The 144,179-nt window shown below is 44.4% G+C and overlaps 1 protein-coding gene across 1 annotated transcript; it reads left to right on the plus strand.

Annotated features, from left to right (window-relative positions):
* The first annotated feature begins 2,986 nt into the window (after positions 1 to 2,986).
* On the plus strand, positions 2,987 to 111,439 carry LOC125466017 (NACHT and WD repeat domain-containing protein 2). The gene is made up of 7 exons (XM_048560144.2): positions 2,987 to 3,137; positions 57,802 to 57,890; positions 73,576 to 73,692; positions 83,565 to 83,768; positions 92,764 to 92,908; positions 95,097 to 95,686; positions 106,572 to 111,439. The coding sequence occupies exons 1-7, from the start codon at positions 2,987 to 2,989 to the stop codon at positions 110,508 to 110,510; spliced, it is 5,235 nt and encodes a 1,744-aa protein (XP_048416101.2). The 3' UTR covers positions 110,511 to 111,439.
* The last annotated feature ends 32,740 nt before the right edge of the window (positions 111,440 to 144,179 follow it).

Consider the following 144,179-nt stretch of genomic DNA (forward strand, 5'->3'; position numbering starts at 1 on the left):
TGGGCTAACATTTTTTAAAAATCCAAAAAAGGAGCTTTGCTAATTTTGAAAGTCTCAATAGCTCTTATTTTGGCTATAGCTGTCATTGAAAAATACGGAGTATGAGAACATTCAAAGTCGACTCCAGAGGAATCACTATTGAAAATTTCAGATTGAAAAATTAACATTTTGACCATGATAGGAGAACCAACGTTTTTTTAATAAAAAGGAAATAACGGATTTTTTTCCGATGACTAACACACCAATTTGATAAAGTAAAACATAGCTATTTGCATGTGTATGTGTAGATGGTCCGACTGATGCATTTAGCAAATGCTACGATGTGTGAACTTGAGCAGACAAGGTGAGGTTTTAAAGAACGAGGGCATTTCACGTCTTTGAACGTAGACCTTCAAAATCATGGCAATCACAACTTAGATATTTAACCAATTCACATATTTAATTTCCATGCGTTTTTCGTTTCCCCGGTTATCTGTGAAAGAGGGATTGTTCTATCCTTTCCTTACTGACTACTCGACCGTCAGGAATGCACATCATTTAATTACTTCCAACAAATGACTTCAGATTCGCACAAATGATAGCATTTCCGGAGCAGTATTGAAAAATAATACTATGGTTAGAAATGGTTAATCATTTATCAGAATAATGAATTCAGTCAGCAGTGTCTGTATGAGTGTGTAGTCCCGACTGGATCAACATGCACTGAACTCAGGGCAGGATCATTGAGGCGTAAAAGAGGAACAAAAACAGAAATTGCTGGAAAAGCACAGCAGCTCTGGCAGCATCAGTGAAAGTCCGTTGAGCATTCAGGCGTGACGCATTGGGAGATTTAACCCAACACGTTCAAATCCGTACATGCTGTTTGGATAATTAGTTCAGGAGACCTAAAACAGGATTTCTGTCGGCCGCGGATGCCGAAAATCCTTCCAGCAGAACCACTGACAGTATTTCACTTGAACTTTAAGAAGTGCCTTTCACTCCGTTGACATTTCTTCAGGTAGAGGGAGCACTGGTGGCTCCCTCAGGTTCAACAGCAAACAGCGGAAACCGTGCATAAAAGCTAAGTGGGTTCATCCAAGTTCAACAGACAGCCTAGTGCCGCCACTAAACGTGAAATTTCCTTGCATGTATAAGATCAAATGTCGGTCCTCGGTATGACATCATATTCCAACATTTCCCTTGAACTTAGTTACATAATCGCTAGAGCTGAAGTTCATAGCGTTACAGCTCTGGGAAAGACACGGAAAATGTTTCAGTCCTATCGGTTTCAGGAGCCATCATTGTCTTTGGCCCGAACAAGCTGTTGTTTGCATTCATCGCCCACCTCAGTATACGTGTTACTTATGTTTTAAAAAACGCTGACAGATGTTTGAAATGTGTTATTCAATGTTTTCCCTGTGACGTTTAACTCAAAGCTGCCATCTGTGTCCGACAGCTCTTGCGTTGATTACATTTATTAAAAATTAAATTTCACTGGAATGTGAACGGAGATGAAGAGATTTCAAAGCGATCTGAATGCGAACATTAGGTGCTGCGGATGATAGATGCGTCTCTCGCCAGTTGTGCACCTGCTGGGCTCACATGTGGCTTTGCTGCAGCCGATCCCATTTATATCCGGCTGGAGCTCAGCGAAAAGCACATTCTGTTGTGAGATCCAGCGTCTCCTCACTCGGAGGGCGTTTGTTTGTTTTTATCAGTGTGCTCTGCCGTCAAGAGATCTGGAAATGTTTGACTGCTCTCAGCGATCTGCCAGACAGCCCAGGTGACCTTCTGGTCATAACATCTGTGCATCGCTCGCTTCTCTCAAGGCGTTCAGAGGTTCTCTCTCTCTCTCTCTCTGGGGCATCCTCGCTTCCAAAACACAACATACACCACACATACAAAAAAAAGAGGCAGAGAGCGGGTTACTGCTCAGCGCTTGGCGACTGCGTGCTCTCAGAAATTGGGCAGTCAGCATTAATCGCACTTTGTGGATTTGGGTTGACCCTAACCCTCTCAGGCGTACGAGGTCGAGCTCCGTGTGTGTTTGTGTGAGGGAGAGAGAGAGATGGAAACTGGCGCCAGCTGCTGCTGCTGCTTAGTGTGAGCATCAAGAAAGAACAGCTTTCCCGCTTTTTTCCCGTCATCGCGGGAGGGGAGGGTTCGGAGCTGGGAAATCAACCTGGTCTCCCTCCCCCTTTCTGCACATCCGCTCCCTACTCCCTCACTTCCCCGCCTGACAGCCCTCCTGTGAGGATGCTCTCTGTCTCAGTGGGAGGTGCTGTGGATAGGTTGTCCTGTCCTGTCTGAGAGGCTTGCGTCCATTTCTCTCCCCCCGCCCATCCTCTCCTTCCCTCCGCCCATCCTCTCCTTCCCTCCCTCTCACTGTCCCTGAGCTACCACTTTCTCTCAAGTTTCTGGCTGTTTTCAGACCAGAAGCCCTCTTTGAAACCGTCTGAGGTGACTCGATCACTTTTATCCCAGTGGCTGGGACTGACGAAAAAGGCACTTTTTTCTCCCTCCCCCTTCCCCCTTGACGAAAGCAAAAGTGACTTCCCGGGATAAGAAGTGAATTTATTTGTGGTGTTGTCTTTTTTAAAAAAATGTAGTTCTCATGTGTTTGGTCTGAAATTATTTGGACCCCAATCAGACAGCTGATTTAATTTTTCTAGCGGATTTCTGTTTAATTATTGTGGGTTTAAATGATTTGAAAGTAGTCGGATTGTTGGATTTATTTTTATTTTGCCTGGATTTGCTGCACGCAGCGCTGTGCTGCAGTTCTCCGATGGCGGCGGGGGTAACCTGCAGCTTGGCGGAGCCCCGTCTCTAGCCGCCGCCGACCGCTAGCAACTCGCGAGCAGTGTGTAGCCGCCCATCAGCTCCCCTGACCACCACCAACACACCCCCTCCTTCACGGCAGCTTCTTTACCACCTCCCACCCGCCCGCCCCGCGCCTCCCGCTTCGCTTTCGGTGTTGCGTCCCCTCTTTCTTCCCATCGCCGTCAAGATGTTGATGTGGTCGGTGCCGGGCTCCAGGCTGCCCTCTCCCCGGGACTCGGCGCTCCGAAGGGCGGCACTAACTGGAGCAATCGCCGCGCTCCCCCAGCACCTCCCGGGCAGCAGGAGCATCAAAGTCTTCATCAGCTCCAACCCCGAAGGTAAGGAATCAACACTAAGCTTCACTCTTTCAAACATGTGCTGTCCTGTTCTTGGGTGCCGACATTTCTCCCCTTCAAAAGGAAAAGTTTTGTGTCGAAGTTTAAAAATCCAAATGATTTTACTGTTACATACGCTGCCTAAGTTTGCGCTCGAAATTATCAGTCACTGTTTGGCGGCCGACCTTCGTTAGGTTTCATTCACTTTGTTGGAGGTAATTTCATCAGTTGTGGTTTCAGCAATGCTGTTACTACTCTTTACAGAATTGAAATTCAATATGTTCACAGTTTTAACTGAATCAAATTATGAAACATTAGGCAGAAGTTTTGTTTAATAGGATATACCCAACTCAAAACTTTAACAAATCAGGTACTGAAAAAAATGTGCTTAACAGGCTTTTGTTTTACTGAGGAAAGAGTCCTTGGGAAGAGGAGCTATGTATTATACCTGTATAATACCAGTCAAGCTGATTGGAATTCTTTCTATTTATGGATGTACAATTGTGAATGTTGTTGACTGAAAGGTTGTGTGTGCTAGTGGCTGTACATGGCAGAACACTATTCCAACAAATTAAGCCATTCCACCTGCACAGTGACGTCATTTTCTACCATTATATTCACACTTCTCCATTGCTTCAATTCACTCTTAAAATGTAGCCGCAGTTTTATGGCACTGATTCTTACTCACGGCAAAGCTGACTGAGCTTGAAATCATCCATGGCTGTAATTATCAACTGGCAGTTTAGACTTGAGGCAAGTTATCGGGTAAATTGACACAAGTGAGAGTGAGTGTCGTGACATGATTGGTGCTGTGAGCACGTTATTTGACCCACTCTTTCCATGAATCAGGGGTCAGGCTGCAGGCAGGCTGAATTGCAAAGCTACAGTCTGTGACCTCTGCACATCTGCGCAATGGCACCCCTAGCAGGAGTGGTGTTTTGCTTCCAGTTTGTCTTAACATGACATATTTGTATTTGGTAGAATTTTAATAACACGGCCAATAATAACATGGAAAATTGTTCGGTATCTTTCAGATAAGTTGTTTTGAAATGTATGTTTGTTAACGTTATGGATTGGAAATTGAAACAATGTGTATTTCTTTGGGAATTTAGCTTAAGAAACAGTTGTCACGAAAATGTCACAACGTCTGGCATTAGAGATTAAATGAATGAAAATGAATGGCACTGCTCATTACGTGAAGATGAGAGAAATTGTTCTCTTGATGTGTAGTAGATGAGGTCATGTGTGAGATAGAATTGCTTCATACGCTATTGTGTTACCATTTCGTTATTGAATGTCTTTCTTTTTCTGTTTGAAGATTCATTGAGCATTGTTGTGCATTCAAACATGAGTAATCTGAGGGCAATTTGATATTGAATAAGATTGAGCAGTGTAAATGTTTGTGCAGCTGTGTGCAACCCAGGTGTTTGAGAACGTGAATGTTATTTTTTCCAGACTGAAGTGCGACCTCTTTTTTACAAACTCAATTTCATTCAAGAATTAACGCCTTCGAAATAAAATTGTGTCATGTTGATTTAAAGTGTTGACGATGTCTTAAAAGTTGCATGCGGGAAGAGGCTTGATTTCCTTGTGGTTAAGGATGCAGGCTGATGAGGAAAAAATTCAGTATCAGCAATTTTATCAACAGCTTGGTTTGAGGTGAATGTGTTCATTCCAATCTTAATTGTATTTACAACGTTTTATCATTAGTTAAAAATTTTCATGAGATGATCTGTTTGCATGATATGAGTGTAATGTTGCCGGATATGTTAACCATTTTGCAACAGAAAGGAACTTTATAAAAATTTGTATTTTTCATGTTTTGCCCAGCCAAAATGCATCTGAACAAGGTGCGAAACAAACTAAAATGATGAAAGCTGCTTAATATGATAAATAGAATTTGCTTTTCTGAGGGAATAAACAATAAATAAATCATCCAGAAACAACAGGAATTTGGATAATCTTGAGATTGAATAATTGTGCAATCAGTGGAAAAATAAGGAGATTTAAATTAGACTATCCATACATTATCGGACAGAATCAAAATTACTATCATGGTGAAAAGTCTTTGATTCGCCTATACCTGAATAAAAGTCCACCCGATCCAGATTTGTCACAATAGGACATCTTCTTCATGTGTCTTCAAAAAGGAGTGCACACGCCTTTTTAGTTACATTTCTACAATCCACGAGCAATATACTACGTGCTCACAAAGTTTTAAGAGTGATTTAATCTGACTTTCTTAAAAGCAGGAACAACGCAAACAAATCAAATGCAATTCATTTGCAACACTTTTAACACTTCTTGGTACATAATCAATTTTTCACTGTAAACTGACAACGTTGGTAACATTGATATGTGGTACACGTTAATTGTGTAGTATGTTTGGAAAGCATATTTGATCCATGAGACTGTGAAGTGTTAAAACATTAAACTAAAGTCGCAGTAAACAGAGAACAACCAAGATGAAAGCTTGGTATGTTTCAAATTGCCCAGAAAGCAGCAATGGTTGCCGCTGACTGAGACCGAAAGTGTAGCCGATAGAGATAACAGGAACTGCCGATGCTGGAGAATCTGCCATAACACGGTGTGAAGCTGGATGAACACAGCAGGCCAAGTAGCATCAGGAGCAGAAAAGTTTGATGTTTCGGGTCGGAACCCTAAGCAAAAGTGCAGCCTTCCTTTTTGTTGCCATGTCGTCGGGAATTCCTATCCCGAAACAAACCACGCAGGAATTCATGGGCAGAAACGCCGTGAAGATTTGAAGAGGCCACGTACTGTTTTCGCGGCACCAGCTTAAGTATTTCCCCCTAAGGTCAACGTGATAGCAGTGTTCTGATGGGTCTTTTAAATGGAGCTCTTAAGAGATTTTACTTAAAGAAACTAATTATTTACTTTCAAATTACTTTTAATTGAAGTTGCGACTTCGTGATGGAATGTGGGGCAGTATGAGGATTTGCGGGGCGACGCGAATTATTCATGTTTAGTTTTAAAATAAATTTCGAAGCCTTCTCTATACCGCGTCCTCTGATAATCACTCAGCTCGGTTCTTGTGTCTGTGATTTTACAATAGGAGAGCGCATTCCTGGCGTAAATTTCTGAGTAAATTCTAAGTTTAAATTCCAAGTCTCCAAAGCTATGGACAGTGTCAGACAATTTTGAGAGAGACCCAGCAGGTTAAATCCATCCATTTGAAGTTTAAACTTCGAGCACAAATAGTGCATGTTTGCATGGATTGGGGCTTCCTCAGAGTCCTGATGTATAACAGCATTGCGTTCAGAACATCGGCGTTACTTGTACATTAAGTCATAGGTTAGTTCAGTTGCAACTTGCACATCTAGAGAACTTGATTTTAAGACACTAAATTGGGCATACATCTTTTTTGTGCATGCTAGAGTTTAGTCTTCTATAATATAAAAGTTCTAGGAGAGTTAATGTTGAAGCCTTCTTTAATCATCAATTACCCTGATGATGTCCTCCAGTTTTGAGGAAGGAAAAGAGGAGTCCAGCTTGAAAGGGGGTGGCCATGGGTAACCACATGGGCCCAAGCTATGCCTGTCTCTTTGTAGGTTATGTGGAACAGTCCCTCTTTTGCACCTACACTGGCCCAAAACCAGACCTCTTCCTCCGTTACATTGATGACTGTATTGGCGCCACCTCATGCTCCCAAGAGGAGCTCGAACAGTTCATCCATTTCACCAACACCTTCCACCCCAACCTCAAGTTCACCTGGACCATCTCCAACATATCCCTTACCTTCCTGGACCTTTCTGTCTCCATCTCAGACAACCACCTCCAAACCGATGCTGCTTGGCCTGCTGTGTTCATCCAGCTTCACATTTGTTATCACCTCCAAACTGATGTCCATTTCAAGCCCACTGACTCCCATGGCTACCTGGAATACACCTCCTCCCACCCACCTTCCTGCAAAAATTTCATCCCCTATTCCAAATTCCGTCGCCTCCGCCGCATCTGCTCCCAGGATGAGGCATTCCACTCCCGCACATCTCAGATGTCCTCATTCTTCAAGGGCCGAAACTGCCCACCCCCCCTCCCCGCGATCATGTCTCCCGCATTTCCTGCATCGCACCCCTAACATCCCACCCTCGCAGTAACCGCCAAAAGAGAATCCCCCTTGTCCTCACATACCACCCACCAATCTCCGCATACAATGCATCATCCTCTGACACTTCCGCCATCTACAATCCGACCCCACCACCAAAGACATTTTTCCCACCCTGCCCTTGTCTGCCTTCCGGAGAGATCACTCTCTCCCTCACTCGCTTGTCCGCTCCACACTCCCCTCCAACGCGACCACACCCGGCACCTTCCCCTGCAACCACAGGAAGTGCTATACCTGCCCCCACACCTCCTCCCTCACCCCCATCCCAGGCCCCAAGATGACTTTCCACATCGAGCAGATGTTCACCTGCACATCCACCAATGTGGTATACTGCATCCACTGTACCCGGTGTGGCTTTCTCTATGTTGGGGAAACCAAGCAGAGTCTTGGGGACCGCTTTGCAGAACACCTCCGCTCAGTTCGCAATAAACAACTGCACCTTCCAGTCGCAAACCATTTCCACTCCCCCTCCCATTCCTTAGATGACATGTACATCCTGGGCCTCCTGCAGTGCCACAACGATGCCACCTGTAGGTTGCTGAAACAGCAACTCATATTCCGCTTGGGAACCCTGCAGCCCAATGGTATCAATGCAGATTTCACCAGCTCCAAAATCCCCCCTTCCCCCACCGCATCCCAAAACCAGCCCAGCTTGTCCTGGCCTCCCTAACCTGCTCTGCCTCTCACCTATCCCCTCCTCCCACCTCCAGCCACACCTCCATTCCCAGCTACTAATCTCATCCTGCCCCATTGACCTGTCGGTCCTCCCCAGATTGATCCATCCCCTCCCTACCTCCCCACCTATCTTCTCCTCTATCCATCTTCAGTCCGCCTCCCCCTCTCTCCCTATTTATTCCAGAACCCTCTCCCCATCCCCCTCTCTGATGAAGGGTCTAGGCCTGAAACGTCAGTTTTTGTGCTCCTAAGATGCTGCTTGGCCTGCTGTGTTCATCCAGCTCCACACTTTGTTGTCTTGGATTCTCCAGCATCTGCAGTTCCCATTATCTGTCTCGAGCTTGAAATCTCTATGGAGACAATGTTTCATTGGTATATCCTGGTAGACTTAGTTGTTATATTCCACTCTTCAGTGTAACCACCATTCCTCTAGTTTCTTTTCTTCAGCATGGATCTTTAATATCTATGCACTGCAGTGGCTTCCAGAACCATAAGTCAAAGCTGTGAATAGCATGGATACGCTAATTGCTGTACATGGACCCTTGGAGAGGCCATGCATGCAGGCACACAACTGAGTGGGATCATTGCGTGTACCTTGCACCTATTACTGTATTGCAATAAACTGTATCTCGTTAACACCAGTGTCCGTCAAGACTCATCAGTAGTTCATCCATCATCACTGTTAGCCAAATAAGCCCTTAGTCTCAATATAGATTAGGGAGAATTAGTGGCGGTACTCTACACTAAATATTAGCTGGTTGTTGTACTGGAGCACATACAACATGGTGATCAGCGGCGGGCATTGTTGCTTAAATAACACAAAGGAACAACAGTGGAAAAAAGTTCATTGGACCAAGGATAAAACAATTCAAATTTTACCAATTCAAATACTTTACAGCTTTAAGAATATTGAGACAGTTAGTCATCAGCTCTGAACACTTGAACAAACAAGCACTCATCAGGAATTGTGATGGAACAATGAGTTGAAAACAGCATCCAGGCTAAAGCCTTCAAACCAAATCTGGTAAGTGGTGCAGGAATAGTAGCGTGTTGTAAGAGCTTTAAAAAGTTATATTTGGCTGGTGCAAAGTCCTTAGAGGACAAGATTTGAAGTTCAGCCAGGAAGCCACTGTTTTAGAGCTATGTGAATAAAGTTTTAAAATTATCTTGTTAGGCAAGGATAAAAATCTTTACATTTACGTTGCAAAGGATGAGGCTGAGAAAGATAGCCATTAAGAGAAAAGTGTTTACCGTTTACAAGGAGCATCACTGCTGTAGTGAGTGCACATCACCACATGGCCACTGTAATGAAGTCATGGGCCATAAATTTAATTTATGCAAAGAAATAGCAGAAGTGGAATTAATATGACCAAAGTGGAATTTAAAGATTAACGAAGACAAGGTCTATCACTGGAGTTTAGAAGGAGAATAGGGTTCTAATTTTAAATGTATAAAATTCTAAAAGAGCTGTACAGACGAGCTGTAGGAAGGACATTTACCTTGTTAGGAATCTAGAATCAGGGTGCATGGTCTCAGGACATGGTCAAGGCCATTTAGATCTGAGATGAAGAAAAATGTTTCATTCAAATTGGAGTGAACTTGTACAATTTTCTGCAGAAGCTGTGGAGGCCAAGTCATTGAATGTATTCAAGAAGGAAATAGATAATGGTTTAGATATCAAAGGCATCAAGGGGAATGGGAGAAAATAAGAATATGTAATTGAGATAGAGGATCTGCTATGAACATATTGAATGGTAAAGCAGGCTCAAAGGGCTGAATGGACGACTGCTGCTCCTAGTTTCTAAGCTACCTTTTGGGCAGGGAAAGATTGAAAATTGTTTAATTATAGCAGAACTGGGAGGCTTGCTGTCCCTCACCCTGATTTCTCTCAACATCTTGAAAACAGTGCCAGGTGAATAAAAAACAAATTAGAGGGATATTCATTCACTGAGAACTCAAAGATACCTCCATATTTCTCTACCGCTAGGTGTAAAAATCATCAGTTAAGCAACTGAGATTTTAACCTGACATCGGACACCTCTTGGACTCTCAAACTTTTTAAACAACCTATTCGTGATCTTTCATATTAGAGTATACATTCTTCTCCTTTTTAACTTTACACCTAATATTTGAGCTTATGTGTCTGGTGTCACATTTTTGTTTTTGTCCTTGCCGTTAGTAGGTAATAGCGTGCCACTTTCTTTTATCAAGAATGCTCATTAACTCCAGTCAAGTATACTACATTTTAATTGGAATATGATATAGCTGCATGAAGAAAATATTTAAAATCCTTGCTGCAGCCAATTGACAGTGGTGTTGGGGCTTAAAGAGAGGTTCCAATTCAGTCCTCCTCACCTTATCATAGCACTCTATATATTAATGATTTCACTAAAGACTTGAACAATAATCTGAGATTTAAATTAACAGTACTTGCCAAAAAATATAATAGATCAATGCATATGTATGTAAAAAAATATGCATGTGCTTTTACTTAGTGAGCCAACATCATGGAAGAATGAGCTACTTATGAAATAAATGATAAAATGCAATAATGACTTATGACGCTTCTCCATAAGGCCTATGCTCTGGAACGAACCAAGCTGCATACAATTGGCATTTGAGCATCAATTTTTTTTCCAAATGCTGACGGTGAGAGACTATGCCTGCTGCAGATAGAGTGAGATAAAATGGTGTGAAGTTGGATGAACACAGCGGGCCAAGCAGCATCAGAGTAGCAGGAAAGCTTGACGTTTCGGGTCAGGACCCTTCTTCAGAAATCTTCAGATAGAGTGAGATCAGTTTCTGATGTAAAGATTCAAAATACATAACTGAAATTTTTGCTGAACCAGATGATTTGGCCCATCAGATGGGCTTGCAACAACTCCTGAAGATGCACCACAGATTGTTTAATGTCCTGTGATTTGCTACTAGCCAGTAAACAAATTCACATACATGTCTTGTATGTTCAATACGCATGTAACGTGTACATGATGTGGATGTAAGTTTGCTCGCTGAGCTGGAAGGTTAGTTTTCAAAACTATGAAAACTAACCTTCCAGCTCAGTGAGCAAACTTACATCCAGAACCTCAACCTGAGCTACAAATGTTCTCAAAACTCGCATGTACATGATGTCTTGGCAGAATAGTTTTGATACTAGGACTTGTTCGCCCTCGAAAGTGACTTGCCGTGATAAATGACGTTCATCTCTGTATGATCAAAATTAACAAATGCTCTCAGGAACTTCTTTAATTCAATTGGGCTATTCCTGGATAATAGTCTTTTGCATCCCTTGCAGTTCTTCAGGCTCAGAAAATGCTGATTGCATCTATTCCCCTCTGGCACTGGCGAAAGTATAACAGATCTACTTTAAAAATGTTTTAGTTTCAGTTGATTTGAACAAACTCAGGGGCTGGATATCCAAGATTTGGTCTAGAGCAATGGTCTTGATGTAAGAGGTCATTTAGGAAAAGTTGCCAAAATAGTATAGAGTTCTTTGGGATGGAAAATAAAGTAGTCCAGTCTAAAACTAGGTTCCTAAATGTAAACACACAAATCCCTATGAGCGGTGAGTTGGCTGCAGTACGCTGGGTGACTTCATTCAAAGGTCTGGTAGTAGATAGTCAATAGTTAATATTTAAGGTATAAATGCTGGCATGACCATTAAATATACATTCTTTTTATACAGTATGGTTAATATATTTCTTTCAGGTAAAAGACCACAATAGGAAAAGTGCCCAGGCATGATTAACCAAAAAATTTAAGACTTACATTACATTCAAAGAGGAGTTAGATAAAGTTGACAGGAAAAATATAGGAAACCTGAGGACTAAGAAATGTTTAGCATTCAGCAAAAGAAGACCAAGAAGTTAATGAAGCAGTCAAAAAATGGAATAGGAGAGTAAACTTTCAAGAAACATATAAGTGGACCGTAACAACGAAATTCACCAAAGATCCTTAGACACAATAACTTTCACCTAGAAGTTCAAGGGAACATCACCACCTGCAAGTTCCCCTCCAGTGACTCTTGAAATTTATTGCTGTTCCCCCAATGTTAGATCAAAATTTTGGAATTCCCTCCCTAACAGCACTGTGGCTATACCTACAGCATATGGATTGTGACAGTTCAAGAAGGCGGCTCACCGCCTCTTTCTTAAGGGCAACTAGGGATGGGCAATGAATGTTGGCCTAGCCAGAGACACCCACGTCCCATGGTTGAATAAACTTTTAAAAACTGCTACTTATGAAGTAGAAGATTTGTGAAGAAAAATGTAGGCCCTTTATAGTCTGAATTGGGAAAATTAATAATGGAAAACAAAACAAAGCGAGGAAATTGAAAAACTTCTTTTGTTCTGTTTTCACAGAAGAAGACACAAATAACTTCTAGAAGTGATAGGGATGTCTTTTGGGAAGCAGGAGTTGAAGGAAACAAGTTGGAAAAACAGTGCTGGAGAAATTAACAGGACGGAAATCTGATAAATAGCCTTTCCCTGATAATCTACATGCAACAGAACTAAAGCAGGTGGCCAAGGAAGTGCTGGATGTGTTGGTTGTTGATTTCTCAGAATTTTGGACTGTGCCTTTTCGTTATCCAGGCTTGTAGTGGCATGTTTCTGCCACTGGATGGTGTTCATATCAAATAAGATATGGTGATATTGTGCATGCTTCACTGTTCTCCCCAGAACTGGAGAGTCAAAATGACAGGACCATTTGACCTGTACACACAGGTAAGCTTTGTAAGTTTAAAAAAAAGTGCATTTTAGAAAGATGCCTGGTTTTCCAATACAGTACCCTGTTCAGCTTTAAACTCATATTCTTTGATTTCTTTAGTCCTGAGAACTAAGGAGTGTGTTTAGTGATTTAGCAGTGGTAAGTTCATTCCTGAGGTTCTGAATTTGAATTGAGGGTCTCCTTTGACTGCCGTTTCTTTTTAATCTTTAGGCTTGTAAGAGTCTTTCGACTTCTAATTTGCAAAATGAGCTGTTGATTCTGTCCTTGAAATGAAGAGAGACAGGACTTCTGGCTTCTGAGTGCTCGCAGTTAAGCAGAAAGACAGTCAGTCTGCCTCATGCCAATTCAGTTTGTACTCACACAAATTCATGTGGTTAATTTTCTGAATACTTTGAAGTGCATGGATGCCTGATATTCAGTGAAGACTCCAAAGGGTCTATCACTGAGATCCTGGATTCGTTTAGCAGGAGCTACTGCTGCTTAATACCAAGCTGCCATCATCATCATCCATTGTGTTGTGGAATTCTGCCCTCAGCAGGGTATTTGTAACTGATGAGACAATGTCTACATTGACTCTAACATAAGAGCTAAGGGAATATTGTACCCAAAGATTCAATAGATACAATTGGTCATGCCTCCAGTAGCCCTGGTTAAGAGGGATAACGATGCTTTTATTCCATCTGGTCACATTTCATGATATAATGATGATATCATGAGCGTGTCACTTATAGGTGTTCTCCATCCTAGCTTTGCAATGTAACACAACAAAATGTTAATGCCATTGCTGCATGGTAGTCCAGTCAATAAAATAGGAGATGGTGACATAGTGATTATTTCAGCAGTCTACTGGCCCAAGCTAATGCTGTGGGCACGAGGGTTCAAGTCCTGCCTCAATCGCTGGTTGAGTTTAAATTCAGTTATTAAATCTGGAATTTAAAGCTGCCTCAGGAATGGTGACAGCAGCAGCTATGATAAACTGTCATGAAAACTCATCTTGTCATAATTGTTCTTTCAGAAAAGAAATCTACCACCTAGTTAGGCTGTCACGTAATTCCAGATCCACAGCAGTATGCATGGCTCTTAACTAGTTTTGAAAATGGTTCAGCTCAAAGGTGGTTGGGGATGGGCAATAATTGGTGGCCTCACATGTAATGCCACATGAAAGGATGAAGCAAAATATCATTTCAAAAATGTTTAATGCCCTGTAGACCCACTTAGTTTTTTGACATCGATTTATATTGACTTATTAGGTTCTTGGAGTATTAGGATAACTAGTGCTTTGTAACTGACTGGATTACCTGTTGTGTTTCAACCAGGACATTCACATTGATTATTTAAATGAAAGCCTTTTATTCTTGGAGACCTGTGCTTCTATGGCAGCCACCATTGCTGTAGTATAAAAGGTCCAGAAATTTATGACATTAATGAGTTATGCCAGTTTTTTAATGCTGCACCAAAATGGATTTTCTGGCACAGAACAATTAAATTAATTATAATATCTTTGCCCTTTATTCAAAATAACAGTGATGAAAGCAATTCTTGATGTATAGATTTTCTTGCAACCAATCAGTTTTGGCTATTTATGAACTGTCATAATATGAAACTTTTGGGACATGTATATCTAAAATTTGGACTCCGCCCCGAAACAAATTTCATCCTCTTATTGCTGCCTGTCTCATCATTAGCTGACCATACAGTCAGTCTGAACTCCTTCAATAGAATATGGTTCTTCAGGACAAATTATTATCTTTGTGAACCCATGACTGATCATCTTGAAGGCTCCCCTGTTATGAATTCCACAGAGAAACCTTTCTAATAATGGAGTACAGCACATGGGAAAGCGGGGCACAGATAAAGTGGGAACTTGTCTAGTGTGCCATTCTGCATCAGTGTATTTCAGTTTAAGCTTACATCTTAGGATGTCAGTTTTAATGTCTGAGTTTTTCTGCAGTGTGTCTCTTCTCTCTGTAAATTATGACAGGGATATAATGGATAGAGAAGCTTTCCAGTCTTGAAAAGTGAGTGGGTAGAAACTATCATGTCACTTGGATGATGTAATCATAAAAACAGTCTGTCAGAACAAACCAGGTTCTTCTAAATATTGTGATGAATGATTTTCGTTTTCAGTTTGCACAGTATGGACAAATTAGAATAATACTGGAGTTCTTATTCTTGTATCTTTAACTCCTCACATGGAAACTAGTGAGTAGATAGGGCCATAGAGATGTATGGCACAGAAATAGACCCTTCGTCCAACTCCTCCGTGCTGACCAGACACCCCAGATAAATCTAGTCCCATTTGCCAGCATTTGGCCCATATTGCTCTAAACCTTTCCTATTAGTATCCCCATCCAAATGCCTTTTAAATGTTGTAATCATACCAGCCTCCAGCATTTACCCTGGCAGCTCATTCCATATATGCACCAAACTCTGTGTGGAAAAGTTGCCACTTGGGTCCCTTTTAAATTTTATCTCTTAAATCTGTCCTGCCTGCTTACCATTGCTGTTGGCACTCAAAGAAGGTATTCTTTATTTACTCTACCAGATGCCTTCATGATTTTAACATTTCTCTCAAATGTCCGCTTGAACTTTGTTCCAAACAGACCAATTTAGCGCATCCACACAATTTGAAGAAATTATTCCTTAATATAGTCCTCCATACCAGTAAATCGTTGCTGCACCCTTTCTGGCACCTAGTCATCCTTGCTAAAAGAATAATGCCCAAATCTTAACACAATGTCTCTTCAGTGATTTTTAAGGTTCAGCTTAACTTTCTTGCTCTTATGCATTCATTTAATAAAACCAAGAATATCACATATTTTAACAGCCTTCTCAACTTGTCAGTTTCAAAGATTTGCTTACAAACCTCTATGTTCCCATACCAACTTTAAAGTTGAAACCTTTATTCTCTATTACCTCTCCCATTCTTCCTATCAAAATGCATCGTTTTACACTTCTCTGTGTTAAATTTCATCTGCCATGTCTCTGTCCATTACATCAAGTCTTTGACCTGCTGAAGTTTGTTACTGTTATCCTCAGCATTTACCACATAGCTGAGTTTTAGGTCACCTGTAAATTTCACAGTTAGATTCTGTATATCGAAGTCCATGTCTTTTTGTTACATAAACAGCAGTGATGATAATACTGACCCCTGGGAACATCACTATATATCCCCTCAGAAAATGAAGAAGGGCCTAGACCCGAAACGTCAGCTTTCCTGCTCCTCTGATGCTGCTTGGCCTGCTGTGTTCATTCAGCTCTACACCTTGTTATCTCAGATTCTCCAGCATCTGCAGTTCCTACTATCTCTGACACACTTCTACTCACTCTTTTCTGATCCTTAGTCAACTTTGTATCTAAGCTACTACTGTCCTTCTTAATTGCAAGGGGTTGGCAGTGTTGACTTTTATTTGTTAGCCTATACTTTTCCAAATGCTAATTAATTTTGTCCCAAATTATTGTCTCTAGGAATTCACCCACCGCTTACATTTGGCGGACAGTAGTTTGGTTAATCTCTCACTTTTTAAACTGGAGTGTGAAATTTTCAGCCCGTTGGACTTCTGGTATCATCCCCAAATCCACAGGATTGGAGCAATTTCCAACGTTGGCATTCTCAGAAATCTAGCATGCATTTCATCTGGATGAAGTCACCTTTTTATTTAGAAGATTGCCAACCTTGTAAAGCCGTCCTCTTTATCTGTTTTTAGCCCACCTAACATGACCATTGCTGCCTGCTTTACTGCCACATTGCATCTGTCTTCACTAAAGAAGGGGATTCTGTCAATGTACTCATCTGATACCTCGGACATGCACTCTGCCTCCACAAAGAGGAACCCCTTTTTACTCCTGAACCTGCCCAACCCTTCCTTTAACTACCTATTTCTTATTAATGTATTTGTCAAAGACCTTTAGCTTCATGTTTACTCTAATCTTTGATCAACACATGACTAGTGACATAGTATTTCTTAGGTGGACAATCATACTTTTTAGCAAATGATTGCCAACATTGACTGTCATATTTCTCTTCGCCTCTCTATTCTATGGTGCAGATCTCCTCTGTACTTCATTTTTTTGATTCTGTATTGCATTATGAAACATATTTTTGATATGCCTCTTTTTCTCTCTATTTCTCTCTCTTTGTGTCTCATTTTAATCAGCTTTTAGGGAGCTTGAGTTTCCTTGTGCTTCCTATCCACCTTCATGCAAATATGCTTACTTTGTACCTAAACATTTCCTCATGAAGGTCTTCCACTGTTCCTTTATCCATTTTGTGTATGACCTTTCAATTTTCACCCACCTGCAATATATCTCTTTTCAACTTAGTAAAATTATCCTTCCTGCAGTTACAGTATTTCTTGTAACTGTTTTAAATCTGATGCCATTGCTCACTCTTCACTGAAGAGCTAAATCCTATTTTGCTTCCTCTCTTATTGGATTGGAAACACAGTGATCCAGAAAGTCCACTTGCACGTGGTTGAAGAATTCCATTCCCTCTTTGTTCTTTGCACATTGCTACCCCAGTCTCCCTAAGAACAGTCGAAGTTCCACAATTCTCGAGAGTCTTTTCTTCTTGTGTCTTTCTGTAATTTGTTTGCAGGTTTGCTGCTCTATCTCTTACATCCCCGTACAAAAATCTATTCAGAGGGTCAGTAGAGGTGTAGACACATGGTGGAATTGTAACTCAGAGAATGGGCTCCAGGATTTGACCTGTGATTACTCCCGGTGCAAAATGGGGCAAGACATTTCCATATGGGAAAGGTCTGAGTAAAATAATTGAGATAAAACTATTCTTTGGTCCCTATCAGAATGTCAGCTTCTTGCGGCACTACCCTCAGCAATCACACCCATCCATGCCACTGCCCTGGTCAGCAGCAACGTGACATACCTTGACCTTCCCAAATCCCACCAGTTGTGAGGGTTCCATCCATCCATTCCACCATCTTCTTTGTTTGCAGTCCCAGAATGACCACCACTTCTGATCACACTGTTCAGGTTGTTACAGCTGCCAGCTCTGCAGTTTGTTGGAAGTTCTTCTGCAGATGGCTCATAACCAGCTGACCATGGCTTGAGTGGGACCAGTGTAGCAGAGAAATCAGGCCTTCAAAGAGAAAGCATTAAAATCACTTTCCCCTGTGTAGTTGTCGCAGAAAGTCTCCAGGAAAAGCTAAGATAACAAGGTGTGGAGCTGGATGAACACAGCAGGCCAAGCAGCATCTTAGGAGCACAAAAGCTGACGTTTCGGGCCTAGACCCTTCATCAGAGAGGGGGATGGGGAGAGGATTCTGAAATAAATAGGGAGAGAGGGGCGAGGCGGATCGAAGATGGATAGAGGAGAAGATAGGTGGAGAGGACAAGAGAGTTGCAGTGGGACAGAGATCCACTGAGGTTGATCCGGAGGGAGGAGGGTAACTTCTTCAGGTTAGGCATCCCTGGAAGAGGCTTCGCAGTCAGGTTAAAATTGTGATCAGAGATAATGGGAACTGCAGATGCTGGAGAATCATCTGCAATTCCTATTATCTCCAGGAAAATCTAGCTGGCTTCTGCTCCCCTGCCTCTGCAAACCCTGTGCTGAAGGAGGATAAAACACCTTCAGAGGCATGGAAAGAAAAATCCCAACCAACAAATGAAAGACTGAACATTACTGAGGTTGATGACATCGATGAGTTGAAAGGAAGTGAAAAGACATTAATGTTACCAAACCGTTTCCCTGATAACATCTTTCCACCCTTAATATTGCATGTTTTGGCTATCTTTGTGTGGCTGTCAGCTTGAGAAGGGGGATATTTGAGAAGGGGTATAAGTTTACATTAAATGATTATAAAATAGCAATTCATATTGGCTTATTGCCTTGATTAAAATCAATTTGTTTGTAATAAACAGTTACTCTAAGGTTTTGGAGTAGATCTGCAGCTCGGGTTGTGGGTGTTGAGGTTGGTTGACTTGCCGAGCTGGTTTGTTGTTCTGCAGACTTTTCGTTACCGTGCTGGGTAACATCCTCAGTACAGCCTCTGATGAAGCGTCGGTGTGTTTTCCCACCTGGCTTTTAAACTCTGGGGTCTGTTGTGATGGACTGCCTCACTTCCGGGTTTCTTCCATAGTGGAATGTATACAGGGTTGAGTTCAATGTGTTTATTAATAGCCTGCTTTGTGGAGTGCCATGCTTCCAGGAATTCTTGTGCTTGTCTCTGCCTAGCCTATCCCAGGAGCTTAGTGTTGTCAAAGTCAAAGTTCTGGTTCTCCTTGTCCATGTGGAATGTGATGAGTGAGTTTTGGTCATGACTTTTTGTAGCCAGTTGGTGTTCAGGTACTCTTGTTGTTAGTTTCCTTCCTGTTTGTCTGATGTAGTGTTTCTCAGTCTCTGCAGGGGATCATGTAGATGACATTGGTCCTGTCCATGGCGGGGAGTGGGTCTTTAGTTCGGGTGAGCAGCTGTTGTAGGGTTGATGTGGGTTTGTGTGCCACTCTGATGCCCAGCGGTTGTAGAAGTCTAGTTGTTAGTTCTGACCCGTTCCTGATATAGTGTAGTGTGATGAATGTGTCGGGGCATGTTAGAATCTTTCTGATGCTGTTCTCGTAGGCATCTCCTGACCCAGTTCTTTAGATATCCATTATCCTTGAACACTTAGAAGAGGTATTGCTCCTCCTCTTGGCGTAGTTCTATGTTGCTGCAGTGTGTTGTTGCCCTTTTAAATAGTGTTCGCACACAGCTTCGTTTGTGTCTGTTGGGATGGTTGCTATTGAAGTTCAAAGCTGCATGCCGTTCATGACCTATCTTAAATGTATTAATGAAATTACTGATGTCCAGTTTTATGGGCAGGCAGAACACACCTTTCCAACTGAATTGAGAGAGGATTAGACAAATTATGAAGAGGCCCAATGTCTGTTAGTGAGTCTCTTGTAAAACCATGTTTGTCCTGAGGCCAGCAAGCTCTTTGTGTCTTCTTAACTCAATGGTTCTCTGGCCTCACCTTTCAGATGAGGAATTAATGCCTGTTCCACTCGTGGTGGTCCATAAAATGTGAGCGCATTGTCTGGTTATTTGCCATTTGGAAATTTAGATGCCACATTTTCGTTGATATTGTAGCAACTATGTTTCAACATTAACTTATCGAAACATTTCAGGATGTCCTGACATTGTGAGAGGCTTTGTATAAGAGGAAGTTATAAATGTTATATAAATATTTTTATGTACAATATGTATCAGTGCTAACTCGTAACTTTGATTTGAAATATTATGCAATGTGAACTGTTTTAACACCACTAACTCTAGTTACGCTTCACACCTTATTTGTTGATTAACTGTTCACAGTAATACCTGCCACTTAATACCATATGCCATTTCTGTCTGGGTGGCCAGGAGGTGTGGTTGTAAGCTATCTGTACCAACGTCACTCCTGGTGTCAGCAAAAATGACTAATTGACCTCAGTCTTCTAATTGGTACGGATTTAGTGAATTTCCATGCACATCACACGTACGAAGTTTGATCCTATACATTTGCACAGCCATTTGGTTCAGGATCTGAGATCAGTGGGTGTATATTATTGCCCACGCATTTCACTTATTAAATGCCATCAAAAAGCAATGGGATTAGAATCGGTGCTACTTCACACAGTCATATGGAGAGCATCCGTTATTTGTACAGGAATATGATACATTGGTTGCCAAGGGTGAAGAGTTTGATACAAAGAATTGATATAATGAATTGTAGTGTGTCAGGATGTTTCAAAGTGCTTTACAGCCAATTTGTTCATTGTTTCAGGCAATCGTAGCTTGGTGGTAATGTTACTTGTCTAGTAATCCAGGGCTTAATCCCCAAAAACTAGTTTAAATTGCACAGTGCGGCTGGGGGAGTTTGTGTTCAACCAACTGCATAAGTCTGAAATTGTAAAAGCTAGTCACATGAATGAAGACCACTGGATTGTCAGGCAACCAACTTATACTGCTCTCATCAAATAAACATTAAAACAATATCCCTAAGGAAGTGGTGAAATATTTGTAATGCTCATAGACTAGTAATATAAAGCTCAGGATTGTATTTCTGGGACATGCATTCAAATCTCCCCAATGTGGGCAGCTGAAATTTAAATTCAATAAATTAAAATTTAATTTAGCATTAAAGCTACTCCTAGTCATGGTGATGACTCATTGTGAAAATAGGGCTGGTTCACTAAGGCCAAGGAAATCTTTACCTTCTCATCCACACCTGGTCTGGTCCACATGTGACTCCACACCTATAGCAGATGTGGTTGACTTTTAACTATTCTGAAATGGGTGAACAAGCTCCGCAGTTATATAAAACAGCTATAATGTCAAAAACAAATGAAGTTGAAATGCAGCATTCAGCATTGGCCTTAGCACTTGAAACGACAGGGCGCACCTTGAAAATCTTGGAACCGACAGCACATGGACTTCAGCAATTCGAGAAAGCAGCTCGCGACCAGTGTAAGGGCAAGTAGAGATGAGCCAGCGAACAACACCTACATGACAGGAATGAATTTTTAAAACAATTTCCAGCTCTGCCAATTCTGCAAAGTTACTTTTACTAATATCAATGGGAAAAATAGAGATAGCAATCTTACAAATTGGTTGAGCAATAGCCTGAAAATGTTTGTGAGGTTTGATTTGGAGAATAGGACTATATCCCGGGCACCAAAGTCACCACTTTTGTGTTTATCTTTTCCCACCAATAGGATAGAGCCAGCAGAGGGAGTGGCACTGTCATATACAAGGAGGAGTTAGATACCCTGGGTGTTCTCAACATTGACTGCAGACCCTATGTGTTCTCATACCAGGAGGTCAAATGTGAGCAAGAATGCCTCCAGCTGTTTTCCACCTAATGTTTCATCCCACACACCCATTCAACTAATGAATCAGTACACCGCCACATTGAAAGAATTTGGAAGAAACACTAGAGGTAGCAAAGACTCTTAGTGGAGTACTTCAATGTCCATCACTAAACCTGCCCAGACAAAACTACTCCTAACAGAGATAATGGGAACTGCAGATGCTGGAGATTCCAAGATAATAAAGTGTGTAGCTGGATGAACACAGCAGGCCAAGCTGCATCTCGGGAGCACAAAAGCTGACGTTTCGGGCCTAGACCCTTCATCAGAGAGGGGGATGGGGGGAGGGAACTGGAATAAATAGGGAGAGAGGGGGAGGCGGACCGAAGATGGAGAGTAAAGAAGATAGGTGGAGAGGGTGTAGGTGGGGAGGTAGGGAGGGGATAGGTCAGTCCAGGGAAGACGGACAGGTCAAGGAGGTGGGATGAGGTTAGTAGGTAGCTGGGGGTGCGGCTTGGGGTGGGAGGAAGGGATGGGTGAGAGGAAGAACCGGTTAGGGAGGCAGAGACAGGTTGGACTGGTTTTGGGATGCAGTGGGTGGAGGGGAAGAGCTGGGCTGGTTGTGTGGTGCAGTGGGTGGAGGGGAAGAGCTGGGCTGGTTGTGTGGTGCACAACGACTCGCAAACCATTTCCACTCCCCCTCCCATTCTCTTGATGACATGTCCATCATGGGCCTCCTGCACTGCCACAATGATGCCACCCGAAGGTTGCAGGAACAGCAACTCATATTCCGCCTGGGAACCCTGCAGCCATATGGTATCAATGTGGACTTCACCAGTTTCAAAATCTCCCCTTCCCCTACTGCATCCCTAAACCAGCCCGGTTTATCCCCTCCCCCCACTGCACCACACAACCAGCCCAGCTCTTCCCCCCCACCCACTGCATCCCAAAACCAGTCCAACCTGTCTCTGCCTCCCTAACCGGTTCTTCCTCTCACCCATCCCTTCCTCCCACCCCAAGCCGCACCCCCATCTACCTACTAACCTCATCCCACCTCCTTGACCTGTCAGTCTTCCCTGGACTGACCTATCCCCTCCCTACCTCCCCACCTACACTCTCTCCACCTATCTTCTTTACTCTCCATCTTCGGTCTGCCTCCCCCTCTCTCCCTATTTATTCCAGTTCCCTCCCCCCATCCCCCTCTCTGATGAAGGGTCTAGGCCCGAAACGTCAGCTTTTGTGCTCCCGAGATGCTGCTTGGCCTGCTGTGTTCATCCAGCCTCACATTTTATACTCCTAACAGAGCTGGGTGGGTGCTGTAGGACATGGCTAGTAGACTGGGCCTGTGGTATGTGATGGATGAACTAGCAAGTGTGATAACCTCCTTGACCTAATGCTCATAAAACAGACCAATGCAGTTGCCATGACAGTATGAGTAGAAGTGACTGCTGAACATGTTTGGAGTATGTATCATCTACATAGTACGCTGCAGCAACTCATGAGGCTTCTACTTACTCAAATCAAAGACTAACTGTATTTCACCACATTGACCGCAGCAGTTCAAGAAGGTGGTTCTTTGTCATTTCCAAAAGACTATTGACTATGATTAAGAATTGTTGATTTTTACTATAATGGCCACATCTCATGAATGAATATAAAAACAAACATGGCTCACTTTTTAGTCAGAATAGCAAAAGAAGCACTGAATGTGATATTTGAGTACCAGAAGTACATTAGCTTGTAGTGCTAGCTCCAACAATCAGAGATGGCACCATGAGGTACATAACTTTCTTTTCGAAAGGTGATAAGGTTTGCTGTAAACCTTATGAAGGCAGAGGCAGTTGTGTTTGGACTTCGTCAAGCATGTGGCAAAGTCTGCAAATAACCCATTATACCTGCAATCCCTTCTTGCACCTAGTAACTCCTAAACTAGGAATCGTTGCATTTCAGACACAACAAAGAAAAACAAATATACCTCAAAACGTGTCATCAAAAAATGGTTCCAAAGTTAGTTCACAAAATTAGGAGTACATGAAAAGCTCCAGATTATCCTTTTTACTTTTAGTACAATTTGATTATTAATTGGTTACTTTTGTCATGGAATTTTCTTGAAAACTGTAATACTTTTGCAAATGCTATGAAAGACAGTGGCAAAAAGGATGTTGTTTGAGGCTTTGCATATGAGCAGTTGTCCTCAGGAATTCTGGTGAGCATTAAAAATGTATGGCTAGGAGTCCCACCATGGTGAAGTATGCTCCACTAACCTCAGATACTCTGACAAATCAAGGAGGGAGGTATGTTATGACTGCATCCCTAACTCTAAACAAACAAATCCTAATCAAAGTATGAGAGATGAGTTGGCTGAAATAAACTAAGTGACTTCATTAAAAGGCACGGCAATGGATAGCAAGAGCTAATATTTAAGGAATGAATGTTTGTATCACAGTTAAATATACATTCCTTTTATGCAGTTAATACACATGTTTCGGTTAAACAAACTCTATAGCAAAAGTGCCAACCCTGATTAACAAAAAGAACTAAGATAGGATTAGAATCAAAGAAGAGTTATATCAAAAAAACAACAAAAGCAGAATTTGCTGAAAAGCCCAGTAGGTCTGGCAGCACCTATGAAGAAAATTCAGAGATAACATTTCGGGATCCGGTGACACTTCCTTAGAACACCTTCAGTTTTCATTTAGGAGTTATGTAAAGTTGACAGAAAAAGTAGCAAGCCTGTGGACTAGAAAAATTAGAATTCAGTAAAGGAAGACCAAGAGTTTGATGAAGCCAAAAAACTGGCTTGTGAGAGTAAACTTTCAAGAAACATATTGTTGGACCGTAATAATGAAATTCATCAAAGATCCTTACTCATCAACTTCCAAACCCATGATTACTTCCATCTAGAAGGACAAGGGCAGTAGATACATGGGAACAGCACCACCTGCAGGTTCACCTCCATGCCACTCACCCTCGTCTCGTCCCCCCAACACCGCCCCCCCCCCCCCCCCCCACGCCCCCAAATTGTGAATTGGAAGTATATTGCCATTCCTTCAATTTGATGGATCACAATCTTGGAATTCCCTCCCTAACGGCTTTGTAGCTCTACCCACAGCACAGGAACTGCAGCAGTTCAAGACAGCTCACCACTTCTTTCTCAAGGGCAGGTAGGGGCAATAATGCTGGGCCAGCCAGTGACACCCATATCCCGCGAGTGAATAAGTAGTTTTTAAACATGTGCCAGGATGTCCACCACATGTGGATTTTAAGCCATACAATGCCATACTAAAACAATTGTATAAACTTAAACAGAAATCTGCCAAAGCCATTCTAAAACATAGAACAGTACAGCACAGGAACAGGCCCTTCTGCCCACAATGCTGCCAAATTAAACTAATCCCTTCTACTTGCCCTTGGTCCATATCCCAACATTTCCTCACTTTCATTTGCCTATCTAAAAATCTCTTAAATGCCCCGTCATATCTGCCTCCACAACCCCTAGCAGCATGTTCCCAACTTCTACCACTCTCTGTGTAAAAATCTACCTCTCACATGTCCTTTGGATTTTCCCTTTCTTATCTTAAAGGCATACTCTCTAGTATTAGATATTTCAACTCTGAGAAAAAAAAATTCTGTCCCTCAACCCTATTTATGCATTGCATAATTTTATAGACGTCTATAAAGTCTGCGTTCAGCCTCCGCCAGCCCAGAGAACACAATTTGAGGTTATCTAGCCTCTCCTAATAACACATATCCTCAAATCCAGGCAGCATCCTGATAAACCTCTTCTGCATCCCCTCCAAATTCTGCACATGCTTCCTGTAATGTGGAGACCAGAATTGAATGCAGCACTGTAAGTGTGGCCTAACCAAAGTTTTATGAAGTAGCAACACGACATCTTGACTCTTGTATTCAATTCCCAGACCAATAAAGACAATAGACCTTCTTTACTATCCTATTTACTTTTGTGGTCACTTTCAGGAAGTTATGGATTTGAACCCCAAGATCCTTTTGTATATCAATGCTCTTCAGGGACCTGCCATCAACTGTATAGTTTTCCTTTACATTTGATCTCCCAAAGTGCAGCACCTCACACTTATCAGGATTAAACTCTATATCTGCCATTGCTCCGCCCATAGCTGTAAGTGATCTATGTCCTGCTGTATCCCTTGACAACCTTCTTCGTTATCCACAATTCCACTGATCTGTGTCATCTGCAAATGTTCTAACCCATCCGGCTACATTTTCATCCAAGTCATTTACTTATATCACCAGCAGCAGAGGTCTTAGTACGGATCCCTGCAGAACACCGCTAGTCACGCACCTCCAGCCTGAAAATTGCCCTTCCACCACTACGCTCTATCTTCTATGGGCAAGCCAACTCTGAATCTGAGCAGCCAAGTCACTGTGGATGCCTTGCATCTTAATCTTCAGGAAGATATCCCATGAGGACCTTATTGAAAGCCTTAATAAAATCCATGTGGACAACATCCATTGCTCTACCCTCAACAATCTCTTTCATCATCTCTTCAAAAAATTCAATGCAGTTAGTGAGACACGACTTGTCCTGCGCAAAGCCGTGCTGATTGTCCCTAATTAGGCCATGCTTTTGCAAATGCACATAAATCCTATTCCTAAGAATTCTCTCCAAAACCTTCCCAACTACTGATGTGAGACTCAGTGGTCTATGGTTTCCTGGATTATCCATATGTCGCCCCTTGAACAACTTCTACTCATCGGAATTCAGTATTCCCTTTGCAGGTGTGAATTCAAACACTGGCACTGGATTTGAATTCAAATTCCAGGAGAGGAGATTGCCTATATGCCCGTACTGCCTAATTCGTTGCTTGAATAAACCATCCTTTAATTTTCTATCTTAGCCTTTACCAATTTGGGAAATGATGAAGCAAATAGCATTTGCTTTAACCTAAACGAACGATAACATGTTTTCTCTTCCTGTATCATGGAACATAAAATGAATTTGTGAAATCTGCTTTTATAGACCAATTGCAATTTATGGGATATTGCAACTGTATGTGAAACAGTACATTTGCATGGAGAGCAAACTACAGTTCAAGAGAAACTCAAATTCACATTTGATTTTTCACATCACTTTATCAAGTTGTAGTTATAATGTGGAGGAAAAAAGTGAATAAAAAGATTTCTATCTATAACAGGGTGGAGACTGTGACATTGTTTGTCCAGGTACAGAGTTGCACATTTATTCTTTAACAAAGTCAGCTTCTGTGACACTGAACACAAAGCTATTAGTCACAATACCATTATTGTACCTTAGGGCAACTAATAGGCTCAGGGGTGTTTTTAACAATGCCACATCCTTTCTGTCCAAATGGAGCTGTATGTTGAATGTAGCTGTATGTTGAATGTCCAAAGATACTCCAAAACCTGTGAACAAACTACTTTTGAAAATGTAAATATACAACCAATTTATAAATCAGAGAGAAATATTCTTTTCTCAACTTATCACGGTAGAAATATATTTAATTTACATTTAACGAATAGTCTGTGGATTATTGGCATTAATTGAAGAAATACAGATTGGGAATGTCAAATTGTATATTGTACGGTTTGCATTGTAGGTAATACTATGATGGCACTAAGGCTTTATGAGTTGCATTTTGTCCTTGGTATTTTTATGAAGAAAGGTAGTGACGCAGGTATAGGGTAGTCTGCTCCAAAGGCAATTTTAAAATAAAGCTTGTGAGCCTTGGGTTTTTTTCAGTTAGAACAATAGACACAGCCTGAATGAGTAGGGTCAAACTCCCACAGAACTGGGATTTTTAGTTTTTGCTTGTAACAGTTTCTGGAATGGTGAAGCTGGCTTTAAATGTTGCAGCACATCTCTCCCTGCTACCCTTTCTCTCAAGAGTTTTTTCTTGATGTGTTTGCATGTGAGACAATCTATTTTACTGACTTTGCCTTTTCCAAGAGTATGTTTGTGGCATGTTACCATATTGAAATAGCCACTGCCAAGTATTCTTTACTAATAATTTAGGATTGTTCTGTTAAGATTCCCTATCGAGTTGTTATTTCAATTTCTTCCTTCTTTGGTTGTATTTTAACAGTGGTAGGAATAACGTTTGCTTCAAGATTGGTAGTTTGACCAATTGGGTCACACCTGGAACACAATGCCTGGTACTTGCCTTTAAAATAAAAAAAGTTAAGATCTAGGCTGTCTTCTTCATATATTTTGAGGAGATTCAGCCTGGTCCTTAACAATACGAGGGAGCAAGCAGACAGCAATAATAATGAATGTGTAATAGAATGACATAGTTTCCAGTCAATGCATGTGTAGATTCCGAACCTTACATTGGCCACCCTGCTATTAGTTCCTCATTTAATGAGGTAACTGTCCTAATTTGTTTGAAATTAATAGAAGCAGCTAATTTGATTCAAATCTTGACCCTTGATCTGCCCTAGCTAAACAGCACTGATTCTATTAGTATCTCACATGAATTTAAATGAGATGTGATTGCAAATCTTGGTGCAAATTTTAGCTTTTATTTTTAGTTAATCTATTTAAATTATCTTAAATGTAAATTTCTGAGAGGTATATCTTAATGAACTATTGTTTTGCAAATGGTTTCAATAATTGCTGTCCAAATTGAAAATGTCAGTAAGTATCAAAGTGCCTTTCAGACACCAAGTTATTGCTGAGCCAGGACTTCCCTCAGCATTGACAATATTGGAATTATCCCTCTTAGTTCTTACTCAAAAAAGCATTATCAAAAAGGGATCAACTGATCATTCATCTTATTACTTTTTACGGGGTCATGCACAAAATTTTATTACATTTACAACACTAGAATAGCAATGTACAATGTAATAATTCATTCAGCTCAATGGATTTTGGCATCTCTAAGATATGTGCAATTTATACACAAGTTCTTGTTTTCTTCAGAAGTTCAACCTTATCCCTGCTCCTCAGATTACATGAAAATGAATGATCTTAATCTTCTGTTTGACTCAAGTGGAGTTTCAAATGATGTATCTCGTATTTATTTGTCAAACTTTTTTTCCTGGTTAACTTTAACTGCACTTTCAACCCTCCAAATTCATCCACAGCACCATTGAAATAATCAACCACATTTTTACTGCAGCCACATAGTGTTTCTGCCAATCTTCCTCTTGCTTTCCACACATCTTTAACTTGGATTCTACATTGCAGACTGTCCCTTTAACTTGTCACCCTACCCTTGCCATTCTTCACAGACTACTTATTTCTGCAGGAAAACAATGTATTTGGGTCAAAATGTCTGCATGTCTTCATATATTACTTCAGTCTTTTTATCCTATAGTTCATCCCCACCCAGGTTCTTTACTGTATTGTGTGCCTCCTTCCTCCCATCCACAACGAAAGAACCTTTAATACTCTGGATGTGAGTTTGCTCGCTTAGCTGGAAGGCTTGTTTTCAGACATTTCGCCACCTTTTTTTTTTATTTGAAAAAATATACTTTATTCATAGAATGTACAAAAAATAAAACATTTATACACCTACCCAGTCATGCAAGCCACTCCAGGTTACCCGGGGGTACGTACACCAACTAAAGGGAAAAAAAAAACAAAACAGAGAAAAAAAAACAAAGCAAAGAAACCGCCCCGGCAGTCGTCACCCCGCACAGTCCCAGTTGGCCCCCTGACCAGTTGGGGAAGGCGCCAGCTGGGCCCAGTTACCAGATAGGATTCTTTTCCCTTTTCTGGACGAGGGGGCTCATACGGTGGTCTTTACCCACCGCGCCTTGGCGGCGGCTGCCCCAAGCTTTAGCGCGTCCCTCAGCACGTAGCCCTGGACCTTGGAGTGCGCCAGTCTGCAACACTCGGTCGGGGTCAGTTCTTTCAGCTGGCAGACCAGCAAGTTGCGGGCAGACCAAAGAGCGTCTTTCACCGCATTGATGGTCCTCCAGGCGCAGTTGATGTTGGTCTCGGTGTGCGTCCCCGGAAACAGCCCGTAGAGTACGGAGTCCCGCGTCACGGAGCTGCTCGGGATGAACCTCGACAAATACCACTGCATCCCCCTCCAGACCTCCTGCGCATAGGCACACTCCAGGAGGAGGTGATCGACAGTCTCGTCCCCCCCGCAGCCACCTCGAGGGCAGCGTGCGGTGGTGCAGAGATTCCGGGCATGCATAAAGGATCTCACTGGCAGAGCCCCTCTCACCGCCAGCCAAGCAATGTCCTTGTGCTTGTTTGAAAGTTCTGGCGATGAGGCATTCTGCCAAACGACTTTGGCAGTCTGCGTGGGGTACCACACGACGGGATCCACCCTCTCCTTTTCCCGAAGGGTCCCGAGGATACTACGTGCTGACCACTGCCTGACGGCCTTGTGGTCAAAGGTGTTTCCTTTCAAAAATTTCTCCACGAAGGACAGGTGGTACGGAACGGTCCAACTACTCGGAGCGTTCCGCGGCAACGAGGCCAGGCCCATCCTTCGCAACACCGGGGACAGGTAGAACCTCGGTAAGTAGTGACACTTGGTGTTTGCGTACTGAGGATCTACGCACAGCTTGATGCAGCCACACACAAAGGTAGCCGTCAGGGTGAGGGTGGCATTCGGTACGCCCTTTCCCCCATTTCCCAGGTCTTTGTACATGGTATCTCTGCGGACCCGGTCCATCCTCGACCCCCAAATGAAGTGGAAGATGGCCCGGGTGACCGCAGCGGCGCAGGTCCAGGTAATAGGCCAGGCCTGCGCCACATACAACAGTACCGAAAGCCCCTCGCACCTGACAACCAGGTTCTTACCCGCGATGGAGAGGGACCGGAGCGTCCACCTGCCCAGCTTCTGCTTAAATTTGGAGATACGCTCCTCCCAAGTCTTAGTGCATGCCCCAGCTCCACCAAACCAAACACCCAGCACCTTCAGGTAGTCTGTCCTGACGGTGAAGGGGATGAAGGAGCGGTCGTCCCAGTTCCCGAAGAACATGACCTCGCTCTTACCCCTATTGACTTTGGCACCCGAGGCCAGTTCAAACTGGCCGCAGATGTCCAACAGCCTACTCACCGACCGACGATCGGTGCAGAAGACGGCGACATCATCCATGTACAGGGAGGTCTTGACCTGAAGGCCTCCGCTGCCTGGGATAGTCACGCCCTTCAGGCTCACGTCCTTCCTGATGGAGGCGGCGAAGGGCTCCACACAGCACACGAACAAGGCAGGAGAGAGCGGGCAGCCCTGCCTGACTCCAGATCTAACAGGAAAACTGTCTGATTCCCACCCGTTGATCGAGACTGCGCTAACGATGTTGGCGTAGAGCAGCCGGATCCAATTGCGGATGCCCTCCCCGAACCCCAATTTGGAGAGGACGTCCCTCATGTAAGCATGAGAGACCCTGTCGAAGGCCTTCTCCTGGTCCAGGCTGACGAGGCAGGTGTCCACCCGCCTGTCCTGTATGTAGGCGATCGTATCCCTGATGAGCGCGAGGCTCTCAGCGATCTTCCTGCCCGGCACAGCACAGGTTTGGTCAGGGTGAATCACCGACTCCAGGACAGACCTGACCCGGTTGGCAATGACCTTGGCCAGGATTTTGTAGTCCACGTTCAAAAGTGAAATGGGACGCCAATTCTTAATTTCTTCCCTCTCCCCCTTCCTCTTGTAAATGAGGGTGATGATGCCCTTCCTCATGGACTTGCACATTTCCCCTGCCCGAAGCGCACTATCGTACACCTCCAGCAGGTCCTGGCCGACCAGGCCCCACAGAGCAGAATACAGCTCGACCGGTAAGCCATCGCTTCCGGGAGTCCTATTCCTCTGCAAGGACATGAGGGCTCTGGCCAGCTCGTCCAGGGATATCGGCCGGTCCAGCCACTCCCTCGTGCCGTCGTCTAAGACCTCCGTGATAGACGACAGGAACGACTCGGAGGCCGTGCTGTCCGTGGGCTTCGTGTCGTACAGTCCGGCATAGAAGGATCTGCTGATCCTCAAAACGTCGGGCCGAGACGACGTCACCGAGCCGTCGTCCTCCTTCAGCCGGCTAAGCACAGAGCTCTCTTTGTGCACCTTCTGAAAGAAGAAACGCGAGCACGTCTCGTCCTGCTCCACAGAGCAGACCCTGGACCGGAAGATTATCCTGGAGGCCTCCGCGGCGAAGAACGAGGCTTGCTGGCCCCAGTACCTCGCGGAGGTCCTCCGTGACATCGACCCCCATCAACTGCAGAAGGAGCAGGTTCTGCACCCTTTTCTGGAGTCGCGACAGCTTTCCCCGCCTCTCTCTTGCCTTCTGAACACCCTTGAGGACAAAGAACCTCTTGATGTTCTCCTTCACCGTCTCCCACCAGTCGCCTGGAGACTCAAAGAGGGGTTTCACGGTTCTCCAACCGGTGTACTCCCTCTTAAGCTCCTCGACGTTCTCTGGGGTCAACAGAGTCGTGTTGAGCTTCCACGTCCCCTTGCCGGCCGGCTGATCGTCCTGTAAGTGACAGTCGGCCAACAGGAGGCAGTGGTCAGAGAAGAACACCGGCTCGACACCGGTGGATCTGACCGAGAACGTCCGTGACACAAACAGGAAGTCTATCCTTGAGCGAATAGACCCGTCTGGCCGCGACCAGGTGTACCTCCGCTGCGCTCCGTCTGCAGGGGTGCTGAAGACGTCGAGCAGCTTGGCGTCCTTCACCGTGCCCATCAGGAATCTGGACGTGACGTCCAGTTGAATCCCCCCACCCGCTGTCCCCACACCGGATCTTCCATCTGCATCAATGATGCAGTTGAAGTCTCCGCCTAGGATGACCGGCCTGGACGTAGCCAGCAGGGGTGGAAGCCGCTGCAGGACGTCCAACCGCTCACTCCGTACCACTGGGGCGTACACGTTGATCAGCCTCAGGGGAGCATTCCTGTAGGTGATGTCAGCCACTAGGAGGCGCCCCCCCACCACCTCCTGAACTTGAGAGATGGTGAAGTTGTGCCCCCGCAGCAGAATAGCCAGGCCCGAGGAGCGACAGTCGTTACCCCCCGACCAGATCGAAGGCCCACAGGTCCAGGCGCCGGACCATTTCCCGTACCTGCCGAGGTGCGGTATCCCGCACTCCTGCAGAAACAGGAGGTCCGCCTTGATGGTGGTCAGGTAGGCCAACGTGGACACACATCTCGCGGTTGACTTGACGCTGCGCACATTAATGCCCGCAATTCGTACCCCCATTGTGGGCAGTGACTGCAGTACCCTCCCCAAGTCCAAGGTCCAGCCCCTCCATCTGTCCCTTCATGCCCATTGCCCGGGCTAACTGCTGGACGCTCTCTGGGCTCAGGAAACCGTCTGTACTGCCTTCCGGGTGGCATCCCCCCGTCAGGGGTGCGGAGGCAGGAGGTTCCGGCTCCGGATCAGGCTGGGGACTTGCTGTTTCCTCCTTCCCGCCTGGAAGTTCCGGGGGGCCATCCAGTGCTCCAGCGGCACTTGACTGGGTGTTGGAGTGAGCCTCAGGACGCCTCCCGTCACCTGGAAGCGGGGTGCTGCTTTCCTTCCCCCTCGAGATCTTTAACTTCTGCTTCGGGTGGGCCCTCTCCGAATCCTCCTCGTCAGAGGAGCTCTTATAGCCCCCCTGTAGCTGTCTCTTCCCTCCTGATTGTTGCGGTTCCTGGGCCCGTCGACGCACCTTCCTCCTCGCTTTCCGGACTGTAGTCCACTCCCCTGGGTCGCCTGTCGCCGCCTCCATTGGCTCCGGGTTGTCGGGGGGGATTGGAGCCTGCAGGGGTGCTTTGCTGGCCTCGGGCCCATCCTGCAGGGCTGGGCCCTCCTGCACGGCCTGGCCCTCCTGCACATTAGTCGGGTCCTTGCTGGGCCCTGGTGCCTTCCTCTCCTCCGGGGGGGCTGGCCCCGCATTTCCCCTGCCGGCGACCTGGGCGTAGGTGGTACCCCGCCGCGGGCATGCCCTATAGAAGTGGCCCGCTTCCCCGCAAAGGTTGCAACTTCTCTCTCGTGGGCAATCCTTTGCAAGGTGTCCCTCCTCCCTGCAGTTCCTGCAGATGGTCGCTTTGCAGTCGGCCGCCATGTGACCTGACCTACCACAGGCATGGCAGACTTTAGGTTGCCCTGCATAGGTCAGGTAGCCCCTGCTCCCGCCGATCGCGAAGCTGGACGGTGGGTGTGCGACATTCCCGTCTGCGCCCATCCTCAGCGTCACCTTGACCTGCCTCTTACTCGTCCAGATGCCAAAGGGGTCCACCATGTCAGTTAGGTCCCCTTCCACCTTCACATACCTTCCGAGGAAGGTCAGGACATCAACTGCTGGCACATGCGGGTTGTACATGTGTACAGTCACCATACGGCTCCTCTGCGCTGGCATCACAAACAGTGGGACAGCGGTCAATACAGAGAGGGGGCCCTCACCTCCTTTCTCCTTGAAAACCTCCAGGAAGCGCTCGCAAAGCTTGGCACTCCAGAAGGTCACATCGTAAAAACCCCCTCCGGGGAAATCCTGCAGGCAGTAAATGTCCGCAGCAGCGAACCCACAACAGTCCAACAGGACCCTCTTCACGAAGAAGGTGCGGTCCACAGGTGCACCTTCATCCACCTTCTTTACGGAAACACGGATGGTGTTCCGGACCCCCTGACCTGGGGCACGAGCACTTGCCGCAGCCATCGTTGCAGGTTGGCTGCTCCCCTGAACCAGCGTTAGGCCGAAGCCAGCATTAAGATCCACTGGTCGCAAGGGTGCACAGCCAACCCGACGTCCTCCTTTCACCTCCAAGACTGCACTCTCGTCCTCTCAGTCCACAAGAGAGTGGGTCTTTATTGTGTTCGAGATGTAAGCTGGTTCACTGGGCTGTAAGGTTTGTCCCCAGATGTTTTGTCACCATTCTAGGTGACATCAACAGTGAGCCTCCAGTGAAGCGCTGGTGTTATGTCCCGCTTTCTATTTATCTGGTTAGGTTTCCTTGGGTTGGTGATGTCATTTCCCCTGAGAAAAAGAACAGGAAATGACATCACCAACACAGGAAATGACATCACCAACCCAAGGAAACCTAACCAGATAAAGAGAAAGCGGGACATCACACCAGTGCTTCGTCGGAGGCTCACTGATGATGTTACCTAGAATGGTGATGAAACATCTGGGAACAAACCGGCAAGCTCAGTGAACCAGCTAACATCTGGAACACAATAAAGACCCACTATCTTGTGGACGAGAGGAGGACAGTGCTGTCTTGGAGGTGAAAGGAGGACGTCGGGTTGGCTGTGCACCCTTGCGACCAGTGGATCTTAATGCTGGCTTCGGCCTAACGCTGGTTCAGGGGAGCAGCCAACCTGCAACGATGGCTGCGGCAAGTGCTCGTGCCCCAGGTCAGGGGGTCCGGAACACCATCCGTGTTTCCGTAAAGAAGATGGATGAAGGTGCACCTGTGGACCGCACCTTGTTCGTGAAGAGGGCCCTGTTGGACTGTTGTGGGTTCGCTGCTGCGGACATTTACTGCCTGCAGGATTTCCCCAGAGGAGGTTTTTACGATGTGACCTTCAGGAGTGCCAAGCTTTGCGAGCGCTTCCTGGAGGTTTTCAAGGAGAAAGGAGGTGAGGGCCCCCTCTCTGTATTGACCGCTGTCCCGCTGTTTGTGATGCCAGCGCAGAGGAGCCGTATGGTGACTGTACATATGTACGACCCGCATGTGCCAGCAGTTGATGTCCTGACCTTCCTCGGAAGGTACGTGAAGTTGGAAGGGGACCTAACCGACATCGTGGACCCCTTTGGCATCTGGACGAGTAAGAGGCAGGTCAAGGTGACGCTGACGATGGGCGCGGACGGGAATGTTGTACACCCACCGCCCAGCTTTGCGATCGGCGGGAGCAAGGGCTACCTAACCTATGCAGGGCAACCTAAAGTCTGCCATGCCTGTGGTAGGTCAGGTCACGTGGCGGCCGACTGCAAAGCCACCATCTGCAGGGAGGAGGGACACCTTGCAAAGGATTGCCCACAAGAGAAAAGCTACCACCTTTGCAGGGAAGCGGGCCACCTCTATAGGGCATGCCCGCAGCGGGAGAACACCTACGCCCAGGTCGCCGGCAGGGGCAATGCGGGGCCAGCCCCCCCGGAGGAGAGGAAGGCACCAGGGCCCAGCAAAGACCCCACGAATGTGCAGGAGGGCCAGGCCGTGCAGGAGGGCCCAGCCCCGCAGGATGGGCCCGAGGCCAGCAATGTACTCCTGCAGGCTCCACTCCCCCCTGACAACCCGGAGTCGATGGAGGCGGCGACAGGTGACCCAGGGGAGTGGACAACAGTCCGGAAAGCGAGGAGGAAGGTGCGTCGACGAGCCCAGGAACCGCAACCATCAGGCGAGAAGAGGCAGCTACAGGGGGGCTATAAGAGCTCCTCTGACGAGGGCGATTCGGAGAGGGCCCACCCGAAGCAGAAGTTAAAGATCTCGAGGGAGAAGGAAAGCAGCACCCCGCTTCCAGGTGACGGGAGGCGTCCTGAAGCTCCCTCCGACACCCAGTCAAGTGCCGCTGGGGCACTGGAGGGCCCCCCGGAACTTCCAGGCGGGAAGGAGGAAACAGCGCGTCCCCAGCCTGACCCGGAGCCGGACCCTCCTGCCTCCGCACCCCTGACGGGGGGATGCCACCCGGAAGGCAGCACGGACGGTTTCCTGAGCCCGGAGAGCATCCAGCAGTTAGCCCGGGCAATGGGCATGAAGGGACAGATGGTGGGGCTGGACCTTGGACTTGGGGAGGGTACTGCGGTCACTGCCCACAATGGGGGTACGGGTTGCGAGCATTAATGTGCACAGTGTCCGGTCCACCGCAAGATGTGTGTCCACGTTGGCCTACCTGACCACCATCAAGGCGGACCTCCTGTTTCTGCAGGAGTGCGGGATACCGCACCTCGGCAGTTACAGGAAATGGTCCGGTGCCTGGACCTGTGGGCCTTCGATCTGGTCGTGGGGTAACGACTGTCGCTCCTCAGGCCTGGCTATTCTGCTGCGGGGGCGCAACTTCACTATCTCTCAAGTTCAGGAGGTGGTGTGGGGGCGCCTCCTAGTGGCTGACATCACCTACAGGAACGCTCCCCTCAGGCTGATCAACGTGTACGCCCCAGCGGTACGGAGTGAGCGGTTGGCCGTCCTGCAGCGGCTTCCACCCCTGCTGGCTACGTCCAGGCCAGTCATCCTAGGCGGAGACTTCAACTGCATCATTGATGCAGATGGAAGATCCGGCGTGGGGACAGCGGGTGGGGGGATTCAACTGGACGTCACGTCCAGATTCCTGATGGGCACAGTGAAGGACGCCAAGCTGCTCGACGTCTTCAGCACCCCTGCAGACGGAGCGCAGCAGAGGTACACCTGGTCGCAGCCAGACGGGTCTATCCGCTCAAGGATAGACTTCCTGTTTGTGTCACGGACGTTCTCGGTGAGGTCCACCGGCGTCGAGCCGGTGTTCTTCTCTGACCACTGCCTCCTGCTGGCCGACTGTCACTTACAGGACGACCAGCCGGCCGGCAAGGGGACGTGGAAGCTCAATACGACTCTGTTGACCCCAGAGAACGTCGAGGAGCTTAAGAGGGAGTACGCCGGTTGGAGAACCGTGAAACCCCTCTTTGAGTCTCCAGGCGACTGGTGGGAGACGGTGAAGGAGAACATCAAGAGGTTCTTTGTCCTCAAGGGTGTTCAGAAGGCAAGAGAGAGGCGGGAAAAGCTGTCGCGACTCCAGAAAAGGGTGCAGAACCTGCTCCTTCTGCAGTTGTTGGGGGTCGATGTCACGGAGGACCTCCGCAAGGTGAGGGGCCAGCAAGCCTCGCTCTTCGCCGCGGAGGCCTCCAGGATAATCTTCTGGTCCAGGGTCCGCTCCGTGGAGCAGGACGAGCCGTGCTCGCGTTTCTTCTTTCAGAAGGTGCACAAAGAGAGCTCTGTGCTTAGCCGGCTGAAGGAGGACGACGGCTCGGTGACGTCGTCTCGGCCCGACATTTTGAGGATCAGCAGTTCCTTCTATGCCAGACTGTACGACACGACGTCCACGGACAGCACGGCCTCCGAGTCGTTCCTGTCGTCTATCACGGTGGTCTTAGACGACCGCACAAGGGAGTGCCTGGACCGGCCGATATCCCTGGACGAGCTGGCCAGAGCCCTCAAGTCCTTGCAGAGGAATAGGATTCCCGGAAGCGACGGCTTACCGGTCGAGCTGTATTCCGCTCTGTGGGGCCTGGTCGGCCAGGACCTGCTGGAGGTGTACGATAGTGCGTTTCAGGCAGGGGAAATGTGCAAGTCCATGAGGAAGGGCATCATCAACCTCATTTACAAGAGGTAGGGGGAGAGGGAAGAAATTAAGAATTGGCGTCCCATTTCACTTTTGAACGTGGACTACAAAATCCTGGCCAAGGTCATAGCCAACCGGGTCAGGTCTGTTCTGGAGTCAGTGATTCATCCTGACCAAACCTGTGCTGTGCCGGGCAGGAAGATCGCTGAGAGCCTCGCGCTCATCATGGATACGATCGCCTACGTACAGGACAGGCGGGTGGACACCTGCCTCGTCAGCCTAGACCAGGAGAAGGCCTTCGACAGGGTCTCTCATGCTTACATGAGGGATGTCCTCTCCAAATTGGGGTTCGGGGAGGGCATACGCAATTGGATCCGGCTGCTCTATGCCAGCATCGCTAGCGCAGTCTCAATCAACGGGTGGGAATCAAACAGTTTTCCTGTTAGATCTGGAGTCAGGCAGGGCTGCCCGCTCTCTCCTGCTTTGTTCGTGTGCTGTGTGGAGCCCTTCGCCGCCTCCATCAGGAAGGACGTGAGCCTGAAGGGCGTGACTATCCCAGGCAGCGGAGGCCTTCAGGTCAAGACCTTCCTGTACATGGAAAATGTCGCCGTCTTCTGTACCGATTGTCGGTCGGTGAGTAGGCTGTTGGACATCTGCGACCAGTTTGAACTGGCCTCGGGTGCCAAAGTCAATAGGGGTAAGAGCGAGGTCATGTTCTTCGGGAACTGGGACGACCGCTCCTTCATCCCCTTCACCGTCAGGACAGACGACCTGAAGGTGCTGGGTGTTTGGTTTGGTGGAGCTGGGGCATGCACTAAGACTTGGGAGGAGCATATCACCAAACTGAAGCAGAAGCTGGGCAGGTGGACGCTCCGGTCCCCCTCCATCGCGGGTAAGAACCTGGTTGTCAGGTGCGAGGGGCTTTCGGTACTGTTGTATGTGGCGCAGGCCTGGCCTATTCCCTGGACCTGCGCCGCTGCAGTCACCTGGGCCATCTTACACTTCATTTGGAGGTCTAGGATGGACCGGGTCCGCAGGGACACCATGTACAAAGACCTGGAAAATGGGGGAAAGGGCGTACCAAACGCCACCCTCGCCCTGACGGCTACCTTTGTGTGTGGCTGCATCAAGCTGTGCGTAGATCCTCAGTACGCAAACACCAAGTGTCACTACTCACTGAGGTTCTACCTGTCCCCGGTGTTGCGAAGGATGGGCCTGGCCTCGTTGCCGCGGAACGCTCCGAGTAGTTGGACCGTTCCGTACCACCTGTCCTTTGTGGAGAAATTTTTGAAAGGAAACACCTTTGACCACAAGGCCGTCAGGCAGTGGCCAGCACGTAGTATCCCCGAGACCCTTCGGGAAAAGGAGAGGGTGGATCCCGTCGTGTGGTTCCCCACGCAGACTGCCAAAGTCGTTTGGCAGAATGCCTCATCGCCAGAACTTTCAAACAAGCACAAGGACATTGCTTGGCTGGCGGTGAGAGGGGCTCTGCCAGTGAGATCCTTTATGCATGCCCGGAATCTCTGCACCACCGCACGCTGCCCTCGAGGTGGCTGCGGGGGGGACGAGACTGTCGATCACCTCCTTCTGGAGTGTGCCTATGTGCAGGAGGTCTGGAGGGGGATGCAGTGGTATTTGTCGAGGTTCGTCCCGAGCAGCTCCATGACACGGGACTCCGTGCTCTACGGGCTATTTCCCAGGACGCACACTGAGACCAACATCAGCTGCACCTGGAGGATCATCAATGCGGTGAAAGACGCTCTTTGGTCTGCCCGCAACTTGCTGGTCTACCAGCTGAAAGAACTGACCCCGACCGAGTGATGCAGACTGGCGCACTCCAAGGTCCAGGACTACGTGCTGAGGGACGCGCTAAAGCTTGGGGCAGCCGCCGCCAAGGCGCGGTGGAGAAAGGCCACCGTATGAAACCCCTCGTCCAGAATAGAAAAAAAGAACCCTATCTGTTAACTGGGCCCAGCTGGCGCCTTCCCCCAACTGGTCAGGGGGCCAACGGGGACTGTGCGGGGTGACGACTGCCGGGGTGTTCTCTTTGCTTTGTTTTTTTTTCCTTCCTTCTTGTTTTCCTTTGGTTGGTGTATGTACCCCCTCGGTAACCCGGAGTGGCTTGCATGACTGGGTAGGTGTGTAAATATGTTTTATTTTTGGTACGTCTTACGAATAAAGTATATTTTTTCAAATTAAAAAAAAGGTGACGAAACGTCTGAAAACGAACCTTCCAGCTCAGCGAGGAAACTCACATCCAGAACCTCAACCTGAGCTACAAATCTTCTCAAAACTCGCTACCTTTAATACTATTGCCTGTCCTGTGGAATGCGGTCAGAAATGTCTGCCACACTGCTTTAAGTCTCAACTCCACAGCCTTCTTCAATACCCTGCTATGCATGGAAATTTGTCTGAGGGAAAACATTCCAAATTCATGATATATGGAATAAAAATAGCAGATGCTGGAAAATTTGCAGGCATGGCAGAATCTATGGAGAGAGAAACAGTTAATCTCTGGAGTCTGATAAGACTCCCCTTCTATTTGCCTCTGCACAGATGCTGCCAGACTTACTGAGTTTTTCCAAGATTTTTTCCTTTTATTTCACAAATACACAGGATTTTGCTCTCACTCCAGATACTTCGAGCCAGATTTTCCGAGGTTGGCAATTATTGTCAGATGCTATTCCACTCCTACTTTCTTAAGTTTAAAAAAGACCTCTGCTTTTCTGATGGGAGATTCCAATTAATAGAACCTGTAGAACTGCAGGACATATCTTAAATCCAGCTGTGTCCTCATAATATGGTATAGCCAGGGGAGGGCAACCCATGTTTCTTTTTTTAAGAGCAGTAATTGCTGTAGGTGGAAGTAGATGCCTGGTCCCGTGGTGGGGAAGGGGCATATTGGGTTGGGGGAGAAAGATGGATGCGGGGTCCTGGGAAGTAAAGGAGGTGGCAGGTCTTAAGGGGTTGTGTGTTGGATTCCAGGGGTGGGGGTTGAATCAGGTGACGGTCCAGTGTTTCTAAGAGGTTAGGGGAGGTGTGTTTTGGGGGACGTATGTGTGGTAGACTGAAGGGCTCAGTGCGGAATTTCAGTTTAATGGCTACCAAGGAGTCAGACTAGTCAGTCCAACTGTTTTTTTCCCTGAGTAACTTTAACTGCACCTCCAACCCTCCAAATTCTCCCATTTAAATGGATAATTTCAGAGTATTCCAGACACAGTTGAAATGTCCATCATAATCTTCAATTTTACAGGTAGATTCCTAGGAATCTATTACTTCAGGGATTCTGCAGAATTCCAACATGCAGCTTCTATCTACTCTGCAAGATTGGCTATCTGGCCATTGGAAAATCTCAGCCATGTTTTCCAGCCTGGAAAGCCAAGTACAAGGAGCACTGTCAAACAAAATTTGCTCCAGTGTTGCTTACTAAACCATTGGTTAATTACATGAAAATTCTGTATGCAAAAGACTAAGTACTACTTTTCACATTAAGGTTAAGAGAAAAGCACAAAAATATTCTGCAATGAACATAACTTCGTTTTTTGAGAAAGTCAAATAACAGATGAAAGTTTATAGTTTGGAAAATCACAAAGGTTTGAAAATGTTAACAAGAACAAGGTGCAAGCAAGAAGATGAGTGAGTCAGAAAGTATCATTTAGGTGATTCTGTGTTTGCTTTGTGGGAACTTGTAGTAGTTGAAAACTAGGATTTCAGTGTAATTGCAGGAATGTTAAGAATTCAAAGAGTGAAATTGTATAGTTAGCAGTAAATTATCCCTTTTTATGGCATTGATTAAGCTCCAAAATGTGTTATTTTGCATTAACTTTCTTTCATTCTCCCAGGACAAACAATGCAGGAAAACTGTTGGATAGAATGGGCTTCTTGAAAAATTCCAAGTAGTTTAACTTGCATTGCAGAATTTCACCACAAACATTTTTATTCCCTTACTTTTCAACTTGATTTGTCAGCAGTTTCTAACTGGCAAATAGGTTTTAAGAGTCAGAAAATGCATTGGCATCCAGTTGGCATTTCTGGTTGAAATAGATTTTAACTTTCTTCCATTATTCATTTATGGGATGAAGGTGTCACTGGCCAAGCAACATTTATTGCCCAACCCTAACTGCCCAAAGGGCAGTTAAGAGTCAACCACATTGCTATGGGTCTGGAGTCACATGTAGGCCAGACCAGGTAAGGATGGCAGCTTCTTCCCATTAGTGAACCAGATGGGTTTTTCCTGACAATCAACGATGGTTTCATGGACAACATTAGACTCTTAATTCCAGATGTTTATTGAATTCAACTTCCACCATCTGCAATGGCAAGATTTGTAACCTGGTCCCCAGAGCGTTATCTGGGTCTCTGGATTAATGGTCCAGCGATAATACCACTAGGTGATGTTTCATCTTTTGTCTTTTGCACTTGAATTCTACATTCATTCATTGTTGGAAATTGAATACTTCTGCAGCTTATTTCTCCCAATAGTTATTTAATTGTATTCCATCATTTATGGATGGATATGGCACCTGATTCATTGGTTAAGGGCCTGGCTAGTTCGGTCTATCTCATACTGCTTTCATTGTTTGGCACACCGACCCATGTTATACCTTCACTAGGTGACAACAGAATTTTGAGGTTTGTCTCGTGTTGGTCCTGTCATGCTCTTTGACATTCCTGATTAAGTCAGAAATGATCGTCTTACTTGGCAGTAATGACTGTTACTGACCTTGAAGTTACAGATTGTAATGGAGTACAATTTTGATGTCACTGATGATTCATATCATGATGCCCACTTGTTGCTGTCACTTCTATTCCAGTTATAAATTTACTCCATTTAGCAACATGATGCCACACAGCACAATGAAATTTGACCACACAATGAAGGTGGAACTTCAACTCCACAGGGACAATGCAGTGAATAGCCCTGGCAATACACCAGAGTAGAAATGCAAGTGCAGTAAGGTAAATTGATGTAAATACAGTCTCTGTTCTTTCTTGCTGTTCCTCTCAAAAGCCCTCTACGTCTGAATGCAGGAAGATGTGGACAATATCAATGCTTGTGCTAACATGGAGCAAGTAATGTTTGTATTCACTGGAACCAGGGAATGACCATCTCCAGCAAGGGAGGATGTCACCATTGCCCTTTGATATTCAGCGATATTACCATCACTGAATCTGCACTATCAACACCCTTGGAACTTCCATTGACCAAAAACAGAATTGGATTAGCCATATAAATACTGTCACTGAGAGAGCAGTTTAGAGACTAGGAATCCTGAAATGTGTAACACACCTCTTAAGCCCTCAAAGCTGTCCACTATCTACAGAGTTCAAGTCAGGAGTGTGATGGAATACTCCCTACTTGCCTAGGTGAGTGCTGCTCCAACAAAACTCCAGAAACCTGACAGCATCTAGGTCAAAAGCAGCCTGCTTGATTGGCACCAGTTCCACAAATATCCACAAATACTGAGTGTCAGTAGCAGCAGTATGTCCCACCTACAAGGTGCACTGCAGAAATTCACCAAGGTTTCTTAGACAGCATCTTTCAAGCCCACAACCCCCTCCATCTAGAAGAACAGGGATAGCAATTACATGGGAACACTACCAACTGCAAGTTCACCTCCAAGCCACTCACCATCCTGAATGGGAACTACAGCATTATTATTTCAATGTCGCTGAATCAAAATCCTGGAATTATACGGGTCTTCCTACAATTTGTAGACTATTCTGGTTCACGAAAGCAACTCACCACCACTTTCTGAAGGGCAACCAGGGATCGGCACTAAATGGTGGCCCCACCAGTGACATCCACATCCTATGAATGAATAAATAAAAATGGACAGAACCAGCAGAGCGTACCATTTACAAGATGCACAGCAGATATTCCCAATAGCTCCTTTGCTGCATCTTCCAAACCTACAGCCACTACCTTCTAGAATGACACGGGGCTACCACCACCAACTGCACATTCCCCTCCAAACCCCCACCAGCCTGACTTGGAAATAGATCATCATTCCTTCAGTGTTGTTTGGTTAAAATCCTGAACTGCTAAGGAAAAGCAATAAAGATTGAACCAACCAGTAATGCCCACCACACCACTTAAATAAATGACAAAATCAACATCGTCCAGTCTGCAGGCTCAATTTGATCTGTATGTCCTTTAGGACTCAATAAGTAATGACAATTGTCAGGTTCATTGGGAGAAATAGTGCATGTTCTTAAGTGTACCAAAGTCCGGATGATGCAGAAAGTGTAAGGTGATAAGTACAAGTTAGTGTCCTACTTTGTTTTAGCTTTGGCATTTAGGAAATCATGAGCAGAGATTTGGCGAGTTAAGGCTTCTAAACAAATAGCAGTGAAGGTGGAACAATTTTAGCAAGATAATATTGCAAATGCTTAATCTGTTCATTTGAATTCTTCTGCTTTAATAGAGAAAATGACCTATTTATTTTAATTGCATAGTTTACTCATTTAGTTTAATTTAAAATGTGCTGAGAGGAATCACTGAACTCAAATGTTAACTCTGTTTTCTTCCCACAGATGCTGCCTGGCCTGCTGAGTTTCACCAGAAATTTCTATTCTTGCGTTAATCCCCCTTAATTGGAAACTCACTATTCCCTAGTGAGTGCCACCTGCAACAGCATAAAACATGTAGCAAGATGCTCCTGAAGTCGAAATTCACCTCGGCAATAAAATTGCCGAGTATTGCTAATGTATGGTTATTAACATTATATGTATTTCCATTTGTGCTAGTCAGCCATTCCAAGTGCATTCAATTCCTTGTACTAATATGGTTCATATACTATGCTTAACACCGACACACAAATGGCAATGGGAAATTTTGAGGAGCAGTCAGGGAAGTGAGCGCATCTTTTGAAGAACCAGCATTTCCACTGCTGGGGTTTTAAATTAAGGAATAATCTGGTACATATGTCTCCTTTGTCCATATTGCCAAACTTATTAAGAAGTACAAGAACTTTAAAAGGTTAAAGATGATTTTTGGAATTGACATTTAACAAATGTGCAAGTGGAGAAATTAGCTTAAAATTCTTTGAGTGTAACTGTCACAGGTGTTAATATTTCATCACAGTTGCTGTGAAATTCACACATTGAATCCTGCCTGGGAAATCCTTGTTTAAACATATAGCGGGACTATGCAAAAGCTGGCAGGGGTAATTAAGTCTAATCTGACTGCTCGATTTTAAACTAAAATGAAATATATTGAAACAAAGACATGCTCAACCATAAGGGCTTCTCACAATGGAATTATCAAATATATTCGACCAAAAAGGTGATATGTATCTCTTTGTATTTGTTAATCATGCTGAATTTAGTGAAACACCAATCAGGGACATGGTGATATCTTACAGAGGTCTGTAACACATGAACTATGGCACTGTGGTGGTACAGTAGCAGAATCAAATGAGAAGGCCATTGAGGCGTATTTCGACTTCAGGAGCATCTTGCTACATCTTTTATGCTCTTGCAGGTGGCACTCACTAAGGAATGGTGAGTTTCCAATTAAGGGGGATTATCTCAAGAACAGAAATTTCTGGCCTGGCAGCATCTGTAGGAAGAAAATAGAGTTAACATTTTGAATTCAGTGATTCCTCTTCAAAACTGTTGGCAGCTAGGGAAATGGTAATTATGCAGAACACAAAGTTTAGGGAGGAGGGAGTAAGGGGAGACGTGAGCAGATAGATGGAAATGGAGCACAAAGAGAGAGAGGAAGTGAGAGCGAAAGAGAGATGAAATATTATGGATAGTGGACCAAAAGCTAAGAGTAGGAAAGCATGGATGAACTGCACTGAAAGCAATGAATGACTAACATGGAAATAAAGGATAGTGTTAAAGCCAAAGATGGGACATTTTAAATTGGCCAGAAAAAGCAGCAAACCTGAAGCCTGGGCAGAATTAAAAATTCAGAAGAGGAGAACAAATTTAAATCAGAAGGGAAACATAGAAGACGAGAGCAAGCTTGTGGAAGACATAAAAACTGCAAAAGCTTCTTTGGATATGTGAAGAGAAAAAGATTGGTGAAGACAAATATTGGTCACTTACAGTTAGAATCACATGAATTCATAATGGACAACAAAAAGATGGCAAGAGATAATGGGAACTGCAGATGCTGGAAATTCCAAGATAATAAAATGTGAGGCTGGATGAACACAGCAGGCCAAGCAGCATCTCAGGAGCACAAAAGCTGACGTTTCGGGCCTAGACCCTTCATCAGAGAGGAAGGGTCTAGGCCCGAAACGTCAGCTTTTGTGCTCCTGAGATGCTGCTTGGCCTGCTGTGTTCATCCAGCCTCACATTTTATTAACAAAAAGATGGCAGATCAGTTGAACAAATTTTCTGAAGAAGGGTCTAGGCCAGAAATGTACCAGAAATGTAATCCTTCCTGCTCCTCTAATGCTGCTTGTCCTGCTGTGTTCATCCAGTTCTACACCTTGTTATCTCAGTTGAACAAATATTTTGAATCTGTTTTTACTACGGAGCACACACATAGCCTTCCAGAAATGCCAGGGGACAGAGGGCCAAGCATGGAGGAGAAAATGAAGGAAATCATTATTAGTCAGGAAATGGTTTTGGGGAAATTGATGGCCATTAAAGCCTGATAAGTCCCCATAGCTTGATGCTTTACATCACGGAGTATTTATAGAAATGGCCCTAGAAATAGCAGATGCATTGATGATCATTTCCAGTCTGCTGTAGACTCTGGAAGGGTTCCAGTGGACTGGAGGGCAGCTAATGTAACCATACTTTTAAGGGAGAGAGAAAACAGGGTGTTATAGGCTGGTTAACCTGACATTGGTGATGGGTAAAATTAAGTCACTTATTAAGGATGTAATAAGTGAGCATTTGGAAAGCAGCAACAGGATCAGTCCAAGTCATGGGTTCACTAAAGGGAAATTATGCTTGACAAATCTTCTGGAATTTTTTGAGGATATGACCAGTAGAGTGGACAAGGGCGAATCAGTAGATGTTATGTATCTGAACTTTCAAAAAGCTTTCAACAAGGCCTCACACAAGAGATTAATAAGCAAAATTAAAGCCCATGGTATCAGAGGTAGTGTATTGATGTGGATAGAGAAGTGGTTGGCAGACAGGCAGCAGAGAGTTGGAATAAACAGGTTCTTTTCAGACTGGCAGGCAGTGATGAGTGGGGTACCACAGGGTACAGTGCTGGGACCCCAGCTGTTCACAATATACATTAGCGATTTGGATGAAGGATTTGAATGCCACATCTCCAAACTTGCAGATGACACTCAGTTGGGTGGCAGTGTATGCTGTGAGGAGGATGCTGAGAGGCTGCAGTATGCCTTAGATAGGCTGGCTGAGTGGCCAAATACATTGCAAATACAGTATAATGTGGATAAATGTGAGGTTATTCATTTTGGTGGCAAAAACAGGAAGGCAGATTATTATCTGAATGGTGCCAGATTTGGAAAAAATGAGATGCAACAATACCTGAGTGTCATGGTAGAGCAGTTGCTGAAGGCTGGCATACAGGAACAGCAGGTGGTGAGGAAAGCTAATGGCATACTCTCCTTTTGTAGCAAGAGGATCTGAGTATCAGAATAGGAATGTCTTTCTGCGGTTAAATAGGGCCTTGGTAAAGCAACACCTTGCGTATTGTATGCATATTTAGCTTCTTAATCTGAGGAAGGACATTCTTGCTACCGAGAGAGTCCAGCGAAGGCAGGACTGACATATGAAGAAAGGCTGGATCAACTGGGCTTGTGCTCACTGGAATTTAGAAGATGAGGGGGATCTCATAGAAACGTGTAAAATTCTGATGGGCCTGTACAGGTTAGATGCAAGAAGAAAGTTCCCCATTTTGGGTCAGCCCAGAAGTAGGGTCACAGCCTAAAAGTAAAGAGGGAAGCCGTTCAGGACTGAAATGAGGAAGAATTTCTTCACTCAGAGTTGCGAACAGTGGAATTCTCTCCCACAGGAAGCTGTTGAGAGTAGTTCATTAGATATATTCAAGAGGGAGATAGACATGGCCCTTGTGGCTAGAGAGATCAAAAGTAATGAAGAGAAAGCAGGAATGGGATACTGAGATTGCATGATCAACCATGATCTTATTGAATGGTAGTAAAGGCTGGAAGGAGCAAAAAGCCTACTGCAGCAGCTGGTTTTCCATGTTTCGGTGTAATGTGATAATAGGCCTATGATTAGATGTGGGTAGGTGACTGTGCTCAAAGCAGCCCATGCCACAGCAGGCCTGAGTGTGGGATGGGTAAAAAACATGAAAGGATGGAATCAGGCTCCAAAGTTTTTGAACTTGATATTGAGTCCTTGAAGCTGCAGGGTCTGCAAGTGGAAAATGAGATATTGTCCGATGAGCTTGTGCTGAGGCTCATAGGAACACGGCAACAGGCCTGCGACAGAACTGTTGGTGCCAGAACAAGGCGGTGTGTTGAAGAGTCAAGCAACTGGAAGCTTGAGGTCATTTTTGTGGACAGAACACAGGTGTTCTGCAAAGCGGTCACCCAGTCTGTGCTCCATCACTCTGGTGAAGGGGACACCATGCTGTGAACAATGAACACAGTTGGCTAGTTTAAATGAAGTACAGGTAAATCACAGCTTCACCTGGAAGGTATGTCTGTTGGTGAGCAGGAAAGAGGTGAACTGGTGTTACACCTTCTGCGTTTGCATGGCATGTGTGGGTGTGACGAGGTATTGAGAGTGGAGGGGGTGTAGACCGGAGTGTCCTAGAAGGAACAGTCCCTGCAGAAGACTGACAAGGGAGGGGAGGGGAATATGTGTCGGGTTATGGTATCCTGTTGGAGGAAGTGGCGTATTAACAGTCCTTTAGATGTGGAAGCAAGGGGTTGTAAGTGAGGGCTGGGGACCCTACCGTTGTTGTGGGAGGGAAAGCCATGGATGAGGGCAGATGTGTGGGAGATGGGTCAAACATGGCAAAAGGGTCCGTGAATCAGGATAGCAGGGAATCCTCAGTTGAAGAAAAAGGTGGACATTTCTGAGGCCCACCCCCAGTCCTACCGCATAATGTGGCATCATCAGATCAGACACAATAGAGATGGAGAAACTGGGACAATGGGTTGGAATCCTCCCACATCCTGTTTCCATCTCCATCCATCCACATTCCACTACAACTCCCCCACCATGCCACCACATCAACTTCACCTTTAGCAAAAACACCACATTTTCCTAGCTGCTGACAGATCTGATGAAGAATCACGGACTCAAAACATTAACGCTGCTTTCTTGTTACAAATGCTGCCAGACCTGCTACATTTCGCCAACAATTTCTGTTTTGGTTTCGGCTGTCTAACATCCACAATTTGTTTTATTTTAATTGAGGAGGATAATTGCTTGTGAAGCGCGCTGTTGATGGCCCGACCTATCTCATTAATATCAGCTTCCGATTTTACAAGCTAAACATTGAGAAATCCTGACATCAAAATCAGAGTGGGCACTGGCAATCCTACCATGCCACTTGTTCCAAAGGGCTCCCATGTTGGACACCAGACATAAGCATTTCAAGGCATACTGTATAGGCACCAGTCACATACACCCCACATTCATAAACATTAGCATCTGACATGAAAAATCCTTTGAAAACCCCCCGGCATGTCTCCGATCCATTTTTAGTGCACTGGAAAACCTGTACCTCATGTTTCATCAGCTGCCAGCATTGTAATGCTGCCACAAGGACACTGTGAACAGGAACACACACCCAGCTCTGGACCGAACCAGGTTGCATCTGTGGGCTCTTCGCTCACTGTCAAACTCTGAGCCTACCTGGATGCTCGAAGCAATTCCTGCCTTGTACTTCCTTTGTGCTCTATGCTCCCTCACCCAGAACTATCAGGTCCATATTATATCTGTTTTGGCTTGCTGACCACAGAATCACAAACGCAAGAAACATGTATTAACTGTCAGCAGACCTCCGTGACATCGAAAGGGATAGCCTTTGCTGAAAGGGTCCTGACACAGCATGGAATCATAAAATCCCTATAGTGTGGAAGCAGGCCCATCGAGCCCACACCCCGATGCTCTAAACAGCAGTCCCCCCACCTATCGTATTCCTGTAACCCTGCATTTCACATGGATAATCCACCTCGCCAGCACACCCTGAACACTGTGGAGCAGTTTAGCATGGCCAATCCGCCTAACCTGCAAAGCATGCCCAACAAAGGCTTCAGTACCAGTTCAGCGACTTGATTAGTTAGCCTCGTGTGGTGGTCAGATTCCAGGTCCTCTCCTCAGTAAGAGTGAGGATTTGAATGTATCAGGCCACCACTCATCTTGACTGTTTCTGCTCTATTGTATGCTGTTTTCTTCCAAGAATGAGAGAGAGAGAGAGAGGCAGGTATTAAGGGAGGTGAAAGTAGATGGCAAAGCTATTACTTTTAATGCAGTTGGACAGGTTGACCCAAGCAAGTGAGTAGACAGCGCAGAGGGCGTACATGGGGATTAGTGTGGGTGAAAGCGAGTGAGGAAGAAATTGCAGCAATATTGGGAGTATAGAGCATAAGCCTCAGGAGCTTAGTTCACAAGAGTAGCAGACATACATTGTGCATGAGGTATCAGGAAAAGGTTTGTGCAACTCACACTGGCAGAATGGAGAAGGACAATGACCTTCTTTCTACACTGTTGGGCATTCATCCTGACAGTTAAAAGTGCACTGACCCGTGTAAGAACCTCAGACCAGAATGGCATGGTTTCTTGGTCCCGGAGGAAGGACAAGTCCCACATTTGCACAACCCTACCTAGAGGGACCTCCAGATCACTAGGTACAAAGCTTGTCAACAGTTTTCCCCTTGTGTACCCTGTATGTAGTAAATGTCAGGAGCTGTATTCAGCAGCCCTGAAGTGTCATGACTTATTTGGGTGCAATTGGCTTTTAAATGGGTCAAGTGAAATTGGTCTTTCAACAAATATCAGGTGGGTGGTGAGTTGTTCAGGAAAGGTATAACTCCTGCCCTGGCCTGCAGGTGTCCGTTAACGAAGTGTGTTTTGTAAAATGCTAAGAATCCCTCCAAAAGCTAAACATTTCTCACACTTAGCCAAAAAAGGTAAGGTTGAGCCCAGGGCCATCAAAGTCAAGACAAATATAAAGTGTCATTACATAATTTGATTGGCAATAACATTATCTCATCACTTACTCTTGTTGCTGACATGACTTTTATTTTTAAGATTTATTTACCTATTTTCAACTTCCTTTTTGAAGGTGCACATTCTAGTTGACATAACTGGGTAAATGTTCACTTGTGAGTTTGCCAGCATCCATGGAATTGCTTGCAACAATTCTGATATAAAATTGTTGCTATTGAGTGGATCACCCTTCTGAAATGAAACACCTTCTTCGCCAGGCCTGGAATATGCTCTTTCCATAGACGAATCAGACATATGCCGTACAAAATTCATGTGTATGTGTGTTTGTCTCTGTCGTGATAGAGTAACGTGCCAGACTTGCAGGCTGAATTTGGCAGTAATTCTCCTTAAGATTTGACCACACCTAATGATTAGGAAAGACATATACCTTCCTTCTCAAGAAAACACTGATTACACAGTGTGATGTAATGGAATTGGGATTTCAGTTTTCTCTCATCCCTGTCTAAAACAGAGAGAACCGTCAATTGTTTTTTCATAGGAGTGTCCATTATTATATCCAAGCCTGCTGTAATGAGGAACATCACATCGTATCCCTTCTTCATCAGTTGAATTATTTTTAACTTTGCTTGTCCACATCCGCCCAAGCTGCAAACCATGATGCTTAGTGATATTCAGTTAAACTTGCTACTAGTTATGAACCCAACACGTCTTCACACACCAGTCATGACCTGTGGTGGGTCAAACTCATTATAGAAACCCTCTAGCTAGTGCTGAATTTCCAAAATTCAAATGAAGTGTGTAAAGCTTATTTTGTGTGCTATCCATTGTAAAGATTTTAATAAAGGGAATATGGAAAATCCGTAATCATGTATTGTTCAAATAAGTGAATTGGTCATCTGATCATTAGCTCATGTAATTGTTTCATTGTGCAAAATAAGGATTCCACTTCAGCAAGAAATAAAGGTGCTTTGAATAATATACAAACAGCTGTTTAGCATTTAAAGTGAAATTAATTTGTGAAACTGTACTAGTTTGTGTGAATTACAGCTAAAAGCAGATGGTTTGGGGTTTTCACTCCATATAAATGAAGACAGCAATTGTTGCATAATGCACACAAAATGACAAGGAGTATTCCCTGTTGCACTGGTACCATGACAGAGAGTGATCTAGGTAAGCAGTTTCCTCTTACTGAGGAGTATTATTTATGCAGATTCACATCAAAAATGTGATCGCTTTGGTCTGTTTGGGAATTCGATGTAAATTTGCTCGGTTACATTCTGCTTGGGAGCTTCCCACCAAATGTGCTCGGTAGTACCAGCCTAGCCAACAGGAAGTTGAGGACCTGGTATAATCACCTTCAATGGAACGCAACCAGAATGTTATGCTACAGTGAGTTCAGTTTCAAAACTGTGATGGAACATAATCAAATGGAATGAAAGATTGATTTCAGAATTTTCATCATTTAATAAATCAGGATTATAAGAACTTATTGATAAAGTAGTGAATACCGAATAAAAGTATACAGTTCTGTACATTTTCTGACCATGTGGATTAGCAGACTACAGGTTAGCCCAGTTTAGAACATACATAAAATCTGTCTCATGATTTAATGGTGCAAGGATACCAAATATCCACGTCCTAGCTTTCCACTACATCCCTCCTCCCACTCCAGCCACTCCAACTCCTCAGTAGTAGTGACAGAAAGAATGCAATCATATTCCTCTCGGTTTATCACAGACACGAATGTCAAAATTGTATCATCTTGCCGAATGATTGCTATAACTTCTAGTGCACTGGTGTTAATCAAACTTGATTTTCTAACAAATCCTATTTTTGCAATAGTGGAAAGGGTGTGATATGGGCTGCGATCCACACAGGAGGGAAATCCAAACTGAGTGGGAGCTTTTAAGTAATGCTGAATTCATTCAACATTTGGGTCATTGCAAGGGCCTTAACTTACATTATAGAAGCTGTAAATCCTCTTGAATGGAAAATTATGCCTGCTTAAAAAAAGCTGATGAACGGTCTAGGTCCCAAACGTCAGCTTTTGTGCTCCTGAGATGCTGCTTGGCCTGCTGTGTACATCCAGCTTCACACTTTATTATCGTGGATTCTCCAGCACCTGCAGTTCCCATTATCTCTGATGAACTACTTTGATTGTTAGGCCAAACATCTACTTGAACAATTTCAGTTGCGTTCACTGCTGATTATGAGATGTGATGAGGAGAAACTACTTCTCTCAAAGGGTTGTGATTTGTGGGAATTTTAATAAGTAATGGTTTGAAGAGTTATGGAGAGCAGGCAGGAAAGTGGAGTTGATGCTGAGTTCAGATCATCTATGATCATATCAAAAGGTGAGGCAGGCTCAAGAGGCCGAATTGCCACCTCCTGCTCCTACTACTTATACTTTTGTATGTTCTTCACAATTTTCTAAGGCCTATTCATTAAAATTATGTAGCTGTGCTTCATAAACACACGTTGTCATAGATGATATGTGGGGCTGTTGAATGTGGGTCAGGAATGAAAATTGAGAGGAGGAAAGTTTAAGGGAGATATGCGTGGAAAGTTCTTTACACAGAGGGTGGTGGGTGCCTGGAACGCGTTGCCAGCGGAGGTGGTAGACGCAGACACGTTAGCGTCTTTTAAGATATATTTGGACAGGTACATGGATGGGCAGGGAGCAAATGGACACAGACCGTTAGAAAATAGATGACAGGTTAGACAGAGGATCTTGATCGGCGCAGGCTTGGAGGGCTGAAGGGCCTGTTCCTGTGCTGTAGGTTTCTTTGTTTCTTTGAGGGCGAAAAGGCCTCAAATGATCACCAGCAAATCCCAGACAACCAAAGTGGACTTGCATGCCTCAATATTCACCTGTTACCATGACCACTTAAGATCTGCTTTGGGGTCAGTGTACCTGCCTAAATTGCAATCTAGGACACTTTTAAGCAAGATGAAGCTGGAGAAATGGAATATTTCCTGCCTCAAGCTAACCACCTTTGCAGCCAAAAGCTGGTCCCAAAAGTATAACATTTAAATAGTTAAACCAAGAACTTCTGATTTACCACTAATTACTTGCAAATAAATTTCTATTTCCAATATATAAAGAATGCACCATTGTCACGCCTATACAGTAGTGTTCATGGATCACTTTTATGAGTGATTCACTTTTATAAGCAAAATTGAGAATGAGCACTATGCTTTGAAAAAAATGGAGTTGAGAGATCAAGTAATTTTTTTAAATATATATTTTGCCAATATAGATGGAACAACACAAGACTAGAAGTCAATCTGCTTGACTGGACAGGACTTTAAAATCAAGATACATTTTTGGAAAATTAATTGAGCAAATATATATAATACAATAAGCATTTTCTGTGTGTTTCATGCCATTATCCACATAACTGCAGATACTAGTTCACTGTAAGTTCTGCAGATGTCTTGGCTGCAGGAATGGGTATGAGAAGAAACCTACTCTATCACAACAAGACTCAAATGAAAATAAAACTCAAAGTGCTGTATGTCAGTGCTGTGGATTTTTTGTTTAGAGGCTATTGTTGCGGATGTCTCAGGAATTAATTTAGCATCAGTTTGGTGATTCTGTTCTGGATACTGTTTTTTTGTGAAATGTACATTTAATTTATAATCCACAGTAGAACAATGTAGTTTGGAAAAGTTTTTGTAGCAATAGGTAGACAGACAGAAGGAGATGGGGCTCTTGAAAAACTGTGTGAATAGGAACAGTTTAGCAACAGTTAAACAGGGTGAAGATGGTTAAAAAATAATGAGCAGTGTTACAACAGAGGAACTATCAAGACACAGGTGTCAAAATGCTGCAAAGTCAAAAACAAAAACTGTAGAAGCAGATGGAATGAAAAAGCGAGGATGAAATGCAACAAACTATTTGCAATCAGAATGCTAGGGAAGTAGATATTGGCAAAATGAAGATTAAGTTCAGCATGGCGAGGAAAAAAGATCTCAAGTACTGAGATAAGTTCTGTTGAATAAAAGATCACTTATTAACCACTGCGAACGAAGAGTTTGCAGAACTTGTGACCAAGTAGAAAGAGAGGAAAATAGACTGAAGAAGTCTTGATGATGGGTTGTCGGCCTGAATGATCTTTGTTTCTGTGGCAAAACACTATTGCTTTACAGATAGATGGATAAGTGCAGCAAGGTCCTAAATGATAAACTATCATGTGGTCTTAAACCGATCAGCTGGAAACACAGATGCTGCAACTGTTACTCAACATTCACAAATTGAAACATCAGCCCAAATTTTCTCTTAATATCTGGATAACAAGGCCATTCTCAAATAGTACCGAGTCACAAAGTTAATGCTGTCTGCCATGAACAAGCAGGGAGGCAGCTATGGGTCAGGAGATAAGACTTAGCTTTCTCAATTGCCTTGCTCCCCCCAACACCCTCCCCCGCAAGCGCGCGCGCACACACACATATATACACACACACACACACACACACACACACACACACACACACACACACACACACATATACACACACACACACACACACACACAAAATAAAGTCCAGCGTAACAAGTGGTCCAGGATAGCCACTTAAGGATCTTATTTCACAGCCACAATACTGGTAAGAATGACTAATATACTGTCCTATAGAGACAAAGCCTGCATTCACATTGGAAATGCCTCCTAAGTGTGTGACACTACCACCCTGTGAATCATAGAATCCCTAAAGTATGGAAACAGGCCCTTCAGCCCAATAAGACCATGCCGAACCTCAGAGCATCCCACCCAGACCCATCCTCCTATCACCCACCTTATCTACACCTCCCTGAACACTACAGGCAATTTAGCATGGCCAAACAACCTAACCTGCACGTCCTCAGACTGTGGGAGGAAACCAGAGCACCCGAAGGAAACCACACAGACACGGGGCAAATGTGCAAACTCCACTCAGACAGACATCCAAGGGTGGAATTGAACCCAGGTGCCTGGTGCTGTGAGGCAGCAGTGCTAACCGCCATGCCACCCCAATGGAGTGGGAATGATTTCAGAAATCTATCAACTCAAAAGTGGGCAGCCTTGAAGAGCAGTAGACCATCAGGTGCAGCAGAATAGTATTTGACCAGTACCTGTAAACTCCTGGCCCAACATGTTCCCCACTCTATCATTATGACCAATCCAGCAACAGCAGTTTAGAGGCTAGCAATTCTGTGATGAGTAGCTCACCCTCTGAGCCCTCCCCTAAGGCTTCCACAAGGCACAAATCAGGAGTATGACAGAATACTTTTCACTTGCCAGATGAGTGTGGTTCCAACAACAATCAAGAATCTCCATACCATTCAGGATAAAGCAGCCTGTTTGACTGGCAGATCATCCACCACCTTAAATAATCACTCCCTCCGTCACCAACACACGGTGGCAGCAGCATGTACAATCTACAGTGTGCACTGCAACAACGGCCAAGGGTCCTTCAACAGCACCTTCCAAACCATGACCTCAAGCATTCAGGGGACTGGAGTGGCAAATGCACTAGAACACTGCCTCCCTAAGCTTTACTGCATCCCTCAGCATGTAGTCCTGGATAGTGGCACGTGCTAGTCTGCAATAGTTAACCAAGGTCAACCCCTTGTTCTGGAAGATCAGTAAGTATCAGGTGAACCAAAGAGCCTTTTCACCGAGCTGGTGGGTTAAACAATGGTTAGGCTGATGGTTCTAGACCGAAACACTGTCACTGTTACTCATTCAGAGATATGGTATTTATTTTTTCTATACTTTCTCGCAACCTTGTTTTCCATTACATTTTGAACACTGAGCTTTCAATTCACCTTTATCTTGTAAAGTTAAAATCAACATGAACTTTGAAAGCCCAGCGGATATTGGTGTGAATGTGTCGGCTACAAGTTCATTTAAATCTGTAACAAAACTGCTTGATGAATGTTGAGCTCTTAATTTTCAAATATTACCTTCTTTTCAACACTGTATCAGCAATAACCAAAATATTCACATTATATTAAGGACTATTTTTATGAATCTGGATCTCTGACTTTGGTGGTTCATCTGCCAGAAAGTTTCTGAATGTACACCTTCTGTTATATTGTGTACTTTAAAAAGCATCCATATTTAGCAAATTAGAGGCATGTGTGCTGGATCTACTATGAAGGTAAAATGTGGTAATTTAATCCCCAGAACCAAGGCAAGCACAGAAGTAAATAATTCACCTCAAGATATTTTTATTGTTACTGATATATATTTTAACACTACCCTTCTAACAGGGAGGTGAAGTTCTTGTAAAAGTGAGATCATGGCAATAGAATGTGATAGTTTTGACTGAGAAACAATTACTGGATGGTGTTGTCAAATGCAAAACTATTGAAAACATATCAGATTGTTGTTCTAACAACAAAGGAAATGACATAACAGAAACAGAAATTGCTGGTAAAACTCAGCAGGTCTAGCAGTATCAATGGGGAGAAAGCAGAGTTAATATTTTGAGTCCAGCGACTCTTTGTCAGGACTCACTTGACTTGAAACTTTAACTCTGCTTTGTCCCCACAGATGCTGCCAGACCTGTTGAGTTTTACCAGCGATTTCTGTTTCTGTTTCAGATCTCCAGCCTCCGCAGTTCTTTGTTTTATTTCAGTAGATAACACTACAGCTTTTTATTAATTGGCAGATAGTTTTGAAAAGATTGGAGAGAATATATGATGTATTTGTTTGAAAGTAACTTTGGAAACTATGGAAAATGACGAGCATGAACTAGCTACTACAGTTTTGGCATGTAACTCTTACAGCATTAGGTACGTTTAGAATGTAATTCCCACTTCCCTGCTCTTAGTTCTAAACCGGTCCCACTGGTAAATTGATAGTAACAATTCAAAAATAACGAATTCGATGGCATTATTCAAGAAGGAAACAAATGTAAACTGGTTCAAATTCTCACGTAGCTTATCTGCAGTTTTCATCTTTTCGTAGTCATAAATTTTATCCACAGCTGGATAGGAGTTATTCATTCTATTTACTTTCATAAAATTGGAACAAAGATGTGCACAATGTGTCTCTGTTTCTGATATATTTTATTTTGATGCATGTTTCCTCACAGATACAGAAGCAGAAAGGAAATCGCTGAAGGAGCATGTGTACCCCAAGTTGCGGGAATTCTGCAGGGAAAACTATGGGCTTGAATTCCAGGTAATGGACTCTTGGATTGTTATGGCTTGAGATACTAATGCTCATAATGCTAGTCCAATGGCATCATTCTTTAAATCCTCCCCTTACTGAAAGGGAAATTAGCATCCTCCACACTACTACCCCCAGTTACATTTATGGCAGTTCACTGCTATCGTTCCAGCAAAGTTATGCTGTTGAAGGTAGAAATTCAGAACACAATCCAGGCTATTACGTTGAAGTACTATTTTGCAGAGATTCTATTTTGTGAACAAAACGTGCACCTCCATATAATCAGGAGTATTTCTCAGTTTTAGATGGGAATTTATCTGGTAAATCTTTTCCAAGTTCAATATTAAAGCAAAAGTCAGATTTAGACACAGAACTAATAGCTCTCAAATGAGATAAAATAACTTAATCAAAAAGGCAGCTGTAAAATTGTGACATTTGTCTTTCTAACACCTGATATTGCTTGCCTAAACAAGGTGCTAATTACTTCGTATTCATTCACAGGATAAGGGCATCACTGGTAGGACTAGCGTTTAATTCCTGTCCCTAGTTGCCATTAAAAAGGTGGTGGTGAGCTCCTTGAACTGCTGCATTCCATGTACAGTAGGTATACCTGCAAAGCCATAAGGGACGAAATTCCAGTATTTTGACCCAGTGACACTGAGGAAATGGTGAAATATTCCCAATTCAGGATGGTGATTTGTTTGGACGGAAACTTGCATGGGGTGGTGTTCCCATGTATTGGCTGCCCTTGTCCTTCTAGATGGAAATAGTCCTGCATTTAGAAAATGCAGTGCCAGGAGCCTTGGTGAATTTGTCTTTGGTCTTGTGGCTGGTACACACTGCTGCTGTGAACATGAATATGGGAGGGAACAAATGTTTCTGGATCTGGTAACAATGAAGTGGGTTGCATTGTCCTGGCTGGTATCAAACTTCTGTTTAGAATTCTAGAGTAATTCACAAATTGAATGTGATACGATGTGATGGTAGGATGAATGATGTGAACCTGCTGCAGCATGCGCGAGTTACTTTGGCCAAAGTGATCTAGGGTGAATATGTCTGTAGTAACACAGAATCACCAAATTTTTAGCATGAAAACGGAGGGCATTCAGCCCTTTGTGCTTTCATCAGTTCTATTAGCTAGTGCAATTTCCTGCTGTTTCCCCATATCACTGCACACCATTACTATCCAAAAAGCCATCCAGTGCTCTCTTGATCGTGCCTCTACCACATTTCCAGTCAGCGCATTACATGCCATCACAACCAAAAGTATTCTTTCTCACATTGCTCTCATTTTGTTTGCATATCACCTTAAATCTATGATGGGGTGGCCTGGTAGCCCTGTGGTTGGCACTGCTGCCTCACAGCGCCAGGGACCCAATTTCAGTTCCAGCCTCGGGTGTGGAGTTTGCACGTTCTCCTGGTGTCTGCGTGGGTTTCCTTCAGTTTCCTACCGCATTCCAAAGATGTGCAGTTTAGGTGGAATGGCCATTCTATATTGTCCCATACTGTCCAGGGATGTGTAGGCTTGGTGTTTTGGCCATGGGAAATTCAGAGTTACAGGGAAATGATAAGGCAATGTGTTTGGGAGGGATAATCTTCAGAGGGGTGGTGTGGACTCAAGGGGTCAAATGCCTGCTTCCACACTGTGTGTCCTCTCGTTCTTCTTTCTCTTCCAAACAGAAAACCCTATTTCCTCTGTCCAGCCTGTTTATGATTTTGAAAAGTTCAATCAGATCTCCTTTGAGCCATCTTCTCTCCAGAGAGAGCAGTCCCAACTTCAGTCTATCCTGATAGCTGAAGTTTCTTATTCCTGGAACCCATCCTAGTAAATCACTTCTGCATTCTCTCTACTGCATCCACATCTTTCCTTTAATGTGGCACCCACAGCTGTATACTGTACTCTGTGGTCTACTACATGTGCCTTGTATAAATTCAACATTAGCCACTTGCTGTTGTACACTGAGCCCTGAGTAAAAAAGCCAAGAACACTCTTATGTTTAAGTGTTTGCAGTTCAAGAAACTTTGGATCTGAGTTGAGGAGCTGGAGTCCAAGCTGCAGAAATTGCAACACATCAGGGAGGCAGGGAGAAAGTACCTGGAGATGCGGTCACATCTCTCAGACGTCGTCACTCAAATACAGCCTCTGATGGACTGTAGGCTGTGACTGCAGTTGAGGCATGCATGGGGACCCTGGAGGTGGTGTCCAAGGAGACTCATCTCCTCCAATTGTCCAGTAACTGTGAGGTTCATGCAAGCTGTATAGGCAAATGGAGACCACAGGGAGTCTGTGAGAACTGATCACTGTAGGGGAGGAAATGGGAACATAGTAGTGGCTTGTGATCGTATTATTAGGGGTGTAGTTACTGTTCTCATCACCTTGAACAGGAGTTCCGAAAGCGGTGTTTCCTGCTCAAAGCTAGAGTTAAAGATATCTCCTCAGGGCTGGAGAGGATCATGGAGTGAGAGGGTCGGGATCCAGTTGTTGTCATTATGTTAATACCAATAACATCGATAGGACTAGAAAGAAGTCCTGCTGAAAGAATTTGAAGTGTATAGGAACTAACTTAAAAGACTCCAAGATAATAATCCCAGGCTTCTGACCTGAGCCATGCCAGAATTGGCATAGGGTAAATAAGATCATCGAGTTAAATGTGTGGTCCATAAATTGGTGAGGCAGAAATGGACATCAGTTCATGGGACAGTACTGGGCGGAAGGCAGTTGGAGACAAACTTCAGTGAAACTGTTTCAGAGATAGTAGGAACTGCAGATGCTGGAGAATCTGAGATAACAGCAGGCCAAGCAGCATCAGAGCAGCAGGCCTAGATCCTTCTTCATCAGCTTTCCTCCTCCTCTGATGCTGCTTGGTCTGTGTTCATCCAGCTCTACACCTTGTTATTTCAGAGAGACTGCGCTGGGATCAGTGTTCTGCTGAATAGAAGAAGTCAGACTTTAGAGAAGGCTGTGAACCAAATAAACTTTGTGGGGAGATGGGTGGTTTGGCAGAGGGGAACCATCAGTCACAAGGAAAAGCATTAGGTGTCATTGCAGGGAATCTGTTACCATAGTCTTTCCAGACCATTGATTTGCTCTCTCATTAGAGAGATGACTGGTGGTGATTTAACCTGAGGGCCACGATAGGTCTGGCGAGGGGAGAGGATGAGAAGGAGAGTCCTTCATCGTAAACTCAGCTGGTACAGGATTTGAACCCACGCTGTTGGCGTCACACTGCTTTGCAAGCCAACCATCCAGCTGGTTCCATTCAAATCCAGACTGTACAGGAAGAGATAGAGTGTACACACATTGAAAAAAAAAGCAACAAATAGGGTCAAAGAGGGAAAGAATGTAAAATTGCAAAATTAATGGCTCATTACTTAAATAACATTATATGTGGACAAAATAAATGGGACAAATAGAGATTAATGTGTACAATCTTAATGCCATTACAAAGACATGATAACAAGGAGATCAAAGCTGGGAATTAAGTATTCAGGGGTATGTGAATTTTTGAAAGCCAGGCAGTAAGGAAGGGATGGTTAAAATTGTATCAGAGATAATGGGAACTGCAGATTCTGGAGAATCCAAGATAATAGTGTGAAGCTGGATGAACACAGCAGGCCAAGCAGCATCTCAGGAGCACAAAAGCTGACGTTTCGGGCCTAGACCCTTCATCAGAGGGGGATGGGGTGAGGGTTCTGGAATAAATAGAGAGACAGGGGGAGGTGGACCGAAGATGGAGAGAAAAGAAGATAGGTGGAGAGGAGAGTATAGGTGGTGAGGTAGGGAGGGGATAGGTCAGTCCAGGGAAGACGGACAGGTCAAGGAGGTGGGTGAGGTTAGTAGGTAGGAAATGGAGGTGCGGCTTGAGGTGGGAGGAAGGGATGGATGAGAGGAAGAACAGGTTAGGGAAGCAGAGACAGGCTGGGCTGGTTTTGGGATGCAGTGGGGGAAGGGGATGAGCTGGGCTGGTTGTGTGATGCAGTGGGGGGAGGAGATGAACTGGGCTGGTTTTGGGATGCGGTGGGGGAAGGGGAGATTTTGTGCTCCTGAGATGCTGCTTGGCCTGCTGTGTTCATCCAGCTTCACACTTTATTATCAAGGAAAGGATGGTTGACAGGTTTGTTAGTATGAGATGGAGCAAGTGCAATAACAAGAAATAATCTTGGATCGGAAGATGTAGAATCCATATGGTTGGAAATAAGAAATAACAAGGGAGGAAGGTGGGAGTAGTTTACAACCTCCTAAAATTAGCAATATTGCAGGACAGAGAATACTTCGGGCCATAAGAGAGCATGTTAAAAAAATAGCATATTGGTGAATGGTGATTTTAATCCATGGAAGAATTCATAGTGTGTATTCAGGGCATTTCCAAGAAAAAGTTTAGGTCTGGCAATGTGCAATGAAGCAGTATTAATAAATGATCTCAGAGTAAAAGGTGCCCTGGGAAACAATGTCTCTAACATGTTAGAATTCAGCATTCAGTTTGAGAACAAAAATCTTGGGTCAGAAATAAATGTGCTAAACGAATGAGGGTAATTATTACAAAGGAGGGCAAAGCTAGACGGATTGGACTCAGAATGGAGTTTAGTAGAAAAAATGATTCATGAATAATGGGTAGATGTTTAAGAAAATTGTTCCTGACTCACAATAAAGAAATGTCCCAGTGAGAAAGAAGGATTCTTGGAAGAGAATAACTAACCGTGGTTAACCAAGGTAGTTACAGATAGTATGAAATTGAAACAAAAAAAATAATGTGGCAAAGGTTAATTCTGGGGTTCCCGATTACTGTAGTGATCTCTCTCCAACAGGCTCTGAAACTTTAAAGACCCGGAATGCCGCACTAGGGCAACTCCGCTGGAGAGAGTGCTGAACCAAACTCACTGTTTACAGTCAGACCAGTGAGTTGGAACTTATCTCCACACAGTAATCACGACCGCCACCCATGCCTGGGCGATTCCCTCTCTTGTTGGTGGGACAACGGCCACCTGGTACCTACCCACTCGGGCAGTACCCCCAAGAGAGAGAAAAAGAGAGATCTAACTGCTTATCCTGGCCAGCAACCACCCTTGAGTGGGCAATTTGAATCAGCCGGATCACCTTCTGGTCCTTGACACTGGAATTATAGTCTGGGATCTGCTGTGAACTCAGCCAAAATTGGTGTACCCGGAAGGAGCACAGATGGACTCAGATATGAGTTCAAAATTACCAGTAAACTTTATTACAGAAAACTCAACTTGCCCAATCTGCGCAATACATCAATAAAACTTATGCTCTATACTATGACATAAAACAGAAAACTGGAGCAGGCACAGCGCAAATATTTAACCTTATACAATTTACAGGATACTCATCCTTTAAAAATCACACAAAACCCTCCCCCCGATGCCTAGCCAACTACTCCAGGGTATGAGTATCCCTGGCCTGAAAAGGGTTCTTACGGTCTCAGAGGGACTTGTTGCTTTGTCCGGTGGGGCTCCTTCTCTGCCTCGGGTGTTGTTGCGGACTTCCGAGGTCTGAGGTCGCAGACAGGGTCGATGTCTTCAGCCCCAAGGGGTTGGTGTTCAGAGGAGCTCAGGGCGAGGAGAGTGGAAAAGAAGAAGAGCTCCCTGATAGCTGGCCTACTGCCCCTTTTACCCTTGCGATTCCAAAGGGCCGGACGGCTCCGCCGCCCAGGTAATTCCATTTCACAAGCATCTCCAATAATTGCTGGGGCTGGTTTAATCTCATCATTTGTGGAAACAGAAGGGTCGATATTGTCCCGAATTCACTTAACTGGAATTTTGACAACTTCCTGGAGCCTCTCAAACTGTTTTCAGTTAGTGTGAATCATTATCCCATTAACTAGATAGGCTCCATTGTGCACAGTTTCACGTTTGTTACCATTTCTATGCCTGACCCTGGATACGATGTCTGGCAGGTGCGGGTTTTGTTGATTGAGAAGTCTCATACCTCTGAAGATCTCTGTCTCCAGATGCCTGCACAGATGCCAGGTTGACCAGCTCTTTACAAAAAGCCATTTTCTTTCAGTCCTTTCCTTTAAAACTGGGGATTGCCCTGAAACTGCTATGAGTGTACAGAAAATGAAGAGAAAGTCAACAGAGGTCACTTAGAGAATGAAGGCAATGAAATAATAGTACGTAAGTTACAGAAGAGGTGACTAAATCTTTTGTTATCAGCCTTCACAGTAGGAGTCACTAACAGCATTCCAAAGCATTAAATAATCATGGAACACAATGTAGAGAGGAATCAGATACAATAACTGTCACTCAAGAAATGAACCAGGAAAGCTAATGTTTCTCAACCTGATGGGTTGCTTCTAGGAAACTAAAGGAAGTAACTACAGCGATAGTGGATGCTCTGGTAGTAATCTTCCAAGGGTCATTAGATATTGGAAAAGTCCTGGAGGATTAGAAAACTGCCAGTGTAACGCTTTTATTTTTAAAATCAAAGGAGACAAAAAATAGGAGCTAAAGGCTTAACATCTTAACATCTGTCTTTGGGAAAATGCTAGGCCTGTAAGAAAAAATGTAATAGCAGAGCATTTAAAAATATGTAATATTATTAAGCTGAGTCAACATGGCTTCATGAAGGGGAAATCATCCCTGACAAATTTATTAGAATTCTTTGAGGGGGTACAAAGCAGCATCATTAAAAGGGAACAAAGAGATGTAATATCTTCAGATTTTTGAAAGGTGTTCAAAAATGTACTGCACATTAGGCTACTTCAAAAGAACCCAGCGATTTGGAGGGGCACAGATAGAGGATTGGTTATCTAAAAGAGGAGAGAGGGTAGTCAATTTGTAGAATTCTTTATGACAGAGTTTGTAGAGGCTGGGTCATTAAGTCTGTTCACAGCTGAGCATGATATTTTTTCATTGTTAAAGGACTCGATGGTTATGGGCAAAGGCAGGAACGTCGAGCTGCGGATTATAAGACCATCGTTGATCTCACTGAATGGTGGAGCAAACTTGATGTGCTGAATGATCTCCTTCTGTTCTTGAGTCTTATGATGTTTTATTGATAGTTTGAACTACTGTCCTATCAAGCAAAATTCTTCTTAGGAGAGTGCTCTCTCAATTTTAATGCTATATTATTTTATTGCAGCAAATACCTATTTTCATAGAAGTTTGATCTTCTAAATTTACTTGAAATAACTCCAAACTGTTTTCACTGATTTCTGCTCCCAAAGGAGTTCATTTCCTCACACACCCAAGATGGATTCTGTTTCTTGTGAAAGCAGTTATTTATTGATACACAAAACGGTTGATTGTCCCTTTTAGCTTCTCAAGTCGGTAGAAAATTGACATTCTCACATGGGTGCTTCAGACTCTGATGAGATTGGGATGCAACTCAGCTGCAGGATTTGTCCCAACTTCATAAGTCACTAAGAAATGTTTGTGAGAAGATTGGCAGAAATCTCAGGGAATTGCCATAAGCAATTTTTGGAAGGATAACTGTGAGAGTTCTGGTTATTCATTTATTCTTCAGTGAAGTGCATTATTAAACTAACATTTTCACAGATCACCAATTTTTATCAAAACTAATCTCAGTGTGGTGCAAGCGTGCAAATTGTTAGGTTAATGGTTAAGATGGGCAGTGAATCGCAGAAAACATTAATCCTTATCCATTGATAAGATGGGATGGAGTATGTTTCTCCACGGTACATTTTATTGAAGCCATGGAAAATAAGTAAGTTGTCAAACTGCAAATGGAATAGGAATATTGTGACCAGAAGAGGAATTTCCTTTGCATTTCTCAGACGATAGAAACCCATGTTAGAATATAACAATATAAGAAATAGGAGCAAGAACAGATTATTCGGACCTTCAGATAACAAGGTGTAGAGCTGGATGAACAAAGCAGGCCAGGCAGCATCAGAGGAGCAGGAAAGCTGATGTTTCAGATCTGGATTCTTCTTCAGAAAAAGGATTTGTGAAGAAGAGCCCAGACCCAAAACATCAACTTTCCTGCTCCTCTGATGCTGCCTGGCCTGCTGTGTCCGTCTAGCTCTGCACCTTGTTATCTCTATTTGGACCTTCAAGCCTTTTTCATCAAAACTTCAATTTCACGTCCATTATTCATAAACCTTGACTCTCTTGTAGATCAAAAAACTGTCTGCACAATCTAGAAGTTATTAAATTCCCTACCCATTTCTCTCTAAAGCAGACAATTTAATGGTGTTTTGTGAGTAAAAGGATTCTGCTGGTGTTTCTTTTTACGGAGGCTATGGGGGGGGGTGGGCAGTGGGGAGTGGAGTGTTGCAACTTGTAGGGGAGGGCTATTGTGTATTGGGCTCAGCTGTGAGGAGGGTGTGTTGGGACACCGGTGTTCCACCCAGCAGGATTTTGGCAAATTTCAGGGTCAGCAGTGGGGAGACAGTGTCAGGACCAGTGGGGGAGGCGGTGTTATCAAAGCTGGGACAAGAAGATGGGGCTATCAGTCTGGCAGGGGCAGTGGAATTGTGTTGGATTAGGGGGATTACTGACTGAGAGGAGGTATTGTCGGACTCCAGGCAAAGTGTAACAAGTCGGGAGAGATGTAGTTGTGGGTCAGTGTGGTGAGTCCAGTTACAGGGTAGGTTTTTAATTGTCTAACCTTTCTTAGATAACTATTACTTTACCTTAATATTCCAAATTCTCCTAGATAGAGGAGAATTGACCATCAAATCCTACCGATTATACGGTGTTTGGTGCAGATGTGCTGCTCCAGTGACTATCTGGCCACCAGAATATCTGGGTCATTATATCCCTTTGCAGTTTCTTTGGGCTGGGGACCACCTCCCCCATCCCTGGTAGGTTTGAAGACAGAGTGCACTAAAATCCGGCAATTGGCCTTCTCAGAAACCTGCCAGCTCACAAATTGGCTCACATGATACAAGCATACATGTTGAAATTGCTCAGCCCTCTAATCCTTGGGCCTGTTGAATCGCTGAAGTGGTGAATGAATTTGACCTGTGGTGGGGCGAGTCCTCTGCTAACTGGGAAACCGGGCAGCTTTGGCTGCATGCACTGATGTCAGAAAAGTGGGAGGATTCCTTTGTACATTGCCAGTAATGTTGTTACAGGAAACAGAAGGAAAATAAAGTGAATTAAAGGCTCTCGGGTCAATTGAGTGGACAGCGGTTGATGCATTGCGATGCCAATTCCTGCACCAACTGCGGTTAGCATGAAGGGCCTGCCTTTTTCACCTTCACCTGTCATCTGAGGTGTTCTGGCTTTCAGGTAGAACCAACACCAGTCACCTCTCTCTGATGAGAGAGCAGCTCTGTGGGACTATGATGACTTTAACTTTTATTTACAACACATAGTATAGACAGTAATCCAGATGATTGGTGATACAAATAGAGGTAAATAATTTAGATCTAATTATCATTGCAGAAACATGGTTAAGGAGATAATAGGTGCAAAATTAATATTCCAAGATAGACAAAATTCCAAAAGGCACAGGTACAATGGCAAATGGTAAGGGTATGCCATACACTAAAGAATCCACAAAAGTTTTAGTGAGAAAGATTCTGGTCTCAGAAGATCATGAAGCAGAATCACTAGGGATGAAAGTTAAAATAACAAGTAACAGAAGACATTGGTGGGAACAGTTTGCATGCCTTAACAGTAGTTATGAAATTTCACAGCATACTATACAAAAAATTAATAAAGTTTCCAACAAAAGCAGTATGGTAATTTGGACATACTTTAATCATCATATAGTCTGAGGTAATTAAATCGGCAAGAATGCTGTCAAAGAGACCTTTGTAATATGTTTAGATGACAGTTATTTGGTTTAGAAGGGGTGGACGCTAGGAAGTTGTTTCCGTTAGGCGGGGAGACTAGGACCCATGGGCACAGCCTTAAAATTAGAGGGGGTAAATTTAAAACTGAAATGAGACGACATTTCTTCAGCCAGAGAGTGGTGGGCTTGTGGAATTCATTGCCACGGAGTGCAGTGGAGGACGGGAAGTTGGATGCCTTCAAGGCAGAGATCGACAAATTCTTGACCTCAGAAGGAATCAAGGGCTATGGGGGAGAGTGCAGGGAAGTGGAGTTGAAATGCTCATCAGCCATGATTTAAATGGCGGAGTGGACTTGATGGGCCGAATGGCCTTACTTCCACTCCTATGTCTAATGGTCTTATTTGGAGCAACACCTTGTAGAACTGATCAGTGATAAAGCTATAATAGATCCAGAATTATGTAATGAAGTCTGGTTAATTAGAGATGTTGTAGAGAAGAATCTACAGGGAAATAATGATCATTGTACCATTGAATTCCATGTTAATTTTGACAGTGGCATACTCTGAATGCAAATGACAATCTTAAACTTGAAGAAAGCCAATTATATAGATATGAGAGGAGAAATGGCTAAGGCTAGCAAAATCTTACCAAGGAAGACCCTTATGGGGAGGGAATGGCCTACTGTTATTATCACCGGACTTTTAATCAAAAGACCCAGTTAATATTCTGGGTACAAAAACATAAGTTGATGGAAAAGCTCAGCAGGTCTGGCAGCATCTGTGAAGAAACAGAGCACTACGTGTCAGTTAGCCTCATGTCATTTTTTGGGAAAATGCTGGAATCTGTGAATAAAAACGCACTAACAATGTGCTTAGAAAAGCATAGTATGACCAGAACAAATGGACATGATTTTACAAACAAAAATACTGTTTGACAAATTTACTGGAGTTTTTGAAGATATAATTAGATAGATAAAGGAGAAAATGTAGATGCAGCATACCTGAATTTCCAAAAGGTACCCAATAAGGCACCACATAAAAAGTTATTAAGAAAGAAAGGAACTCAAGCAGTTGGTAATATATTAGCGAAGTTCGAGGTTTAGTTCACAGTAAGGAAAGAGGGAGTGGCATAAATGAGACATTTTTAAATTAACAAGCAATGAAAAAGAGAGTGCCATCAGGGTCACTGTGGAGTTCAGCCATCTACTGTTTACATTGATAAATCAGGAAAAGAGAAAGAGAGTAATGTATCTAAGTTTGCTGATGATACATTTTTTTACAAAAAAGCTATGGGAAGGGCACAAACGGGCTCCAAGTTAAAACTGTACAGGGTTAAATGACTTGGTAACAAGACGACAGATAGTTTATAAGGTGGGGAACTGTGAAGTTATTCATTTTGATCATTGTATTAAAACAGAATATTTCTTATCAGTGGGAAACTTGCAATTAAAAATATTCAAAAAGACTGGGGTGTGCCTATGTAAGGAATGCCGAAAGTTAGCAAGGAATTAGGAAGGCAAATAATATGTTGGCCTTCATTGCAGGAGAGCTGGAGGACAGGAATAAGGAGGTCATGCTACAATTGTATGAGATTTTATGAGACTGCATCTCGAGTTTTTAGTTTTAATGTACGCATTTATCTCTGTCACCGTTTATCTGCCAGTGACTCTCTAAGTTATTTTCCCAGTCAACTTTAGTTGATCCTTTCTTCAGAACTTTATAATTACCTTTATTTATATCAGGGACATTAGTTTCAGACCCAAGATCCTTGTTCTCAAGCTGAATAAAAAAATTCTATCATCTTAAGTATATTCTCGTCTAAATGATTCTTTTTTACTTGGCGTCTACAATTAGTCATCGTTAAAATAGCTTGTCAGCTGATTGGCAACAAATTGTTTTAAAATAACTGTAATTATAATTACTTTGGAAGTCTGTATTGGGCCTGTATCATTTACATCTAATATTTACTTACAGTTTTGCTGTGCTCTTGCAGAATTCAGTGATAATCTGCTCAAAATTCCTAACTTTTAGGGCTAGATTTTATGCTTCCCCACTGGCAGATGTGAAAGTGGTAAAACTTCTAAAATCTAGCCATTGCCCTGCCCGCCACCTACCTGCCTACCCCGTCTAAAAGCGTACAAGATTGGCAGAGGTGTTGGCAGCCCACTGTAGACTTTCCTGAGGCATTCAAATGACCAATTTGTCCAGCTGCTGCAATTCTCACTGCAGCAGGCAGAGAACCACAACATGCAGGAAACCTGCAGTTTTACATCCTCAAGCTGGCGCCGGGCAATTTAGGGCAGGGGTAGGCGGGGAGGAAGTCCTCCCTCAAAGGCCCCCTGTACCCACAGGTGCTCCTATCCTCCAAGATCATCCTTTCCACTTTATCCACCCAACCCCTGTCCACACTGGGTCTTCAAGGCCACATACAACCGCAGCTACGCCCAGCCTAGCTCCCCATCATCCCTCCGCTCATACCTCCATTCTACAGTGGCTCAGAGGTTAGTACTACTGCCTCACAGTGCCAGGAACCCCCAGGTTCAATCCCAACCCTGGGTGACTGTGTGGAGTTTGCACGTCCTCCCCATGCCTGTGTGGGTTTCCTCTGGGTGCTCCGGTTTCCTCCCACAGTCCAAAGATGTGCAGGCTAGGTGGATTAGCCATGGGAAATGTAGGATTATAAGGTTAGGGTAGAGGAGTGCGTCTGGGTGGGATACCCTTCAGAGGTGCAGTGGAGAGTCGATGAGCTGAATGGCCTGCTTCTACATAGTCAGGATTTTATGATTCCTTCCTTCCTCCATCCTGGGCTGCTAGCCAAGCCTAGGCAATCTTTAAGTTCAGACCCCTATTCATCAGAATTGAGCTACATAAGGATGTGTTGGGCCAAATAACCAGTAGCTTGGTAAAAGAGATAGATGTTAATTTGTGATAATGGGAACTGCAGATGCTGGAGATTCCAAGATAATAAAATGTGAAGCTGGATGAACACAGCAGGCCAAGCAGCATCTCAGGAGCACAAAAGCTGACGTTTCGGGCCTAGACCCTTCTGTAGAGGCAAGGAGGAAATTCCAGACGTTGGATCCTAGAGAACCACAGACAGAGCCCAGAATGATGGAGCAATTAAAATCAGGGATGCTCAAGACACCAGAATTAAATGAGTGCAGATATTTTAGGTGATTGTGAAGCTGGCCTAGATTACAGAGACAGGGAGAGTGAGGCCATGGAGGGATTAGAAAAGAAGAATAAAGAATCAAAAACTGATACGTTGCTTTACCAAGATGTAGTGTAGGTTAAAAAATACAGGGGTGAATGGAAAATAGGATTTGTTACAATTTAAGACAATTGGTGCAATTTAATTGAGTTTTGAATGACCACAAATTTACGGAGGGTAGAAAGTGGGTGACCTACAATCAGTGACTATGTTTAAAGCAGAGGTAGATTTCTTTAATAACAAAGGAATCCATGGTTATCACAGGTGGAATGGAATATGTAATTGTATCCACAAGCAGAGGAGCTTTGATCTTAGTGAATGGTGCAACAGAGTCGAGGTACCCAATTGCCTATGCCTGGTTTCAGTCCACGTACTCACAAGTCCGGCCAGGCACGCATTCTCATATATAGAGGTTGGTTGTTGATATATTGGTTATGCATTAGTTCTTTTATGTCAGGTGGCGATATTATACATGCATCAGTGAACACACTTGCGCAGAAATTTTCTAGCAGCCTGTTCTAGTGGCGTTCAACTAGTAACCCAGGTGCAATGTTATCTTTTTTCTGTATGTATTGTGCTGCAGTTGATCCTGTATGAAAGAACAGGACTTTTTTTGCCTATCAAGAAATAAATACAGCAAGTAAATGCATGCAAATAAATAGGTCTCATTATGACATGGGAAGCATTCTGAATGCTTAACATCTTCATCTGAAATTTACTAAACAATTAATATCTTCACATTGGGATCTGATTATATAAGTTTCACTTTCACTGGTTGAGCGGATATCTGTCCTGTTCTTTTTGAGGTAATTATCTAAGTGTTTCACTTCTCCCTCATTTAAATCATTTAAATCATTAAATCATTTTCTGTATTTTCATTCAATATAATTGTAGCTTTGCATTGTACTTCTTTGCCTGCATGAACATTGGGACAAAATGAGTATCCCCTTGTGGTTTAAACATGGCTTTCAGGGATGAGTTCTTGGAACAAGCTAATCCAATTTAGAGTGGTTAGTTCTTGGGCTCTTATTATCTTCAAATATATCTTTTAGCCACCTGCAGCTGGTGGCCTTCTCAGAAGAATGTTGAGAACTGCTGCCTATATGAGGAGGTTGAACTAAACAGCTTCCTTTTATGTTATTGTTTAATGTGCATTGTTGTGGAAAAGCAAATTAGGCATCAGTATGGAAAAGAAAACAATTTTCATCACAGTGTGTTCACTTATAAACCGATACTGTCATTAAATGTGTTCTTCCACAATGATGTGTGAAGGGGCTTTGAATTTCACAGTATCTTGGTCACATTGAATTGGAGCACCATGCACTGTGTTGCTATTCCATCCAGTTCACTAAATAATCCTGCCACAGCCCTTTAATAATGCTGACTCTAGCATTGCAGTAGTTTCCCCTGCTGGTTTTATGGTCTATAATATGGCCCTGTTGGAGGGTCAAAGTTAACAACAGAAAGACAGGGAGATGGAGGGATGGAAGTTTATGAATCACATAATGAGCAGGTTATTATCAGACTTGCTACAATCATCATCAGTTCTCAGACTTCTTTATTTAATCTTTGCTGTTTCACAGCCTTTCACAGCTCCTTGTCAGTTGGCAGCCATAACAGATATTTAGGCCAAGTACCAGAATGTGAGGTTTTATTATTACTTCTGGTATGACAGACTCACCAGATTCAGCTTTAACACCACTCAGCCTCAAAATTAACACATGGGAAGTCTTGCAGTTCCAAGTATGGTGTGGCCAGCTGCTTCAGCGCTATCCTAACAAAGGTCTAATTCACCTCAATTGGCAGCTCTCACTTTGAAATAATCACACACTCATTTTGCTTTCTGTCTGCGTGAATACAAGTGAAATGGTGCTAACTTAATGTGTACTGCAGCAACTATAACTCCCCCACCATAGCTCATGAAGATCACTTTTGACAGTGTGTTCTTCTACTGAGCATATGGTACCTGGTACTTTCAGTTCGTTTGGCAAAGCCATTTATAGCTCATAGAGAAAAATAAAATAAATGAAATCTGTTCATACAACATCATACAACATGGAAGTATCTCAAGGAGCTTCAGACAATGAATTAAGTTTGAAGCAGTGATTGTTGCTGATGTTGAGAGCAAGATTTTATGTAACACAGCAATGTGCAAAAGGAGAGTTTGATATTTTATTCCATGTATGTACCTCCACAGAAGACCAGTTGTGTTATTTATTGCAGTTGTCCCTGTTCTTCTCATTAGTTTTATTCATTTCGCCCAGAGAATCCACAAGCCTCTACCAGTGGTTTTGTTTCAGTGCTCCAAGGGAAACTAATTTCGGTACAAATGTAATTAAAGTTTAAGATTATTGAGTCATAGTTCTGGAAAAATGTGAAAATAGTTAAGACCTATGTGCAACTTTAATGTACCGTATCACTATTGATACTTTAAAAAAATTAACTGACAATTTTTCTCATGTGGCTTCTCTAGCACTCATTCTCAACAAATTATTTCATGCTTTTGCATTTGCATGTTGGAATGAAGTACATATGATTATTTGCAGTACCGGAAGTATAGTACGCACTAGGATGTGGGCCCTGAGATTGTCCATCACATGGCAACAACAATTTTAGATGTCTTCTTAACATTTAAGAGTCACCAAGCTATCAGATAATCTTTCTTTACTACAGTTTCTTTTTGCTGTACTATACTATGCTATCAGCAATTTCAGAGTTTTGAATAAAAGTAAATTGCAATTTGTACATTTAAATTACAGGTTATAGATGTTTACTGGGGACTGGATCCAGAAGAATGGGACAGCCCAGAGCTCCATAGGATTCGGATGAAACTTTTAGAAGATTGCCTGAAAACATCTGCTGGTCCATGCTTTGTTGTGGGTATACAAGTATTTACATATAGCCTTAGATATTATGTGTGTATATGGCCTGAAAGCATTTTTGCGGCACGGTGGCTCAGTGGTTAGCACTGCAGCCTCACAGCACCAGGGACCCGGGTTCAATTCCAGCCTCGGGCGACTGTCTGTGTGGAGTTTGAACATTCTCCCCGTATCTGCGTGGGTTTCCTCCGGTGCTCCAGTTTCCTCCCAAGTCCAAAGATGCGCAGGCTAGGTGGATCGGCCATGCTAAATTGCCCATAGTGTTCAGGGGTGTGTGGGTTAAAAGGGGGATGGGTCTGGGTGGGATGCTTTAAGGGGCGGTGTGGACTTGTTGGACCAAAGGGCCTGTTTCCACACTGTAGGGAATCTAATCTAATTGTGTTTCCTGTTTTATATCAAAATTGTTATTCAATGGCAGTACCTCTGAGCCTATATTATAAAATGGTAAGTTTTGAGAGAGCAGTTAACATGCTGGCTCAGAAGAATAAAAAAAGAAAGAAACATTTGGGATGAAACAACATAATTCATTCAGAGATTTAAATGCACTTTAAGTGATGGGATTCACTTTCTCTCTTTTCTTCGATTAAGCTTGTCTTTCTTGAAGGTAAGTTTTAATCACTAATTTGGGAGATGAATCCAAAATCAACATCTTAAAGTTAATATCTGGCCTACAACAGAGGGACTCTCATAAAATAAATGACGTACTAGAAATTTGAAAATGGATTGAGAACAGATGGAAAACCATGTTTTGTGTGTCTGTCGAATTTTCAGTAAGCCACATGCGGGTTTCCAATACTGGGTGATCCCCTGGAATTAAGTGTCCTTAGTTCTTTCCACTTAAGTCAGAAGCTCCCGGGGATAGCTGACAGACAGGAAATTCCAGTGTGGAATGATTGCCTGAAACTAAAGGTGGGTAGTGCCTGAGGCATGGGCAGGGAGCAGGGAGTGAGAATTTAGAGTCTAGTCTACAAAAACACGCAGGCATGAGTCACATAAATAAATCCACAGGCTCACCAGATAATCAACCACCTATCCCATGAGATTTGTACAACTCTAAATTACAATGGCAAAGAAAGAAAATTTTATTTTATATTCAGTCATTCCATTCAACTCATGTTTTGTCTTAAAATTAATATTCTTGACCAAGGTAAAGAGGATCCAGGTGCAAAAGGCAGAGAACTAATGGGTACTTAGTGGACTGGTAGCGTGTAGCATTCAAAGCTCATTTTCTTTACGCACTGGACATTCCTGGCTCGTGCCCTTACAATCCTATACCTTTATTCAAAACCAAGATTCCTTGCACTCTTAGTAGCTCCTGTACTGGAACTTCTTTAGATCATTGGGAAACCCTGCAGGGATATACATTAATAAGCGATACTAGATGTCTGATAATGAAGGCAGTCAGCAAAGTGTCCAGGCACTAGCTATGCAAATAGAAAATTTTCTCCTGGGGAACCAATAATCGATCCTGTGAGATTCTTAGGTAATCCAGAAGAGTTGATAATCTTAATTGAAAGCAAGGCCACATTTGTGGAGCAGTGTCTTATAAATTTTGTCCCAACAAACCTGGTGATAGCAGACACGCGATTAAAATGTGGTGATTTAGAAATTTACCCACAAACATATGTTAGATTATAGGCTTACATTTATCTGTAATGGCTTATTTTTATATAGATTCAATTTTACTTCCCCTTCTGAGTTCAAGAAATATATTTTCAAAATCCAGGAATGAGCACTTGCATCACCCACCTAACATAACAGAAAAAAAATGTTCCTTTAAAAATCGGCATTGTAATTCAGTTTCTGCTGCAAATTTGCTAAGAATTCAGTTTTTTCATGAGTAGGGATCAATTAAGTTCAACCTGTGCAATTTTCTACATAATAGATAACAAGGTGTGGAGCTGGATGAACAAAGCAGGCCGAGCAGCATCTCAGGAGCACAAAAGCTGACGTTTTGGGCCAAGACCCTTCTTCAGAGAGGGGGATGGGGAGAGGGTTCTGGAATAAATAGGGAGAGAGGGGGAGGCGGACCGAAGATGGATAGAGGAGAAGATAGGTGGAGAGGAGAGTATAGGTGGGGAGGTATGGAGGGGATAGGTCAGTCCAGGGAAGACGGACAGGTCAGGAAGGCGGGATGAGGTTAGTAGGTAGGAAATGGAGGTGCAGTTTGAGGTGGGAGGAAGGGACAGGTGAGAGGAAGAACGGGTTAGGGAGGCGGGGACAAGCTGGGCTGGTTTTGGGATGCAGTGGGGGAAGGGGAGATTTTGAAGCTTGTGAAGTCCACATTGATACCATTGGGCTGCAGGGTTCCCAAGCGGAATATGAGTTGCTGTTCCTGCAACCTTCAGGTGGCATCATTGTGGCACTGCAGGAGGCCCATGATGGACATGTCATCTGAGGAATGGGAGGGGGAGTTAAAATGGTTCGAGACTGGGAGGTGCAGTTGTTTATTGTGAACCGAGTGGAGGTGTTCTGCAAAGCGGTCCTCAAGCCTCCGCTTGGTTTCCCCGATGTGGAGGAAGCCACACCGGGTACAATGGATACAGTATACCACATTGGCAGATGTGCAGGTGAACATCTGCTTAATATGGAAAGTCATCTTGGGGCCTGGGATGGGGGTGAGGGAGGAGGTGTGGGGGCAGGTGTAGCACCCCTGCGGTTGCAGGGGAAGGTGCCGGGTGTGGTGGGGTTGGAAGGGAGTGTGGAGCAGACAAGGGAGTCACAGAGAGAGTGGTCTGTCTGGAAGACAAGGGTGGGGATGGAAAAGTGTCTTTGGTGGTGGGGTCGGATTGTAGATGGCAGAAGTGTCGGAGGATGATGCGTTGTATCCGGAGGTTGGTGGGGTGGTATGTGAGAACGAGGTGGATCCTGTTGGGGCGGTTGTGGCGGGGGCAGGGTGTGACGGATGTGTTGCGGGACGATGAAAGGTCTAGGCCCGAAACGTCAGCTTTTGTGCTCCTGAGATGTTGCTTGGCCTGCTTCACACTTGGTTACCTTAGATTCTCCAGCATCTGCAGTTTCCATTATCTCTGATCACAATTTTCTACATGTTTGCCCTGATTATAAACTTCAGTGTCACATTCAGAAAATTGTTCCTCACTGTGTAGTAGTTTTTCATTAATCCCTACAACACAAATAGCACTGATTTTTCATGCTCAGTGGTATTTAATATTAATCTATTCAGTAGGCACCCTAGAGATATCCCATCCAAAAGCTCGAATCTCTTCTGCACACCTCGAATACTAGTCCAGAGGACCTCAGCAGAAATGATACTAAAAAAGTTTATTTAGTAAGGATGAAGTTAATTGTCACAATATCAATATAGTACAATAACATGCACAAAAGTCCATTATAAAATAAACCAACATGATTGTCTGTGAAATACCAAATAAATACAATTTATTTTAATTATAATTTCCTTGTATGTTGTTCCTTTACTTATAAGAAGCTCTTAAATATAATGCTAATAAAGTACTAAACCATGAAATTTACACTTGGGCAATCAAAGCTTTGAGTTCAGTCTGTGTGTTGCACTCCACTTGAAAGTTGAATGTTAATTTTTGCAAACTGGATCCAGCTTTGTTGCTTTACTTGCAGGCTTGATCTTAAATTCCATTCCTGACTCTAATTCCTGGTTTTGCTTACATTGACACTGACCTTAGCTGACATGACTTACTATTACCTGATATGGATCTCACTTCCGTCTGGGTGATCTTATTTTCACTGTCCTTGTTGATGCTTTGCATTCATATTACGTTGACTCTGAACAGTTTTACTTCCCCATTCAACCACACTATTCTGATCTTGTTTCTCACCTCTTTTCTCCTGATTGAAAACCTGTCTTACTCTCCGCTTCCTAGTCACCTCCATAACCCTAGTCCCAATATTTTTTCCTTGCCTACGTTCTAAATGCAATCCATTCCACTTTCCCTCATTCAACTTTCATTTCCTTCTTAAACAGACTGCAAATGCCCATGAGCAATGAACACCCACTGATATATTTGAAATTTTGATCTCTTACGTAATATTAAAATATTTGTGCAGAATTACAGTTAATGAATCTCCAGATTAGTTTTGATTAACAGATGATCAACGTTAATAACAGGTATTTTTCAGGCAAATTGCCAGAGCTTGTAGATACAGGAAATCTGCTGCCTTGTGCCATCCTCATACATCACTGTAGCTCATTTGCAAACTCAGTTATATCCTTCACATAACTACATCAAGGTTGACCCATCTGTTGCTCTCTGCTCTTCCCTCTAGAAGAGATCCTGGTGAAGTGGTCCTTTCAGTAACTAATTCTCACTCAAAAGTTTAAATTGTCTAATGCAAAATGGTGGCAATTCTGTAAAAGATAACAAAGTGTGAAGCTGGATGAACACAGCAGGTCAAGCAGCATCTCAGGAGCACAAAAGCTTTTGTGCTCCTGAGATGCTGCTTGGCCTGCTGTGTTCATCCAGCTTCAACACTTGGTTATCTTGGATTCTCCAGCATCTGCAGTCCCTATTATCTCTGATTGCAATTCTGTAAAGTCTGGAATAGAATAGTATAGGAAACATCAAACCCAGAAGACTTTACAGGCCATAAGACAAATGACGAGGTATTTGAAATTGTAAGAGCAGGAACAATGCTAATGAATGAGATCCAGAACAGTAAATGGTACTTTTTTGCCCATTTGATCAGAAAAACCTACAGGATCTCTTCTAGAGGGAAGAGCAGAGAGCAACAGATGGGTCAACCTTGATGTAATTATGTGAAGGATATAACTGAGTTTGCAAATGAGCTACAGTGATGTATGAGGATGGCACAAGACAGCAGATTTCCTGTATCTACAAGCTCTGGCAATTTGCCTGGAAAATACCTGTTATTAACATTGATCACCTGTTAATCAAAACTCGTCTAGAGATTCATTAACTGTAATCCTGCACACATATTTTAGTATTACGTGAGAGATCAGAATTTCAAATATATCTGTGTGTGTTCATTGCTCATGGGCATTTACAGTCTGTTTAAGAAGGGGAAAATAATCTGAAAAATACCCTTATTTAACACATTTTGCTTAAACTCACTTTCCCACCTCACTTCCCTGAGCCAAGACAACAAAATGGAATTGTTAAGAACGCTTCCTCTGTGTTAGTTAAGCCAGACTTGTATCAGTGGACTCAGCTCTTCATTGCCTGGTCTGCTGAATTAGGTCTTTAGCACTTGACAGGGATATATGCTCAGTGTTCCTGGAGCATGAACCTGCAAAACTGAAGAACATTCACCTAACTATTTAAACAAATTCTTCTTAAAAGCAAGTGAGTAATTATTATAATTATTGTTGTATATTTGATTTTGAATTTGATGCTGGGGTTTAGACTGTTCCGTCAAGCAAAATCTGAGCATGTATACAAAATTTCATTTAATGCATGACTTAATAGAAGAAGTGTCATAGTCTGAATTTCCTCATCCAATATGAGTCACACAGCATGAAGTGTTCAAATCTGACTTGTCTAGTGCTTGTTAGACATTTGGACAAGTTCAGAGATGACAAGTGATCTAATTTAACCGGTTTAATTTTTACTTCAATTTTCATCAAACAGAACACAGGTAATAGATAATCATATTGAAATTCACTGAACAGAACAAATCCATTTTCATTGATCCCTGCTTTGTGCGTTCTTTTTCGATGAATAATAGTCGCTGGCTCTTGGAGAATCCTGTTCCACTGTACATTACAGCATTTAAAAGGCATTTGAACGCGTATATCAATAGGAAGGTTTAGAGGGATATGGGCCAAATGCTGGCAAATGGAACTAGATTAATTTAGGATATCTAGTTGACATGGGCAAGGTGGACTGAAGGGTCTGTTTCCATGCTGTACCGCTCTCTTGATATCCCACCAGCCTTTCACATACCAGCAAAAGTCCCATTGGGTAAGTTGTGCACCATTTAAAAGTCTGATTGGGCTGCCATCTAGTGGAATGTTTGTAGAATTTCATTTTTTAAATCGCTGATAAGAGGCCAGTTGACTGATTACAGTAATAAGTAAACATTGGATTTGCAGCATAAGAAATATAATTAAATATATCAGAATCTTCTATAATGCTTCATGAAATGAAAAGAGACTTTGAATTATTCAATTAACAAAACAACTGGACCGAATTACAGAAGTCTAAATCACACAATACAATAGCCCAAATAGGGAAAAATCACCCAAACCAATACATTAATGAAAGAGAGATAATGGGAACTGCAGACGCTGGAGAATTCCAAGATAATAAAATGTGAGGCTGGATGAACACAGCAGGCCAAGCAGCATCTCAGGAGCACAAAAGCTGACGTTTCGGGCCTAAACCCTTCATCAGAGAGGGGGATGGGGAGAGGGAACTGGAATAAATAGGGAGAGAGGGGGAGGCGGACCGAAGATGGAGAGTAAAGAAGATAGGTGGAGAGAGTATAGGTGGGGAGGTAGGGAGGGGATAGGCGAAGACGGCGAAGTTCTGATAGCGCAAGCTGTTTCTGAGTTGAAGTTGTGGGCATCCTGCTTGTACCTGCAAGACAAAGGAGAGAGAAGGCATCTGGCCAGTGATTAGAAGTGGTGTCTGATGAATGGCACTCAGCAGGATTAATGTGAGAGCTACAGCGGTATGAAGAATAGTACGTTCTGGGTTGGCAGGGCATAAATGTCTTGACATCCCTGCAGGAGTAGCCCTGATCTTCTTCTGTGAAGACAGGATTCAATCCACACACTGGATGAGCAGTCTGAAGTCAGGCACACCTCCATTTGTCCTTGTGCTTTCTGCCCTATTACGGGCTATTTTCTCCTGGAATGAGTGAGAGGAAGGAAGGGATTGAGTGAGGCATAATTATGTAGCACAGCTGTTAGTGATGTTACAGATAGTCAAAAGGTGATGAGGTTTTCCAAGGGAGTGAGTAGGCAGCATAGAGTCCATGCAAGGTTAGTGGTTTGGGAGACTGGGATGGGTGAGAGTAAAGGAAAATGATGCAGGTAACAGTGAGTGGCAGATGATGAGAGATGTGTGAGGTAGCAGAGATAGAGTGAGTGTGAGATAGCAGAGAGAAGAGTGTGCCACTTAACCAGGAAAAGTGGAGTAGAGTATTGAACTTTTTACAGTATTGTGGCTGTCCCTCCACATTGCAAAGACTGTACTGACATGGATGGCAATGCGGCCTTCTCAGCTGGTCATCTGGGAAGAGAATGGCCCTCCTCTATCAGTCCTCTGTGCCAGCCCTTCCCCCAGCACTCTGTTGGAAAATCATGGTGCCACCTTCTCAGTCTCTGGTATATTTATCCTGCCGGTCTGTTTCCAAGCTGGGAATCTTTGGAATGCCAGTGTCGACCAGATCCACAGCAGCCTTTTAACCATGGCGCAGAAGCAAGGGATGCTGGTCTTTTGTCAAATATCAATTAAGTTATATGTTGTTCCGGGAACAATACATGGTGAAATGGGGTTTGGACTGGAAAAGAGGAATGCAACAGAAGCAGGGCTGCGAGTTAATGAGGTCAGATACGGTGACAAGTCTCGCTAGATCTCACAAAGTGAAGCCCTCCCAAAAACATAACACAACTGGCACGTAGTAAAAAAAAACTATGTTCAGCCAATAAGGAAACTGATATTCAACTACTTCAGAATCTTTCAAAATGCAGGGGTGTCCTGAATGAATAATTAGCAATGCAATTCGCATCTTGAACTTCATAAAGAGAGGTATCAAACACAAAAAAGAGTGGTTTTCTGGGCTACTTCAGAGCACAGTAAAGGACCAACCAGTTAAGATACTGTTGCCATATGTTGGCCAGACCAGGTAAAGACATCGGATACACTTTCCCAGAGAACATTAATGAACTTAATGGGCTTTTTAATGACATTCATGATGTGGAAACGCCAGTGTTGGACTGGGATAGAGAAAGTCAGAAATCACACGACTCCAGGTTATAGACAACAGGTTTATTTAAAATCACAAGGTTTCAGAGCACTGCTCCCTTGTCCTGAAAACTCATGATTTTAAACAACCCTATTAAACTGTAACTTGGTGTGGTGTGACTTCTGACTTTCATGACTTTCAGCAATGGTTACCATTATGCTACATTTTCATTCTGGCTTTTCTTATTGAGTTTCAATTCTTACCATAACCACCAGAATATTAGCCTGGGATTCTAGAATTCCAGTCCAGTGACATGATCAGTACTCTACCACCTGCCCTGTAGTTCCTGGAAATTGAGTATATTTTTAAGGAATATTATAAAGTTTATTTGTGAACTGGATTTATAGTTGTATTAAATGTAAAAGGGCAATGCTCTGTTCTGCCTTTTAAGTTATAGTTATCTCAAAATTACTTTTTTTTAACTCAGTAGTGCTTTTAATCTGGTTGTTACAGTAAGAGTCTTAAATTTGAAATCGGGCCTTGCCATCCTTTTAGCTCCCAAATGGAAAGTTCAAATTTTTTTTTAAGAGTGATCCATTTTTACAGTGATCATAACAATATTGAGGTAAATTTTTGTCCTCAGCATTCGGACAATAACCGGGGAAGCCCATCAGCTGCTCAGTTCTCATCCCATTAATTTCACTGGAATGGGAATCAGAAATTCTGAAGTTTGGACGTTCCATTCATCAAATTAATGCTCAGGTGGTGACAGAGATCTTCCCCAATGTATCAAAATATAAAAGGATCGAGTCATACAGAGGAAATGATCATTCAACCAGGACAAACCAAATGGCTTATCCCTGCTCCTATTTATTATGTTCTATGAGTTTACTTCACAAAATTACTCTTTGGTTGTGAAGAATTATTAAACATCAGAGCCCTTCAGTAGATTATAATGAATCCATAAAAATTAAAATTCATCCAAAAACAAATTGAATGAATTGATCAGCTACCTTGGAGTGGGGGGAGTAGGCTTCGAGCTTTTCTGGGGGGAGGGCAGTAGAGTAAAGGCCTCAACCTTTGGGCAGACCTTGACTTTAGGGGTGTGGAGGGAAGAGAGAGGTGGTGACCCTCAAGTTAAATCAGCGCCAGTCGTCCCTCAGGGAGGGGAACAAGCAGCCCCGTGAAGAGAGGACAACTGAGCTACAGCTATCCTTATCTGGGCTGGATCCAACATCACCAACAGGAGTGCTGATCTTGAGGAGCAGGCACTTTTTTAAATGAGCCATTAAACTGAGTCCCTTGTTTTGATCCCACAGTGCCATTTTGAAGAGGAGCAGTGCCTGATCAATACTTCTCCTTCAAACTGACGTGACCTAATGTCAGATTTATCTGGCCACTCTGATATTGCTGTTTGTGGGAGCTTGCAGTGTGTGAATGGGGTGCTTTGTCACAAGAGTGACTGTATTTCCAAACAGTTCCATTGATGATACCAGCTGCTTTCCCAGGGCCTAGCTTGTGAAGGCCACTCTACAGTTGCAGCAGAGACCTGGGAAAGGTCTTTGTTTTTTCAGGCTGAACAGTGAAGGAATCAGGGCAGCACGGTGACTCAGTGGTTAGCAACACTGCCTCACAGCACCAGGAGCTCAGGTTCGATTGCACCCTCGAGCGACTGTCTGTGTTGAGTTTGCACGTTCTCCCCGTCTGCATAGGGTTCCCCTGGGTGCTCTGGTTTCCTCCCACAGTCCAGAGATGTGTAAGTTAGTTGGATTGGCCATGCTAAATTGCCCATGGTGTCCAGGGAGGAGCAGGCTAGGTGCTTTAGCCATGGGAAATGCAGGGTTACAGGGATTGTGTAGGGGATGGCTCTGGGTGGGATGCTCTTCAGAGAGTCAACATGGACTTGTTGGGCCAAATGGCCTATTTCCACACTGTGGGGATCAGCTTTGGTGGTCTAGATGTAATAATGTCAATGCAGTGATACCTTTGTTGTTTCATAGGGACTGTTTGGTGAAAAATATGGCAGCATTCGGCTGCCTGGGGAGGTTGAAACTTCTGAATTTGAAATGATACTGGATGCTGCTGTAGAGGCGCAACTGGACACAAAAATCCTGGAGGACTGTTATTGTAGAGATGAAAACTCCGTTCCACCAACATACTACCTCAAACCCAAGTCTGAAATGCTGAAGAATTACCAGAATACGGTACAGTTTTACAACATTCTAAGTGTTTATAGTACTTTAATTCTTTACCTCAGTTTCCTGTGAATATTTTCATAAAATATTCCTTTTTGAATTTTTTGGAAGTAACTCAGAGTCATAGAGTCATGTTCAGCAACTTGTCCGTGTGAAGCAGATATCCTAAATTAATCTAGTACCATTTGCCAGCATTTGGCCCTCATCCCTCTAAACCTTCCTATTCATATACCCATCCAGATACCTTTTATAAATGTTGTAATTTTACCAGCCTCCACCAATTTCTCTAGCAGCTCATTCCATACACACACCACCCTCTGTGTAAAAAAGTTGCCCCTTAGGTCCCTTTTAAATCTTTCCCTGTCACCTTAAACTTATGCCCTCTAGTTTTGGACTCCCTTACCCTGGGAAAAAGACCTTGGCTATTCACCCTATTCATGCCCCTCATGATTTTATACACTTTATTTGGGTACTCCTCAGCCTTGAATGCTCCAGGAAAAACAGTCCCGATTTCTTTAACCTCTCCCTCTAGCTCAAATCCTTCAAACCTGGTAACATCCTTGTAAATCCTATACATCTGCAACATGACCTTCCAACTCCTATACTGACCAATAAAAGCAAACACACCAAGAAGCCTTCTTCACTATATTGTTTACCAGGGATTCCACTTACAAAGAACTGTGAACCTGCTGTCCAAGGACTCTTTGTTCAGCCACACTCCCCAGGACCTTACCATTAAGTGTATAAGTCCTGCCCTGATTTGCCTTTTCAAGATGCAGCACCTCACATTCATCTAAATTGCATTACACCTGCCATCTGCCCATTGGCCCATCTGATCAAGGTCCCATTGTATTCAGAGGTAAGATTCTTCGCTGCCCACTACACCTCCAATTTTGGTGTCATATGCAAACATACTAACCATTACTCCTATTTTGCAACCCAATTATTTAAATAAATGACAAAAAGCAGCGGAGCCAGCACGGATTCTTGTCGCATACCACTGGCCACAAGCCTCCAGTCTGAAAGACAACCCTCCACTACCAGCCTCTGTCTCCTACCTTTAGCCAATTCTGTATCCAAATGGCTAGTTCTCCCTGTATTCCAGGCGATCTAACCTTGCTAACCAGTCTACTGTGCGGAGCATTGTTGAACGCCTTACTGAAGTCCGTATAGATCACGCCCACTGCTCTGCCATCATCAGCCCCCTTTGTCATTTCTTCAAAGAAATTAATCAAGCTCGTGAGACATGATTTCCCATTGACAAAGCCGCATTGTCTATCCCTAATCAGTCAATGCCTTTCCAAATACATGTAAATCCTGTCCCTCAGTATCCCTTCCAACAACTTCCCCACCACTGATGTCGGGCTCATCGGCTTATAGTGCCCTGAATTTTCCTTTCCATTTTTCTTGATTAGTAGCCGTTTGTCAGTGCATGGTTTAAGTGTAATGTCGTGTTTGAACTGTGCTGCTATAGAAATGCCTATTCGAAGATGATGTTGGTACAGAACAATTTTCTGTAAGTCCATCCACAGTGATGCAGCTAGCCTCAGTGATCTTCCTGGCTCATGGTGAACATTGGTCTTTGTGTTCTGTGACCTTGGTGTTTAGATTTGCCGATAAACCATAGAACCAAAGGCACCTGTGATAAACAGATCTTTGGGTCTATTACATTCTAAAAGAAATTCCTTTTGGTTCCTAAACAGCCTACTTTCCCCATTTTCCAGACAGACATACAAATCCTTCCAAAAGGACTAGATTTACTTTAAAGACAAAAAGAGATTCAATCCTAAATAAAAAGGACATGATCAGATGGACAATTCGGAACCAATAGAGAGACTATCTTCAATTGTCAAATTTAACTTTTGACCTCAGCAGTCACTTAGTGTCACTGTTATCATGCAATGCTGCCAAAGGGTACAAACTGGAGGGATCTGAGCCCAGCCTTATCCTTTGTTCATACATGTGCTTTTAAGAAAGGTCACTGAAGGACAAGAACTTGTAGTATTTACCCTTCGCCTCATCAATATAATTTGAGATCAGATGCTGTTTTCATCCCATAGTTCCCACTGAAACATCAGTGCCCCCAAACCATTTTTGCACAGGGTTTTTTGAGTATTTTGTTCTGCTGCACTGAAGCAGTGGTTACTAAGGCTGAAATTTCAGAAACATCTCTAGGTGGATGAGGTCAGTAACAAACTGTATTTCTCTTCCCTGTAATCTGCCTTGAAACTTCTTCTAAATGTTTCTGGCAGCCATCACGTTTAAAATCATCTGCCAAAATTCATATCAAATCCTTCTCTGTTGGTCCAAAATACAAACTTACAACTCTTGATTCTTGCAACCAAGACATTCTCACAGACAGCCTCGTAACGTCATTTCCTTGCAACAGCTAAACACAATACATTGCTGCAAACAATATATCCATGATTGGAATCTTCACACCATAGAATGACCTTTCTGTCTTTAAAAAGAGTTGTTTTGGTACTATGGCCGGGGTGAAAACCTGACTAAGGGACATCAGGAATCAGGAAAGATAGCATGGATTGTGAGGTAATAGCCTGTACAAGGAGAATTGGGATGTCGCAGAAAGGAATAGTATTTTGCAATGACTATGTGGCCAAGCTTTTTTGAGGAGATGGATGGAGGCTACAGATTTAAAGAACAGAAAAGTGTCATCTGAACAGAGAAAATCATTTAGGATATCAGTTAATACAGGGACCAGGAAGGATTCTGGGCGATGAACAGCTTTGGGGGAACATGATAAAGGGGAGTGGAAGTCAGTCTCAAGAACAAGATGAACTCAGAGAGTATACAGACAATAGGAGAGAACTAGTGAAAGATGTAAATTCAAGGCCAGGGCAGAGGTAAAGTGTAGCTGCGATTTAACTAGGTGAGGGTGTAAAATGGAGGGACCCAGACAAGGCAGCTGTTCAGAAGGATGACCTTTGTGGGAAAGAAGTCCATGTTATTTTTGAAATGATGGTGGAAATGATCTGGGAGAGGGATTGAAGGAAATGAATTCCATTAAAGAAAATAAGTCAGGAGTTACCTTTGCATTTCAGTATGATCTTAGAATAATGAGCATTTTTAGTGGTATTTAGAAGTGGGAAAATTCCTTTTAACTCTCAGTACACACAGTGTAGTGATTATGCCTGTCAATCTGCAAACTACACACACAAAGATCAGTTGCCTGCTGTAATACATGCTTCATAACTTGTAATGTTCTTTTATGTTTTATATTAACCAGCCCTTTGTATTACTCAGTCTCTGATGAGCAATTGCTATCACAAACATGACATGGTGCGCAGCAGTGGAAAATATTGCACTGATGAGGCCTGTCATGCTCAAACAACTCGCAAGCGAGTTATGTACGGATGAAATGTGTGGTCTACAGTTTTAAATCATGCTAAAGTGCCCGAGGCAACCCTCAATGTTTTCGTTCATGACAGCGCCGAAGAGAGTTGAAAACATCACTTACTGTAAAAATCCCTGTCGAGAGGATAGTTTAACTTACTTGAGAGAGACATGCTCTGGATCAATAGCAAGTAAGAGAACGTCAAAAGCACGGCAGTAAATTTTATCAGAATTCAGCTAAGCGTCAATTTTGGCATGTTTTGAGGCAGATTTTTCTCTGTAAGCCTGAGCTATTGCTATTCTCAGAAACTCACCTCAGCTCATCATACTGTCCTTCTTGCCAGAGTGCTCACCACTGCCATGATCTCTTTGGTTTCCCAGCACCAGCCACGGGCCAGGTGTGTCATATTGGTAGTGTCCATCACTGTGTACGGAGTGGGAGGGAGCCAAAAAAGAAACACTTTCTCAGGGTCCATAGGTAGCATGGTTGATTCATTGCCAATACCAGGGCCCATTTGTAAATTCATTTGCTGTTTAGGTTACTCATATTCAGTTTCATCCCATCTTAGACCCCTGTCTATGGGAATATGATTCAAACCCTAATGTCGAGTGTACCCGAACATCTTCTCATGTTCAATGTGGGGCCATCACATACTCGAAAGCAGTCGAAAACACTCACTTCTATTCAACACCAGCAGAAGTGAGTTTAAAAAAATATATATTCTGTATCTGCATCTGGAAACAGACACGGACTGCTCTCCTTTCAAGCAGCAACAGATTTACACTCAATGGCTAATTGTTGCACCCAGCTCGAGTCAATTGGAACAGGGTGTCAATTAAATCCTGTCTGGCTTGTTATGCCTGACACTGCAGTACGCCAACATTTTGACAGTAATGGTCCTCTTGTTCAACATCCTCACCTTTGTCTTTGGATGACAGCTGCCACTCTTACAGTTCTTCATAGTCCATCATATCCCCTCTTTGCCTGCTTCAGTTGGGCAGTGTGCAGCATGCTAGGATTATGCAGCATGTTCTCTCTGTTCAGTACTGCAAGACCGCATCCCCACCTTCTCCCCTGTCAGACTAACGCAAACACTGGAAGCGCAACAGGCCTGTCATCTGCTCCACATGGCTCTTGTGGAAGAATGTGGTCCATTGTATGTACACTCAGGCTCAGTTGAGGATTGCATGGCCGAGTCATCAGCCATGGTTTCAGAGATTAGCCCTTTTCTCCCAGTAACTGTCCTTGTAAGGCATCTAGCCCATGATGATTTAGCATATTCCCCCACACAGTGGGACATGGAATGCTGCGAAAAGAAGGCCATGGACCTTCGACATAGAAATCTTATCCTGATGAATGCAGCACAAGCCATGTCATATAAGCATATGACTGTAAGTGCTAAATGATTATTGATACATTATCACCCATCTCCCACACCATTCAAGAAAGATGGGACCGCAAAGAAGAGGATGTTGGCAAATACAGTGCAAGGTGAGAGGAAATCAGCTTCATGCCATTGTGCAACCTATGAGTTCTTGGATTTGACCGTTCAAGCCACTCATCACACTGACTTGAAATCTATTGCTGTTTCTTCACTGCCGCTCTGTCAAAATCCTGGGATTCACTCACTAAGCACATTGCGGGTCAACCCACAGCAATGGACAACAGCAGTTTAAGGAGGCAGCTCGCCACCACCTTCTCAAGGGCAACTAGGGATGGGTAATAAATACTTGTCCAGTCAGCGATCCTGCAAATAACACAGTAAAGATTAAATTAATCCTTAGGCAGGTGTCTGTCTACCATCGCAAATCTTTGTCCCTGATTTTTGCTCCTGAATTGGGTAGCAAGAGTCAGAACATCTCCATACCAATGGCAAGGATCTTGTCTCTGGAAAGGTTGGTTGTGGAATGCAGTTGGGTCTACTTGCCCCCAGATGAAGAGAAGAGGCAGCACCAAAGCTGCAGCTATCAAACTGGGCTGGTTCTCCTCAGTCCTCCAGGACCTTGTCCCAGCTGCTGTGTTAAAAATAGTCTTCACTCCTGTCAACTTTCACCACCCTTCAATCTCCATGCCCCACCAATGCCAACTGATAAGGCCATGTGCCCAGCCCACTTCCAATGGCCCCTCCTCCCTCCATGCAAGCCCATGCCCCTATCTACTCCCATGGCTCTTATTGTTTTACGCCAAATGAACAGCAACTCCTGACAATTTTGATAAAAGGCCATCAGCCTGAATTGTTAGCGCTGTTTCTTTGCACAAATCCTGTTTTTTTTTCAGATTTTATCATTTATTTGAGATTTCCAGCGTCAAGAGTATTTCGTCATGCCAACGCATTACAGCCACCAAGTCAGCTCACCCATTATCCATCATACTCAGACCGCTCGAGCTATTTTAAGATGAAAAAAATGTCTAAATATCTGTTAAAGCATATACCATAAAAACAAGACTTTTTATTCATGAAAAGCCATTAAAAATATTTAAATTCCCAAAAATGCACCTCCTCTTATAAAGTACAGCTGATCCTCATTTTTCTTTTCCTGCGTTTGGGCATCACCAGCATTTGTTCTCCATCCCTAATTGTTCTGGACCTGAGTAGCTTGCACTGCCACTTCAAAAGTTAGGAGTCAATCACATTTACTATGGATTTGGGGTCATATGAAGGCAAAACCAGGTAAGGATGGCAGATTATTAAACCAGAGAGGCTTTTAAGTCACTCAGTGATAGTTTCGTGGCCACTATTATTACGATAACTTTTTAATTCCAGATTTATTTGTTAAATTCAAGGTGTGCCAGCTGCCAAAGTGGGATTTGAACCCATGTTCCCAGAGTATCAGCTTGAGCTGCTGGATTACTAGTTCAGCAATATTACTGCTGTACCACCATCTCCGCACAACAATAAACTCTTTAACCTGTTAATCAGACTGTGAATGGAAGATCTCCAACTGACGTAATGATGAGAACAAACGTTTCCTCAAGTAGTTTGTATAATTTCTCAATATACAAATTGTGTGCTATTTTACTGTTGTCTTGAGTTCCACTTCCTCTTTGTCCTGTTTCTGGACTATGTATCTATCAAGTGCTATAATTTACATCCTATTTCATAACGCACACTTTTGCATCAAACAGTGATGCAAGTATAAAATATCAATGACATTTTTACTGCCTAGTATTCGTGTAATATTTTAGAAATACATCAGCATAAAAGTTAAGCATTGTCTCCCTTTCCTTTATGCTATTTAACAAACTACTTTTTGTCACATACCCAACTACTCAATTCCTTAAAATAATCTTGAGAATCTCGAAAAAGCTGGTATTAAATTCTTTGCTTTCCAATTCTCTCAATCCCTTTGCATATTGGAGATGCAAACAATAGATTAGCTGCCAGATCATTAACCCACATTTATTAATAGTTTTAAGTAGGTTGTGCTACAGTTTGTGAATTACAAGATGTAGATGACGTGTAGCTTGTCGTAGAATAATTCACACCACTGAAGGATGTCCTTCAGCCAAGTGAGTCACACTGATTCTCCATGGAGCAGGTCAGTCAGACCTATTCCCCACTGTAGGCTGTCATCACTTGCTCAAGACGTGATGAGAGGCCCATATTGCTTCTTCCAGAGAAGATTCACAGAGCTACACGCTAACCAGGCATCTAAGCTCTGAAGTTCCAGACCGAGGTCGTAGTGAAAGGTGAGTACAATGTTTGGAAGCAAGAGCAAGGGAGTGGCTTACATTGGGAAACTGCTTCTGATGGCCAGTCCTTCAATAAGGCACTGATTTCCTTTGACTAAGGGCCCCCCAGCCAAACACCCTTTTTCCAAAGTGACGAACTGCCTGAATGGTTACAGCTATCTAGGATACTGCTTCCCACTGACGTGAGCCAAAGACCTTAACTAGTCCTTAATTGTCCATTTTACAGCCTGAATTAATGGCCAGGATGCAAGATTAATCATGGATCTTCCTGCCCAGAAGTTAATTCTGGAATAGGAAGGAAGGATGTTCAAGAGGTGACTAGATACAGCACTTGGGGCCCATGGGATCAAAGGTTATGGGGAGAAAGCAGGATTAGGCTATTGAGTTGGACGATCAGCCATGAGCGTGAGGAAAAGCTGTGCAGGCTCAAAAGACTGAATAGCCTCCTCCTGCTCCTATCTTCTGTGTTTCTACGTTTCTATAATAAAATTGGATGTCTCTTTCTGATATTTCTAACAAGACCATTTCAAATAGTTTTTGTATTGTGTAGAATAGTTTGTATTTTCTTTTTGCATGTTCATTTGTTAAAACAGATTGGCAGCCTCTTGTGAATATGTTCGGTGACTAACATTATAGTAAACAAAAGGAAAACTAAAACTATTGTCTATCAAGTCCACTCTCACTCAGGACCTGAACTGAATTTAGTTGTGCGTTTTCCTGTTTTTTGTTGGAATGTACCTAATACATCTCCTCCTTAAAGATCATTAACCATATTGCTCCATTATAATCTCTCCCATCATTTCATTGCCTCTCTTTTTCCTTTGCCACTTTTGATGTTCTGCTTTATATTGTTCTACACTTTCCTGCAGCAGTAGTCTCTTAGTCAAGTGTTACCACCCAGACACATGGTCCACTTGGCCTATCTCATTCCCTGGCACAAGATGCAACAATACCTTCCTTCTGTTGTACAGTACAAGGGAGTTCTACGGAACACAGTCCAGAAATTCTTCTCCATCCTGATTATTTAACATCATCCCAATGAATATAACCAGCGTCATCACTCTGTTAAGTTCAGTCATATGCTTAACTTTTAATGTTCTTCTTCAACATTAGAGCTTTTGGGCAAGCTTCATAGGAAGGTCCAGCTTCCTTAGGTTATACTGGAATGCAAAACAATGAAGAGCAGAGATCCACACATTACAATCAAGTACATGATGTAATGTAGTATATTAAGTACTATTTTAACTACTGACAGGTAGCAGAACCTATTTTATTAAAAATGTTAATTTATTCTTTCATTTAAATTAAATTTCTTCACAGTCACGAACATAAAACAAGTTACAACAGACTCCCTATGCTGCTTCGTATATCATTGTGACACCATGTTAAGAGTCTTTTTTGATTTTAAGGTAATTTTCACTTTATAGGAGTGAAATTTAGTCATTACTAATTACTTTGTATTAATCATAAGAAGATGCATGTAAGTAGCTTAGTCAAGCTTTCCAACAGTTTAATTTCTCTCTTACTGATAAGCATGTCTCACAACTCACGCATCAACCAATACAACGCAGGCTACTCTTACAAATTAATGGAAAATTTGCACTAAATCAGTCACTTAAATGTTTATTCCGATCATCGCCGTTGCAATGTGGCTGCATTGTATAAGTAGCTCTCAAACCTGTGGATCTCTACCATCTAGATAGACAAGGACATCAGGGGTATTGAATGCCATCACAGGCATGGTTCCCCTCTGAATCACATAGCATGCGGACTTGGAAATTTATTTTTTTTTTATCATCCATTACAAGATCTTGGAATTCCCGATCAGATTCTCTGTACCAGCAGTTCAAGAAGTGATCTATCAAAACTTTCTAAAGGGAAAATGGGCATGGACAATGAATGCACACATCCCTTGAACAAATAAAAGAAGTAATATTTTCACTCTGTGTTCTATAGATACATACATCTGTAAATTCTCCCAATGACAACAAATGGACAAAAATATCAGAGGAGATCAAGAACATTTTCAAAACTGCTGTAACCTTACTGCAGCAGCGAGGGACAATGAATAGTAGCAAGGCCAGGAAGTATCTCTGCTCAGGTAAGAATGTTAGTTCGCTTTTCATTGTCACTTCGAAACACAGGCTTTTGAAAGATACGATGAAAGCAGTTTTATTAAGATTAGGAACATACATTATAGAATACAAAACTTAAATGAGCAATATTGGTGAATTTATCTCAAACATTTAGGCATATACAAGTTGACTTTCATTGATTTATCAAATATGAACATGATACTGTCACAATCTTGCCCAAACTGTCTGAAATCTGCTAACAGCAACAATTACACTGCCTAAGGCAGCTTCTTCAGCACTCTCCTGCCTTCAAACTACAATTCTTCTCCCAGCAAACATATCTCCAAATAGGTTGAAACCAAAGACAATGTAGCCTGGGCTTAAATGATTAATCTGACCTCTTAGTGTCTTTTGAATGCTTTTAACCTATTTTGTTTCAAACACCCTCTGGACTGCTATGACTGCAAGTTTAGCTAATGCCACGTTCCCAGCTAAGTCAGCTGCCTGCTATTTTTATAGCTCAATCACTTCTTTTCTGATCTAAAGAAGCATGGGTAACCTTGTAAACTGCCATTTGTTGTAAGTGTTCTGCCAATTACTAAAGCCCAGCATTTTAATTTCCATATCTGTTAGCTGTTACTGTCTTAAAGCAGCGTGATCATAATCTTTAAGTGCACAAAACACTGTTAAGGTGTTTCAATTGTATCTATCCCATTTTTGACTGTTCTCCTATAATTCCTAATAAATATACTAAAACACTTGAACCGTGAACTAGATAGTCACAACAGCACACTGATTAGCAGCCTATTGTTTTTTTTTAAATATTTGGGGAAAAAATTACCGTTCTCTGTCGGAAAGGTAAGCAAAAATTGCCTTGATTACTTGTGTGAAGCTGCTATATCCACATCTAGGTACTGACGACAAAACTATTGTGGCTTTTCCACATTCCACCCTGATTCATTGTTATGTTTGCTTATCACACTGGCACATACTTCTGACCCTCCCAAGCCCATAGCAGGGTGTTGAACATGCGGGAACAAGGAAATAGCCAACTGAATCCTGATACAAGACAGTGGACACCTCCATCAGTGGATTTGCGCATATCTTTTCTTTGACGTGTTAGTTGGTGGCATTGGACAGCAGCAAGACTGAGCCGTGTGCAGAGAAGCGGCAGCAGACGGCATTTCCCAGCCATTGGAGGTGGCGGCACTAGCAGTGGCGAAGCTCCTCCAGGGGTTGGAGGCAGCGGCAGTGGACTCTTCAAGTTGGCAGCACTGACCAAGCGGCATTTCAGAGGAGGGTGGCAGGAGTGGGACTCTTGATGTGGCGGCAGTCTGGCCTGGCCATGGAGCCAGTGATGCCTGGTTTCTGTAGGCCCATAGAAGGGACTGCTAGCACCATCGAGATGGCAGCAGAGCCATGGACTCCTGGTTGAGGGCAGAGTGTGGGTTCAGCGTGGGAATCTTTGGCTGCAGTGGTGAGGTGCACCCAGTGCAAAAGAGATGGTGCCTATAGAGTGGTGACTCCCACATTAGTGGCTCAGCACAGACAGCAGCAAAAACAGTGGAGGGAGAGGTGGCTGTGCAGGTGTCATGGGTGAGCTGACTCAGGACTCATGGCAGAGGTGGCAGAATGAAGATGGACTCCCTTTCAGTTAGATCTATTTACTCTTTTTATTCTTAAACTATTCAAAATGGCGCCAAATTGTGGGGACAGTTGAAGCTTTTCACTGTATTTCATTGTACTATTCACTGTAAAATTCAAGTGACAATGAATCATTCAAATTCAAATTCAAAAACAAAATCACACTCACACTGGGTTCATTTGGCTACATTAAACTTGTCAAGATGGAATTGACATTTTGTGAATCATTCTGTTCATGCTGGTATAAACACAGTTAACCCTTGACCAGAGTATTGGAGTCACATTTCTCCCACTTGTTTAATCAGTTAGTTTCCTTCCTTGTAATGTGTTGCACTGTCATGGTTTCACATCAGAAAGTCTGACAGATTATGGTGTGATTTTATATTAGCAGAGGATTTTATGTTTAAGTGTGTGTGACCAATAGTTCCAAGACATTCTGCAAACTCTTAAAGGTATTTATGGGCAAGAGACTTTAAATTATGTTAGTAAAGTACATCATTGACAAATATATTAACTTGTTATAACCCTTTACTCAAAAGATATTGATATTGGCTACTCTTTTATTTTAAGCAATCGAGGATGAGTTTGAATTTGCCCTGGGAAACCAAACACCAGCATTTCTAAGGAAGTGCGTGTGTTACATCAGGAAAATTGCTCATATTGACCGCCACGTTAAGAACCCAGATATGAGCAGATACACAGATGTCATCGAGGTCAATGGAAAGCTTATAAGAGACCCCGTTGCAAATGAAAAGCTTGAGAAGCTCAGAGATGAGTTCATTCCTATGATTGTTGCCTCATCCAACTTAAGAGTATACACATCGATTACCCACTGCAATATGAAACTTGGATATTCAGAGGAAGTGGAGAATCACTACGTTGAAGGTCTTTGTAAACAATTCTACGATGATATGATTGACATTATCCAGTCTACAGTTCAACAAAACTTTGATATTGAAACAGATGCACTTTATGATGAGGTTCTGCAGCACTTGTCCCTTTGTAAAATGTACTCGTCTCTCTATCAGTACCAATGTGAGGCTCTGAATCTCATACACAAGTATATACTGCCTTGTAAAGCAGGACATACAACTCCACTTGTTGTCTATGGTGGACCATGCACAGGCAAAACACTTCTACTGGCAAAAGTTGCAGAACAGGTAAAAGCAGTTTATCAAAATGCTTTTAATATTTGATGGTTTTACTGAATCAATCAATATCCATTTATGTAATCACAGTTAGTCCATGTCGGCTTGAGAGAAAATAAATAGTGAAATTGCCTGGATACTGAACATAAATGGGTTCCATGTTCACCTGTCACTTTTAAATCAGGTCAGGGTAGTGTAAATCTTTTTCACTTATCTATATTGGGAAGAGGAGTATTGGGTCTAGAGTGAGGGAAGAATGGATGATGGGTACGGAGCCAGGACTTAGGAGAGAGAGGTGGGTGCCAGGTCAGTGTCAGGGAATGTGAGTGGTTTGGGGGAGGTGTGCCTCGGAATGTATGGGATAAGTATTTGAGGGTTTGTGAGCTAAGTATGGAGTCAGTTGAATTGTTACTGACGAGTTAGACTATGTATTTTATTGCTTAACTTGTCCTGAGTATTTGTTTAATTAATTGAATCTAAACCCTGCAAAATGTTTGATTTAAATGGATACTTGTGGAAGGGCCCAAGTATAGACGAACTGCCCAGTGGAAACTTCAATTTGCAGACGCAGTCCATCAGAGTCTGCTACAATGGGAGTTCCAGAGCATCCCCAGGCACAACTCCTGACTACGCTGGAAAAACAACAGTCTGAACTTAGGAAAAGAGATAATGGGAACTGCAGATGCTGGAGAATCTGACGTTACAAAGTGTGAGGCTGAATGAACACAGCAGGCCAAGCAGCATCTTAGGAGCACAAAAGCTGATGTTTTGGACCTAGACCATTCATCAGAAAAGGGGAATGGGGAGACGATTCTGAAATAAATAGGGAGCGAGGGAGAGGTGGACCGAAGATGGATAGAGGAGAAGATAGGAGGAGAGGAGAGTATAGGTGGGGAGGTAGAGAGAGGATAGGTCAGTCCGGGGGGGGGGGGGACAGGTCAAGGGGGCGGGATGAGGTTAGTAGGTAGGAAATGGAGGTGCAGCTTGAGGTGGGAGGAGGGGATAGGTGAGAGGAAGAACAGGTTGGGGAGGCCGGGACGAGCTGGGCTGGTTTTGGGATGCAGTGAGGGGAAGGGAGATTTTGAAGCTTGTGAAATCCACATTGATACCATTGGGCTGCAGGGCTCCCAAGCGGAATATGAGTTGCTGTTCCTGCAACCTTCAGGTGGCATCGTTGTGGCACTGCAGGAGGCCCAGGATGGAGATATCATCTAAGGAGTGGGAGGGGGAATTAAAACGGTTCGCGACTGGGAGGTGCAGTTGTTTATTGCGAACCGAGCAGAGGTGTTCAGCAAAGCGGTCCCCAAGCCTCCGCTCGGTTTCCCCAATGTCGAGGAAACCACAATGGGTACAGTGGATACAGTATACCACATTGGCAGATGTGCAGGTAAACCTCTGCTTGACGTGGAAAGTCATCTTGGGGCCTGAGATGGGGGTGAGGGAGGAGGTGTGGGGGCAGGTGTAGCACTTCCTGCGGTTGCAGGGGAAAGTGCCGGGTGTGGTGGGGTTGGTGGGGAGTTTAGAGCAGACTTCCCACATCAAGCAGATGTTCACCTGCACATCCGCCAATGTGGTATACTGCATCCGCTGTACCCGTTGTGGCTTCCTCTACATTGGGGAAAACCAAGTGGAGGCTTGGGGACCGCTTTGCAGAACACCCACGCTCGGTTCGCAATTAACAACTGCACCTCCCAGTCGCGAACCATTTTAACTCGCCCTCCCATTCCTTAGACAACATGTCCATCCTGAGCCTCCTGCAGTGCCATAATGATGCCACCCGTAGGTTGCAGGAACAGCAACTCATATTCCGCTTGGGAACCCAGCAGACCAATGGTATCAGTGTGGACTTCACCAGCTTCACAATCTCCCCTCCCCCCACTGCATCCCAAAACCAGCCCAGCCTGTCCCCGCCTCCCTAACCTGTTCTTTCTCTCACCTATCCCCCCCTCCCACCTCAAGCCGCACCTCCATTTCCTACCTACTAACCTCATCCCGCCCCCCCTTGACCTGTCCGTCCTCCCCGTACTGACCTATCCCCTCCCTACCTCCCCACCCATACTCTCCTCTCCACCTATATTCTCCTCTATCCATCTTTGATCTGCCTCCCCCTCTCTCCCTATTTATTTCAGAATCCTCTCCCCATCCCCCTTTTCTGATGAAGGGTCTAGGCCCGAAACGTCAGCTTTTGTGCTCCTGAGATACTGCTTGGCCTGCTGTGTCCATCCAGCTCCACACTTTGTGACCTTGGGAAAATCTGTGCCATTGTTTTCTTTTAAAAATGCATAACTCTGAACATTCATGCCAGTTTAAGTTGTAACATTTCAAGTCATTGATCATTCTTTTATCAGACCTTGAAACATTTAGAAATGTAACAAATTTAAAAGAAATATTCAGGCAAGGAAAGTGCCAGTTGGCAAATGGTGCCATGTTAGTAGGGGATATGATGCCAGAAAGAAGAGTGTCAGAGTGAAAAATGTATGGGAACCATGAAAGTGCTCTGGCACATCTCAATGTAAGCTTGGGGAATAGTAATTTATCTTTTGATCAGGTACGTTGCAGCTGTCTAGATTTAATATCGACATCAGTAACTTCTAGTCATAACAAATGTTTTTGTCTTTCTTTCTGATTTTTGAATTAATGGCAGCTGTTGATAATTTTCTGTTTGTCTTGCTTACACATAATCTAGATGAGATCTTTTTATTCTTTACTTTGCTTCTACCGACTGAGGTGGTGCACTAAAAATCGAGCTATTCGAAAAGTCATACCAAATGTGATTTTTTTTAAGTGTGCACTGTATTCTGGTTTACCAGACTTTCAAACTAAGGTTGATATAAAGCATAGATTAGGGTTCTATTTGAAACACGGATTGTTATTTGTTGCAAGTAATTTTACTATAGCTCCAGGTAAATAGATAAAAGCCATTGGCACATAGCATTCGTAACCAAAACTCTAAGCACCTCATAAATTCCCCCTTACACACTCACACAAACAAACAAACACAGAAAATAGATTATTGATAGAGGTAGAAAAACAACTGGAAGGTTAACTCAGGGTCTTTGTTTCCCAGTTCTGATGTTGAGACCATCCTACTTCAACTAGCCAGGCCTTAAGTTGTCTTTCTCTGGAAGTTTCCTGTGGGTTATAAGAAGTATAGAGCAACTGATTCACTTGGAAAAGGTCTCAGATTTACCTATTTAAAAGTCACCATTCACTGCAACTGTTGCAGGAAGAGTAACTGGTTTTCTTCAAGTTAAACTGAGTTCTTTTCTCTGAGCAGAGGTCAGGCAGCGTCTAGACAGAACAACAGCATGCCCTTCTGTGCCAAACTCTCTCTGGGTATCTGTGTCTCTGTAACTTGTTTCCACATCCACCCTGCTCAGTTAGATGTCCATAGAATGGCTACAGTGTGGAAACAGGCCCTTCGGTCCAACAAGTCCACACTGATCCATAAAGCATCCCACCCAGACCCATCCCCACCCCCCTGTAATCCATATAATCCACATATCCCTGAACACTATGGGCAATTTAGCATGGCCATTACACCAAGCCTGCACATTTTTGGACTGTGGGAGGAAATTGGAGCACCCAGAGGAAACCCGCGCAAACACAGGGAGAATGTGCAGACTCCACACAGACAGTCACCCAAGACTGAAATTGAGTCCAGGCAACGTGAGGCAGCAGTGCTCACCATTGAGTCACCATGACGCCCCGCACTCTGAAATCATCTCATTATTCATAGAATCCCACCAGTGTGGAAACAGGCCATTTGGCCCAACAAGTCCACACCGACCCTCAGAACATCTCACCCAAACCTATCACATCCCACCCAGACCCATCGAAGCTGAGAACCAATGGCTCCTAATTGCCTGTATGTTGACGGAACCCATAGTCACAAAAAACGAGTTCACAATAGGTATTAGATTCCTTGCCACAAAATTATGAACCCAGTTTTGTAAAAATAGTTCTTTTTCATTACGGTCCACAGTTTCTAAAGACACAAAAATTAAAAGACAGTCGTTATAACTTTGGCCATTTAATCTATCTTGCCCTGCATTGTATTACAGACCTACCGATTCCTCTTTCTTGTCACCGTTTCTCTTTCTCTGCCTCTGTACTTGTTTAAAATCTGCTATGTCTCTAACCATTTCCAATACTGGTAAAAGGTCATTGACCTAATGTTAACTTTTGTTTCTCTCTGCCAATGCTGTTAGACCTGCTGAATTTTTCCAATAGTTTCCACCTCAAGTTATCTTTTAGTTTTAGTAACCATGGACACCAATTGTTTTTCCAACACATTTATTGTTTTGCTGTCAACAATCATGAGGCATTCTAAAGATTTTATTATCTTTCAGGAAGATAAATTAGCACAGTTGCATGTAGTCCAATCTGTACACTGTCTATAGGTGTACTTGAGGATAAGCAATGTTACATTATAAAATATTATACAAAAACTGCAATAAAAGCTGACTCAGACATTACAGCTGGTGGCATTCCAAAGGCCAATAGGTTTTCTAATGGTGTTGCACATGTCCCAAGGATCTATGTTCAGTCAGTGATGATTCACTCTGTCTTAGAGATTTTAATTACGAGATAATACATTTAGAAAGCAGGTGCCTCAAACAGCTAAGTGACTTCTAGGTGACTTGATAGAGGTGTGCAAGATGACGAGAGGCACGGATAGAGTGGACAGCCAGAGACTTTTTCCCAGGGCAGAAATGACTATTAGAGGGGAATAATTTTAAGGTGATTGGAGGAAGATATTGGGGAGATGTCAGAGCTAAGTTTTTTACACAGAGAGTGGTGGGTGTGTGGAATGGGCTGCCAGCGGTGGCAGTGGAATCAGATACATTAGAGACATTTAAGTGACTCTTGGATCGGCACATGGATGATAGTAAAATGAAGGGCATGCGGGTTTGGTTGATCTTAGAGTAGGATAATAGGTTGGCACAACATCATGGGCTGAAGGGCCTGTGCTGTTCTGTTCTATGTTCTATGTTGTTACTTCTTTACACTTGCTAGAAATCCAAATTCAAAAGTATATATCCACTGCCAGTCACCCAATTATTTTAGAGTCATAGAGTTGTTATAAGGCACAGAAACAGACCATTAGGTCCAACTCATCCAGGTTGACCAGATATCCTAAATAAATCTAGTCCCATTTACCAGCATTTGGCCCATGTCCTTCTAAACCATTTCTATTCAGATGCCCATCCGAATGCCTTTCAAATGTTGTAATTGTACCAGCGTCCACCACTTCCTCTGGCAACTCGTTCCATATATGTACCACCCTCTGCTTGAAAAAGTTTCCCCTTAGGTGCCTTTTAAATCTTTCCCCTCTCACCTTAAACCTATGCCTCTAATTTTGGACTCCCCTGTGTCAAGGAGAAAGCCTTATCTATTTACCCTATCCATGCCCCTCATGATTTTATAAATTTCTGTAGGGCACCCCTCAGCCTCCGATGCTCCAAGGAAAATAGCCCCAGCCTATTCAGCCTCTCCCTATAGCCCAAACCCTCAACCCTGGCAACATCCTTGTAAATCTTTTCTGAACCCTTTCAAGTTTCACACATCTTTCCTAGATCAGAATTGCACACACTATTCCAAAAGTGGCCAAACCTGTATCCTGTACAGCCACAACATGACCACCCAACTCCTATATTCAATGCACTGACCATTGAGGCAAGCATACCAAATGCCTTCTGCACTATCCTATCTACCTGTGACTTTACTTTCAAGGAACTATGAACCTGCACTCCAAGATCACTTTGCTCAGCAGCACTGGAACCTTACCATTAAGTGTATAAGTCTTGCCTGATTTGCCTTTCCAAAATGGAGCACTTGACATTTATCTAAATTAAACTCCATCTGCCAGTCCTCAGCCCATTGGCCCAGATGATCAAGATTTCATTGTACCCTGAGGTAGCCTCCTTTGCTGCCCACTACACCTCAAATTTGGTGTCATCTGCAAACTTACTAACCATACCTCCAAAGCTTGTTTATAATTCAAAGAAAAAGGTTTTACATGGTAGACTATTTAGTAAGGTTAGATCACATTGGTTTCAGTGTGAGTTTGCCAATTGGATACAAAATTGGCTTAACGACAGGAGACAGAGTGGTGGTGGGGTTTGATTTTCGGACTGGAGGCCTATTACCATCAGTGTTCCACAGGGATTGGTTCTAGGTCATCTTTTGTTTGTCATTTACATAAATGTTTTGAATGAGCTTATAAAAGGCATGGTCAGTATGTTTGCAAATGACAACAAATTTGGTGACATAGTGGACAGTGAAAAACGTTTTCTAAGATTACAAAGGGATCTTAATCAAATGGGTCAATGGGTTGAAAAATGGCAGATGGAGTTCAATCTGGATAAATGCGAGGTATTGCACTTTGGTACACAAACAAGTGTGGAACTTATACAACTAATGGTAGGGCCTTGCATAGTGTTGTAGAACAGAGATACCTAGGGGTTCAGGTACATAATTCTTTGAAGTTTGCGTCACATATAGACAGGGTGGCTAAAAGGACGATTGGCACGCTTGATTTCATTGCTCAGTCCTTTGAGTATGGGAGTTGGGAAGTCGTGTTGACGCTGTACAGGGCATTAATTTTGCCTTTTCTGGAACATTGTGCCCAGTTCTAATCACCCAGCTATAGAAAGGATATTACTAAGCTGGAGAGAGTTCAGAAGATATTTACCAGGCAATTGCAGGGTATGGAAGATTTGCATTATAAAGAAAGGCTGGATAGGCTGGGACTTCTTTCACTCGAGCGAAGGAAATTGCAAAGCAACCTAATATGAAGTTTATGAAATAATGAGGGGTATAGATAGGGGTAATGGTGGTCGTTTTATTTTCCCCTGGGATGGAGGATTTCAAGACTTGGGGGTACATTTTTAAGGTGAAAAGAGAGAGATTTAAAACAGACTTGAGGAGCTGTTTTGCTTTATACACAGAGGGTGGTTCACATGTGGAATAAACTTTCTGAGGAAGCGATGGTGCAGGTGCAATTACAGCGTTTAAAAGACATTTGAATAAGCACATGAATATGAAAAGTTCAGAGGAATAGGGACCAGAAGCAGGCAGGTGGGATTAGTTTAGTTGGTGGTTATGTTTGACATGGACTGGTTATACCAATTCTCTGTTTCCATGCTGTATGACTCTATGACAGTAAGAAAGATATTTGGCAGCACGTTGTGGATTGTTTTGCTTTCTGAATGCGAAAGTTTTTGAGGAGGTTGGATAAAATGGCATTTTTCAGAGAACTATTAATTTTACTCAATACCTCATTAATTTTCTTGGTACAATCTAATAAAGGGGACTGTGAAGCAACTCGTTTTAGGATTCAATCAACCTTTTGTTTCAGTTTTTCTCCCTTGATCTCAGGATTTTTCAAGATAGGAACATAGTCAAGAGCACACCGTTTAGCTACTTGACATGGTCCCACCATTTAATCAGGTCATTCCGTTTTTTAATTCAATTTCATATTCACCTTTTCCCAAAACTCTTAATCTCTTCATTCAACAAAATTTGATCATTCTCCCTTAAAATTAACAATGGAATAAGTGTCAATTTCTTTGCCCCACACCTGTCTCTTATTTGTGTACTATTGTTGTTCTGTTGTAATAATTCCATTTGCAGCTTAGTGTCATGGTGGGTGAGCTCCATCACAATAACACTCACTTCACTGGATTTTCATCCATGTTTTTTATGCAGTGTCATTATATCACATGCAAGAACAGAAGACATTATAATTCATCCTTGAAAGTTGCCACCCAGGTTGACAAGGCTGTTAAGAAGGCATACGGTGTTTTAGCTTTTATTAATGAGGGATTGAGTTCCGAAACCAAGAGGTTATGCTGCAGCTGTACAAAACTCTGGTGCGGTCACACTTGGAGTATTGCGTACAGTTCTGGTCACCGCATTATAAGAAGGATGTGGAAGCTTTGGAAAGGGTGCAGAGGAGATTTACTAGGATGTTGCCTGGTATGGAGGGAAGGTCTTACGAGGAAAGGCTGAGGGACTTGAGGCTGTTTTCGTTAGAGAGAAGAAGAGGTGACAGGTGACTTAATTGAGACATATAAAATAATCAGAGGGTTAGATAGAGTGGATAGGGAGAGCCTTTTTCCTAGGATGGTGACGGCGAGCATGATGGGGCATGGCTTTAAATTGAGGGGTGAAAGATATAGGACAGATGTCAGAGGTAGTTTCTTTACTCAGAGTAGTAAGGGTTTGGAACGCTTTGCCTGCAACGGTCGTAGATTCGCCAACTTTAAGTATATTTAAGTCATCATTGGACAAGCATATGGACGTACATGGAATAGTGTAGGTTAGATGGGCTTCAGATTGGCATGACAGGTCGGCACAACATCAAGGGCCGAAGGGCCTGTACTGTGCTGTAATGTTCTATGTAATTGTTAGATTATGTTTTGAATAACTTGTAAGCAGATTAATTATGGACCGAGCTATGTGATTCTTTTGTTCACAAAGAACTGTTCTTCACAAGAACTTTTGATAGGCCTTTTATTTTGGAAATTGAGATAAATCAGAAACCCATGTGCTTGCAAACAAGTGAGGAATTGGTTGCCAAACGCTGGTTAATGATTACTGTCAAAACTTATGTAGCGTTGCTCAAGAGGACGTCATTACGATTGTGTTGGAGAAAGCATTCTAAGTGAATGAGAGAATCACTTATGGAAACTCTGCATTTCACAAAAGAATTTTGATCTGTCAGAGACCTTTTCTTCAGTTTTAAAAACATAAAAGTAAAACAAAATTCAAAATTTCAGAATAAATACCGAAAGACTGCAGATGCTGTAAATCAGGAACAAAAATAGAAGTTACTGGAAAATCTCAGAGATAATAAAGTGTAGAGCTGGATGAACACAGCAGGCCAAGCCGCATCTTAGGAGCACAAAAGCTGACGTTTCAGGCCTAGACCCTTCGCCAGAAAAGGCATTGCTGCGAGTGTGTGTTTCAGGAGTAGCAAGGAGAAACGCTTCTGAAGGGTTTCAATGTTCTGGATGTAGATATTATCACAGTTGGGGCCAAATTGGGAAGGCTTGAATGTGGACTGTAGTCCATTGGGGATGATCTGGTTCCATAGGCAGGTGCTGAGGAAGGTGATGTGGCTGTGGTACCTGGTTTGCTTCAGGACATGGTCGAGCAGTTTCAAGGCCAAAGAGACCACAAGAGAGTTGCAGTGGGAGAGAGATTCCCTGAGGTTTGTCCGGAGGAAAGAGGGTAACTTCTTCAGGTGAGGCATCCCTAGAAAAGGCTTTGCAGTGAGGTTAAAATTTTATCAGAGATGATGGGAACTGCACGGGAACTTTATTACTGGAAAAGTTCGACATGTCTGGCAGCATCTGTGAAGAAAAATATCAGAGTTAACGATTCAAGGCCAGTGACCCTTCCTCAGAACTGATGGTAGCTGGGAAAACATTGGTTTATATGCTGAAAAAAGGGAGGGGTTGAGGAAGTGAGTAAAGGATAGAGCCCAAAAAGAGAGAAGAGCAGTACAATGAACAAGGAGTTGGTAATGATCTGGCTGGGAGAGTGAGTAGTTGTTAATGGGGACTGTTAGTGACTAACAATAGGTGGCGTGCAATGGCAGACTATGTGGTAACAAGGCCTAGTGTGTGGGCTAGGGGGCTGGGACATGGGAGTGTTTAGGCCCTAAAACTATTGAACTCGATATTGAGTCCGGAGGGCTGTCGAGTCCCCAAGCAGAAAATAATGTGTTATTCTTCCAGCTTGCATTGAGCTTTGCTGGAACACTGCAGCAAACCAGAGACAGAGATGTTGGCCAGGGAGCAGGGAGGTGCGTTAAAGTGGCAGGCACCATGTAGCTCAGGGTCTTCTTTTGTGAGCAGAACGTAGATGTTCTGCAAAATGGTTACCCAGTCTATGCTTTGTTTCCTCAGTGTAAAGGAGACAACTTTGTGAGCAGTGAATGCAGTGGACTAGATTTTGGGAAGTGCAGGTGAAGTGTTGCTTTACCTGGAAGGTATGTTTGGGCCCTTGGATACTGGGGAGGGAGGAGGTAAATGGGCAGGTGCTACACCTTCGCTGGTTATAGGGGAAGGTGCCATTGGGCTGTTGTGGGGGTTTTGGGGGGAGGTGGGAGTGGAGGGGGGTGGTGTTGGAGGTGAAGGAAGGCGGACAAGGAAGGTGAGGGGAATGTGTGTCTGGTTGTGGCATCTTGCTACAGGTGGCAGAAATGACATCTGATGATCTTCTGGATGTGGATGCTGGTGGAATGGAAGGTAAGGACAAGGGGAACCCTATCGCTGTTGTGGGTGCGACGAGAAGGGGGTGAGGGCAGAAGTGCGGGAGATGGGTCGGACCCAGTTGAAGGCCCTGTCGACAATGGATCTGGGGAATCCTTGGTTGAGGAAGAAGGCGGACATTTCAGAGGCTCCCTTGTTGAAGTTGGCCTCATCTGAACATATATGATGGACATGGAGGAACTGAGAGAATGGGATGGAGTCTTTACAGGAAGCAGAGTGAGAGGGTGTATAGTCCAGGTAGCTGTGGGAGCCATGGGTGTTATAGTGGATATTAGTGGCTAAATTTCAGAATGTCTTTCCAAGTCATTTGAAGTTTAAATGCGGTACATCCTGGAGAGAGTGCATTTGAAGAGGAGGTAATGAAGAGATAGTAATTTCTGTTGATATCTTGGCACTAAATCAGATTGGAATAATAATCTATAATTTAAAGAGTGATGATAACTGTTAATTAGTTTGTGATTAACACTAATGGAGCTTTTATCTGTATCTAGCAATTCAGTCAGACTTAATGTATGTATTCCAGTAGCATCATGTTTTGAGAACAATCATTAAATGACTTTACATATTGCCAAATGTTTGTTAAAAACATATAATGTTATTTTATATTTCAGGCCTATTCTTGGCTTCAGGAAGAACTGGGCCCCAATTCTGAACCAGTTGTAACGGTGAGATTTTTGGGAACAACAGAGTTAAGTACAGAGCTCAAAACACTGCTGCAAAGTCTCTGTGAACAACTAGCCATTAACTATCGATGCCTCATACACAATTATCCTCAAAAAATACAAGACCTGAGGGAATTGTTCATAAACCTTCTGAATGAGTCTTCATTTCATCGACCACTGGTATTAATTTTTGATGCTCTCGAGCAGCTTTCAGATAGTGAGGAGGCACGCAAATTGTGGTGGCTCCCCATTCAACTTCCTCGTTCAGTACGTGTGATATTATCAACTCTGCCAAACAAGCATGGCATTCTACAAAAACTGAGGTGCTTGATACAGGACAATGACAATTACATTGAACTGCCTCAACGTGACCGGAAGATGTGCAGCCAAATTCTTAAACATCAGCTTTTACAAGTGAAAAGAAAGGTCACTTCAGGTCAGCAGATCTATGTCAATGAAGCACTCTCAAAATGCACTCTGCCTATGTTTGTTAATCTCATTTACCACGAAGTCAAGCAATGGAGATCACACAAGGATGTCGATGACACTTCCCTTTGTGTGACAGTACACGAAAGTATTGAGCACCTTTTCTGGTCCCTTGAAAATAAGTGTGGCCCTAGATTGGTCTCAAGAGCACTTGGCTTCATTACAATGTCCAAAACTGGACTGAGTGAAATGGAGCTGGAAGATGTCCTTTCACTTGACAATTATGTTCTTAATGAAATCACAGCAAGCACTAAACTTCAGAATCCACTGCGGATACCATGTTATTTCATCTCAAGATTGAAAGAAGAGCTACGTGGTTACTTAGTGGAGAGGCAGGTGAGAAGTGTCACACTTCTAGTGTGGGCAAATCGGCACCTTCACCTGATTGCTCAGAAACTATACCTGCAGAACGAGGAAGAAGTACATGAAATGCACAGCACCATGGCCGATTACTTTTTAGGAGTGTGGGCTGGTGGTAGACCAAGGTTGTTTCATCCTGAGCAAAGCCACAACCAAACTCTGGACATTAACAATAAAAGCATTAGTGATGAAAAACAAATTGGTGAAAAGACATTTGACAGGCAAGCCCCTGAGCAGCCATGGGTCTTCCAGTGCAACTCATTAGAGCCCGATATCTTTTTTGTGAATCATAGGAAAAGTACTGAACTATTGCATCATCTCACTAGAAGTGGGAGGACAGATGATCTGATGTACAGTGTCATTATGAATTTCAGTTGGCTGTACACCATGATCAAAATTGGCCACCTTGACAAAGTCCTTTCTGACATTGATCTTGCTTACAATTATTCACAGGAGAAAGAACTGAAATTTCTGGGAAGAACACTGCGAGGTATCAAGTTGAAAGTTGTGAAGAACCCAGGTTCTCTGTCTGCTGAGCTGCAACAAAGACTTCTACCTGTTGTTAGCTCTTTGCCAAAGCTTAGACACCTTCTTTTAGAGTGTGATAAGGATGGCCCCAAGTATTGCTCAATAGTGCCTTTACATTCCTCTTTGGATGTGACTTATAGTCCTGAAAGACTCCCACTAACTACCAGCTATATCCATGTGATTGAGGTGCTGCCTACATCAAGCCCCAGTGTGATCATTGCTGCACTGGAAAATGGTTCAATTACCACCTGGGATGTGGAATCACAGCAAATTCAGCGCCAGATTACAACTGCAAACTCAGCCGTGCTAGGGATGAAACTTAGTCATGATGAGAAGTACCTTGTTGTGTCAACAACAAAAAACACATTGTTGATATATGACAATCATAACTCATGTCTGTTATCAGAGGTGGAAGTTAAGGGCTCCAAACATTGTATTGCAGGTGGGGGTAACAGTTTCATTCATGGCTTCACATTATCAATTAACCATGCCCTCGCATGGTTGCAGGGGAGTAAAGATGTGCACGTGATTGATTTAATTTATGGCTGGCCACTCTACCAGTTCCATTGCTGGTATGAAGTGACTTGTGTCCAATGTTCTCCAGATGGTGTGTATGCGTTCTGTGGGCAATACCTGAACACAACCACCATTTTCCTCTTGGGAAGTGGTGAGAAGCTCTCAACAGTGACCTCTGAGTTTTCTGGTGGGTATGTGAAATCTCTTCTCATCCTGGCTGCAGCTCAAGAAATGGTCATGATTGATAATGAAGGCAGTTTGTCCGTCTGGAATATTGATGAAATTACTAACCCTCAACTTATTGAGGACTTTGACTGTCGGGGAAAGGATAATGAAGTAGTGAGTTTAGAGCTGTCAGAAGACCAAAGTGCAATCCTTATATGTAAGACTTTCAGCATTGAAATGTTGGACACTAACATCTGGAAAGTAGCTGAGAAGTTCAAAGCAAAACGAAATGAACGCTTCATATCAGCAGTCCTCTCCAAAAACAGTGATTCAATTATTGCTTCCATGGAACATATGTCTTCAATACTTGTGTGGCGGAGAGACACTGGGCAGTGTATGGCAAGTTTGCAGGAAATCTCAGGGCCCATTGTAAAGTTGGTCAAGTCGAATCTACACAATTTGTTACTGTCTTTGACAACCAATGGTGTCCTTTCTGTCTGGGATATTGACATAATAACAGCAATCTCAAACATTGACAAAACAGGCAAAGCAATTCAAAGTCTTCTCCTGCCAGGCAGAGGTGAACTGATCTACACATTAGATGGTTCAGAATCTGTTCATAAATGGAGCTTCAGCACAGGATACATTGAAGCTGTGTTTAAACATGATGGCATCGTGGAAAACTGTGTTCTCACATACTCCGGAGAGCTGATGGTCACATCCGACGACAAAGGCACCCAATATATCTGGAACACAGTCACTGGGGACAACATCTTTCGCATCAATGGGCAGCGGATCTCCCAACTATTGATTACACACAACGACCAGTTTGTAGTTTCACTGTGTAACCAAGGAGTCTCTAGAGTATGGCGACTGTCCACTGGTCACAAAGTCTGCAATATTCTGGTTCCCATGCGGAATGCATTTATCACATACCCTAACACATTTGTAATTGGTGTTTCAAAAAATAAGCTGCTCGCTGTAAGCTTGTGGACGGGAAGTGTCACAAAGAAGTTCTGCTGTGACGATGGCACGACTATTGTAAATTTCAAGCTTATCCCTGATTCTCCAGACTATGTGGTTTTTATTACTTCCACTGAAACACTGTTTGTTTGGAGTGTGACGGAGGAAGCCGTGTGCAGACGTGTGCAGCTCCCTAATAATTTCCTGAAAAACCTGGAAGATTTTCAGATATCTCCCAATGGGAAACTGGGAATTTTGTCCCGAGGTGATGACAACATTAACATCCTGGATCTGCACAATGGAAAACTGCGCCTCGTTCCTGCCACTGGAATCATCTGGCGTCAGAAATTATCGCGTGATGGTCGTTACCTGGTGTACATTTGCTTCAGAAACAACGGTGAAGAAAATGATAATGGGGCTGTGTCAACTTTAATAGTTGTCAGGTTGGCTGATGGTAAAAATATTGGAGCATGCTCACTTTACAAGACACCTGCTTTTCTTAGTTTGTCACAGCGACACCTTAACATTATTGTGGGTTTTGATGACGGCAGCATCGGGACCTACACTGTGGTCGATCGCGTTGATGCTGCCTTAAAAATTAAAATTGCCACTTCAAACAGTCGTCAGATTTTTAACAACACGTCTCAGCAAGTCAGGCCTAAGCGTGCAAATTTTATGTGCAAGTACACAGCAGACTGCGTTTGGAGAGAATCTTCTGAAGTCTTTGCCAGGGATAGTCCAATTACAGTGTCCGATTCTAGTGATACACTGGAGACAGCGCCTACCAAAAAGTCACCTCATTACTCTGACAAAACAGGCTTGACATTACAGATGGACTACAAATGTCAAAATTTTACAGCAGAAAGCTAAGCCATGTTTTGTGTGTGTGTGTGTGTGTGTGTGTGTGTGTGTGTGTGTGCGCGCGCATGTGTGTGTGCGCAAAAAGAGTCCCTTATACAGAAAAAATGTTTTATAATGCTGAGTGCCATTTTGAAAGTCACTCAAAGTTATTTCTTTTGTGCTTCTTGAGGAATAAACAGTTCTGTCACTTTTAAAAATAGATTTTCGCAATTTCAAGGGGACTAATATCTCAGGTGGTATAGTTATTTCTTCCATCGCAGAATGTTATTGTGACTAATCCCAACTTTTGCTTTTGTTCTTCTAGTTGGAGTTCAGCATGCTCATTCATTTAACATCCACTAACTTACTAATGTATTGTCTCTAAAGGAATTTCGACTAAACCATGTTACTTCAGGCTCAAATTTCCATTGTAAATTTTGCCAAAATAACTTATTTTTAGGTGGGCTTTAAATGGACAGCGCAATCTCATATTTATCTGAATTCTTAGCAAGGAAGAGATGCTATGGGAGGTGGATAGAATAGATGAAAGAACATATTGATTTCTAATCAGGTATTAGATGGAAAGAACAGTGGGTCATTTAATGAAGGTGATGACTTCTTGGATTTCATTCCTTTTTAACAAAGAAATTATAAATTTTTACGTACAAGCTCAGTCACCTGTCAAATGCTGTGAATGATGTTATATGTATGTGGAAAAATACAGTGCATTACATCAGTTCTCACAACCTAGGAATGCTATTATTTATCACTCCTAAATGCATTCTGGATAAGGTACAATCATGTATAATTTATGCTGTGTACTGTTCCACAGAAATTTGGCTCATAAATAAAACAATTATTTCATTAGCCAAAAAGTGGAAAAGTTGAACTATAAGCCACAATTTAGTAATTAACAAATTCAGCCAGATCCTTGCAGATTCCCCACATCTATTGACCATTCAGATCTATTTACTTTTTAAAGTAGCACTTCCTCATGTTTTCTCCAGCAATGTGCATTATGCTGCATCATAGCTGTTGAGGGTTTTAACTCCCTAAATATTAAGAAAAATGGTGGTTCTAATGTACAAATCACTGCAGTTATGATCACATAGCAGCAAGCTATTGTGAACACTTCCCAGCAATTATTGTGTGCCTCCAGTTAAGCTGTAGACTATCGCTCATGTGTTCCGAAATGCTTATCTTAATACACCTGAGAAATATGCTGACTCTAAGCCAGTTGCAGCGATATATGATTCTGCCTTTGAGGTGGCATGCAATGTACCTAGTAGTGAAAGAAAGGCAGTTTTATTAATTATAACACTGTACCAACCGAGCTGCATATGATTTCATACACTTGGTGGAACATTGCTTTAATCATTCAATTACTTAAGCTCATTGTTTTCTTGAATAAGAAAGGATAGCCCTTTAAAAAAGATACTTGGAAAACAACTTACAATTTCTGAATCAGGGACCATTCTGAATATGTATGAAAGGAGCATGTAAAGGAGACTTTCTGTTATATTATCTGGATCTTTTACATGGCTTAATTTTGATGAGTTATTATGAAAACATATTTAGAAAAGTTTTCTATTAAAGCCAACAGAAATTTAGAATAACAATAGGATATTGTTGAGGAGAGTGTATCTTCCACTGCACCATTCACAAGTGCAGTCATAGTATTGGGCAGTGGCACAGTAGCACCGACAACAATTATACATGGCTGATACAACACAAGCAATCATCCAGAAGTACTGAAAATACTTCCTGATTTCCCAAAAAATTAACAGGAGGGGCTATAGGACATTACAGTATCACACTTACTGGGCTAAATCTGGACCTTGTGCATTGGTAAAATATGGATGATCGAGTCGAGGTCCCATTTTATATCTTACGCCACTTTTATTTTTGAATTTTGATTCCTATTGAAGTCGATAGAGAGATGTAAAATGGGCCTGTCTTGCATTAATATGAAATTAAGGAACTACCACATGAAGATCTTTGAGGCTAGGTGGATGTTAATCCCAAGGCCACTGCGTGTGTAGAATCATTGCTGTGTCAACTATGCAGGACGAGTTTGATGGGGGGAGGTGCTGGGGAAATAAGGGAGGTGGGACTGAAGGGTCTAATGACCCTGGGGGTAAAGTGGTGGTGGAAACTGGGGCTGACAATACACAGCTTCCAGTCCTTACTGGTGTCAGCAGAGTAGGAAGGTTTCTACTGGCCAGCCCTTTCCACAATTCATATCATAGAATCCCTACAGTGTGAAATCAGGCTGTTCGGCCCAACCAGTCCACACTGTCTCTCTGAAGAGCATTCCACCCAGACTCACCCCTCCCCCTTGCCCTATCCAGGCAGTTACCATGGCTAATCCACCAAGCCTACACATCCCTGAACACTATGGGCAAGTTGGCATGGCCAATCCACTTAACCTGCACATCTTTGGACTGTGGGAGGAAACTGGAGCACCTGAAGAAAACCCATGCAGACACAAGGAGAATGTGCAAACTCCATACAGACAGTCACTCGAGAGTGGAATCGAACCTGGTCCCTGGTGCTGTGAGGCAGCAGTACTGACCACTGAGCTGCTGTGCTCTCAAGGAACTGCCCTTGCCAGAGCAGGAGGCCATGAGCAGTTACTACGGCTACTGCTGCCGCTGCTGCACACTGGAACCTCAATGAAGAGCTGGCAGTAGGTAGAGGTGGGAGGGTGTCAGACACCATAGCAGCAGGCCCAGTCCCAACCCCCAAACATGAATCGCCAGCTCCAGGAAGAGGCCTTCCACAGACCGCACAGAGTAGGCCAATAGCAGTGAGGGACAGAGCTTTGGTTCAGGAGAGCCCAGCGCAAACACTGCCATGGAGGGGAAGCAATGCTTAGTCAGCCCCAGACTCCACCTCCCTGAATCCTGGATCGGGACTATTCCCTCAGGGCTTGTGATCGTGCCACCTCCCAGACCGGCTGCGGTTTTCCATCTCTTCAGATTGATGTGGAGTGCCCCTTCACAAGTGCCTGCCCTTTGCACTACCTGGAGATGGTTTTTGCAGCACTCATAGCCCAGAGCTGAAGCTCGATGAAGCAGGCACAGAGAGTTGAGCTGGAAGACACACATCAGACTATCCCATCCACAGGGAAACTGCAAGAGGATTAAGACATTCGCAGGAAACAGGGATCTGCTGTGGCTCCATGGTTGGGTGAAGTTGATAGTGGAGTGCTGTCTTGTGTATATAGGTAACGTAAGTTTTCTGCCAGCTCACGTGACAGTAGGAAACCTACACCCCCTGATGGTGGGCAGGAGCTGGTGCCAGGAAACTTACTTGTTAAAGGCAGTAAACTAATTTGTATAATTAATTTCCTAGTTGTATATAATTTGAATATGATTTAATCTTGCGTCTGCAATTTAGTCGACCTCAGATGTCTTCAATGACCTGCCCAATGAAACTTAGTGACTTACATGTGGCTTCATTCACTCATTGTAAAAGTCACTTGGACTTCCAGGTGACCCACTCAGAGACATGGAATTGACCATGGAAGTTTTCTGATTATGAGAACTTGCTGAGCTGACACTGAGAGCTGGAGCATCAGGCACAAAATTCAGAACCTGAGCTAGTGAGTCCTAAATGTATACAGGCCACTTAGGCAGTAGCCTGCAAGGAAAAGGAAAGGCAGTGACAGCATGAGAATTATCCATTCTGTCCTTTCTCCATGAGTGCTGGAAGGTATGGGCTGGCTGGACTGTAACACCTCAACTCAGTTGAATTTTAGCAAATGGTCATGAACAATAACCAGAGGAATCTTCTCCCTAGACAGTGGGATTGCTTTTTGTGCTCGTGCAATAGAAATTCATATGCTGCAGATTTAAATTCCTGTGCTTTTGCAAAAAAAAACCTTACAAAACAATTTCTAAAACAAACACAGGGTGGCTGTCCTTTAAATATATCACCAGTTTCTGCCCAGCCATTGGTGGTTGTAGATTTCCCAATGTTACACAAGCTGGCAACAAGCCAACATTACCTACATCTGTAAGTTAGCAAGGTAGTAACAACTTCAGGAACAAAAGCAGAAACTTCTGGAAAAGCTCAGCGTGTCTGGCAGCATCTGGGCAGAAAAATTCAGAGTTAATGTTGTGGGTCCGGTGACCCTTCTTCAGAACAAGTAACTAAGTAAAATTTCACCCAATCACGGACCCACAGCCAGTCCCTGATCACTTCCCAGCATGAATGCTACTACATTCTCCAGTGTCTGAGACTGAGCCCACATTCACAAAGCCAGAGATCATTTTGGTACCCTCCAGAAATGGGCTTGCATATAGACATCAGATGAACATCTGACTGGGCTCCGCACTGACATGCTCCATGCTCTCAATCACCGTTCAGCATTTCACGTGAATGAAGGTGACTTAGGCAAAGTACTGGAGGGTAGAAACCAGCTGAAGAAACAAAAAATGTAATACATAGATGTATGCCATTGGGCATAAAAGTTTTGCAGTTACAAAAAATATTTACTCCATGATGGGAGCCTGCATGGCTTTCTGTTCATTTACATAGAGCACAGAAAATGGGAAAAACCAAAGGTGGGGGTGAATTTAAGGGAAATTATTACATTATTGTCACATGTAGATTTCTCTGAAGTTGAACGCCTGATAGAAATCAGCAAAGACAATGACAAAAGGAATTGTCTCAGGTAGCTCTGTCATTCAGCTATGCCTACCTGCAGGTTCTCCTCCTGTGTGCTCGACCATGGCAAGAGCATGAGACTGGCCTGCTGATTAAGCAAGCCACAAAAGATTAGAGGAAGCCAACAGCCATGGGATTATCCTTAGACTCTGACTGCAATACTGTAAATGGGTGAATGACCATACTCATTCATGCAGGGTAAGTTCTCCACACTCCTCTTCTGTTAGTCAGAGATGGTTAGAACTGCCAATGCTGGAGTCAGAGATAACACAGTGTGGAGCTGGAGGAACACAGTGGGCCAGGCAGCATGAGAGGAGCAGGGAAGTTGATTTTTTGGATCAGGACCCCTCTTCAGAAAAAAAATGTTTTTCGTCAACTTTCCTGCTCCTGGCCCACTGTGCTTCTGCAGTTCCACACCGTGTTATCACTTCTCTTAGTGACCTGCATGCAGTAACATGTACGGGTGAAGGTGGTGGAGAGCGAATGCCCACTCGGTGGATTGTATTGGGAAAAGGTAGCAGCAGATTCTGTCAGGGATATGGCTGTATATTGGTCGATGTGCTCATCTGTCCACATTGACTGTAGCATGGCTGCATGCAGGAGGCCATCATACGACGGACAACCTAGACAGCTATCAATGAAGGCACTGTGCTTATCTTTGTAAGACAACAAACACCATTCATAATTGTGACCGCAGAAGAAGACAAACCACAAAAGTGAAAAAAATGGCCAAGATCAGTGGCAACAACTCCTTCTCGGACATCCTGAGCCTATGGATGAGGCAGTACTGGAAGGTACAGGGCAGCATGTGTTTGGCGCTTCATTGCAGTTAGTGAGAAATGTAGATATGAGAGTGAGTGACGTTAGAGAGGGGCATCAGAGAGCCTCTTGCAGGTATACAATATAGTGTTTATGTGTCCAGCACTAGATGCAGGGAGTTCCACACTGGGAGGTTGACCAGATAATTATTGGAGCATCTTGGGAATGGAGTTACATGTGAGAACCATGCAAAATGCCTGGTTCAGTAGACACTTTGCGAATTGCCTGGGAAATGGATTGTTTTCAATGGGCAATTCCCCTTTCCCTGGAACTTAGAAAAATGTCATCAAATCAGAGAATTTGGAAGGTTCCAACTCACGTAAGGGAAGGTTAGAAGATTAAAAACCTTGTCTAACTGCTGTGTAACTATTAAACTTACATCCTGACTCACCATGTAACCCTCTCAATTAAAACACCCATCCCACGTAGAATCACAGAATCTGTAGTGTGGAAATGTGTCATTCGCCTCTTCAAGTCCATACAAACTCTGAAGAGCATCCTACCCAGAGTGACCTTTTACCTTATCCCTGTGATCCTACATCTTGAGATAACAAGGTGTGGAGCTGGATGTACACAGCAGGCCAAGCAGCATCTTAGGAGCACAAAAGCTGACGTTTCGGGCCTAGACCCTTCATCAGAAAAGGGGGATGGGGAAGGGGGTTCTGAAATAAATAGTGAGAGAGTGGGAGGCGGATCGAAGATGAATAGAGGAGATGATAGGTGGAGAGGAGACAGACAAGTTAAAGAAGTGGGGATGGAGTTAGTAAAGGTGAGTGTAGTTGGGGCAGTAGGGAGGAGATAGGTCAGTCCAGGGAGGATGGACAGGTTTAGGGGGCGGGATGAGGTTAGTAGGTCGGAAATGGGGGTGCGGTTTGAGGTGGGAGGAGGGGATAGGTGAGAGGAAGAACAGGTTAGGGAGGCGGGGATGAGCTGGGCTGGTTTTGGGATGCAGTAGGGGGAGGGGAGATTTTGAAGCTTATGAAATTCACCTTGATACCCTACAGGGTTCCCAAGCGGAATATGAGTTGCTGTTCCTGCAACCTATGGGTGGCATCGTTGTGGCACTGTCAGGGGCCCAGGATAGACATGTCGTCTGAGAAATGGGAGTGAGAGTTGAAATTGTTCGCGACTGGGAGGTGCAGTTGTTTATTGCGAACCGAGCGGAGGCATTCAGCAAAGCGGTCCCCAAGCCTCCACTTGGTTTCCCCAATGTAGAGGAAGCCAAAACATGTACAGGTTGTGGGGGCTAGTGTAGCACTTCCTGCGGTTGCAGGGGAAGGTGCCGGGTGTGGTGGGGTTGGAGGGGAGTGTGGAGCGAACAAGAGAGTCATGGAGAGAGTGGTCTCTCCGGAAGGCAGGCAAGGGTGGGGATGGTTCACATCCCGCCCCCGCAATAACACATCCCTCATACCCCGCCCCCGCAATAACCGCCAAAAGAGAATCCCCCTCATCCTCACATACCACCCCACCAACCTCCGGATACAACGCATCATCCTCCAACACTTCCTGGACTGACCTATCTCCTCCCTACCTCCCCACCTATACTCTCCACTCCACCTATCTTCTCCTCTATCCATCTTCAGTCTGCCTCTCCCTCTCTCCCTAGTTATTTTATAACCCTCTTCCCCTCCCCCAATTCTGATGAAGGGTCCAGGCCCAAAACGTCAGCTTTCCTCCTCCTCAGATGCTGCTTGGCCTGCTGTGTCCATCCAGCTCCACACTTCGTTATCTCGGATTCTCCATCATCTGCGGTTCCCATTATCTCAGATCACCTAGAAAGCGATATCCATTTCAAGCCCACCAACTCCCACAGCTACCTGGAATACACCTCCTCCCACACACCTTCCTGCAAAAATGCCATCCCCTATTCCCATTTCCTTCGCCTCTGCCACGTCTACTCCCAGGATGAGGCATTCCACTCCCATACGTCTCACATATCCTCGTTTTTCAAGGTCCGCACTCCCCCCCCCCCCCCCACCCCGCCCCCACCACAGTGGTCAATAACACCCTCGACTGTGTCTCCCGCATTTCCCGCAACTCATCCCTCACACCCCCCACCCCGCAATAACAACCAAGAAAGAATCCCCTTCGTCCTCACGTACCACCCCACTAACCTCCGACTCCAACAAATCATCCTCGGACACTTCCGCAATCTACAATCCATCCCCACCACCCAAGACGAGTTTCCCTCCCCACCCTTGTCTGCCTTCTGGAGGGACCACTCTTTCAGTGACTCCCTTGTCCACTCCACACTCCCCTCCAGCCCCACCACACCCGGCACTTTTACCTGCAACCGCAGGAAGTGCTACACTTACACCCACACGTCCTCCCTCACCCCCATCCCAGGGCCCAAGAAGACTTTCCACATCAAATGGATGTTCACCTGCACATCTGCTAATGTGGTATACTGCATCCGATGTACCCGTTGTAACCTCCTCTATATCGGGGAAACCATGCGCAGGCTTGGGGATCACTTTGCAGGACAACTACGCTCGGTTCGGAATAAACAACTGCACCTCCCAGTCGCGAACCATTTCAACTCCTCCTCCCATTCCTTGGATGACATGTCCATCTTGGGCCTCCTGCAGAGCCACAATGATGCCACCCGAAGGTTGCAGGAACAGCAACTCATATTCCACTTGGGAACCCTGCAGCCCAATGGCATCAATGTGGAATTCGCAAGCTTCAAAATCTCCCCTCCCCCCACCGCATCCCAAAGCCAGCCCAGCTTGTCCCGGCCTCCCTAACCTGTTCTTCCTCTCACCTATCCCCTCCTCCCACCTCAAACTGCACCGCTATTTCCTACCTACTAACCTCACCCTGCCCCTTTGACCTGTCCGTCCTCCCTTGGATTGACCTATCTCCGCACCTACCATCATCTTTGCTGCCTCCATCCCCGCCTCTTTGACTTGTCTTTTTCCTCTCCACCTATCTTCTCCTCTATCCATCTTCGATCCACCTCCCTATTTATTTCAGAACCGCCTTCCCCTACTCCATTTCTTATGAAGGATCCAGGCCTGAAATGTCAGCCTTCCTGCTCCTATGATGCTGCTTGGCCTGCTGTGTTCATCCACCTAACCTGCACATCTTTCGACTGTGGGAGGAAACCCAATCCTCACGAGGAAGCATTTGGAGACACGGGGAGAATGCACAAACTCCACACAGACAGCCACCTAAGGCTGGTGCTCAACCTGTGTCCCTTGCGCAGTGAGTCAGCGGTGCTAACTACTGAGTCACTGTGCCTCCCATAGCAGGCCGTAACTCCTAGGACTGCTTCCAGGCCACCACCAACAGCTGAGCCTGACCCTGCTGAACCTAACAGTTCCCACGCCGTCCAACATGCTTAGCCTGACTTGATTCTGCTGAACAGCCCTCAGCTCGGCCTGTCATATCCCGACTGGACCCATCACCTGCCTGACCAACCCCGACCGATGTCCCTGTCAGATCCAATACACTCCTCATCTGACCGACCTGAACACATCCATTTGCATGGCACCATGCCACCCAGAACCTACCCTCCCATCCACCCATCACCCTAAGCTCCCATCCACCCGGCACCCTAAACCCCCATCCACCCATTACCCTAAACCCCCAAACACCTGGCACCCTAAACTCCCATCCACCCATCACCATAAACCCCCATTCACCCAGCACTTTAAACCCCAAAAATTCCAACACCCTAAAGCCCCATCACCCATCAGCCTAAATCCCCATCGATCTGGCACCCTAAAACCCCCATCCACCCGGCACCATAAACCCTCATCTACCCATCACCCTAAACCCCCAAAAACCTGGCACCCTAAACCCGCACCCACCCATCACCCTAAACCCCCAAACACCCGGCACCATAAACCCCCATCCACCCGTCACCCTAAATCCCCATTCACCCAGCACTCTAAACCCCTATACACCCAACACCCTAAAGCCCATCACCCATCAGCCTAAATTCCTATAAACCTGGCACCCTAAAACCCAATCACCCTAAACACCCACCCACCCAGTACCCTAAACCCCATACACCCGACACTCTAAACCCCATCCACTCAGCACCTTAAACCCCCAGAAACCTGGCACCCTAAAACCCCATCCACCCAGCACCCTAAAACCCCTATACTCCAGCACCATAAACCCCCATCCACCCGGTACCACATACCCCCATCCGCCCATCACCCTAAACCCCATCCACATGGCACCCTAAACCCCTATACACCCGGCACCCTAAACCCCATCCTCCCAGCACCCTAAACCCCCATCCACCTGGCACCCTAAAACCCCATCCACCCAGCACCCAAAAACTCCTATACTCTGGCTCCCTACACCCCCATCCACCCAGCACCCTAAACCCCATCCACCTGGGTCTCTAAACCCATACACACACAGAACCCTAAACCCATAAACACCCATCACCCTAAAACCCCATGCATAAGCCACCTTAAACTCCCATACACCCGGCACCCTATACACCCGAAACCCTCAGCCGCGTGGCACATTTACTTTACATCCTTTTTCACAGTAGCTGTCAAAGTGGTTGGCTGTGCTGGATGCAGCCCACTGAATGTTGCCAAAAGCGGTGTGGTTTCTACGATGGTCATCTTCGTTGCTGGGTCCTGGACAGGATTATGACCACTGACTGGGTACCTTGCAGAAGGATGAGGGATCATCAGAGAATACACTATCACATTATACCCTTTCACCTTCCACCCATGCAGATACATTCACATTCATGGGTATGGATTTACACACTCAGTATCACGACTTGGTGAGCATTTAGCAGAAAAACACAAAGAGTTCATGGAGACTGACAGAGGCCTGAGTGACCATCTCTTCATCGGAGAGCCCTTGTCTCCCAGCATCCATCCCTCTGGCATGTGGGTGTTGCAAAACTGAGAGCATCATAATAAGTTGATGCTGTGTTTTCTTTCTGGAAATGATGCATATGGACTTGAAGAATCCATTTGCATTGGTTGCAAACAGGTTGTTCATTGATCAGGTAGAAGCTCGTCCTGTTGATGAAGGTCACTGTCAGGTCTGCGGGATGCAGTCAATCCTAGCCTACATCAGAGCAAATCTACAGGTGGCACTGAGATCAGTGGCTCACACAGTTTGACAGAATGGATTAGTGTAAAAACATACATAATGATAGGCCTTTTGTAACAAGTTATTGATCACCACCTTGATGCAACAATGAGCCACCAACAGCGAGATTGCTGGAAAGATCTGGAAACATCAAAGATCAGCACCATGATGACCTTAACTGTCTCTGGCATCAGAGGTCACCAACAGGATTGAGACTCAGTTTAACCTCTATCATGACTCACAAATCGATTAAAACGTCCCAGAAAAAGGACAGCCTTCAGCAACCTTGCTCTTGAATATTTGAAGGGAATTGAGCCTCTGAGATTACACACTCACTAGAGTAACCAGTTCCAAACACAGGAGCTGCTCACATGCTCCTCTTATATCCTTTTGCATCTGTAAGACAAGGCTGATTTTTGCTGTCCCATTGTCTATGGCTGCACCTTTCTTAATTCCCTGCTGCTTCCCATGCAAAGTTCTTAATCCTGAGTTTTTACTCACTTACCACCTACTTACTGAAGTGATGAAGCTCCATGGTTCTTCTGCATTCTTTCCAAAGTCTCCTGTCAAGTTGCTGTCAAAAGGTGGTCAAAGCCTGTTGCTCATACTTTCAAAAGGCATCCAAAAATTCTGGTGCCATGTGCATAGGGACAATCTGGCAGGTACAAACCATAGTCATGCTTTCAGGGAAAAAGAGGGATGCTGCTTCTTATTTGGGGCTTATTGTGTGCTCGTGACTTTAGTACTGATGCACCAGCCAAGTCAGTTTGGGCACAGTCTACAGCTTTGTTTTTATCCCTCTGCCAACATTCTGCTCCACAGTAATATTTTCCAAACTAATGGAGGTAAAGTACCTCAGGTATATTGTGCTAAATCCTTCACAAATATGATCAAAAGCCTAGGGATTCATTACCACTGTGAATGTGGGTCTAATTATTTTTATTCTATTTGATATTGCCTTTTGATGAAAGCTTCCTCCTTGTCTCTCAAAGGTTGCATTCAGAACTTATTAATTAGCTGCCAGTTTCCCGTGCTGTTGCTCACCTCTGCTAGGGTGATCAGATAATGTTTGTTGACATCACATGATTAGAAGAGAGACTTTTATTCAGTTATAACTACAGATGGCACAAAGTTTTCTCGAAAAAAATCCATTCTGCTCATTTTATAAGATAAGGACTAGTTGCCATGTCTCACTTTAGAGTTTACACATGCAACACTCTACTCAATAAAATATTTTGAATGGTTGGTGCTAATCGGACCAATAGCATTTAATCTTCTCCCCACAAGGCAATTTGTTCCTTTCTATATAACTAATCTGTATATCTGACTCTACCAGAACTTTTTTTAAAATCTGTTGAATGTCAGCTTCACTACTAAGGCAAACTTTGTTACCTGACTCTATTTATCCTTGAGAAGGTGATGGTTTGCCACTTTCTTGAACCTCTACAATCACACCTTTGAGAAAGGGGTGGAGGTGTGTGGTTAAGGAGAGAGTGGGGAATAGGTGCACTCATAGAGTTCTTAGAGAAGGAGTTCCATAATTCTGACACAGCAATGGTGAGGGAATAATGGTGTCGTTCTACATCAGGATGGTGTGGAGTTGAAACCAGAAAATAGTTTTTACTTACTTGTATGATGAAACTGCTCTAAGAAAGGAAATTAGGTCTGATAATTGTCTCAAAATCTACTGCACTTTGAGAACTTCTTAAATATTGTGGCCACCCTCTGAGATTTCTCATTCCAGAATCCCAGAGGACAAACAATAGTTTCTGGAGATGCCTTGTCCTTTATGAAACTTTCACTTTCAGGAATGTATTTGTTCCATTTCTTTCCAACTCATGTTCCCACCCCCTAAGTTTCTATCCAGTTCTCCTAAAGTCACTGATTTAACTAGGAACTTTGTCCCCACTGAATGATGTCTATTCTTCAACTACAACACCAGCAATGCGTCTTGAGTGACCTTGTTGACATCAAAGGGACATGAAAGTTGTGAATGATTGTTTCCTCTCTCATTGTCCAGTCACAGCTGGCATCCCTCAGGGAAGGGCCAGCAACAGGAACCCTGACAACTGTTTTGAGGTGACCAGTTGCTATGGTGGCTCTAATACAAGACCATGCATTTCACTACTGCGAAAATTATGTCACCATTAAAGATCTTTAGGTTGTGGTCTTTAAGCTGGAAAGCAAAGGATACCATTAATTCTAAATAAAAATGTGACTGCTTAATGTGTTGCATTTTGTTTCTACCAATTTTATGAAATTGAGACCAAGAGTTCAAAAAGCAATTAAATAAGTAACAAGGCCAGAAACTGTTCTTCCACCTAACTTTCAGTGGTAGAATTACAAACATACACATTTATTACTTTGTGGTAAAGCGATGTTATTAAGTTTAGGAAAATTATTATGTATATACACTGTTTTAAGTTCATAAGATGTTGGCTTCACTGTGTAAACAAAAAGACAATATGCTTGTAATGGTGAATTCCTAACCCAATTAATACAAATTGTGAGCAACTTCAGCAGTGGAGGACTTGTTGCATTTTTTTCTGGTACTCAGTGGCCTACGACTAAAAGATTGTCTTTAGGGTTCAAGACCAATGTAGAGTTCAATATGCTTTAACTTGGGATTTACAAATCCATCCTGTCACTTAGCTTGCCAATCTGGAAGGCCTTTCTTTCCACACTTTGCATAACTTTTAACTTTTAAAACATTGGCCACGTTTGGGTTGGATGAGAAGGTTAAGATTTAAAACTGTTTCCTGACAAAAGTCCCTCATAATACCCATTTCCAGCTTTAACTGAGGCCAGAAGGAAAGGATCAAGTTTGGAGGGAAGAGATGTGGGGTAGGTTGACTAGCCGAATCTAAGCAGGATGATTGCATTTTAATTATGATAAAATGACTGCAACCTACTATTGCTGTTAGACAGATCTCCCCATGCAGAGAACCCTGTATCTTCTTCAAAGCCAGCACTTGGTGAATTCAGGAGGAAACTGCCTTCAAACCTACCCCCTGCATCCAGGTACCGGTCTGAAAAACCCGAGAACAGATCCATCTCCTTTTGTGTCCTCGAAATATTTCCACCACCATTTCACCTACAAGGCCCAGCCCACCCCAGCCTCACTGCAACCTCCAATCCCCACCCTATTTCCAGTCTCCAATTCCCTTCCAGGGCAGGGCTCTCAGTCCCATGAACTCCAGCTATGTTGCCCCTTGTGGTCAGCAACACATCCAATCAATACCACTTTCCAAGCAACTATCCCTCAACCCCATCAATCAGCGTTGGCCTGCAGTTGGCCTGTTTCACGCAGTGTCAACTTAAAAGTGCCACCTCATGGAGGGGAGAGTTCTTACTTGCACGTTCCCTAGGATCTTTCTTAATGGCCTATTTACCGCAGGCTGATATAGCCTGGGGAATGTTACGGTATGGTAGTCGTGTCCCTACCTGTGGACTAGGAGTCCAGGGTTGAAATCCACCTGTTCCAGATGTGTGTAATATTATCTGTGAACAGTTAATTGAAAATATCTCAAAGGAGCCAAAGAATATGCATGCTTCAAATGTTGCTGCAGCACATTTTTCTCCAGCTTTCATTAACGCTGGATAATGTCAGTAGAAAAAGTTATTTAAATTTCTAGTAATTTCTATGTGTGCAGCCAGCTATTTACATTAGAATTAAGTTTTAAGAAAAGCTATTCCTCAGACCATTAGCTTTGAAACCCATACAAAAGACAATTTTCATTAAACAATCCACAAACCGCATCTTCTATATCAGAGGTTTGATCTAAGTGTGACTGTTATAGCAAATTAAAATCAAAGCATGTTGTCATTAAGAAAAGTCAAAGTGAATTAGCTTAAGGGAATATTGGAAAGCACTTTGGTGTGCACTTTTTAATGTGTAATCATGTCTGCAAAATACATATCAATGAGATGGTACTTTGTACAGGCCCACATTTGTTATTGTAACTAGGCTCACAGTGTGATTCCCAACCAGGGAAGTTGTGCCTAGCTGAACATTATGCCTCAGGTCTCATTGAGATCTCGGTGATATTAACAAGAGTTGCTGCCCAGCATATTCTATCTCCATACAAATTTGCCCAAATCTCCAAGAATTATTTTAACACAGAAGGTATGTTTTGGAAGGATCATCGACCAGTAACTGATGGGAAAAATAACTAATGCTGGCACTATGATATATAATTGCTGTTTTTGTTTAAATGTTCATTGGTGATCATGGAGATGCAGAGGATTGCTTAGTAGAGCATAGCCAGTGTTTGCTCCACTGATCAGTTACTCATTTCTGTGAGGGGACATATAACAGCAGTTAAGGATTTTTCTGCTTCTTTTACCCAGCCATTTAGGGGACATCTGCAGAGCCACTTCCACCAAACAGCAGCACCCATAATACAGGCACAGTAGACTGTCCTGAAATATACATTTTCTGTCTGGAGATTTTTTTTGCGAGGAAAACCAACATACGAACATACCATGTTATATCAAGTCAACTACAGAAAACGTCAATATGCTCCTCATAGACTTCATGAATAGTTTTATAAATTGGTTTTATTGTGCTATATTATTTACAAGTCAAAACCCCAAAAACCAAATTTATTCAAGATGAAAAGTGGTAATGGAAATGTTTGCCTTTAGTGTATCAGCATAGCTAGTGATGAGTCAGATATTGATCTGCTTTTTTGACTGTGGCCCTAGACATACAGAATGTTTTTTTAATGTAATGATTTGTACGGTTGGAAGTAATCACGCTGCTTTGCAGAGATTTATATTTTTCATAAATGTTCTATTTAATTAAGAGTTTTGTTACAAAGTTGCTATTTATTAGAGAAAATAATGTTGAAAATGTGATGAGCAATAAACTGAGTTGTGGATGCATTGTTTGTAGCAATTAAATTGAGTATGGAACAGATCTTCCCCTGGGTCTTTGTATTTTATATTGAAGGTAAGCTTTCAAACATCTAGCATAAACTTGTAATTACAGCCTTGTCACATCTAACTTGTTCACACAGCAACTTGTTTCGAAGTTCACAGAGTATTTGTGTAACATGTGATTTGCAAGCATATAAGCCGACAAATTGAGTCCTAATCATGTCCCCGGTTTCCATTATAATAAACAAAAATACTGTGTAATGGTCCTGCATAAAATTAGTTTCCACTTCCAAATGGCCAGGGGCCAATAGCACAATACGGCCTCTAATTGAGGAATCATTGGCACTCTCACTCCCAGCGATCAGAATGCCAGGTGGAGCAAGTGGAAGGGTTTACACTGATGCAGCGAAAAGTGCTCTTCACTGACTCAAGTTATCAAAATACATTGGAAGGAAATGTTGCTACTTGATCTTGAGCACCTTGCTAACAGCGGATGTCCAAAATTAATTCCACGGCATTAATACCCCTACATTTGATAAGCACAGTATTCACAGTATAACTATTGGGGTGGAGCAGAGGTGGAGGTAAGCGTCCACTTAACCCCAGGGTAATCAAATTCCAATTGTAGTTTGATTGAGGACACAGTAACCTTCAGCAACACAACACAAAGCAGCTATTGTGTTGACAGTAAACGTTTCCTCTGTTGTGATTAAGTTTGGAATGTTCTTTTCAGATCAGAAATATCTCCTGTACGTGTAATTACAACAGCTGGGAATCTCAGCACCAGACAGAGGGCCAGGAAAATCAGGAGCAGCTTCCATCCTGTGACTTTCTGGCTGCTGATGCTGATCAAACTATTCCCATTCAAATTTAACTGCTGGAAAAGATATCTGAAAATGAAACAGATGATAGCGAGTTTTGAGAAGATTTGTAGCTCAGGTTGAGGTTCTGGATGTGAGTTTGCTCTCACCTTAGACTTATGCCCTCTAGTTTTGGACTGCCCTACATGAGGGAAAAGACCTTGGCTAATCACCTGTTACCTGTGAGCATCTGTTTCTGGATGTGAATTTGCTCACTGAGCAGCAAGGTTCGTTTTCAGACGTTTCGTCACCTTTTTTTTATTTGAAAAAATATACTTTATCCAGAAGATGTACCAAAACTAAAACATATTTATACACCTACCCAGTCATGCAAGCCGCTCCGGGTTACCCAGGGGGTACATACACCAACTAAAGGAAAAAAACAAAGAAGAAAAAAAAACAAAGCAAAGAAAATACCCCGGCAATCGTCACCCCGTACAGTCCCAGTTGGCCCCCTGACCAGTTGGGAAAGGCGCCAGCTGGGCCCAGTTACCAGATAGAGTTCTTTTATCTATTCTGGACGAGGGGTTTCATACGGTGGCCTTTCCCCACCGCGCCTTGGCGGCGGCTGCCCCAAGCTTTAGCGCATCCCTCAGCACGTAGTCCTGGACCTTGGAGTGCGCCAGTCTGCAACACTCGGTCAGGGTCGGTTCTTTCAGCTGGCAGACCAGCAAGTTGCAGCAGACCAAAGAGTGTCTTTCACCGCATTGATGGTCCTCCAGGCACAGTTGATGTTGGTCTCGGTGTGCGTCCTGGGAAACAGCCCATAGAGCACGGAGTCCCGCATCATGGAACTGCTGGGGACAAACCTCAACAAATACCACTGCATCCCCCTCCAGACCTCCTGCGCATAGGCACACTCCAGAAGGAGGTGATCGACAGTCTCGTCCCCCCCGCAGCCACCTCGAGGGCAGCGTGCGGTGGCGCAGAGATTCCGGGCATGCATAAAGGATCTCACTGGCAGAGCCCCTCTCACCGCCAGCCAAGCAATGTCCTTGTCCTAGTTTGAAAGTTCTGGCAATGAGGCATTCTGCCAAACGACTTTGGCAGCCTGCGTGGGGAACCACATGACGGGATCCACCCTCTCCTTTTCCCGAAGGGTCCTGAGGATACTACGTGCTGACCACTGCCTGACAGCCTTGTGGTCAAAGGTGTTTCCCTTCAAAAATTTCACCACAAAGGACAGGTGGTACGGAACGGTCCAACTACTCGGAGCGTTCCGCGGCAACGAGGCCAGGCCCATCCTTCGCAACACCGGGGACAGGTAGAACCTCAGTAAGTAGTGACACTTGGACTTTGCGTACTGAGGATCTACGCACAGCTTGATGCAGCCACACACAAAGGTAGCCGTCAGGGCGAGGGTGGCGTTCGGTATGCCCTTTCCCCCATTTTCCAGGTCTTTGTACATGGTGTCCCTGCGGACCCGGTCCATCCTCGACCCCCAAATGAAGTGGAAGATGGCCCGGGTGACTGCAGCGGCGCAGGTCCAGGGAATAGGCCAGGCCTGTGCCACATACAACAGTACCGAAAGCCCCTCGCACCTGACAACCAGGTTCTTACCCGCGATGGAGAGGGACCGGAGCGTCCACCTGCCCAGCTTCTGCTTCAGTTTGGTGATACGCTCCTCCCAAGTCTTAGTGCACGCCCCAGCTCCACCGAACCAAACACCCAGCACCTTCAGGTAGTCTGTCGTGACGGTGAGGGGGATGAAGGAGCATTCATCCTAGTTCCCGAAGAACATGACCTCGCTCTTACCCCTATTGACTTTGGCACCCGGGGCCAGTTCAAACTGGCCGCAGATGTCCAATAGTCTACTCACCGACCGACGATCGGTGCAGAATTCGGCGACGTTGTCCATGTACAGGGAGGTCTTGACCTGAAGGCCTCCACTGCCTGGGATAGTCACGCCCTTCAGGCTCACGTCCTTCCTGATGGATGCGGCGAAGGGCTCCACACATCACACGAACAAGGCAGGAGAGAGCGGGCAGCCCTGCCTGACTCCAGATCTGACGAGAAAACTGTCCGATTCCCACCCGTTGATCGAGACTGCGCTAACGATGTTGGTGTAGAGCAGCCGGATCCAATTGCAGATGCCCTCCCCGAACCCCATTTTGGAGAGGACGTCCCTCATGTCTGCATGAGAGATCAATGAGGGGATGCCACCCGGAAGGCAGCACGGACGGTTTCCTGAGCCCGGAGAGCGTCCAGCAGTTAGCCCGGGCAATGGGCATGAAGGGACAGATGGAGCGGCTGGACTTGGGGAGGGTACTGCGGTCACTGCCCACAATGGGGTACGAGTTACGAGCATTAATGTGCGCAGCGTCAAGTCCACGGCAAGGTGTGTGTCCACGTTGGACTACCTGACCACCGTGAAGGCGGACCTCCTGTTTCTGCAGGAGTGCAGCATACTGCACCTCAGCAGGTGCGGGAAATGGTCCGGCGCCTGGACCTGTGGGCCTTCAATCTGATCGGGGGGTAATGACTGTCGCTCCTCGGGCCTGGCTATTCTGCTGCGGGGGCGCAACTTCACCATCTCACAAGTTCAGGAGGTGGTGGGGGTCGCCTCCTAGTGGCTGACGTCACCTACAGGAATGCTCCCCTGAGGCTGATCAACGTGTACACCCCAGCGGTACGGAATGAGCGGTTGGCCGTCCTGCAGCGGCTTGCACCCCTGCTGGCTACGTCCAGGCCGGTCATCCTAGGCGGAGACTTCAATTGCATCATCGATGCAGATGGAAGATCCGGCGTGGGGACAGCGGGTGGGGGGAGTCAACTGGACGTCACGTCTAGATTCCTGATGGGCACGGTGAAGGACGCCAAGCTGCTCGACGTCTTCAGCACCCCTGCAGACGGAGCGCAGCAGAGGTACACCTGGTCGCGGCCAGACGGGTTTATCCGCTCAAGGATAGACTTCCTGTTTGTGTCACGGACGTTCTCGGTCAGTTCCACCGGCATCGAGCCGGTGTTCTTCTCTGACCACTGCCTCCTGCTGGCCGACTGTCACTTACAGGACGACCAGCCGGCCGGCAAGGGGACGTGGAAGCTCAACACGACTCTGTTGACCCCAGAGAACGTCAAGGAGCTTAAGAGGGAGTATGCTGGTTGGAGAACCGTGAAACCCCTCTTTGAGTCTCCGGGCGACTGGTGGGAGACGGTGAAGGAGAACTTCAAGAGGTTCTTTGTCCTCAAGGGTGTTCAGAAGTCAAGAGAGAGGCGGGGAAAGCTGTCGCGACTCCAGAAAAGGGTGCAGAACCTGCTCCTTCTGCAGTTTTTGGGGGTCGATGTCACAGAGGACCTCCGCAAGGTAAGGGGCTGGACCGGCCGATATCCTTGGACGAGCTGACCAGAGCCCTCAAGTCCTTGGAGAGGAATAAGACTCCCAGGAGCGACGGCTTACCGGTCGGGCTGTATTCCGCTCTGTGGGACCTGGTCGGCCAGGACCTGCTGGAGGTGTACGATAGTGCGCTTCGGGCAGGGGAAATGTGCAAGTCCATGAGGAAGGGCATCATCACCCTCATTTACAAGAGGAAGGGGGAAGAGGGAAGAAATTAAGAATTGGCAACCCATTTCACTATTGAACGTGGACTACAAAATGCTGGCCAAGGTCATAGCCAACCGGGTCAGGTCTGTCCTGGAGTCGGTGATTCACCCTGACCAAACCTGTGCCGTGCCGGTCAGGAAGATCGCTGAGAGCCACGCGCTCATTAGGGATACGATCGCCTACGTACTGGACAGACGGGTGGACACCTGCCTCGTCAGCCTGGACCAGGAGAAGGCCTTCGACAGGGTCTCTCATGCTTACATGAGGGACGTCCTCTCCAAATTGGGGTTCGGGGAGGGCATCTGCAATTGGATCCGGCTGCTCTATGCCAACATCGTTAGCGCAGTCTCGATCAACGGGTGGGAATCGGACAGTTTTCTCGTCAGATCTGGAGTCAGGCAGGGCTGCCCGCTCTCTCCTGCCTTGTTCGTGTGCTGTGTGGAGCCCTTCGCCACATCCATCAGGAAGGACGTGAGCCTGAAGGGCGTGACTATCCCAGGCAGCGGAGGCCTTCAGGTCAAGACCTCCCTGTACATGGACAACGTCGCCGAATTCTGCACCGATCGTCGGTCGGTGAGTAGGCTGTTGGACATCTGCGGCCAGTTTGAACTGGCCCCGGGTGCCAAAGTCATTAGGGGTAAGAGCGAGGTCATGTTCTTCGGGAACTGGGACGAACGCTCCTTCATCCCCCTCACCGTCAGGACAGACTACCTGAAGGTGCTGGGTGTTTGGTTCGGTGGAGCTGGGGCGTGCACTAAGACTTGGGAGGAGCGTATCACCAAACTGAAGCAGAAGCTGGGCAGGTGGACGCTCCGGTCCCTCTCCATCGCGGGTAAGAACCTGGTTGTCAGGTGCGAGGGGCTTTCGGTACTGTTGTATGTGGCACAGGCCTGGCCTATTCCCCGGACCTGCGCCGCTGCGGTCACCCGAGCCATCTTTCACTTAATTTGGGGGTCGAGGATGGACTGGGTCCGCAGGGACACCATGTACAAAGACCTGGAAAATGGGGGAAAGGGCGTACCGAACGCCACCCTTGCCCTGACCTTTGTGTGCGGTTGCATCAAGCTGTGCGTAGATCCTCAGTACGCAAAGACCAAGTGTCACTACTTAATGAGTTTCTACCTGTCCCTGCTGTTGCAAAGGATGGGCCTGGCCTCGTTGCCGCGGAACGCTCCGAGTAGTTGGACCGTCCCATAACACCTGTCCTTCGTGGAGAAATTTTTGAAGGGAAACACCTTTGATCACAAGGCCGTCAGGCAGTGGCCAGCACGTAGTACCCTCGAGACCCTTCGGGAAAAGGAGAGGGTGGATCCCGGCGTGTGATTCCCCACGCAGACTGCGAAAGTCATTTGGCAGAATGCCTCATCGCCAGAACTTTCAAACAAGCACAAGGACATTGCTTGGCTGGCGGTGAGAGGGGCTCTGCTAGTGAGATCCTTTATGCATGCCTGGAATCTCTGCGCCACCGCACGCTGCCCTCGAGGCGGCTGCGGTGGGGACAAGACTGTCGATCACCTCCTTCTGGAGTGTGCCTATGTGCAGGAGGTCTGGAGGGGGATGCAGTGGTATTTGTCGATGTTTGTCCTGAGCAGCTCCATGACGTGGGACTCCGTGCTCTACGGGCTATTTCCCAGGACGCACACCGAGACCAACATCAACTGCACCTGGAGGACCATCAATGCGGTGAAAGACGCTCTTTGGTCTGCCCGCAACTTGCTGGTCTGCCAGCTGAAAGAACTGACCCCGAGCGAATGTTGCAGACTGGTGCACTCCAAGGTCCAGGACTACGTGCTGAGGGACGCGCTAAAGCTTGGGGCAGCCGCCGCCAAGGCGCGGTGGGGAAAGACCACGGTATGAAACCCCTCGTCCAGAATAGATAAAAGGGCCCTATCTGGTAACTGGGCCCAGCTGGCGCCTTCCCCAACTGGTCAGGGGGCCAACTGGAACTGTACGGGGTGACGACTGCCGGGGCATTTTTTTTGCTTGTTTTTTTTTCTTCTTTGTTTGTTTTTTTCCTTTAGTTGGTGTATGTACCCCCTGAGTAACCTGGAGCAGCTTGCCTGACTGGGTAGGTGTATAAATATGTTTTAGTTTTTGTACATCTTATGAATAAAGTATATTTTTTCAAATAAAAAAAAGGTGACGAAACTTCTGAAAACGAACCTTGCTGCTCAGTGAGCAAATTCACATCCAGAAACAGATGCTCACAGGTAACAGGTGATTAGCCAAGGTCTTTTCCCTCATGTAGGGCAGTCCAAAACTAGAGGGCATAAGTCTAAGGTGAGAGCAGAAAGAGTTAAAAGGGAGCTGAAAGGTGACTTTTTCTCACAAAGGGTTGTTCGTTTATGAACGAGCTGTCAGAGTAAGTGGTAGAGGTCCAAACAGAGGTAAGTGAGACTAGTTCAGTTTAGGGAATCTAGTTGGCATGGATGAGGTGGGCTGAAAGGCCTGTTACTATGCTGTATGACTCTGTATCCCACTTACAGGTAATTAGCCTACCGGTAGCAAACTACATTCCGCAAACATTCAGTCAGTAGATTTAAGTAAAATGTCATCGCTTCATCGCCCTGTGCATGGGTCAAGAGGAGAACTAAGGCAGCAGAATTTTCTCTTCCTTATAATAGGTTAACCTGCAAGCATGGACCAAAGTTTATTCCCCTTTGAAAGAGCCTGAAATGTCAGGACTGCATTAACAGACTGCAGATCTGTTTGACTGAATTACTGTCTTTTTTTCTGGACCTATGCACCACCAATGGACCTAAGCAATGCACCAGAGTTCAGATTTATGAAGTTTAACAACTGGGACCATTAGTTAAATCCCAGCACTGTTCTGTTTCTTAAAATGTTGTTAAAATAGCTTTAAGAAACAACTAAGCAGAGAAAAGTCTAACCGATTAGCCATGGGAAATGCAGGTTTACGGAGAAAGGGTAGGGGGATGGGTCTGGTTGGGATTCTCTGATGGTTGGCGTGGACTTGTTGGGCTGAATGGCCTGTTTCCACACTGTAGGGAGTCTATGATTCAATGATTCCTAGATAAAAGCAAAATATTGTGGATGCTGGAAATCTGAATCAAACACAGAAAATGCTGGAAAATCTTAGCAGTCCTGGCAGCATCCGCGGAGAGAGAAACAGACTTAACATTGTGATTCCAATATAGCGACTTCTGAGCATCTCCAATGTTATTTAGAAATAAAAATAACTTACAAAGACAACCATGGTAGTACCAATAGGACACTTCTGTTAAACACTAGCAGAGAACGGCCTCATCCAACAACCGTGTACAACTTCAATAATTAAGAGCACTTGACTAGTGGGTATGTTTTGTTGCCATCTGTAAATAATTGGAAAATTACTCCTGTTAACTCAATCTAACAGGATGATTAATCAGCTGGATTGTCATGTCATGAATCTTACAGTTCTATGTTTTATCAATCATTCATTTAAACATTCAGTCAATACTAAATAAACATTCTCCTTCTTAGCCATCTTACAACTCAGGGCTGTCAGTTTAGGACTAATCAGAAGCAGCAAAGAAATTGTAATCTTAACAGTGGCAGATATCAAGTGCTAATCTTTAAAGCTGTGTTCAATCAGCTGTATAAAGTGTCATTAATAACTGGAACAACAGTTCACATGGAAAGTGAACATAATTGTCAATTAATTGCAATAATTTAGATACAGACTCAGTATGAAACAAAATCCTAGAGCATTACTGCATACATATGATTACTCACAGTTATGCACATTACTTCCTAAATCAGTAGGCAGATTGTTCTGTTATCTTCCATGACAGTTATTATTTTTGATATATTATTTCTCCGTGTAACCCAGTTCCATTTCTGTATATTAAAACACACATATATATATAAATGTACAGCATGAGAGGAATTAGTGGAAGCTGTTAGACTACCACTACAGAGATAATGGGAACTGCAGATGCTGGAGAATTCCAAGATAATAAATGTGAGGCTGGATGAACACAACAGGCCAAGCAGCGTCTCAGGAGCACAAAAGCTGACGTTTCAGGCCTAGACCCTCCATCAGAGAGGGGGATGGGGACAGGGAACTGGAATAAATAGGGAGAGAGGGGGAGGCGGACCGAAGATGGAGAGTAAAGAAGATAGGTGGAGAGAGTATAGGTGGGGAGGTAGGGAGGGGATAGGTCAGTCCAGGGAAGACGGACAGGTCAAGGAGGTGGGATGAGGTTAGTAGGTAGATGGGGGTGCGGCTTGGGGTGGGAGGAAGGGATGGGTGAGAGGAAGAACCGGTTAGGGAGGCGGAGACAGGTTGGACTGGTTTTGGGATGCAGTGGGTGGAGGGGATGAGCTGGGCTGGTTGTGTGGTGCTTTGGGGGGAGGGGACGAACTGGGCTGGTTTAGGGATGCAGTTGGGGAAGGGGAGATTTTGAAACTGGTGAAGTCCACATTGATACCATTAGGCTACCGGGTTCCCAGGCGGAATATGAGTTGCTGTTCCTGCAACCTTCGGGTGGCATCATTGTGGCACTGCAGGAGGCCCATGATGGACATGTCATCTAGAGAATGGGAGGGGGAGTGGAAATGGTTTGCGACTGGGAGGTGCAGTAGTTTGTTGCGAACTGAGCGGAGGTGTTCTGCAAAGCGGTCTCCAAGCCTCCGCGTGGTTTCCCCAATGTAGAGGAAGCCGCACCGGGTACAGTGGATGCAGTATACCACATTGGCAGATGTGCAGGTGAACCTCTGCTTAATGTGGAATGTCATCTTGGGGCCTGGGATAGGGGTGAGGGGGGAGGTGTGGGGCCAAGTGTAGCAGACTACCACTTCAGGTAGCTGTGATAAAGGTTAAAGCACATTAGAAGGTTATCTTGTTAAGTTCGTTTTTCAGAGGCCCTCACGGACTTGATGCAATAGCAAGACACTGAACTGGCTATAAAAACACAGTCCTTTATTAGTCAGCAAGTACAAGCTGTAGAGGATCGCTGTACTCAACCCGGCACAGAGTGCTGAGTTCCATAAGCAATTCTCCCTGAACAGCGGTTTACACTCTACAAATTGGCTGATACATAAAACGATTACTACATTTGGAACATAAAGAGAACAGGATACAGCATTGATCACTCACAAAGTGACTGATAACAACAAGATGCGATTTCGAGCCACCGAAGTGTCTGGCTTGTACAAAAGTCACTGACCTGGCCACTTCAGTAGAAACAGAAGTTTCATGCCTTGACAGAAGTTTCACCCCTTTACAAATGTTTCCCACCCAATCCTATTTGGGCAGGAGGTTTAAGACAGTTTCCACATAGTCCACATAGCCCTGTGTAAGAAGATAAGGAACATTAAAATTAATGGGATGTTAACCCATTAACATCGCAATCTAATTCAGTAACTACTGGGCACACAAGCAGACAAGCGGCAGCCACAACTGGTCTCAAGCACTGGGTGGCAGCAAAATATTGTCAATGATATCTGGCACATGCCCAGCAGAAAAGATAGTCAAAGTCCGAAGTCCTGGCCAAAGGGGCATGGGAGCAGTTGTGAGTAGGTTTCACTGGACCCCTCCCATAGAGTTAAGGAAAAATCTGTTGTCTGGTAATTTTCAACCAATTTACGAGATGAGTGAAGCTTATCCATACGAAGTTGTTCAGCTCCAACTGTTACTCAAGCAATGAGAGAAGAGGTGGTTCCCTAGGTGGAGAAAACTATTGCAGATAGATTCAAATGAGGGAATGCATTTTACTGGACAAGTCATTAAGGAAGTTTGTAAGCTTCTGGCAATAAAACTGAAAAATACAAACTCATGCATGTTTTAGTGAATGAATAGATCATTAAAGAGAGCGCTCATCGAGGTGATGAGCTGAGTATGGGCAGAACTGTTGTCTAGTATCCTAATGGAGTACAGGCAACATCCAGTACACTGAGCAGATTAACTCCATGTGAGTTAATAACAGAAGGGCGATGAGATTGCCTAGGGATGATATGACTGGTGGCAAGGCAGTGGGACCATAGAATATAGAACATAGACCTGTGAAAGAAAGGCAGTCGGACCATAGAATATAGAACATAGACCTGTGAAAGAAAGGGACTTTAACCATTGCTGAGAGGGCTCTGTGTAAACAGCTACATGGATTGAGACAGAAAGATAGTGATCAACGGATTATATACTCAACATGAGGTAGAGGCTAGAAGAGAACAGGTAATGGTGAAGCTGACTGCAGAAAAATCAGGTTTTGCCACTAATTGATTAGGACCTTACAAGATAATAACGATTAGCAATATTTGTGCCAATGTGATATGAAAGGGAAGGGATGCTGGTCACCTTGGTCACAATTGAAGCAAGTCATTAACTGACTTCCAGGAACAATTAGTCATGAGAATAATTTAACTGTGTTAACAATAGTAGTGGCATGTATTTTGGGGATACTAACTGGCTATCAACAAACGGTTAATGTAGGGTGAACCAGGGACAAGTTAACATTAGAGCCTTGTGTATGACTTGTGACATTATTACTAATGCTGGACAGGTGGAAGGAGAAGGAATGAGTAACAAAGTAATTGTCCTATGCTTACAGTTTACAAACAAATGAGAGCACTCAGATCTTCCTCAGGTAGATGCATAACAATGACATTGACAAGCGATTGTGTGTAGTTTGTCTGCACTGTCACCACACATGTCTCGGAAACATTTCAAAGCCAATCCAAGGATGGGCTCTATGCCAATGTGGTCTAGTGACAGCATCAGCTAATCCAGAGATGTTAACAGAAAAGTGGCAGTTTTGCCCATGCAACAATGAGCCTACCACAACGATAGTGCCAATGATCACACACAGTGCCCACAATGGAGCAGGGTTTGGAGAACCAGATGTATAAGTAACTGACCCACCTTGTCCAGCTTTAATCCCAGGACTAGGAAATGGACTAGTGCTAGTAAAGGATTATGTTTATAGAATAATATACACCATGAGCTGGTACCTATCGTTCTAAAACACTCCAATATTGCCTGAGTGATACTCAGTTCAGATCCGAGTGTTATCTGCAGCTTTGGTAAACTAAGCGACAATGCAGGCATCTTGGTCGACCACCTCCACTCATGGAAAATGTTGACTGAAATGCAAACTGGTCAATAATGTTCACCACAGCATTTCACACAAAGGACATCAGCAGGAAATTTTATTGATTTGGCAAAAGTGGACCACAAGGTAAGGACCTGAGAAATATCTGTCAAACCTGTGATCAGGAATGCTGCTGGCTGCCTGGACTATGTGTGCTCAAGCTCATGAGGGAAAACCTGTGACAAATTCATGAGGGTAAGGTTCCACCAAAGATGGGAAAGGCAGAACTGGTGAAAATCTACAGGATGTAAGTAGCTAACATACAGGTAGAGGAAGACATTGAGGACATTTTCAGTTTTCTCCTTTCCTCTCAGCAACTGAATTATTGGCGAAACCAGTTTGTTGATTCCTCAATTGTGTTATCTGGACGTTCTTGCTTGAATTGACATCTGTCAGTTGTTGTTGTTGGGGACTTTTCTTTGCTAGGTGGGGAGTTTGAACATTTTACTTGAACTTGTCTCTTCTTATTCCATTTACACCACCGTAATGGCGAACTTGAATTTGGAATGGACAGCTGTTCACTGTAGTGTGCAGCAAGCTGTCTTGATTCAGAGTGGATGCGTTTGTGTCTCTCGCAGAACATTCTCTCAAGTGGTGTAGTTGGTTTAATTGCTGCCTTTTGGATTGAGGTTCTTCTCGAGCTGGCACTTGGAACATGAACTCTCTCCAGGTCTGATCGCAGTGGAATACATTACAGCTAAACCAGCACAGTTGACTAACTTATGGGATGAAACAAATGTTTGACTCTAACATAACTCTTCTGAGGGTATCCTACTTGTTATAGAGTCATACAGCATGGAAACAGACCCTTCACTCCATCTCGTCCATGCCGAACATAATCCCAATGAAAAGTAGTCCCACCTGCCTGGTCCTGGCCCATATCCCTCCAAACCTTTCCTATTCACATACTCATCCAAATGTCTTACATTCTGCTGTGACCTGATAGAGCCCAGTGGAATTTTCCACTGGCTTCTCCTTGAACTTTTGGCCCTTTAGCCTTCCATGTTTAACATGGGATTGAGGTTAATTTGTGTCTTTCTGCTCAGGAGAAATAAAGTGCTTGGCTGTGAAGTACAAGTTTCAAGCTCTTCTTTGGCCTAATCAAATTCTTAAAACATCATCACAGTAGGTGGTGCATTCTCAACAAAGTATTAACATTCCATATTCTTTCAGATCCAAAACGCACAACCCCTTAACAATGCTCAACACACTCCCTCACCTCCGACATAATTACCTGCCCTCAGCCCCTGACGGTACTGACACTTCCCACATAGGCCAGGCAGGAACTAGGCATCCAGAAGATGAGAGTGAGTGCACTATCCAGAGGCAGAGGGTGATGGAGCTGGGTGGGGGGTGGTGTATTCCAAATTATCCAGGAGAGGAAGTTGGAGCGAGAATATTTTTAGAAAGGAGAGAACATCATTAGGAAGGGAACAAACATTAGGTGAAGAGTGGGGTGAGTATTGTCGGGAGAGGAAGTGAACATCGTCGTGGGGGGTGCGGGGTTGTTGCACATTGCCAGCAGAGAGGGTGAACATTATAGCAGGGAGCAGGGGTATGGAGTTTAGTGTAGTAGGAGAGCGAGCCACCATAGGGTAAGCAGATAAACATTGTTGAGGTTACCTGTGCTTTGAAAATCCAGCTGATTTACATAGAATGGTGCTGCGCATCAGGCTTTACACCTGTGATGAAAATCTCTACGTGATTCCAAACAATTCAAACCTGTACCACTCTGGCTTTCAGATCCAAATGTCACAGGAAATTGCAAAGATCTGGGTGGTGCCAAATCAGCATTGGGAGTTTAATCTTCCTACATATATACGGTACATGTCCCTTTGTCAGGTCTACCCCGTGGTTCTGAGGCACATCAGGGACTTGAGTTATTTGCCTCTTTCCCTGTAAAATAAGGTGGCCATGATGCAGCTAGGAGAATATGAAAGTGTGCATGGTGTTTAAAGACCAGTGGGTTCAGAAGTTAAATTGCGAAATGGTATAAATGTCTGCTCCTGAGAGCACATATTTGTTTAGATAAACCAGTGTCTGTAAATCAGGACAACAAAACGTGAGGCTGGATGAACACAGCAGGCCAAGCAGCATCTCAGGAGCACAAAAGCTGACGTTTCGGGCCTAGACCCTTCATCAGAGAGGGGGATGGGGTGAGGGTTCTGGAATAAATAGGGAGAGAGGGGGAGGCGGACCGAAGTTGGAGAGAAAAGAAGATAGGTGGAGAGAGTATAGGTGGGGAGGTAGGGAGGGGATAGGTCAGTCCAGGGAAGGCGGACAGGTCAAGGAGGTGGGATGAGGTTAGTAGGTAGATGGGGGTGCGGCTTGGGGTGGGAGGAAGGGATGGGTGAGAGGAAGAACAGGTTAGGGAGGCGGAGACAGGTTGGACTGGTTTTGGGATGCAGTGGGTAGACTGGAGGAGCTGGGCGGGCTGTGTGGTGCAGTGGGGGGAGGGGACGAACTGGGCTGGTTTAGGGATGCAGTTGGGGAAGGGAAGATTTTGAAACTGGTGAAGTCCACATTGATACCATTAGGCTGCAGGGTTCCCAGGCGGAATATGAGTTGCTGTTCCTGCAACCTTCTGGTGGCATCATTGTGGCACTGCAGGAGGCCCATGATGGACATGTCATCTAAAGAATGGGAGGGGGAGTGGAAATGGTTTGCGACTGGGAGGTGCAGTAGTTTGTTGCGAACTGAGCGGAGGTGTTCTGCAAAGCGGGTCTCCAAGCCTCTGCTTGGTTTCCCCAATGTAGAGGAAGCCACACCGGGTACAGTGGATGCAGTATACCACATTGGCAGATGTGCAGGTGAACCTCTGCTTAATGTGGAATGTCATCTTGGGGCCTGGAATAGGGGTGAGGGGGGAGGTGTGGGGGCAAGTGTAGCATTTCCTGCGGTTGCAGGGGAAGGTGCCGGGTGTGGTGGGGTTGGAGGGCAGTGTGGAGCAAACAAGGGAGTCACGGAGAGAGTGGTCTCTCCGGAAAGCAGACAGGGGTAGGGATGGAACAATGTCTTGGGTGGTGGGGTCGGATTGTAGATGGCAGAAGTGTCGGAGGATGATGCATTGTATCCGGAGGTTGGTGGGGTGGTGTGTGAGAACGAGGGGGATCCTCTTTGGGCGGTTGTGGTGGGGGCAGGGTGTGAGAGACGTGTTGCGGGAAATACGGGAGACGCGGTCGACGGCGTTCTCGATCACTGTAGGGGGAAAGTTGCGGTCCTTGAAGAATTTGGTCATCTGGGATGTGCGGGAGTGGAATGTCTTGTCGTGGGAGCAGATGCGGCAGAGGCGGAGGAATTGGGAATAGGGGATGGAATTTTTGCAGGAGGGTGGGTGGGAGGAGGTGTATTCTAGGGAGCTGTGGGAGTCGGTGGGCTTGAAATGGACATCAGTTACAAGCTGGTTGCCTGAGATGGAGACTGAGAGGTCCAGGAAGGTGAGGGATGTGCTGGAGATGGCCCAGGTGAACTGAAGGTTGGGGTGGAAGGTGTTGGTGAAGTGGATGAACTGTTCGAGCTCCTCTGGGGAGCAAGAGGCGGCGCCGATACAGCCATCAATGTACCGGAGGAAGAGGTGGGGTTTGGGGCCTGTGTAGGTGCGGAAGAGGGACTGTTCCACGTACCCTCAAAGAGGCTGGCATAGCTGGGGCCCATGCGGGTGCCCATGGCCACCCCCTTAGTCTGTAGGAAGTGGGAGGAGTCAAAAGAGAAGTTGTTGAGGGTGAGGACGAGTTCGGCTAGGCGGATGATGGTGTCGGTGGAGGGGGGCTGGTCAGGCCTGCGGGACAGGAAGAAGCGGAGGGCCTTGAGGACATCTGCATGCGGAATGCAGGTGTATAGGGACTGGACGTCCATGGTGAAGATCAGGTGTTGAGGGCCAGGGAATTGAAAGTCCTGGAGGAGGTGCAGGGCGTGGGTGGTGTCACGGACGTTGGTGGGGAGTTCCTGGACCAAGGGGGAGAAAAGTTTCAAAATCTCCCCTTCCCCAACTGCATCCCTAAACCAGCCCAGTTCGTCCCCTCCCCCCACTGCACCACATAACCAGCCCAGCTCTTCCCCTCCACCCACTGCATCCCAAAACCAGTCCAACCTGTCTCTGCCTCCCTAACCTGTTCTTCCTCTCACCCATCCCTTCCTCCCACCCCAAGCCGCACCCCCATCTACCTACTAACCTCATCCCACCTCCTTGACCTGTCCGCCTTCCCTGGACTGACCTATCCCCTCCCTACCTCCCCACCTATACTCTCTCCACCTATCTTCTTTTCACTCCATCTTCGGTCCGCCTCCCCCTCTCTCCCTATTTATTCCAGAACCCTCACCCCATCCCCCTCTCTGATGAAGGGTCTAGGCCCGAAACGTCAGCTTTTGTGCTCCTGAGATGCTGCTTGGCCTGCTGTGTTCATCCAGCCTCACGTTTTGTTGTCTTGAATTCTCCAGCATCTGCAGTTCCCATTATCTCTGTAAATCAGGAGTTGGACTTGCTGAGTTTGGATGCTGAATATGCACGGGCGCAAACACTCAAACCCAATTTAATTTTTAACTGCTCGAAGGCTGTTGTTTTCAGTAATGGCCGTGGAACCAATCTGCAAACAAACACCTTTTCAGCAGCAATTTGAAAGAATGGCTTGTAAAACGATTCAGTGTAAATATTGACTACAGTTAAGGTCTAAACTTTTCATCAGACAATCACATGTTACACATTGGGACACAGTGAAGCTGAAGATTCGAATGAAAAGGCTAGACAAAGTGTAGAACAACTCTTCTCTACTAAGTAAATATAGTGAAACAAAATGTGGCAAAGAGTAGAAGCTTTAGAAAGTTTCACACCAGAACCAAGTTACAAAGTTATCAGTTTAATTTAATGCAAATACATTGAGCTATAGATTGATTCAACAACAATAACTTGTTCTTCTATATCATCTTTCACTTAGAAAACATGCCTCAAGGAGACATCATCAACCAATACATAAGTTTCATGTATTTATTTCAGATTTCCAGCATCCAGGATTGTGCTTTGTATTAACTTAAAGCTGACCTTATCTTTTATTTAAAAAAACAATTTCAAAGCTTCCAAGAATTCTGGCCAAACAGTGCAAACTGTAACTAACTGCCGTAGCTACATAACATCAACAATGAAGACAAGATAATAAGATGTGAGGCTGGATGAGCACAGCAGGCCAAGCAGCATCTCAGGAGCACAAAAGCTGACGTTTCGGGCCTAGACCCTTCATCAGAGAGGGGGATGGGGAGAGGGAGCTGGAATAAATAGGGAGAGAGGGGGAGGCGGACCGAAGATGGAGAGTAAAGAAGATAGGTGGAGAGAGTATAGGTGGGGAGGTAGGGAGGGGATAGGTCAGTCCAGGGAAGACGGACGGGTCAAGGAGGTGGGATGAGGTTAGTAGGTAGCTGGGGGTGCGGCTTGGTGTGGGAGGAAGGGATGGGTGAGAGGAAGAACCGGTTAGGGAGGCAGAGACAGGTTGGACTGGTTTTGGGATGCAGTGGGTGGGGGGGGAAGAGCTGGAGTGGTTGTGTGGTGCAGTGGGGGGAGGGGACGAACTGGGCTGGTTTAGGAATGCAGTAGGGGAAGGGGAGATTTTGAAACTGGTGAAGTCCACATTGATACCATATGGCTGCAGGGTTCCCAGGCGGAATATGAGTTGCTGTTCCTGCAACCTTCGGGTGGCATCATTGTGGCACTGCAGGAGGCCCATGATAGACATGTCATCTAGAGAATGGGAGGGGGAGTGGAAATGGTTCGTGACTGGGAGGTGCAGTTGTTTGTTGCGAACTGAGCGGAGGTGTTCTGCAAAGCGGTCTCCAAGCCTCCGCTTGGTTTCCCCAATGTAGAGGAAGCCGCACCAGGTACAGTGGATGCAGTATACCACATTGGCAGATGTGCAGGTGAACCTCTGCTTAATGTGGAATGTCATCTTGGGGCCTGGGATAGGGGTGAGGGAGGAGGTGTGGGGACAAGTGTAGCATTTCCTGCGGGTTGCAGGGGAAGGTGCCGGGTGTGGTGGGGTTGGAGGGCAGTGTGGAGCAAACAAGGGAGTCACGGAGAGAGTGGTCTCTCCGGAAAGCAGACAGGGGAGGGGATGGAAAAATGTCTTGGGTGGTGGGGTCGGATTGTAAATGGCGGAAGTGTCGGAGGATGAAGCGTTGTATCCGGAGGTTGGTGGGGTGGTGTGTGAGAACGAGGGGGATCCTCTTAGGGCGGTTGTGGCGGGGGCGGGGTGTGAGGGATGTGTTGCGGGAAATACGGGAGACGCGGTCAAGGGCGTTCTCGATCACTGTGGGGGGAAAGTTGCGGTCCTTAAAGAACTTGGACATCTGGGATGTGCGGGAGTGGAATGTCTTATCGTGGGAGCAGATGCGGCGGAGGCGGAGGAATTGGGACCATGAAGACAACTTTGTTACAAATGTCTGCAAATTCTGTTAAATTTCCGTAGTTACCCATTTTTTTGTGGGCTTGCCTAGACAAATGCAGCCCTGTTACTGAAAGGAAAGAAGTGTCCTTCTGAATTCAATCTCTTCAAGGACCAAGGCAACATTTCCACACTACATTTAGAAAAAGCTCAAAATTGCAACATTTGTGCTTTATTACAGAATTGAAGTTAACATAAAATAGGCTCCATCTCAACTTCATTAGTAAATTCAACATTAGTCATTTCCAGCAATATTTTATGAGTGTGGCAGAAAGCTGAAATAAATACTTCAACTTCAGAAGGATTGCCACTAACAAATCATCGATCATTTA

This window comes from Stegostoma tigrinum, chromosome 1 (assembly GCF_030684315.1).
Source record: "Stegostoma tigrinum isolate sSteTig4 chromosome 1, sSteTig4.hap1, whole genome shotgun sequence".
Classification (NCBI taxonomy): domain Eukaryota; kingdom Metazoa; phylum Chordata; class Chondrichthyes; order Orectolobiformes; family Stegostomatidae; genus Stegostoma; species Stegostoma tigrinum.

Bases quoted from the DNA above. Each gene is read 5' to 3' on its own strand.
- LOC125466017 (XM_048560144.2), top strand. From the start codon at position 2,987: ATGTTGATGTGGTCGGTGCCGGGCTCCAGGCTGCCCTCTCCCCGGGAC. The intron at 3,138-57,801 runs GTAAGGAATCAA...GTTTCCTCACAG, and splicing joins CATCAGCTCCAACCCCGAAG to ATACAGAAGCAGAAAGGAAA. The intron at 95,687-106,571 runs GTAAAAGCAGTT...TTTATATTTCAG, and splicing joins TGGCAAAAGTTGCAGAACAG to GCCTATTCTTGGCTTCAGGA.